This window comes from Liolophura sinensis, chromosome 13, assembly GCF_032854445.1.
Source record: "Liolophura sinensis isolate JHLJ2023 chromosome 13, CUHK_Ljap_v2, whole genome shotgun sequence".
NCBI lineage: Eukaryota > Metazoa > Mollusca > Polyplacophora > Chitonida > Chitonidae > Liolophura > Liolophura sinensis.
The window spans coordinates 10,676,842-10,818,295 of record NC_088307.1 but is presented as its reverse complement, the minus strand read 5'-3'; the positions used below and the strand labels follow the sequence as shown (position 1 = coordinate 10,818,295).

The following is a 141,454-nucleotide window of genomic DNA, read 5'->3' as shown; positions in this document are numbered from 1 at the left end:
ACAAAATAATTCGGCTCAGCCTGAAACACTAATTCAATAAATAAATAAACAAATATTTCACACATGCATGGCGCCGCTGAAACCCTAGATTACATGAGAATGAGAACGGTATTGGCTGAAAAAATCGTATTTGAAAAGGACTTTTGTTTCAAGTGTTTTTGCGTTGACAAACTCATCCTCCATCGCGAGCCCTAGACTATCCAGCGGCGTCGCTAGATCTTACAAGGCCCCTTTGACTAATGAGTATTATTAGCTTACATCATGTTCGTTCGACCTAGACGCTTTTTATTCCAATAAACCGTGAATTTCCGTTAGGATTTACAGCCTGCTTCCGTACAGTACGATGCTCATACAAGTGACCATCGCTTAGCAAGAACAGCTAGGCTGCCATCGATTTAACTTTCCCAAGCCATGTCAGTGTACATAGTGAAAAAAAACAAACAATTAGAGCTAAGAATGACTCAGTGTCCTTGGCATTTTGCCAACATCACGTGAATCTCTTTTGAGAGACACACATAATTTCATTTCTTAACTCTTCCCCATTTTCCGTTCTGGAACGTAATGAGGCATTCGACATGTCAGGCGTAAGTAAATACCTAGCTCGATTTACCCAATGGATATGGTTGTCTGAAAATCAAAGCTTGAGGTACCCAAGGATCAATATGGGTGCAGAATACGAAGTGGTCCTTTCTTAGTGCACTATCAACGACATCATATACTGTATATCAGGATGTTGGGACTATACATCAATGTTAAACTTGATGATACATATAAACAAGTAAATATATTAATAGGATTTAATAAACGGAGTGTTCGATTTCTATGATGTTGTACGAGAAATGTGGACAAAATTCATAAACCAATTTGTCTCAAATTTTCTCGTGAATCACGTGATCGTACATCAATGGTCAGAACGCGTCATTTCCCGGTAAAAAGATAAAATTCACTGCCTCTAAAATACCTAACACACACTCACTACCCCCACCCCCACCAACACCCCCACCCCCACCCCCACCCCTCCGCAAAACAACGTCTTTTAATAAAAGTCACTACTCCTGCGGATTTTGTTTTGGCCAAAAAACAGACATTACATTCAGCGTTCAGTGGCTGTTACAAGGTATGCATAAATACTTCGTGGAGGCCTACTTGCCAATGCCTATGCCTCATACGCACGCAACTCCCCCTCCAATGCACCCATTAGCCATCGCCCCCCCCCCCCCCCCACACACACACCCCACACCCACACACCCGCAACTAATGTCCTTTGTTACAATTCACTACTCCTGAAGAAGAAAGGAAGAAGTAAAAACACCACTTGTTACTTTGTCGAATAGCAAAAACTATTGTTTGAAACAGACGATATGATAATCCTGGACAAAAATAGACATTGCATCCAGTTTGGATGTTACAAGGTTTGCATAAATACTTCCTCGAGACCTGTTGCCAAACCATGAGGCTACCATGGTAACCAAAGGCCAAGGTACCGATTGAACAACTCACGTGACTGCAATCATGAATACCAGTCATGAATCACAATGGATGATCTGGGTCAATGGCCGCAAAACCAATTTCTTAAAAAGCGTTCAATGCCAAGAACTGGTTTTACTCACCTGCTGTATTTACGAATTATGTTGTAAAATGAATTTCGTCTATATACATATATCAAGTAAAAGATATAAGTATCTCCATGATAATGATGACTTTATGTTACCACTGGTAAAACCATATTCATTCTTTACCATTAACAACCCTGCAAACTGGCTCCCTCCCGCCTTTTTAATTTCGGAATTTCGGGACACATACATCAAATGTAATCGTTTTCAACCACATAATAGGCTAGAAATGTACACAGTGCCTTGATTTTACATACACAAGAAACATTTCCAGCACAAGTCAGGTGCACCAAACCTGTCCTGTTCACTGCCAAAACTGGTGTTCAGTTTTTGTTTCCTTTTATATGAGGGGGGGGGGGGGGGGGGGGCACGGAAACGCTTTAGGTATTATTGCGGAGAAACGGGGGAGGATCCCACCAGTAACTGTTACAAATATGCTACAAAAACAACCAAAGGCTGTAATATTTAGGGGTTTGTGAAGGGAAAATCATACCATCTATAAAGATGAGTTGAGTGAGCCGTCCGGAAATTGCCTCTGCAGATGACCTTGTCCGCACGTTAGGGTGTCATCGCGCGCAAACATCGCCTGAAGCTTGATGGGGCACAGTGAAAAGGTGGTGGGCTTAATATCAGCAGGTGATAATGTTAAAATTCCCTGACAGACAAGGTATGCCGCATTAACCCACTAAACAGCGCGGACTGCGCAGCCATTACGGAAACCAGTGTTCGCTGAAAGTTCGAGCAAAGAGCTTCCTCTGAACCAGCAGACCCCCCTGGGGAGTGATAGAGTTTTCCACACACTGTCATCTTCGAGAAGGCCTTGTTGATGGATCGCCAGCATGTGGATGTTTTTCATTTTGTTTGATTGGGGTATGTGTTCTCGCCGGTCTCCCGTGTATTTTCTAGGCTTTTAGTACTTGTAGCGAAAAGTTCCTCCTGCTGGCGATTTCCTGCTGAAACGCCATAACAAACTTCTCATGAAAGCCGTTGTTGTTGTTATCGGTTTGGCTCGTATGTTTGTATTGTGTAAAACTGTGTACTTGGCATTATACTCTTAAAATGTAAATGTTAAAATACCAGTATTTTCAAAGTGTTAAACTGATAAATGATTTTAAATTCTGTAAAATGTAAGAGCTATTAGTCTAAAATGTTACAACGCTTACAGATTGCAACGTAATGTCGATTTACAGGACTTTTATCATGTATAATGCGGATCGCAACATTTAAAAGTTTTAATTTGACATAAGATAGTGTTCAAATTACTATATCCTCTCATTATTTTGTGAAGTTTTAAATTTGTACTTTTTGGATGGTCTTAATTTAATATTATGAACGCTTTCTCTCCTCCACAATGATCAGTTTGCTTAACTTAATATTATGGGAACCAATGTTCAGTTATGGCCCATGACCAAGATATGCACAGCGCCATCAGGATGTTGTTAAAGGTAAAAAAACCTCAGTGATGCTGCCCATTGGATTACACCTATGAGTTACCCTTCCTTACACAATATACAGACGTCTCTTTGACTTGAATACCGTTACCAAAGTCAGAGGTCATTATTTCTGCTGAGGGTGTGTAAATAATGAAGAGCAATGTTTCATTATCATTATTTCATCAAAGACTCAACCATGTTTTTGGCGGTCGCGCATCGTTCATGGTGCATCAGTCTCTTTTCCGTTCTTTGTAGAACAATCTTGTTCAACGTCACATCATGGGGGTATACATATTTGTACCTTCATGATCACACTATGTCTTTTCCGGTTTCTTTTGGTTGCATGTGCCAGTGGTAGCCCACCAAAATGGCGAACCGCCCCCACCATGTGGGGTTTGCCTAAAAAGCTACACCTATATTTCTTGCGAATTTGGGAAGCCCGTCCAAACAAATCATAACAAAAACGTTCCCAGGGCAAAGTCCGCTTCTTGTTCGTCTGGGATATCTATCCCCGCCCTATACACTCTCCATACCTTGGCATGTTGGCCAAGAAACCCAGTATATCTGTGTTACACAATGCTGATGAAATACAAAAGCCTGATCAGTACTTTTCGCCGTGTGTACACGTACCAGTAGGCTATGATGTATTGGAAGGTAATCATCTGAGAGAAGCCTGGCTGGCTGCCACTGTGCAGTATCGCCGCGGGATTCTTTGCGGAGTTTGTTGAACTCGGAGTGGCGTGTTACAGACAACTGTGCTTCTTACATCTGTTCTAGACACCCAGATGGTGCTTCTTCCGGTGCCAATGTAGTTATGTACAATTGTTAGGTGAAGATGTTACCTTGTCGGTTGGAATTTTTTGAGGAGCCATGTCTCTTGAAGCAAATCGCCCAGTACATAACGTCTCAAGTATTCATATTAGAGAACAGAAATCAGGGAAGCCAGTTTTTTGACTAAATTCAAGAAATCAAACATCAATATCAGTACATTGAGTTTAGAGAGCCTTTTAGAGGGTCTCACCTGAACATACCAGAGCTTTATTCAGTGAAGCAAGTTTTGACTAAAGTTAAGGTGTTCAGCATTATTAAAAACGTCCTAGAGTATTTGGAGAGAGATGCCATTTTCTAACCATCTAGCACAGGAAAATCTCACCTATAGAATCTGACGAAATGGAGCTAGTTTTGACATAACTGTCAAAATGTCAAAGATTATTATCAATGCCTTGCGTTTTTGCAGAAAGATACTTTTTTGAAACAGCCCTTCTACCACAGTTTGTCTCATATATGCAAATCTGAGGCTGACACTACGATGTTATAAATCTATGAACGATACAGACCTATGGGACGTTATAAATCTATGGACGTTGTTATTAATCTATGGACGTTACAAATCTATGGACGTTGTTATAAATCTATTGACGTTACACATCTATGGACGTTGTTATAAATCTATGGACGTTACAAATCTATGGACGTTGTTATACATCTATGGACGTTACACATCTATGGACGTTGTTATAAATCTATGGACCTTGCAAGTCTATTTATTTATTTGATTTGGTGTTTTACGCCGTACTGCTATGGACGTATTATAAATCAAGACATGTCATTACAGGGACGTTTATGGGACGGTCGATTTTATGAAGGAGTTTTCTAAATCGACAGGTATTATAAGTCGGTCTATAGCATAAATCTGTCGAATATCTTCGTTATAAATCAGAAAATATCTAAAAACCTTTGACTTTTTAAAGTGGTTGATGTTATAAAACCAACCGACCTTGGAAATCAGTTGATGGTATATTTAATCGACGTTAAAAGTCAGTTGATAATATCCAAAAACGTTGTTAAATCTATATAAACTATAAACCTTAATAGACGCTATTAATTTATTTGAGCGGCAACAACTTCCTTTCTACGCTAATCAACATAGATGTAGATTCCGTACCGTGGGTTTACTTTATTATTCCCAGACAGTATTATCTTTGCAGGTTAATTTTGGAACACACTTGGTTATATCTACGATTAGATCTTGAGAAAAAAAACCAAAGGAGAAAGGAAAACGAAATACAGAGCCACAGTTTAACAAGAAAGAATTTGTTTTTGCCAAAGTTTATGTCTACGCCCAAAAACAACAGATTTTCGAGATTGTGTGTTATCATATTTTCTACAGATAATCTTAAGTTTGCAATTTATCCTTGCGAAACGTTTAGTTAAATCTACTATTGAATCTCGAGAGAAGACGAAAGACAAAAGAAAAAAGACATAAGCTGAGAAAAAAAAGGAACCGCTACCTAACAAGAAAAAGATTATTTTTGCCAGAAGTTTATGTCTACGCTAAATAACAGAGTCGAGAGTGTGTTAGCATATTATCTACAGGCAATCTTATGTACACAAGCCAATTTTGGATTACACGTGCAGTGAAGTATACAATTAAATCTGGAAAAAAGACGAAAGCAAAAAGAAAAAGAGAGAAACGGGAGAGAAAAGAAGTAACATTCTGACAAGAAAGAATTTATTTTTGCCAGAATGCTATGTTCGGATCCCTGAGCCAAATTCATTTTGCGGACATGCTGTACAACAAAACGGTGCCAAGCCATCCCCATAATGAAAAGGAATCTGTGGTATTGGAACCATGCCGGGGTTTTTGATGAGAGAGTCAAAGAAAAGTCGCCGTGAATTACAGGGATTGTCCAGGAATATTTCACATATTCCGCGGCAGCTTAAGGCCTTACAGTATGAAAGTATACATCAAAGTGGTAAGACAGATGGCTCCACCATGGCGATATGGCGAGTTTATTAATAGACGTAGACTATAAACATGTCTGGATGAGCCAAGACGAATAAAAAGGGAACATTGGCGCAATAACAGGGGGAGACGTTGCATACTGTGCAATATGACTGTTTTAAATCTTGAAGCACCCAAAATTAGGAACGACCTAACTGCCCTCGTCTTGACAGCAATCGTTACGAATGACGTGCTAAATTTTGATTCTGGGAATAAGGCGTTCCCGTACAAGAATCAAACCAGAAGCTCCAGAATTTCAAATAATAAGCCACATTTACCTGTATTACGTATGTCGCAGGCGTGTTGCAGCTGTAATTCGACGGCTTTGTGCGGACAGGGAAGATTGTCTGATACACGGACTTCATTGATTAGACTATCCGTCACTTTATGTTGCCATCATTATTAGAATTAAATTTTATGGTGGACATTGCAAATACTATACACTTATGGAGGCAAATCTAAAACAATAAAATGCAGATTCTAAGGTTTTGATATGTTTTCCACACTATCTACCTGCATCAGATATGTATGTTATTCACAGGTAGCCTATAATGTCCTTGGGCCGCTATCTTTTGTAACACTTAAGGCAAAAAATGAATCAAAGCCTAATTAAACAAATGAGTATGAATTGTCTCAGCTCTTCATGTCTGAGTGACACATTAGGTCTATAAGAAACCCTGTATCCCGTACACGTTCTTTTTTCTGCCACACTGTGATGATCGTTCACGGACGTTCATAGTCCGGATGTCAGAGAGTCCACTTTATATGCAGAAGACGGGGCCTCCGTAGCTCAGTTGGTTAGCGCGCTAGCGCTGCGTAATGACACAGGAGCCTCTCACCAATGCGGTCCCGGTGAGTTCAAGTCCAGCTCATGCTGGCTTCCTCCTCGGCCATACGTGGGAAGGTCTTGCAGCAACCTGCGGATGGTCGTGGGTTTCTCCCGTGCTGTGTCCGGTTTCCTCCCACCATAATGCTGGCCGCCGACGTATAAGTGTAATATTCTTGAGTACGGCGTAAAACAGCAATCAAATAAATAAATAAATATATGCAGATGACGAGACCTGGGGTTCAATCCCGAGTTGGATCACTCTGTACTTCGCTGGCATGAACAACCACAAACAATTATAGTATCCTAATATAAATAACGCTAAATATGCACAGTAAGTGGATCAATAAACCTAAATGTTCACTGTATTCTGCTGTACAATTAGTGCGCAGTGTAAGATAAAAGATAAGAATAAATAGGCATTATTTCCGTAAATGTACGCATATTCTACAATACCAAGCAAAACATGTGCACTGTGTCGGAGATCGAAAGTATTTTATAATAAAATATAAAATAATCCAAACTGCCAGTACCGTAAAGGTACATAGTAGCCTACAATATGGGCACGTTGTAGGATGTCATTGCTGTTAATGTTTACAGTATTCTACGATGTAAAGCGCGATAGCTGTAAATCCACACATTATTCTACAATCTAAAGCGCGATAACTGTAAATCCACACATGATTCTACAATCTAAAGCGCGATAGTTGCAAATCCACACATTATTTTACAGTCTAAAGGGTGATAGTTGCAAATCCACATATTGTAAAGCTGTAAATCCACAAAGTACGTATGTATGTATGTATGTATGTATGTATGTATGTATGTATGTATGTATGTATGTATGTATGTATGTATGTATGTTTGGTGTTTGATGTCGCACTTAACAATTTTTAAGTCATATGACGAGGAGGAGTCATTAAGTGTGTGTATATGAATTGTGTCTTCTTGTGGCAGGTCGAGTTCATACCGCGAAAGTGCTGCCGACACTGAAGTATCATGGCGAAGACACCCACCCAGTGACATTATACTGACACCAGGCCAGCCAGTCCTGTATGTTTCCTCGCTTTAACCTCTAAGTGTTGAGGGCCAAGCAAAGTAACAGCAATTACCATTTTAAAATCTTCGAGGCTAAGATTGCTTTAACCATTAGGGTCGTGAGTTTCCCCCCGGGCTCTGCCCGGTTTCGTCCCATCATAATACTGGCAGCCGTTGTATAAATGAAATATTCTACGGCGTACGGCGTAAAACACCAGTCAAAATGAATAAATAAATAAATATAACCATTAGTCCACCAAAGCGGTAAATCCACAAAGTATCCTACAATCTAAAACGTGGTGACTGTAAATCGAGTCTAAAATGTGATACCTGCAAATACACACAGTATTCTATAGTCTAAAACGGGGTAAATCCACGCGGTATTCTACGGTCTAAAATGTGATAACTGTAAATCCACACAGTATTCTACAGTCTAAAACGTGATAGCTGTAAAACCACACAGTATTCTACGGCCTATAACGTTGTAACTATTAAAGCACACGGTATTCTGCATTATATAAATATATAGCTGTGAACGCACACATTGTTCCACAGTGTATAGAACAATACCGCACATATGTACACCATATACATAATTTCCAGAACACTGGACAGAGAATATGTCTCCATGGCAACAGTTCCATCAAAGCAAACTGGATTAAAAATATAAATAATTCATTGTTTTTGCAATGTAAAACACATTCAAAGCTAATAGATGTACTTGCAAAGAAACTAGGTGCATACACAGCAAACCATTAGGTGATCTATTTGTATGCTGAGCGTGAATACTTCGGCAAATTTGCTTTATTTTTTTCGAATACAATTAGGCGATCGAGAGGTTTTGATGATCCATGGGTATTCCAAAAAATAACGAAGGATAAACACGAAAGCAAATGTGCTTGCCCTCGCAGATATGTTATCTGTGCATTTTCGCACTATGTGCTTATAATGTCACATCCATGTAATTACAAATGGAAAAGCTTGTCTCACAATGTACTCACAACGTCGCCTTCATGTAATTAAGAATAGAAAGGCGGGTCGCAAAATGTACACATAACGTCGCCTTCATGTAATTACGAATAGAAAGGCAGGTCGCACAATGTACGCATAACGTCGCCTTCATGTAATTACGAATAGAAAGGCAGGTCGCACAATGTACACATAACGTCGCCTTCATGTAATTACGAATAGAAAGGTAGGTCGCATAATGTACTCAAAACGTCACCTACATGTAATTAAGAAGGAAAACTTTAAGAACGGCTGCAAAGACCTGACTCAAACGCACTCCAAACGTAATTACGAAGACAGAAACCAAAATAAAAAAATGCTCTAAATCTTATTATATGCCAATGTAGTTTTTTGAAAGTTATGAAAACATTGCGTAAATTATTTAAATGAATTATGAAAGGAATGTTTATTGTATAAATAAAAAAAAAACCTCGACGATAATATTCTTTTACCACAATATTTACCAAAGCATTGCCAAGGCCCGAGTCATTATTGTCAGCGTACTTGAGCTCGATATATTGATTCAGTTTACTTCCATCTGACATGCAGATATAAGAACCAGCGGAATTGAAAACGAAATTGATTCTAGATTCAAGTGGCATCTGTGCCCCCTGAGCGTCAGTATGCTGTACGGAAGCCACTTTGTGGACATTTAAACACACGAATGCTATGCAAAGAGAGAAAGGCGAGGTCAGGACAACAACATTCTGTTAGCTTCTTGCTGTGACATCCGAACGAGGCCGAGACAATCGGTATTAATGAGTTGTCGTGCGCCGTCTATACCGCCTGGGAACGCAGTGATGGAAACGATTTGAAGAATTGCAACAGACGTTGTCTCCAGCAAGAATATTAATAACGGCCAAATGTCACATTAGATAAGACTCTCCTGTGTCATACAACGGAGGGCAAATGCACTTTCGCACATATACTGAACACTTTTCGGTTATTATATTAACAATATCGCTTCAACAACATTGTGTCTCCTTAATATCCCATAACCCCACTGAGCACAATAAAAATATTACTAGGCGTTTGAATAGCGTGATGCTGATAAGTGTACTTACCTAACTGTAGGTGAAATGAGCAAGCCCTTCTTCCTGTCGGACCTGCCTCGGTGCCGCAATTGTACAGATTGTAACACACTCAACCAACCAAACAGGGGCGTCAGGGTAAAAGCTGGTAACAGTGGTGAACAGGCGCCATGCCAATGCTGTAGCCAAACTCGATAAGATAAAGCAAGGAGGGGTTAGAGGGTGTACATGTACGCGGGACTAGGTGACCTACTCCTCGCTCTTCTGGACCGCAGTTCTATGAGTTACCGTGCTAAGAAGGCTATATGTACACACTGACGCGCCGCTCACGTCTGTAACTGGGCCTTCGCTATACGCGAGAACAACAGAACGGAAGCAATGCCGACGATCAGCAGCAGTTCGACGCTTCTTCTAATGCCGCCAGATCGAATACTAAGCTAGCCAGTTGTTTCATGTTCACACAAGTGCACAGGGACTTCATCTGGGGAGCGCATTTACGGAAGCCCAATACGATTACGCGCGTTTTCTCGGTTTCAACGTTAAAAATTTATTTCGACAGGGCCCAAGTGAGAAGGTGCGAATGGTTTCTTTGAGCTCTTTTCTAACTCAAATGACAAACGCATTGATCTTGCAGAAGCCAAACGAAGTCTCGCCAATAAGTCTGCGATCTCCCAAAGAACAAATGGTGTCGCTAGCTCAGCTGCATGGTTGAAGCGCTGGTCCTTGACCCCAAAAATTCAGCGTTCGAGTCCAGCTTTTGTTATTTTAACTGTGGCTTTAAATCCGGAGGTTTGTCAGATATTTGACGAAAGTCTGTAAGAGGAACTCGGGATTTCTAACGCCACAAACGTTCAAACCCAATTTCGAGAAGACCTCCGGAGACTATACAAACGAAATTTCACATCGCCATTAAGACAGTCTCAAACCTAATCATTTATTTATTTATTCGCTTATTGGTTTATTTGATTGTTATTTATGGCCATACACCTATGCAATGCGGCCAGGTTTGGGTGTAGCGAGATAGTGGGGGATTGGGGTGTCTGCACGGGGTAAGCAGTGCACCTACATTTGGCAGCTTGGTGAGGGAACCGTCGCATATCTGACATATGTCACCCCAACTACTAAATACTAATTTGTCGCATATCTGTAAAAAATCAGTCATACTCGCCACAAAGTTTGCCTTTATTCGGTAAAACGCAGCAACACAAGCTGTACACATTCATATGTTGGACGTCCATATTATTGCAAAGACAATGAAGTTAGAATACTTTTTTCAAGTCATAATGCTAAACTCCATAGGCCTGGTTTCGCCTCGGGTGACATCACAATTATGATTGGGCCTGTGCGCATGGCACCGTCACCTGCTTCGCTTTGCACTCACCAGTGCTTCAGAACACAGCCACCTAAGGAATCTAGCCTGAGTTCCATCCGAACCCTTTGACCAAAAATCGCGTTTCTGCGTCGAAACAAACATTTGTATACGCGGTCTGGTGATTAAATGACCAGCGCGGTAGATCAGTTTAATAATTTACCACGTAACACTTCCTTTAAAGCCTGCAAGCTTTGGGACAGGATCAGCTTATTTTCGGCATAAGATGTTACAATCATTACTTGTTGATGTTTTGCACGACACGTATTTGCATGTACAGTTTTTGTGTAAGTGTATGCCGAAGGCTCGGTTAATAGATTCAACTTTAGAATTGATGAATGAATGGTTTAATGCCATTTAGGCAATAGCTTCACCATGTTTTGGCGTACACAGGTAAACATGATCAGTAAAAGGATGCTTTGGGTTTCGCCCCGGATCTGTCCGGTTTCCTCTCAGCACAATGCTGGCCACCGTCGTATAAATGAAGTGTTCTTGAGCACAGCGTAAAACTCAATCAATAGAAGAAAAAGGGATAAACTTTACTCATCATTTGTGTGTTATATCATTCAAAAAATGTATTCTGAAGCACAATCACGACTTACAAATACCGAAAGAGTCCACATTATGAAATTATCAGCTTAGAAATTATAAACTTCTTAAAATATTTGTTTTCCAGGAACAGTTTTGATTTTCCAGCGACAACAAGTGCAATATGTTTAACCCGATATTTGTACATGTACCAAACTTCAATGATTTTCCTAGGTAGGATAGACATAAACTCATATGTGTCATAAAATCGCCCAATATAGACATATATAAAGATTAGTATATTGCCTGGAAAACCTGGTGAGACTGACTTTTATGTTCTATTATTTAGACAAGCACCATTAGTGGGACGAACTTTGGATTTCTACTCCATTAACAGATTATCTTCCTCTTTGATGTGACCCAATTTTCTTTCTCCGTGCACCTTATTGAAGCTATTCATAATCATTTCCAACGACAGCTTGGATGAACAGTCATCTGCTTTCAATCAATAAATGACTTTAATATCTTTTATCTTTCACCTTATCCCAGAATGTTGATTTCAATACCTCCATTAACATGCCCGTACAAGGTTATTACGTCCACAGGCGATGTTTATCCTGCACCATAATATCTACCCCATGCTCCTTTGAGGTTTGATGACGTAAACACCTGGAAATGTCAATTCCTGAATACCACTTTGTCTGATTGCAGAAATTTAATAACAAAAGTGATTTTAGATTTATCACGATAAGATAGACTTGAATCCATCGTGATACGCCATACACGATGGATATAACAGCGGACTGACGATGGTATATGTCTATATTAAAAGACTTACAGCATAGAGAGTAAAACCAGAACAGCGACAACAGCGTGATAGTTGGCAAATGGTCACACGTAACAGGTGGAATACGACCTCGTGTCTGTTTATCTCATTAGGGTTTCATCCTAAATGTTCATGTAATTGCTTAAACAGTAGCAAATTACACACCCCTCTAGCTCTATGGCCTCGGCACAGTTAAGTAGCACAAAATATGCAGTGATATCAACTGCAATGTTTTTGTCGCAGCACTGGTCTAGTGTTATTTAAAATGCTGTGTGGTCATACGATTTAGCAGACAGTAACATTAAAACAATGCAAAGGAATAGTCAGATGCACGTGAACGATGATAGCGACTGAAAGGATATATGTGGTCGCGATTGCTTGAAGCACACACAGTATTATAATTACCGTCACAAGGTTTGTTTAGGGATAGCAACTACCGCTTTGTTTTAACCGACGTTTCGATGTCCATTCTGACCTCGTTATCACACGCGAGCTTGTTTACACAAGTCGTTGTTGTTTCGAAACATATTCGCTGCACAGTTGCATGTCTATCGTTCTGAACCACAGTTAACGCGAGATAGTACAAAGTTTTGCGCTAAAAGAGAGGATGAAAGGATGGCAAGCGATAGGACTAGATGTAAGCAAGATCATGCATGCAAGTTCAATGTTTAATGGTGATTGGCATATGGGGAGGGTTTGGGGCTAGAAAGCTGGCGTTCCAAAGTACAGCCTTCGGTGATATCTCGACAAGTGGTCCGGCGTTACCAGGTTACCTGCAGGCGGGACATCAAAACCACCATTAATTCTGACAGGGAAAGGAAAAGTGAAGACAACGGATACCATTCCGACAACCCTCAGCAAGTATCTAGGAAATGTCTATATTCTCGGATCTTATCAGGGACAATATCCCGCCATGCTCGGTCTACTTCTAATAAGCATAGGCTCATTATCTACTAAAACAGCTGGGTTACCCAGTTATCAGAGAGCCAACCAAACAGCCGAATGCTTCAGAAACAAGAAAAATTTCATACACAAAATACTATTGGATGGTTGATATCATGTGATCCAATTAAAAGCTTTATAACAAAATGACTAATTCCACGTGTGAACTGGACAAGGGGACTATGAAGGAGATTAAAAAGAAATTCCTAGATAGGTAAACAGAAATCATTACAGACAGGTGGACTGCCTTTCACAGCGGCTTTAAAAACAAGATAGGTTTGTGTGTGTGCGGATAGTTTTCGAGATGCACTAATTCAATGTTATTTGGTGATGATATACGGGTTAGAAAGTGTCAAAGCTATTAATTTATGTAAACACCTGTCTGTGGACAACTAATATCTATATTTTAAAGTGGGAATTCATTTGTAAAAAAATGCCTTAGTGGCCTAAAACGGCTTGCAGGCGAAAGGCTGCCATTGTAATCAATCAATATATCAATCAATCAATCAATCATTCAGGTTAAAACAAGTTCTTTGTGCATCACGACGTGAACTACTTTCCATCTTCATTATTATTTCCAACGGGATGTTATGTAAAATGGACTTTCCACCTTCTGTGAAAGTGAATCCAAAAAGAGCTGCCTAAGAACACCCGTTTCCATATTTGAGGAAACACCACCTTCTAATGCATGATCTTAATGTTAGGTGTGTGAGCTGTGGTGTTAAAAGCAAAAAACTCCGAAACAGAAATCACAATTACTCTCATCCCTTGTCATGTAATACTTCACATCTGCATCCAGAAGGTCCGTTGTCCACGTTTTCCCCAAGGTTATTTTAATGGGGTTTTTTTTTTAAGTAACTGGGCGTGAAATATTCGGCAAAAAATAATAATAAAAGGACATCAAACTAAAAAATATATGTCGTAGAATTTCCTCATGGAACACATCATCCGTTAATAATTTTTAAATTAAGGCAGGCTTCAAAGGAAAGATAATTTCGAGATGTGTCCCTAAATACTTTTTTTCTTTAATTCTTTTACTATGGCACACAACATAAAGTACAATATTTTCTCAGCCAAGATTACTTCAAAATGTATTCCCCAAGCTTTTTTGTGTAAGCACACCATCAATATCCTATTAATAGCAAAAAGGTATCTGTTTATTTTCTTTTCATATAGAGTTTTACATGTGGTTTTATAAAATGCATTTAATCTGTTTAAAACAAATTTCAAAAACTTCGAAAGCTTTTGAGGTTTCAACACGAACCTTCAAATGTTTTATTTTTGTGTTTCAATCATATTATACAGATATCTGAATAATTAGGTTTAAAATTAAATATGTCGTGTAACAATGTCAACAAGACATGTTGACTATATTTTTATCCTTACAAATTTTCTGACTTATATCATGCACGGTTTTGTATTATCATCCCCAATTATGTCAAAAAAGCAGACAAGCTTAAAGTGCACACAAAGTCTGCCACAATATATACACAGAAAATATGATACAGGACGCAGTTATCACAGGAAAATATGTAAAAGATTCTATAAAGTTTAAAGCCGAGAGGATAAAGTTCAGCTTTGGGGATATGGCACTGATGGACAACTCACTCTGAGTAACCCTGTTTGCAGAAGCCCTTGTTAACTTGGCCAATCACTAGCGCTGAAACCGTCACGTGATTACTGACTGTCACGTCAAAAAACCTATTGGCTCTCGATTTTTAGTGTGGTTTCTTATAGTAGGTAGACAAATAATAATGCAATAAATTTGATTTTGTGGTTAGTTTAAGTGTTAAACTGCATGATGCATTTTGGACCAGGAAACTGAGAAGGGCTTCCCGTGTTGCACTGCGTACAGGTTGGGCAGGAGACTGCAGTAGCTTGTCAGGGTGAGCTGGCAAGAAAACCGCCTTAAAAGAGGCATTGCTTGAAAAAAATTATTGTGACTTTGCATTATTTGCCCTCAGCAAAGTCAGATTTATATGAAACCATCTTCCTAAAATCTAAATGAAAGGGTCTCTTATCAATCAGAAGGTCCTGCTATGTTCGGTAAATTCCCCGAAGTCGGTACAGCTAGCTAGGCCAAATGCTTACATCAATTCGAGGACGAGCAAGGCCGCTAAAACACGACGCTTGTGTCCACAAACATCGCCCTGACCGAGCACCAAACAGAAAGAAACATCGGCCTTTTCAACATGGAACAGAGCTGATACTCTCTGGCTGTGCATCAGGTATCTTTGTTTGTATTTTCTCTTTGTCACATTGTTTAATATTGATGGACCGGAAGAGTTCCTAGGTTTTGTGACGTCACTCTACATAGCTATAACATGGCAAAATCGCGTCACCAAATGAGTTGCTAGGTACAGACAATTGTTCGCTATTTATTTTGTTGATAAACGGTTTGGAATGTTTAGCTCTAGAGGCTGCTTTTATGTTCACTTTAAAAATTACCCAGAAGACAATTCTCCTTTTCACAAGCACACTACAATTTGTTTTCTTTATACCACGTTTTTGTCGACTGAGTTTTCTCCGAGGCCATAGTTGATTTTTTTTCATTTGTTTCCTTCAGCTGTCTATTTTCGGTTCAATTATTCATAAAGCTGGAAAACCAACAGGATGCAGTTATAAGTTCATACCATCATTTGTGTCCACGCCTATATGTCACAGCGTAGTAATCATCAGAAAACACTGGTACAGAAAGATTTTTAACACCTGGGGGAAAACCCGAAGAAGCCTTGAAGAATAAAGTAACAGGCTGAAATACAGCCTGCTAAGACTGTGGCCTTAAGTCAGACTGTCGGTCAGGATTCTGGCGGAATGCGGTAGCTTTCCATGAACTATATAGATACGTGAACCTGGCCGCAGCTGTGTCAGGATAAAGCTCGTATAGATCAATCATATAAATAAACAAATAAAATAAAAGATTACAACGGGATTTCAACATCAAATGAAAAAAATCCCTGGTCAATAAGTTTATTTTGTGTTGATATTTTTTAACCAAAAGGCTTTCATTAAGATCAGAAAGCGTAAAAATGCCGAAGCAAAACGGCAAGGTCATTTCATTTCAGCCAATCGAGAGCTTGTGTAACCGTTTGTGGGGACTTTGTCTTAGCGTCAGCGCTAGTCCTACTAACGGATATCCACATGAACATTTTAGCAATGCGATTTGTGTTCATTTGCTCCACTGTGTGCAACGTGGTGTCTCTGCAGTATTCCTAATTCAATCTTACATCTCCGCATGCTTTTAACGCGCGCAGATTTTTCACGCCATTGCTCAGTGGGGCAGCCCATTGTCTAAAAGACACTTATCCAGGGGATATCCCATAACCGTCAGTTATGTATCTAAGAAATTCCTACTAATTTTTTTTTCAAACAACCAAGTTAATCCTATCATATGATTTAGGACTTCTCAATAGGCCTGTAAATAAAACATCGACCCTCCCCCCAGCCCCCACCCCCCACCCCGCAAAAAAAACAATATCATCAATTTGCACTTAGCTCTGGACAGATTCATGGACCAAACGAATTAGTCTAAATGGTCTGTTGTCATCGCATGTAACATTCAGGAACATTAAAACAATGCTCAGACAAATGAATAACATAGCACGTGAACCTGAACACCTACCGCAGACGTGGCAAAACTACATAAACGCATGATCACAATCATCACCCACAGTTGTCGTTCTTGTTTCGAACATCCACGCAGACGCACACAGTTTATTCTGTAGTCACCATGATCATGTTTCTGGACTGAAGAGAAAACCCAAGAAACCAATTTTCCTAATTAAACCAATTAATTGTTCCACGGCCTGTTCTCGGTCGGCGACGTGTCGATGTAGGGATGTATAATGAGCCTCTCTATCGACCTTGTGTAATATAATCTAGACAGACTTCTCACTCGGTGACATTAGATCGAAACCGAGGCTCATATACAAAATCACCTCCGGATATCGTCGCGCTAAAAAGATCTATTACTTAGTCTTAGTCTGTTAGTCTCATATAATCAGGTCAGTTTTGCTTATCGGAAATGTAAAGGAGAGTCCTATAGGCATGGTGGGGGATAGATCATGAACGCGTGTTTCACTGGAAGGAAATTTCAATTTCGTCCAACGGTGACGGTCACTTGGAGCGAGTTCCCAAGTATGACCATCGGCGATATTTCGAAAAGTAGTCGGGAGTTACCACATCTAGACGTTGCCTGGAGGCGGGACATCAAAACCCCCATTTATTCTGACAGGGAAATGAAAAGTGAAGACAACAGATACCCTTCCGACAACCTATAGTTGTCAGACTATATCAGAGCCCAATATCCCACCATACTCGGTCTAGCTTCTGATGAGCATAGGCTTCTCCATTAAAACAGCTTGGTGATTCAGTTTTCAGAGAGCCACTCAAACAGCCAAATGCTTCGGAGACAAGGAAAATTTCGTACACAAAATATTACTGGATGGTGATATCATAAGATCCAATTCAAAGCTTTATAACAAAACGATCGACAGTGATTCGCGCAATGCATGTTTTCAACTTTTTTAAAATCACATTCAGAGAAATTTTTTTAGAAAGAAAAAAAAACAGTCACATGATGGTGTAGGAGGAAATCTGTGTGGTTTCATGATCTGCATGATTCATCAGGGTTATTGAAACAAAAATTCATTTCTTTGGTACTTTTGGTACTGAGATGGAATTGCTCCAAAGACGTGTGCTAGATGTTACAGGATGAAATGATGTTGACAGCGATGTTATACGACAAACATGACAAACAAGGCAAACAAGAAATGAAAACATACAAGGAGTGCATTCATTCATTTTATATATCGTCCAGTGCTTTGAGTGTGAAGCCTTTCAGGAGATGAAAATGTCAAACTGCTATGATACATTGGAAGCACGTCACGAGAAAAAGCATAATTCTGGGTGTTGTCTTTCTTCTGGGCCCAGGGCTCCAATAACAGCAGGTGTCTTTCTACCAGATCCAAGGCTCCAACAATAGCATGTGTCTTTCTACTAGGTCCAAGGCTCCAACAATAGCATGTGTCTTTCTACTAGATCCAAGGCTCCAACAATAACTTGTGTTTTTCTACTAGGTCCAAGGCTCCAACAACAGCACGTGTCTTTCTACTAGATACAAGGCTCCAACAATAGCACGTGTCTTTCTACTAGACCCAAGGCTCCAACAATAGCACGTGTCTTTCTACTAGATCCAAGGCTCCAACAATAGCACGTGTCTTTCTACTAGATCCAAGGCTCCAACAATAGCACGTGTTTTTCTACTAGGTCCAAGGCTCCAACAATAGCACGTGTCTTTCTACCAGATCCAAGGCTCCAACAATAGCACATGTCTTTCTACTAGATCCATGGCTCCAGCAATAACACGTGGCTTTCTACTAGGCCCAATAAGTAAAGGCAGTTTATAGTCAGACTCTTAATCGGCTTTAAAAAATCAACACAACTGCCTGTACCTGGAGCATGACATCAGCGACGTAAATTTCGTATTGCTAGTCTGCAGCATTAAGTGGAAAATCAGCAATGAGTCTTTGATTTGAAGTAACCCAATGTTCCGCAATCAGAACTCCTTTAGTAGCCGACGAGTTGTTCCGAGTGCACGTTCCGCTAACTCGTACATTGTCATATGTATTAAACTTAGCTCTTTCAGCAAGGAATTACCGGAAATCTTTTCACAGTGCCGCTACATTGCCACAACGCCTTGTGAAAAGGCAAAGTTCATTGACTGATTGATTGATCGATTCGTCGGTTACTTAATTGATTGATTTTTTTATTTTACTGATGCTATGTACACTTGAGTGAGTCTTATGATGGAGGTAGATGACGCGACGAGGGTATAAAACCACACCCCTGTGGTAAGTAACTTGCGAGCTTTACCACTCCCTATGCAGAGAAAATCACTAAATTCTACACTAGTTCACACTAGCAAACATCAGAAATTTCGAAAAACATGTGAAGCAGTTCATGATCAGAGAATAGCCCCAAGCCTTATCCTCAGACACGTGGAGAGGCATAGGAGGCAATGACATACGATTTCCTGAAAGAATATGGACACGTTTAAGCCTCCCTTGTTTGGTGCGGATGGGATTGCTGGCAAACCGGAATCGCGCCCATGAATAACCATCGATATTTTCGACTGAACATCAGCTTGTGCCGACACGTATCCATGAACAACTATCAATATTTTAAAGACGGGAAGAGCGAAAATTTGGCGAAAGGCTGCCCTCATTATGAATAAATCAATCAGTCAATCAATCAAAACGTATATAAATAGGTCACGATAAAGGAATATGCTTAAGGAAAACACGTTCAGATAAAAAAACTTCTAGGGTTACGCTATCAGTATATGTATAGGACTAAGGGAGCCTTGTTTAACTTTTATCGAACTATTTCCAACAAGAGGTCATGTAAAATGTACTCACCACGTTTCTGTGAAAGCGGACCCAAATAGAACTAGATAAAACAGCTGTTTCCGTGTTGGAGAATCCATGACCTTTTAGTGCATGATAGAAGTGTTAAGTGTGTGAACTGTAAGCGCCTCCGGTGTTGAAAACTAAAATCATCGTAACAAATATCACAATGGCGTCACCCTTCGTCATGTGATACTTCACATTTACATCAAGAAGGTTCATTGTGAACGATTTCTCCAAAATTAGTTTGGGATTTTTTTCGCTAGGCGTGAAATCTTTTAACCCTTTGGCCAAACACAAAATGTTAAAGGGACGCCAAATAGTAGAAAATATGTGTCGCAGAATTCCCGTAGGGCAGACATTATCCCATAATAAGATTTAAATCAAGGCAAACTTTAAACGACAGAGATTTTCGGGCTTTGTCCATGAATACTTTCTATGTTTTTAATTGTTTTTTTTATAACAACAGAACAGGGGCCTCCGTGGCTCAGTTGGTTAGCGCGATAGCGCAGCGTAATGACCCAGGAGCTTCTCACCAATGCGGTCCCTGTGAGTTCAAGTCCTCTCATGCTGGCTTCCTCTCCGGCCGTAAGCCGGATGGTCGTGGGTTTCCCCCTGGCTCTGCCCGGTTTCCACCCACCATAATGCTGGCCGCTGTCGTATAAGTGAAATATTTTTGAGCACGGCCTAAAACACCAATCAAATAAATAAATAAATAAATAAATACAACAGTACACAGCATAAAATGCATTATTTTCTCAGCCAAAATTTTTCCAGATTAATTTTTCAGCAAGTGATATTCATATAATATTTTTAGTATGTTTTACTTGTTTTTGAAAACAGTCAGACCGATCGGGGACAGGATGGTCTTTTCCTACGTACTATCCGGTTTCCTGAATCCATACTTGATCGCCGCCGTATAAGGAAAACACGTTCAGATAAATAAACAAGTAAAAATAAAATGGCAGCACATTTTTAAATTCTCTACAGTGCATGATTATTTCAGTTTCAAATAAAAAGTGTACCGAATCTGTAATTAGCATGTTCAATTTTTGTCGATATTTTATAACCAGTAACACCTTGACTGAAAGCAAAAATCTCACCTTAGCCAATGGAGAGCTTGCGGAGCCGTTTGTGCGGACTTTGTCGTGACAGCATCGTTGGTCTTACTCGCGGATTCCACATACAATTGTTAGAAGTGTCATTTGTGTTCATTTCATCTATGGCTGTATTGAATGTAGAGCTTCTGGCGCAATCGCAATTCAACCTTATAACCCATAGACCCTGAAGTTTCATACAACTACTTAATTGAGCTGCTCATCTTCTAAATCTCACTTAACCGTCAATTGTATGTATCTTGTCCTCCAGGTGAGTCATAAAAGCCTGTTCATTTTCTTCTTCTAGCAAACCATCAAGTCAAAGCCATCATATATTTTGAGACTTCTCAGGATAAATATTTATTTATTTATTTGATTGGTGTTTTACGCCGTACTCAAGAGTATTTTACTTATACTACGGCAGCCCGCACTATGGTGGGAGAAAACCGGACAGAGCCCGGGGGAAACCCACATAACTCAGAATAAATAGAATGTCCGACTAGAAATCCGATTAAATCTCCCCAAAGGCTTACCCTCGAGCTTAGCTCTAACAATGAGTGTTGACCCAACTCTGCTCAGATTTCAGGGCACGGCGTTCCGGAAAGCGGGTGAAGCAGTGCGTTGCTAGGGCTTCAGAATCACGTGATCGCGTCTCGAGTACTGTCGTGTCAAACTTGGTAATGGGACTAAGTCCAGAAAAACCATGGTGTTTCTTCCTGTTTATTAAGCCTATGCCACAATTTGTGACAAAATGTCATAGTTTTCCGACTTGTTTTATATGCATGTCTTTGGTCATAAAACTTTTGACATTATAACGCAAAATCGTGCTCTAAAAATGTATTCTTAATGTATTTCAAACTTCGATTTCAGAATAAGAAATGGTCATTGCAAATTGCAAAGGTAAAATTTTAAAACCTTTGTTTTAAGATAGCATTGATGGTCAAACTATTAATTCCACATGCCCAAAATCAGTTCTAAAATATATATCAAACTGGGATTTCAATCAGAAATTCTATGGATTCTGGTCATGAACTTCCGACTCATTCACTTTGGAATGTCAATAACAGGGGCCAAGGTGGTTAGCGTGCCAGCACGAGCCTCTCACCAATGCTGTCGCTGTGAGTTCAATTCTTTCGGCAACGAATGTAATTCTCCGTATTTTAGGGCATACTTTTGACGTTCACTCTGGCTACTTATAGATGTACAGGTGCATGCTTAGTATGAAATGAATGGAAATTCTTGAGCAGGTAGGACTTTCTTTGAAACACGCATTCGTAACTAAGAAATAAAATGTTACACTGCAATAGGTGAAATAAGAATTCGAGCGACGCAAAGAAAATAAGAACACAGCTGTCATTGCAAGCCAGTCCTAAGAACAACCAGTTCACATTTGGATTATTTATTCTTACACAACAAAATATTTAATATTTGTCACTACAATATGAGGAAGAGCCATCTTTTGCAAACTAAAATTAACACAGCTTCTTGAATCCGTTGGACACTTTTTAAAACTATGGACGCATGAACTACCGACCTATTCGCGTAAAAGTGCTAGCCTCGCAGACATCCCCAGCTTTCTCTGTTCATTTCCGTAGGCACAAAAAGATCACTGGCATTATAAACCGTTATCAGTTCAAAATTAACAGGGGTGAATTCGTTCATCGTGGAAAAATTCCTGTTCCACTTTAAATCCCCATTATTTTGCCACCACTTATGGTTTGCCTCTGGAGCCCTTGCAAAGAAAAAAAAATGGATAATACTACAGTACCCTTTCAAGCAAGGTTGTTATATTCCCAGGTAGTTCGGCGTTCATCATAGAAAATATCTCTTGGGACAACATAGGCTGTATAATGAGCAGTATTGTTTCAAGGAGAAACAATCATAAAGGACTGCTTGTTTGTGGCATACATGGACCGTTGTAATCATCACAATGTGTGTTTTGTGCATGACGCTCTAATATCGCAGACCTACGGACACAATTCTAACACAGCATAATTTATCTGTACCCAGTCCTGGATTCACATTTCTCCAACGTGAAGACCAGAGTTCTAGCTCAAGCCCGGTTATGATTACCGATTAAAAACTGCCATTCATGGGTCTTCCTTGTATTAAACTTTACATAAATGAATAGGCCAAATATTGGGTGACTGGATTTCTGCATATATTGTGACCGTCTGGGATCACCAGCATAGTGTTTGAGTGAGGCAACGTTATAAATCTGTTCACATTGTAGATGCCGCCTGTAAAGGTTCCCTAATCGTGGGGATTTGACCCGGATAATGGTGATAGCGATGTAAGTACTACGCAAACACAATATAAACATTTTGCTCGGACCATGTCAGCTCGACATCATCAGAAACTTGCTTTAAAATAAACTACGTAGCCTTAAGATCTACGTGGCCTTAAAATCTAAGAGGTAAACCACTGACTTTTGGCAACCACTGGCAAATTTTTGAACATATGTGACAAGAAGGCGTGTGTCATTATTGCACAAGGCCAGTGACCTCCAACGGACATTCATGTAATACCACACAACGGTCCGACAGAGCACTGTGGATTTTATATTATTATGGAGGCTAGGGAAAGTAGCAGTAATATGGGGATCCTGGAGATCATTTGGTGGATTTGAACCTACGCCTCGTGTGCTTTCCTAACAACTCCAACACAAAACCTCCAGCCGCGATTGTCCCTAGTACAGCTCCCGTTTACATTGCATGTAAATCACATCATCTTGGGGCAATCTAGGCTTTACGATAGCAAGCAGATAAATAGGCGGACAAATCAGTGCCACTGTAGTTAACTTTGATCATATGACGGATACCTTAATTTACGTCATCCTGAGGCACTCTAGTCTTCACCACCAGCAACCACGAGTTCCAGGCGGATTCAAGGCAATGTCATTATAGATAACTGCAAATAGCGTTAAGTCAGCATTTTGACAGTCACGTCACAGATCACCCCGACAAGAAATAAAACAACTTCACGTCGGGAAGTACTATGGTATATAATGTGATGGATGGTCAGTTGGAGGGCTTATGCCTTCAATCACGTGACCTACAATCGTTTAAAAGAATTATCCTCGTTCCATATTGGGTAATGAGTTTTGCTACAAAGCTCTAATAGCTTTACCCGGGACAGAGATCGGAGCCTCTTGGGCGCTTTATCTCATCGCCTTGCGTCCTTGGAATGTCAATAACCGACCTTGTACAGAGAATGGAGGGCGCACCGTAGGCAACAGGCCTGTAGTAACAATCCATAATATCTCTGTGCGGAGATCTCTGATTGAAATCCATCACCTGGATGAAGACTGTTTCACGCACTGGTGACAGAACAAAGGGATTCATCCTCACGAGTGGATTGGTCACGTGTACCACGAAGTGATCAGGCTCCACATTTGCACATCGGCATCATCTCCGACACTTCGGCACGTCTTCCACTCACCACAGGAAGCCACTAATTTGATTTGAGGCAGAATTACCCAGAAATGAGAAAGTAAATGTGACTGTGAATAGATAAATACTTTCTCTATGAAAATATCATAACTATAATGTGTTGTGGTCTATGTTAAATTCCATTACTGTGCGTCAGATTCTGTGCTCTCACTACTCGCTCACCTTCATGACATGCACAATTGCTTTCCGGTTCACTACAAAGGCGTCATTTACAAAAAATGTTCTGTGAAATTGGCTCGCCAAGTGCTGCAAAAGTGGGGCCCAAGTATAACTACATATAACCGCCGTTTCTGTATTTCTGAAATCTTCACCTTTCAATCTATGCAATCAAGGTTAGATGAGCGGGCAGCGTGGGCGCTTAGTGCTACAAGTGTCAAAACACTCTAGTGACAGAAATCAGAATTATGATACCTCTCGTCACAAAAACATATGAAGCCTCACTTCCGTATAAAAAAAACTCGTAAACAATTTTCCAGTGCTCATTTACAACGCTTTTTAATAGCTATGCCTGAATTATTTTACCTGTCGGCCAAAAAATGAAATGTTAAAGAGACTCAAAGAGAAAAGATCTATGTGTCTTGTAGAATTTCTTTAGGGCAGACAACTTTTTTAAATTCAAGGCTAATTTCGATCTCTTGTTTTCTTTTTTTTACTACACTAAAACAACAGAAATTATTGATGTTTTTTTGTTTATACATCATATAACTTAGAAAATGTTGTTATACTATGGATCTAAAGTTTAACAAATGATTGATTTATTTCATTGGTGTTTTACGCCGTACTGAAGAATATTTTTATTAAAACGACGGCAGCCAGCATTATGGCAGGGAAGAAACAAGACACAGGGTAAATACAACCATCTGCAAGTAGATGGAAGACCTTCCAGGAGATGAAGCCAGCATAAACTGGACTTGATATGATATAACTTTAAATGATATAACCTTAGTTCTGTTGGAAGATATCCACTCACAGAAAAAAAGGACACGACACCTAGTATATATAAATGTATGCATCCTTCGGATTTATTTATTTGATTGGTGTTTTACGCCGTACTCAAGAATATTTCACTTATACAACGGCGGCCAGCATTATGGGGGGAGGAAACCGGACAGAGCCCGGGAAAACCCACTACCATACGCAGGATGCTGACAGACCTTCCTACTTAGGGCCAGAGAGGAAGCCAGCATGAGCTGGACTTGAACTCACAGCGACCGCATTGGTGAGAAGCTCCTGGGTCATTACGCTGCGCTATCGCGCTGGCCAACCCTTCGGGTTTTAAGTCGTACTGAACAATTTTTCAGTCATATGACTAAAAGGAGTCATTATGACTATGTACATACATTGTGTCGTCCTGTGGCAGGGCGAGTCCATACCACCAAAGTGCTGTCGCCAACTCAAATATCATACTTAAGACACCAGACTTGACCCAGTCATATTATACTGAAACCGCGTCAACCAGTCCTGTTTGTTTTGGTCTTGCTCTATTTCTATAACCCCAGAAGGCACCTATGTCACGCAATCACTGTTTTGACTTTTAGGCACGTGAGCGTGGTCCACGGATCCCCTGACATCGTGATTCCGGTTTCTCCAACATGATGTATCCCATGACCTCCTGACTAAAACTTAATTTATAATTACCATTCACGATGGAACAAAATGGTTGTGTCCGTTTAGGTCTGTTTGCAACCCTCTTCCCATGGCCATACATGGTTCCGGTAAAACTGTACGACGTCGGAACGCTGTTTCAGTCACGTGACAGGAATTATCCTCATTCCATATTGGGTAATGAGTCTCTTTACAATACCTAACATCTTCAGCTGGGACTGAGATTTGAGCACTTAACCTCATCGCTCTGCGTCCTTGGAATATCAATAACCGACCGTGTGCAGAGAATGGAAGGACGCGCCCAGACAGCAAGCCTGTAACAACATCCCGTGACATCTCGGCATGGAGATCTCAATCTGCCTGATTGACATCCATCGCCCAGATGAAGGCCCCTTCGTCCACTGGTGGCATATCAAAGGAATTCATCCCCGCGAGAGGACTGGTCACGTGTGTTACATAGTAATCAGACTCCACATATGTACAGCACCATTATCTCCACCAGGGGGCACTTCGGCACGTCCTCCGTTCAACAGAGGGAGACTCTAATTTGATTTGAGGCAGGATTTTCCGATAAATGAGAAAGTAAATGTGACTGTGGGTAGATAAACGTTTTGTCTTTGCACATATAATAACTATAATGTGTTGTGGCTTGTGTTAATTTCCATTACTATACATTAAATTATTCTTTTTGAACAGGGAATTTGTGGATTTTTGCGCTCTCGCTGTTCGTTCACCTTCACAATATCAACAAGTTCTTTCCAGTTCACTACATGGGTGTTATTTACAAGAGTTGGTTTTGTAAAAGGGGTCGCCAAGTGCTGCAAAAGAGATAATTGCATAAAACCGCCCTTTCACTATTTCTGAAATCTTCACCTTTAAGTGCATGCAATCAACGTTTGCTGAGTGGGTACTTCGTGTTACAAGTGTCAAAACACCTCAGTGACAGAAATCGGAATTACGCTATCCTCGTAACATTAATATATAAACCCTCACTTCCGTATTAAAAACACTCATTGTGAACAATTTTCCCATGCTCATTTATAACGCTTCTTAATAGCTTAGCCTGAATTATATATCAAACAATGAAATGTTAAAAAAAATTCGAACAGAAAAAAACTATATGTCTTGTAAAATGTGTTCAGGGCACACATCCGTTCATAAGTTTTTATATTCAAGCAGGGTTCAAGGCTAATTTCGATCTCTGTCCATAAATACTGTCTACGGGCTTGTTTTTCTTACTACGGTAAAACAACATAAACTATTATATATTTTTTGTTTTTGTTTTACACCATTTAATTTTTAGCAAATGCTGCCATATTATAGATCTATAGGGCCCCCTTGCAACTAGATAGGAAATCGTCCCACTTCGGTGCAGCAGTGAGGTGTATTTTTTTTTTTTGGCAGAAAAAAATTAAACAGTACTTGAATGCGATGTACAATTGCTGAAGAACGTGTGTGGGAAAAATTAGGGTGATACGATTTATACTTTTTGTTTTATCAAAAGGCAACAGTAGGGTCAAAAGCAGTTTAAGGCGTTTTCCTGAGGGAATTCCCTTCATAATAAAAATATGATTTCGTGAACCAAAATCATTTCAACATGTTTGGTGTCTGATAGGTTGTACATGTAGTAAGCTAAGTAAGCTATAACGAAGTATCATGTTAGTTCACGCAATCATATTTTTAAAAACCGAAAAAAAAATGAATAATTTGGAAGGTCAGAGGAACTATACATTCACCATACTATTTCATACCTTCTTACGCTTTGTCCCCATTGGTCCAGTGTGTGAAACCGTTGTGTAGAATAGCGTAATGAGCTCGATTCCTATGATTGCATGCATCTCTTTTGATGTTTATTTTGGTTAGGTAATTTAATGGGCGGGGTGCGGGGTGGGGATCTAATTTGAATCGCACAAGAAATTCTCCCTTTATGTGTCTTCATATATTGTCAAGTTATATATTAGATAACTTTGAATATATCATTGTAAAGGTATACAAATTATATACTGCATTCTTCCAATGAAAGCACTATTCACTTCACCTAACAGCATATCGTACAATTACATCGAAAATGGGGAGAACCGTTTATCAGTTTAGCTTCGTAATATATGTCTATTAAACACACTGTCATATATCCACAGCATAATTCTTAAGACAAAACCTGTTTCAAATACCATTAGACTGAAAATGATACTATCCTGTGTATTTAACGGAATACAGTGGGCTGATGGCCATCAGCGCATATTTTATCTTGGCCTATTCCATCGGCTGAGGACATATCGCTGCCTCGCTACCCCGGCCTTTTGATACAGAGCGAGGCAGAGAGGTAACGAGGTAGCGAAGCGAGGCAGCGAGGTAGCGATGCGAGGGAGCCAGGTGGCCAGGTGAGATTAACATAGTCTCGCATCCCTACCTGGCTACTTCGTTTCCGCGTTTTCTCGCTTCGCTTTCTCCTTACCTCGCTGCTTCTCCCTGTATCACAAAGGTCGAGGTAGTGAGATGTTCTCTATCGGCTCCCATAATCGGCTATACCAATTACACGATAACTTCAACCGCATACCTGGGAAGGCCTTGTATCATTTCGCAGACGATATGTCACTGTGAGGAGTTCCCTATCTAGGTACAGGGGGTTCTTTTGTGTTCAAGTCTGTTTTGATCAGTGCAAATTATTTGGCATATTTTATAATTCTCATTTGATTCAATGACTGATGCATACATTGATTAAATTCTGTGCGAAGATTCATTTCCAGATCACGTTCGAAAACTAGCTTGATCCATGCAGAATATGTTCACATCTACCACGAGAAATACATGTACATTCTCCAAGATATACTTGTTTTCAAAAATTCAACGTTGTATAAGTTATATTAAAGCGTACTGGCCCTGGGATCACGAAGCGATCTTAGACTTAAGTCAAAATTTCAATCATTAAAATGGATATCTTCCGCTATTTTAGCATAAATTTGTTCTACAATAACTTACCCAAAATGTGTGATGTCGAGCAATATTTTGCCTTAGTTTGGTAAGAAAGAACAATATTAAAGTGAATTGCTATTCTGACTTAAGTCTAAGATTGCTTTGTGATCCCGGGGCCAGGTGCCCAGTGTTGTGACACCCTGCCCATGTCACAGTTTTCTTAAACTGCACCGATCAATACCTTACCAACCCCCTCGTGGTGAGCAAAAAGCAAGGAAATGTCCAGTTTGCCAGTTTTTGCACGAATGACACCGCAAAAAATTCCATATGCAGCGATACTGAGGTCAACTCACGTGCAACGTTGTCGTTCTGGATATCTAAGATATAGAGGGCAGTTCCAGATTACTACAGAAAGAATAGTTATAATTTTTTTGCTTTGACCATATAATTATTTTGGACAAGAGATCCTTTCACAGTTAAGTGATGCCCTATCGCAACTAACGCAAACGCCTGGACGTTTAAACCTCAAGAACGTTCAAACAACTTCTTAACGTTTTTGTTCAGAAAAAACGCAATACTGTTCGTGAAAGTGTAACGCCTTATATCTTTACAGATGTGGAATTCACATCCAGAGACCAACCTGGATCATATTCTACACATTAAATACTAACCACCGTATTCTTGTATAAAAACAAAACTGTTAGACTTTGTTACCATCTGCACGACAATAGCGTGGATGTATCTACGTCGCGCTGGGGTTTGGTCCGTTTACAGTTTACAACAGCACATTGATTTTCATTATTATATGTAATGTATTAAATTTGTTAATTTCAAACCCAAATATATATATCGCCAAACCTTCTCCAGATGCCGAGGTATGCCAAAACATGCAGCTTGTACATTTCTTAACAACAGATTTATCCAATCAGAACCCAATCACTCCTTAATGCTGTGGTAAATTTTGGACCCAACTGCATGAATTTCGCATGTGTAACCTATAATCTAGCAAAGAGCCTCGGTACTTTCGTAGGGTGGCTCGTGCGCCATCGGAAACTCCAACCATAAATATATATCTACTCAAATACTAAAGGGCAGTATTACTGTGTAACACAACGCCAGTATTCCCCTGTAACACAAAGCCAGTATTACCCTGTAACACAAAGCCAGTATAACCCTGTAACACAAAGCCAGTATTACCCTGTAACACAAAGCCAGTATTACCCTGTAACACAAAGCCAGTATTACCCTGTAACACAAAGCCAGCATTACCCTGTAACAAAAAGCCAGTATAACCCTGTAACACAACACAACGCCAGTATTACCCTGTAACACAAAGCCAGTATTGCACTGTAACACAAAGCCAGTATTACCCTGTAACACAAAGTCGGTATAACCCTGTAACACATAGCCAGTATAACCCTGTAACACAAAGCCAGTATTACCCTGTAACACAAAGCCAGTATTACCCTGTAACACAAAGCCAGCATTACCCTGTAACAAAAAGCCAGTATTGCCCTGTAACACAAAGTCAGTATAACCCTGTAACACAACACAACGCCAGTATTACCCTGTAACACAAAGCCAGTATTGCACTGTAACACAAAGCCAGTATTACCCTGTAACACAAAGTCGGTATAACCCTGCAACACATAGCCAGTATAACCCTGTAACACAAAGCCAGTATTACCCTGTAACACAAAGCCAGTATTACCCTGTAACAAAAAGCCAGTATTGCGCTGTAACACAAAGCCAGTATAACCCTCTAACACAAAGCCAGCATTGCCCTGTAACACAAAGTCAGTATAACCCTGTAACACAACACAACGCCAGTATTACCCTGTAACACAAAGCCAGTATTACCCTGTAACAAAAAGCAGTATAACCCTGTAACACAAAGTCAGTATAACCCTGTAACACAGAGCCAGTATAACCCTGTAACACAAAGCCAGTATTACCCTGTAACACAAAGCAGTATAACCCTGTAACACAAAGCCAGTATTACCCTGTAACATAAAGCCAGTTTTACCCTGTAACACAAAGCCACAAAAATGCCTAAAAAGTGCCTTCACGCTTTGTTAGCTTGTATCACTGTAATCTTTTTATAAACAGTAAAAGCCTGTTGTAATCTGCCTTTTAACACATACCTGTACTCGTAAAAATGTTTGTGTCACATCCTTAAATTTTGTCTTCACTTCTGATGGCATAAAAGATCCCAGCCATTAAAATCCGCTATATGTCCAGATTTAGTGAACGTGAAATCGTTCCACGTGGGGAAATTCCTGTTCGGCATAAAATCGCATTTCTTTCCATTACTTATCATTGCTTCAAGCAAAGTTGTTACATTCCCAGTTTCCAGTTTTCCAGTTCGAAATATTTTCATATCTACCACGGTAAATACATTCTCCAAGTGTATCTTTTCTCAAAGATTCATCGTTCTATACAATATATTAAAGCCTCCAGCGGTTCCAGTGTGATGACACCCTGCTGAATCTGAACCGACCAGTGTCTTGTCTAGACCCTCATGGTAAGGGAAAGAAAGGAAATATCTATATTGCCATCCTATGTAGGAATACCTCCGCTCTGCATCCAATTCGGATGTGCGGTCATACTGACCATCACCTTACAATGTGTTCCTTCTGGCTTTCCAAGCCGCAATTGGGTTTCAAAACAAGTTAAAAAACAATTAGAAATTTCTTGCTTGAGATTATAATTGTTTCACTTCTTTTAGGGACAAGAGATCCTTTTACGGCCAGCTGATACCCTAATGCAACTAACGTAAGCTTCTACACGTTTTAAACGAAAACCGTCAAGAAAGCTCCTTAACGTTTTTGTTTGCTCTGTCGATAACGAATTGTTGCTTGTGAAAATGTCATTGCAGGTTTAGCTGTGATAGTTTTTACGATTATCATTTTACAGTTCAAAAAGGACCGATTCACGTGCAGAGTCTAACCCAGATTGTATTCTAAACCTAGATGCTAACGATATTTTTCTTGTATAAAAACGATAGAGGCTGTACGACTTGTGCGATAACACATAGCGTAGATGTATCTCTACGTCGCTATATCGCCACTGGAGTGTGGTCCACTTACAGGCAAAAAAAGCTCGTACTGAATTTTCTTCTCTCAGTGAGATACTTAATTAGCCTTTCAAGCTTCCTTACACGTCTTAGATTTACAATGTAATCTCTAATTACATACATTGCATGCCATTAGAGGTTACATAGACGATTTGGTTTTGCTTACTGTTTATATAGTAAATTCGCGAATTTGCGAAAATGTACTTGTAAGACATTACACATGAGCAAATCCCCAAACTCCTCAGATTTCCCACCTATACAACAAAAGTTCAACTTCACCTGACTTTTGTTGTTTCTTACATTTTAAACATGTATGATTGTTGTATCTTTTTTGTCCATCTTTTTTTTATTTTGGTTGTTGCTGAAGCAAGTAAAGTCATAGCATTTTGTTACCTTGATAATTCGTTTTTCTATTAACAGACAAAAATAGGACATATTGTAACTACTAGTATGTGCAAGATGCGAAAATGGGGCAACATATACATGTTGCTTAGGTCAGTATGGCAATATTAATCAATCAGTGCACTCCGCACTTCGAAAATATATCTTGGACCAAATTGCACGAATTCCGCGCCTGTAATCAATATGGTCTAGCAACGTGTAGAGCCACAGGAGATTCATAGCTTGTAGAGCATCTCCTGTCTTGGAGGTTGAATCCATCTGGCTCGTGCTCGACCGGAAACGCCTATACCATATCTACTTTCTCTTGTGAAGTTAACCCAAGTATAAGTTGTCACTGTGGGTATAACCTATGTTTGTAAGACAGCAGTGAAGGGGCTTTTTTTAGGATACTTATACACGCTTTACAGCATCTATATATTAAGTCAAATAAGATTATACTCAGCCGGTCTCTAGCTTATTACTATCACACTATAATCGAAACTTTTCATTCTTGGATTTATCACTTCGGATTAAATACGGACAGTTATGTATTTGGTATGCTCTGTAGCTATAATGTTGGGTGCGTCAAACAGACCTGCAAGGTGAAATTCTAGCGAGTATTAAGGTTTAATATAAAAGTCTTAAGGATTGAATTGACGTGGGTCTTCGGCTTACGAGACGACGCTTTGACCGCTGAGCCATCGTATTGCAGGTAAATGGATAATGTGTTTCCAGATCTGTTGGGCTCGTCGGTTTGTACGAAACATTTTACTTGCTTACTTCGTATATTGTTTCATGAAACACGATCAACGTGTTAAATATAGTAAGGACTGAAGTTTAAAAGTCCAGTCAGACTGTGTCAGGTAGCAAACACCTGTTAAAGTAAGACAGACCCTAGAAATCAAGTTATTGAAAAGGTATTAGACGCAGATTAACCCATTTACGATATGGTATTTACAGAGCATATGGATAGCTGAAAGTCCGGCCAATATGGCGGGACATGCGAGATTTACCCAGGCTGGGTTTTCTCAGCATATAAGGTGTTTAGCTCATTTCATCGTGTTACAAGGTCGTTCGTGGAGACCTCCCCAATGGCACATTACTGAGAGACTAGATCTATTCTTGTCTGGTTTTCTGGGACACAGAACTACTGCTGGTTGGTCGTGGAGACTTTAGAAAGACAGTACATATTCATCAGTTCAAGGCACTCTCTGAATTATGGTACGAGATAGAATCCTGGGGTCACTTTTACAAAGATGTCGTACTTGTACGATATCGCACATATAGGAAAATAGTGCGATAATAGTAACGTACAAAATATCGTACAACAAATGTACGATAAAAAATGTCGTACGCCGCTTTGTGAAAATAGCCCCAGGACCCAGTTTCACATAGATATTTTTATCTTACAATTGTCGTAAGATATTTTGTACGTCACTATTACCGCAGGATTGTCCTATGTGAGGGATGTTCGCACATGTACGACATCTTTGTGAAACTGGGTCCATTTTTCGCTAAGTTGGCTACGGCCTTCTGTTGTGAAAATTTCCAGGTACTATACATAATGGTTTCCCCGGGCTATATCTGCGTGACAATGCAAGCAAATCAGTGCACCGCTATGACATGCGTAAAATACAATCTTCAGCACATGCATGATCGATTAACGTATTCATATTGCACAAATGAATGGCTACACAGATGACTACAGTTTTCAGGTGTTTAGAAGAGGTACAGAAAGAAAACCAAACAGCAGCAATACTTAATTTTTACATTATTGTGTCCTATATAACTATAATTTTCTGGTCTCTGGTTTCATTACTATATAGCGTATCACCTCTCATTCCAAATAGCTAAGGTTACATTATTTCTACTCTTTTCTCAAATAAACATTTCGTGCCAGACTTTCTCTTCCCGTTATTCTGAAGAATTTGGAGCTGTGATAAGCGTGATTTTACAAGGAAAATTTAAGAAAAAAATTTTTTTTTGATTTGTATTCGGAAGGCAGCTATCAAAAATATTGAAGTTTGAAGTAGCCCTATGTAATGGCAGGTTTTATTCACAGTACAGAGGAAAGCCGACTGACTGGAGAAGACCACCGACCTTTGGCAAATTGCTGCTGAACTCTTCCATGTGTGACCGCATAATTTCATGTACAAGTCTCCTGCATTTTTCTCTATTCTATGCACACGCTGCGTTAGGTCGAATACCGATAGTTTCAAAATGACTCAATAATTTAGTGTTTGTTATACAATTATCATGAGTAACTAAATTAGTATCATGCGCATATACCACTGTTAACTTGATACCAAAACGCTAGCAAATTGAAAGAAACACACAGAAGAAGTGGATTGAATTATTCCTGGTGTACCCTCCATTTGTCTTTTTGTTGAGAAACCAGATCGTCTTATGGCTCCTAAATGGCTCAAAGGCTGGAGGTTCTGTTTTTTTTCTGAAGTAATCAATGGAACCTGTTCGTGACAGGAACCTCTGTCTTTATCATCACTGGGAATCATCCAGCCGATTTTGTAAGGAATGAGCTGTTAAATGCAGATAAACCACTTGTCTAAGATCTCAAACCCGATGGCTGTTTGCCAAGAATTCCAACCTCACTTCAAGAACTTTGCTAAATTCGGTTACCTTAAAGTTTTGATAGAAAGTACAGCTGGTGGAATGAGTAAGTTAGAACACGTTCAACCTCTAATAAAGGAAGAGGAGAGGAAACGAGATCGCACTGAATTTTCTTCTCTCATTGAGAAACTTAATGAGCTTTTCAGACTTCCATACACGTCTTAGAATTGCATCATTAGTGCCAATGATGCCGTTCTCCAGTCTCCCGCCAACCGCAAATACTGCCTAATGACCGCGTAAAACCGAGCAGACAAATGGGGAATGATGATGTTTGTCGTAAAATCAATGTTCGTTATTCGGCCGTTTTCTTATGTTTAGACATGGTCAAATTATAGATCTCTCTATGAACCACGTCATTTTCCACACGGCCTTTAAGCCAAAAAAAAAAAAAAAAAAAAAAAAAAAAAAAAAAAAAAAAAAAAAACCAGAAACATCAGCTTCAGCGATGATTGTTAATCAAAACATTAGATGGTGTGAGATAATTCCATGCGCACTGTTAAGACAAGAACCAGCTTGCAGTGACTGATACTCAGAGTATGAAATGGGGACGGGTACATCCAGGTTCATATACGAAAAGGATGACTAATCCTTATGACAAAGTGAGGCACATAATGAATAAAATAGGTACATGCCGTGCTAATATATTGCTCCGTGGGGTCAACTTCACAACGTTCCACATGATGAGGAGAGCAAGTTTTTACATTTCAGCCGGCAAAAAGTGAACTTTTTGCCGCGGTGTTTTTCAGTCTTCTAAGGGGTGCAGTGTTCGTGGCAATATGACGTTGATGGCGATGTGGAGTTTGTGTTACTACCACCTTCCTCGCCATATGATGTTATAGGCTCTGTCACGTCTAGAAGAACGCGGTATATTCGACAATGGAGCGTTTTAGGGGTTACAGCTTACCTGGCAACACAATGTTGGTTTCAACCTGTTGCTTGTGACTCAGAAGCGTTAGTCAGTTGACCAAATTTGTAACAACATTACATTCCATTTATCTAACAGCCCATATCGACACGTAGAAAACTGCTAATTGTGATTATATCAAAGTAAATCTTACCTGTTACTCTGTAGTGGATATCTACTCCGCTTTCAGCTGAAAAGGTCAATGTGTAGAATCCAGCAGGAAACCACTTTCTCTTTAGAAATACTGAGACTATAATATATCGATCCAGAGCGCAACGATAAACATGACCATGTCAAACGGCTCACAGAGCAAGACCTTATAGCGACATACTCCTCAAGGCAAATCCACAACAGGCTTCAGTTTGTTCGGCCAGGACGATAATCTGGGATGGAAACAGGTCATGACGTCCTAACCAATCGTAGCTTGTGCTAATCAGAAGTGCGCAACTGTCACTGTCAGTTTCCAGAAAATAAAGAAATCGTCAGCAAGTGGTAGATGTTTTTACAGGCCAGCGTTTGTGTAATATGATTGCTAGTAGGCCTATTCGTCCTAGCGTCGGGCGAACACGTCTTTGCGAACATTTCAGATCACCGGTTGACATAAATGACAGAAGTTTAACACTGCTTGAGATTCCAAAGCCACGGCCAATTGTTATAGTCTGTCATCCGTGAGATATCGAAATGTTTACCGGTATTTTAACACTAAACCAAGACGATGTCAATAGGGTCGTTGGAAGTCACTGAGCTCAATCGTAGAAATTAAAACACAACCGTCTTCTAGGAATGTCAAGGCGTTCTGTTCCGTCTCCGTGGTGAAAACTTGGCCGACTGTAACGTAAAGCTCTCCCTTTTTGGCCCGGTAAACACGTCGCTGTAAACAACACAAATTTATTTTCGATGAAAGCAATGTTCTTGGATGTGTGATGCTACAGTTGAGTGTTTATTTGAACTCATTTGAAATTTTTTAAACGACCAGGTTCTCGATATTATTCGGATTATTGTACATGAACGGTATGGAATGAGATTTTTCGAATTTTGAACTCGTTTATTTCCATAACTTGTTAAAAAAGCGTCTGTTTCCCGATTGTTGGCGCTGGCTTTGAGCGCTATCATGATCATATCCTAAGAAAACTGTTACTTGGTTTTAGCATGTTTGCACCACAATATGATTGAAATAGTGAAGAATGTGGCGTTAAACCATTCATTCGTTAGTTAACATATTCTATTTCCTCTCCTGCGCTGTGTGCTCACCGGACTTTATTCTATTCTCCTTTCTTATATCGATATCAGCACCGATTTCTCCTGTTTTTAACAGCGCTTTGCGGTCACCGGGACATCATTCTAATTCCTCTTCAGTTATGAATATCAGCCCCTTACGATCATCGGAAAATCATTGCTTCCCTCTTCTGTTATCGCTATCAGAGCTGAGCGATCAGCGAAAATCATTGCTTCCCTCTTCTGTTATCGCTATCAGAGCTGAGCGATCAGCGAAAATCATCGTATTCCCGTGGCGAATCAGTAGCGATGTGGTCACAGTGGCTTCATTCTGTCACCTCTTTAGTGATCTATAGGGTGTCCTAGAATTTTTTTCTGTTTTTCAGATTTAATACTGATTTTAATTTTTTTTTCTCTCTTTCAGAGTTAATTATGGCTAATAATTATGGCTAAACTAAGAAACTAAGTACAAGAAAGAGTTGATTTGATTTTCATGTTTGGAAGAGGTGGGGCAACACACCGCTCTGTAGCTCAAGCATTCAACCTCAACCTGGATGGTGAGCGACTTCTGGGACACCCTGTATATCATTTTAATCCTTGCATTCCTCGTTCCATTATCAATATCAGCGCGGTGCTGTCAAAGGGATTTCATTTTATTTCCTGTGCTATTATCGATATCAGCGCAATCGGTCATAGTAAATTCCGCGTCCGTCATTGCGTACCGTAATATCGAAGTGCCGCGTCCATCATTAAGTAATCATGTAGTCTCGTCCATTAATGTGTAATCAGGTAGTGTCGTGTCAATTAGTGTGTTATCAAATAGTGTCGCGTCGATCAATGAGTAATCATATAGCGTCGCGTCGATCAGTGTGTAATTATGTAGTGCTGCGTCCATCAGTGTGTAATTACATAGTGCCGCTTCCATCGATGTGTAATCACATAGTGTCGCGTCCATCAGTGTGCAATCATATAGTGTATGGTCTAACAATGTGTAATCAAGTAGTGTCGCGTATATCAGTGTGTATTGACAAAGTGTCTCGTCCATCAATGTGTAATCACACTGTCGCATCGATCAGTGTGTAATCATATAGGGCCTTGTTAATCATGGTGTAATCATGTAGTACCGCTTCCAGCAGTGTGTAATCACATAGTGTCGCGTCGTGGGTGTAAAGTGTCGGGTTTATCATTGTGTAACCACATGGTGTCTCGTGCATCAGTGTATAATAAAGTAGTGCTGTGCCCATCAGTGTGTAATCACGTAGTGTGTCATCTATCAGTGTGAATAAAAAAGTATCGCGTCGATTAGTGTATAATCACATAGTGCATTATCCATCGATGTGTATGGACAGTGTTTTGTCTATCAGTGTGTAATCACATAGTATCGCGTCGATCAGTGTCTAATCACATTGTGTTTTGTCTATTAGTGTGTAATCACATAGTATCTCTTCCATCAGTGTGCAATTACATAGTGCAGGGTCGATCATTGTGTAATCACACAGTATCGCGTCGATCAGTGTGTAATCAAAACGTATCGCCTCGATAAGTGTATAATCACAGTGTCTCGTCCATCGATGTGTAAAAACATACTATCCCGTCGATCAGTGTTTAACCACAGTGTCTCGTCTATCAGTGTATAACCACATTGCATCTTGTCCATCAGTGTGTAATCACGTTGTGTCGCGCCCATCAGTGTGTAATTACGCAGTGCCGCGTCTATTTTTGTGTAATCGCAGTGTCGCGTCAGTGTGTAATCACTGCGTAATCGCCGCGTTCGTCCCTGTGTAATCACATAATGTCTGATCCATTAGTGTGTAATCACATACTGTCTCGTCCATCAGTGTGTAATCCAATAGTGTCGGGTTCATCAGCGTGTAATCCGATAGTATCGCCTCGTCACCTTGAGCGGTAGATCCAGGGTCAATCCTTGTTCAAGTCACGCCTAAGACTTTAAAACAGGAAGTTCTAACTTTCTCGCTTGGCGTTCAGCATGAAGAGGCTAGTGCAAGACTGGTTGACCTGTATCAGTATAATGGCTATTACGGGGCGGCTTGCTTGCCATCGGTAAGGCGTTTCAGTGAAGCAGTACTTAATGAAACAGCGGTGGAAATCCGTCCTGCAACAAGAAGGCATATTATATGCACTTTAAGGATTCCTTCGTCGTCATATGACTGAAAAATTCTTAAGTACGACCATGAACCCTAAGCGCTCATAGTGCCGCGTCTGTCAATGTGTAATCACGTAGTAGAGCCGTGTTCAGCATAGTGTAATTAGGTTACATCAGTGTGTAATCACATAGTGTCGTGTCCATCAGTGTGCAGTCACATAGTGTTTCGTCTAGCAATCTGTAATCACTTAGGATCGCGTCGATCAGTGTGAAATAACATAATGTTGCGTATATCATTATGTAATCACACTGTGTCGCTTCCATCAGTGTGTAATCACGTACTGCCGCGTGCATCAGTGTGTAATTAAATTGTGTCTTGTCCATCAATGTGTAATTAGATGGTTTGTCGTCCATCAGTGTGTAATAAATAAGTATCGTGTCGATCGGTGTATAAGCAAATAGTTTCGCGTCTATCAGTGTGTAATCACGTAGTAGAGGCGCTTGCTTAATAGTGTAATTAGCCAGTGACGCGTCCATTAGTGCGCAATAACATAGCGCCTCGTCCATCAGTGTGTAATCACAGAATGTCGCGTTCATCAGTGTGTAATTCCATAGTGTCACGTCGATCAGTGTATAACCACATAGTGTCGCATCTATCAACGTGTTATTACGTAGTGGAGCCGCGCTCATCATAGTGTAATTAGGCAGTGATGCGTCCATCAGTGTGTAATCACAAGGTGTCGCGTCGATCAGTGCCTAATTACAGTGTCTCGTCTATGACACAGTGCGTCGCCTACGTCAGTTTGTAATCACATAGTGTCGCGTGTATCAGTGTCGTGTTCATCAGTGTCGTGTTCATCAGTGTGCAATCAAATAGTGTCCTATCTATTAGTGTGTAATCATAGTGAGTGAGTGCGTGCGTGCGTGCTTAGGGTTTAACGTCGTACAATTTTTCAGTCAAATGAAGATCCCTAGAATGCATGTAATGTGCTTCCTTGTTGCAGGACCGATTTCCACCGCTTTTTTATCTGCTTCACTGAAACGCCTTGCTAAAGGTAAGTAAGCCGCCCCATCCGAGCCATTATACTGATACCGGTCAACCAGAAGTCCACTATCCCCTTCATGCTGAACACCAAGCGAGGAAGCTGCAATTTCTTCTTTTAAGATCTTAGGTGACTCGACCCAGGTTTGACCTAGGATCTACCGCTCCGGAAGAGGATGCTCTACCAACTTAATCATATAATGTCCCATCCATCAGTGTGTAATCACAGTGTCGCGTCCATCAGCGCGTAATTAAACAGTGTCCCATACATTAGTGCGTAATCATATAGTGTCGCGTCCATCAGTGTGTAATCACACTGTATCGCTTCCATCAGTATGTGATCACGATCTCGCGTCCCTCAGTGTGTAATTAAATGGTGTCGTTTCCATCCGTGTGTAATCACATTGTCGCGCCCACCAGTGTATACTCAGTGTCTTGTCGATCAGTATGGTATCAAGTAGAGCTGCGTGTATTAGTGAATGATCACAGTGTCGCGTCGATTACATGTAGTTTGTAACCCCATAGAGTTTTGTCGATAACCCTTGAATAGCATTGTGTCGAACAGTGTGTAATGGCAGAGTGTAAAGTTGACCAGAGTTTAATGTTATTGTGTCAAACCCAACATTATGCAATCACAGAGTGCAAACTCTGAGTGTGTACTTGCCTGGCGTACTTGCAAGTGCGTAATACCACAGCGTAGCGTCAAACTGTGCGTATTAGTTTTTATACCATATTTATGAAAACATGACCAACTGATGAACTGTGTTAACAATGGTACGTTATAAACAAAACAGGAAAAAAAGGTTTCTTTAAAAGATCAGATTGTACACGCAAACAGCTGCTAAACCCTTATGCTTTCTTCTTGGGCAAGCACGATGCACACTAGAGATCAGCTCTATGAATTAAGTGTCCATTCATGAGACGCAGAGGAAACCAAATGAGATGGCATTTGCAGAGAATACAAAGAATACAGCAACGTTTAAATCAACCCAATACAACGGGACATGCGAGATTTCCCCAAGCTGGGTTAGTTCTGTATAGGCAATAGCATCGTGTTACAAGGTCGTTCGTGGAGACATTCCCGATTACAAAACTACGAGACAAGATCTCTTCTTGTCTGATTGTCTCAGACACACAACTATTGCTGGCTTGTTGTAAACACTTTCGAATAACGGTGCGCGACACATTTATCACTAACGAAAGCCAGGATTCAGTAATCGGATGTGCCTTGTGTAGATGCACAGAATCTCATACAGGTATTACACCTAGACTTCAAGCAGATATATTGGATAGAGCTGAATGTCTATTACCCGACAGCTTATATCAAGCAATATTAAAAATATTAATATTAGTCTTCTTATGGTTAATATGTCCACACAGCTGTCTAAGCCAAGGAATGATGACCATAATTTCTGGCACTTCTCACATACCTTTAAGCCCCCTCGTCCCTTGTCAAAAAAGGTCAATTTCAGCGGTGAATATATAATTCCACTTCAGAAAAGCGACCCGTACACATATAGTATGAAGGCAAAATAAATCTTATCTGTTGCATAGTACAATAGATATCTACTGCGAGCTCAGTTGAACATGTTAATGTGAGAAACCCAGCATGGAAATTACTTTCTCTTTAGAAATACTGCGTCTGTAATATATCTATTCAGTGCACTACGATATACGTGGCCATGCAAGACGGCTAGGAGCATATTCCCTCAAGGCAAATAAACATTGTTTCTAGCGAGGCCCGGAAGATAATCTGGGATGGAAAGCGGTCAACACCTCCTAACCAATCGTAGCTTGTGCTGACCATAACTTTGCTACTGACCCTGCCAGGTTCCGGGGAATAAAGGAGTCGTCAGCATGTCGGTTGCATTATTACAGGCCAGAATGATAGCAATCGTTTTGGAACAGTGCTGCGCCAATCCATTTTGGACAGGATGTTATAGCGAGGTGTAAATGTTAACATGGTGGCTACGTCAACGGAAACTTACAGTCCTATCTTATCACTGTACAAAAAGCTGTCCCCATCTTTTTTGTCATGCGTTTGAGAAATTTCCAATTAGCACTTTAATACTGCACACTCTTCCAAAGTCACTCCGCAGATTTCCGTATTTTGGAACTAAGCAAAGACCATGTCAATCGATTTGCTGGAAAACATTTCACCGAATTCTAGAAATTAAAACGAAACCTTCTTCCAGGAATGTCAGTGTGTTCTGTTCCCTTCTTGCCTGTGGGGACTCCCAGGAAAAGATGAAAGGCTACTTGAAATTGGATGTTATCGCAAGATCTGATGAATGTTTATACAAATCAAGAGTGATTATTAAAACATCAATAAGTTTAACAAGTTTGCCTTTGGTGCCAGATAAGCTTGCATTGTGGTGGTCGGCGAAATCAAACTGTTCATTACCATTACGAAAAAGTACTTTAGGCCTACTTGCCTAAAACGCACGGGGGAGTTGGCCGTCGGAGAGTGGTTACAGGCGCTTGAGTTTCCATTGTTAGGGCACACTGGCTTCGAAAACTACTTTAATAAAAAAAGGTGGTAGCTTCCCTCGCCCTCACTGTTTATGTAATAGCACTCCTGGTCGAGGAATATCACGGCCTTATGCAAATATGGTGTGCATATCTATACACTAAAAAAAATGTGTTAATTTTAAAAGAAAGTCTTGTCTGAGTGATGCTGAAATGTACTCTGTTACTATAACATAATACTGTGTCATATTCAACATATCCTGTTAGCCTAATGGCGTCTTAATCTTGAATTAATAGAATGTGTGTTATATTTAATAGAATAATCTGTTGCACTGGAATCAAACAGACTTTCTGTTAAAATTAACAGATTAATTTTAAGTGTTCACGGCAGCACTTTGATGGCATGTCCTCGCATGAGGTTATAAGGGATATGCGTATCACAATATCTGCTGGAAGTTCTAACCGGAAATTTAGAACTACATGATGACGGGATGAATTGAAGGTCACTTCGATTTCCATCAGTGTTCTGACAGCCATCATGTTAGAGGCATGTCTAATGCACAGAGTCAAAACCAGTACTGAGCTCCATACACATGTACAATGTAGCGCCTTAACGGTCTACAAAGGCATGTTATGTTCTGGGATTGGTGGGGGGGGGGGGGGTGTACTTTACCTTTTCTATTTGATTGTTGTTTAAAGTTATACGCCTTATATTTCACATAAACGAAGGTTGTAGGTTTTATGGGCGGAAGAAACTAGAGTGCTTGAGAGTAAACCACTGGTCTTTGGCAAGTTACTGACGAACAGTTTCACAAAAGATTGGTGGAGATCAAGCGGCCTGCAACAAAACACTGTGCAAACAGACACATGCGCTTCGTAGACCACTTATGTGAGGGCTGAGTAATCAAATTCTCTGCGCAACTCAGGCTTTGAATCCGCACCTAGTTTGCGGGGATTATTTTCCAAGTTGTGAGAAGGAACATGAAGATGTTCGAAAGATGAGCGCTTTAGATTAGTGATAAATGTGGATTCATAGACAACCTGTAAATATGTAGTAGCAACCGAGTAGTAGCAAGTAGGCGGAACCACTTATGAGTAATGACAGGAGCCGATTCTATACCAGCATTTGAAGCCAAAGTAAAGTCTGGATTCGCAATCCATGACCCGGAGCCGCAAATTCCTGTCTAGGTATTTTTGGGATACATGTACTGTGGAAACCGCGAATGGCATGCAGTGACGCTCATATACATGTGCACTATTGTGAATGTCGTTTGTGCGTAAGTGTGTAGGTGGCATGAGAGCTGAAGGAGCGGGGAATGTGGGGGGTGGGGGTGGGGTGGTGGTGTCAAATATCTGTACAGGAATGTAGGACAGCCATGGTTGAGGTTTTGATGGATGATGTAGGTCCGTAAACCTATAGAAATTCTGAAAGAAAACGGTGCCGTGAGTGAGTAAAATTATGAATTTGGCGTTTTCCAAGCCCTGAAAAGGGATGATGCACGCCACACTTACTACATTACTAGAGATAACACTCAAACGGGATGAGGGTAGGGGCGACTCAAAATCGCCTTGAATTAACAATGAACTTGGCTACTTGATTGAAGATAGGCTTACACAACCACTGGAAATAGAAGGCTGAAATTGAAAATAAAAACGACCATTATTCGTTGTATCCCACTCATCTTGCCAAAGCGAGTAGAAGTGTGACTTAACTTCGTTGAACATCTCTCGACATGATAACGTGTAAGAGACATTATTCAGCAAGAGCGCTTGTTTTGCAGTCTTGTCCGCTTCTTCATTACCCACTTCTACCATGTGGGATGCTACCCGTGCCAAACAAATCTGTATCCCCTGAAAGTAGAACGAGGTGACCAACCATAATAGCTCCAAAATCACAGGATATACAGTTTGCCAAGAGTAATTCTTAATTGCCTGCAATGAAGCAAGTGAATCAGAAAAAAAAAATCACAGCCCTCATAGGTCTATATTCCTCAAACCAGCGTAAAGAACAGAGGATTGCTAATAACTCACATGTGAAGACCAACAATTTATCAGACACTCTAAATGATTGACAATTTTTTTATGTCCGGTACTGAAAACCCAATACCACACTGTCTCTGGGCACTTTGATGCTTTTGAAAATAGTTTTCAAAAAGCAGACCAGTTGTTAGACAGTTTTTAAAAGAAAAGCAGATAAGGTTAGGTTGGTCAGATTTGCGGGTATACTCATGTAACGTCATGCAAACATTCAGTACTTGGAGGAGCCAAGTCGGGTACGGGAAAGAAGTAGCTTTTTCCAGCATGGTCAGGTCAACACCCACATCAAGGATTTCTCTTGATCGTACGCTAAAGTCTCCGGCATGGCTTTCATCGTACAGAAAATCATAAGAAGGCTGTAACAATTGAGAAGCAGGATTATCGTAGGACGACCTGTGAACAAGAGTTCTGAGCTTACGTCTAATCGACAAAGGGACTTCACTGCAGGCCACATGCAAACAACGTAACGAGGTCCTTTAAATTGCAACAGTACAAACAGATAACGCTCGGTATTGGATACTATCTAGCTTACCTTTAACTGACTCGGCCGGTGAATCTAATACTACGCAGCAATAATCCAGTCTTGACAGAATGAGAGCCCTGTATAACATTGATAGAGGTTTTCTCTGCCCACCATGAAGTTCCAGAGAAGGATCGCATAAATGGCCTTGGTACATTTAACAACTATCTGATCAATATGGTTAGACCAGGTCAGAGACTTATCTGACCACACTCCTAAGTATTTAAATACAGGTGATATTTTTATGGCATCTTTACCAAACGAAAGTGGAGAGTCCGGAATTATGCGTTAACGAGTAAATATCATACCTTCGGATTTAACAGGAATAAATGTAAACCCCCACTCCCCCCTCAGGACTTTAGGCTCTTTTTGAGGTGCTTATGAGCCAATTTAAAATTTTTGCACGATGCCCATACGGCTTTGTCATCTTCCAAAAGACATTTAGTTTTAGGATGAACTCTACGAAAATCATTTATCAGGACATTTACCAATAACGGTGAAATGACACTTCCCTAAAGGGTACCATTCTCGTAGTAATAGGGTCTGAAAATTCTTTACCTACACGAACAGATATATTGTCTATTAGACAAAAAAAGTTTCTCACCCATGCCAATACCTTTCAACCCAAACCAATCTGCCATTTTCTTCAGCACCCCTCTTCTCCACACCATGCCGTACGCTTTCTCGACATCTAAGAAAACTGCTAAAACATTCCTTAAAACAAACCATTCTTAATATCAGATTCTAGCCTAACAGCATGTTCTGTTGACCGTCGGTTACGTCTAAACCCACTCTGTAATGGGGAAAGAAGACCTTTACTTTCAAGATGCCACGTTAGACGAGCATTGACCATACGCTCCATCATTTTACATAAATTAATGGTGAGTGAGATGCGTCTATATGATAATGGATTAGAAGGCGGCCTTCCGGGCTTGGGAACAGGTACCACAATCGCTTTACCCCAGGCCAAAGGATATCGTCACGGAATTCCAAACACGGTTAAAAAGAAGTAACAATATGTTTAAAGAACGAATCTGGCATATTACGCAACATACAATTATGGACACCATCTTCTCCTGGCGTACTGTTGTTACTTCTAGATATAACCTGCTTGACTTCTGCCAAAGAAAAAAGCATTGTTTATTACCACATCGTCAAACATATTAGAAAAGTCACACTCCTTCTCATCGTCATCTTTGTAACGCTTAAAATCAGGGTCATAATTGTCAGAGCTATTGACAAAAGCAAAACTTTTACACACAATATTAGCCTTATCTACATCACTTACATACACTACATGTTCTTTACTTAGAGTGGTTACAGATGAGTTAGAGTGGTTTCCCCTAACTGCGTTAATCTTTTGCTAAAGCACGCCAATATGACTTCTCGGTCTTATTGATTATTTTTTTGAGCTTGAACCTTCTTGTTCTTGTAATTTATGATATCAAGATGGAATGGCGTACATTTTGCTCTGTTTTTACCTTACCAGCTTTGATGGCTTCCTCACATTCTTCATTCCACAAGGGTACAAGAGGTTTTTCGACAAGGTCTTCCTGATGACTTCGCCATACTGCTTTCGGCTGCTCTGGAAATGGAACCTAAAATTGCATCATTAAATGCATCCAAATTTTTACTAGCTCCATCTGTTTCCGAAACTTCACTTAGTAAATTATTAAAAAGAACTCCAGTCTGCATTTTCAGTTTTCCATCTTTACAGCCTACCAATGGAGTTATTACATAACGGCTTACCAATGCGAACATGCATGGGATAATGGTCGCTGGCACAAGGTGACATTTGACCTAGACCAGAATGGTCAACACTTATATTACCAGAGGGAATATCAATTCTTGTCCCCGCACCAATATTCAAAATAACAAAACCATTGGTATCAATAAAATCTGCAACAATTCTACCATTTACATCAGAATCAACACTACCCCGTATGCGATTATGAGCATTGAAATCAATACAAATAACTGTAGGTCCACTTACAGATTCCAACACAGCTGTTAGTTCATCAATTAAGCGTTTGCAAGGGTTGTAAATATTAATAACATTAACGCACTTACCAAACTTAGGAGCTAAACACACACATTGACATTCAAATGAGGTTACATTAGGCTGTTTAATTTCAGAGCACGAGACATTATCTCTGACTAATGTAAGCAGGCCACCCCATCGGCCTTCCCGATCCTTCCTACTTGCCGTGAATTCTGAGAGCTTGAACTGATAAGGCTCACTGAGAAAGGTCTCCTGCAAACATAATATCTGGTAATACGGGCAAGTTAAAGACATACTTTTTGAATTCTTGACCATGCGGTGTTAGCTGTTAGGCTACTGGATTTTAATACTGCCATTAGTTTGGGTAAAGAAATTGCATCTTCTCCAAGATAGCGACTTGCAGGAGAAATTATTTGCTCCAGATTGTCTCCCCTTTTCTCTACTTTCAGAAACACAAATACAATTTCTGTTATAAAAGCGATCAGCTTTACCAGTAAATCACCTGACTCAATAGACGTCACTTGGCTGTTTTTATTCTCACCTGTAGCCTCCAGTATGTCTCCTAATGGCTTGGCTAATAGGTCGCGAGGTCCTAGGAGAAGGGGCGCAATGGGGTAAGGCACAGCTGTTTGTGTTAGACGACGGCTATACTGGGCTGTCTCTCAAACTGCAGGTTCTGAAATGTTTTGTTCTATTCTGGCAATCCTCAACGCTTTTGCATTCTGCATTAATAAACTGTGCCATATTGGCTTCCTTTCTTTTTGGACATGCACCAAAAGCAGCAGAGTGGTCACCATTGCAACTGCAGCACTTTGGGGCCTTCATATTAGGACATTCAGAGTAATCAGGATTCCCACCACATCATGCACAACGTCTACCTAATTTATGGCCCAGCCTCTGACATTTGTAACACCGAAAAACTCTAGGTTCTTTAACTGTAAAATTCTAAAATGCAATGGACACATGCTTAGGCAAAGGCTTTGATTCGAATGTAATAGAATAGACACTAACGGGGTTTAATCTCGTTGGAACGTACGCTCAGGACCGACCACGTTATATTCCGACAACTTTCCTTAATTTCATCTACATCAAACTCATCGGCTAATCCTGAAATAATACCCTTTACAATAGTTTTATCGTTCTGCTAACACTTCGCATCAAACCCCATAATGTTAGAACATGCGAAAAGACTCTTAGCTTGCTGGACATCGTTGCATTCTATGGCTAGATTACCAGCATGTAAACGTTTTACTGATTTCAGCGTTCCGCTTTTTATAACTCGATGTAGGGCCTCGCCTAAGCGTAAAGGTTTAACTTTAGATAGAGAGTGGTTACCAATGGCTGACCAAAGACCACAGTATTATTGACAATAACTTCAGGCGTAGAGGAAACAGAACGAGATTTCTTACCAGCATTTTCAGAATTTGATCTTAAACGTCGTTTAACCAGAGCGATCAGAACACCAATGTACGGTTAAATTTACAGCCAAAACCATACAATGGTACAACCGAGAGTCAGTAGCTAAGTGCCACAACACCTGGAGCTCAAAAACACGTCCGACCTGTACGACAGCTTTTTCACTCCCTCACTAATCAACAAGTGCCGTGATCTAATTGTATGGCCAATAAAGCGTAAAGATCGTGCGCGTAATCTTGGAGGATAAAATATCGAGCAATCGATAACCAGCGACTTTGCATAATCACCTTATGTTATGCAAGCTCAACAGATACTGGCTAACGAAACGGTGTCTGTGCGCATGCGCTATGTCGGATGGCCTTAACAGCGGGTTGTTAAAATGCATAATCACGTGATTTGAGGTAAACACATCAACCGCTAGTGAAGAAAACCGCGTGCTATGCGCAGTGACAGATGGTCTTAACACTGCGTTAAGTTTCCCGTTTTTTTTTTTTTGAAATTGGAGGGATACCAATAACTGATGCATAGTGATTCGATTAACATATTAACGACAGATACCGAATTGTAAAAAACAAAAAAAAACAGCAGTAAGTTTCCAAAAGCGCTCAATACACCATCTAAGTTCACGTCCGCTGACACCAAGCATATGGCTAAGCAATGGCACAACAGACAGGACAGGGTGCAAACACGAGAGCAAACACGAAGGACGTAAACACAGACACGATGCAGACAGTTAATGGGGGCTACCACCGCAGTCTCCGTGACATATTCAAAGGTCTCTTTCGTACTCCCTGGAAAAATACGAAGTAAATGTTTTGCATTAAAACTTGATAAACAGTTTAAGATTTATCACTTTTGCATGTGCATATTTAAAAAAAAATGTCGTTAATGCATGGCCTACTATTTGATACATACCGTAAAACGAACAAAGGAACAACATACTGGATATATCCGCTTGTTTAAAAAATGAAATGTTTTTTAATTAGGTCATGTTGTCACACTGCTTTGGAGGGTTTACCTTCGCCTGCTTTCAGTTTTGAGGAAGAATTCGGAGCTGATTTAGAGTCAAGAATGGAAAAAATACGGGACATCCGACGTTATATACTGCTCAAAACTAACATCAGATGTAAATAATATTACATGGAGATCTAACATGGAGCTGCTAGCGAATGCTCTGGAGACTGTGTTAAGTAGATCTTTAAACGCTGACGATCTGACGCGCATTTACACTTTTCAAAAAGGCATGAACACGCCTTTGGTCTTGAGCTTAAGAGCGGCGAAAGACATTTCACCGTGCGTGCGTGCAGCCAGAGCGATCATTATAGCTTGGGCTTATATGTCGAATGACCCTGATAAGAAAAGAATAGCTTTCTCGAACAAAGACCTCCTGAGAAAACTGGGCATAGAGCTATGCCAAAAGGCTGGAGTAGAACCCGCAGTGCCGACTGGGTTAGAAAAGATGCATTTATTCGAAAATGCGGCCGATATTCAGATTGTAGTGGTTGACGCTAATGCGGCCAATGCTATTGTGTATCACGGTATAGTTGTACGACCTGATATGATCTACTTGCTACACGACAATGGCCATTTCGATGTCATCACTAAAATGCAGCCTTTTTTCGCGCAGTCGTTCTATTCATGTTTTGAAGTATATAGCACACTGTCTGCGCATAGATGCGGTGTCATTTGTAGTATGTGTTACACCAGAACTTGTCACGTCACGGCACCTGTAGATTGTGGTGTATGTAACAGGCGCTTCCGTAGCGAAACGTATTATGAGAAACACGTGGAACGTGAAAAGAATGCCTTGCATAAAGAATGTGATTCTATCTGCCAGACTTACTGGTTTTGTATTCAGTGTCACCGTCTTCTCCGGCGCGACATCAGACCGCCTTGAAAGCACCGTTGTAATGAGAAGTATTGTGTCACATATTTAGTATAAAGTAGTATGAGTGAGCACAGGTGTTACACGGAACCTATAGTTGTGAAGGAAAAGTGGAGTGTATGCATCTTCTGTGATTGTGAAACAACAGTAGAATCAGATGTGCATGTGCCGAATTTCCGTGCCGCGCACAAATTATGCGATGAATGCATCGACATCGATGACATCGACCAGCTTTGTGTGCTCTGTAAAGAGCGAGAGGTTGTTTTTAGAGGTGCAAATACAGCCGAAGATTTTGGTAAGTGGCTGTTCAATGACGGTCACCATGGCTATTCAGAGATCGCACTCAATATGAAGGAGATTTGACGGGTATTTCCTGTTACGTTACCTCATCGATCAGACTGTGAAAAATGAAATCATATACAGCGGTGGCAAAAACCATGTGTATGCATATCAAACATCTTAAAATGAAAATCACTGACAGCCTGAACTTAACTTCCCTAAGACGTTCAACATTCCGGGGGAAAAAAGTTGACTTCCCACTTCTGTTCTACCTAGAGAAAAATCAATCTGATGTCTAAAAGTGATCTGGACCAGTTCGTGAGCCGGTACACCGAACAGTCGCGGAATAATTACGTGTTTGATTTTCAAAAAGAAATATTGGACTATTGCCGTTCTGACGTGACCATTCTCAGGCGGTGTTGCTTGAAATTTAGAGAACTGATTATGGGTATCCCCACGCTCGAGCCCACGGTTATAGACGAGGAGGATGTGTTTTCTATTGACGCATTAAAGAGCATCGATATCGCGGGTTTTTGGATGTACAGTGCATTCATATGTTCAGTGTACTGATAAGGACCGCATTAACCCTATAAATAAGAGAAAGAACCAGACTGTCTACGATGAGACAATGAATGGCATATGTAAGCGAGCAGAATTAGGCCCAAACGTCCACATTTGCCAACACGAGTTTAGACAGGAAATTGATTCAAACGATGATCCGAGGGAATTTGTAGCGTCTCTGGATGTGGTGAGTGGGTTAGATCCTAGAGATGCGTTACTCGGCGGTCGAACAAATTGTACAAAGTTATTTCGTGAAGCGAAGGGTGACAAACGTATTAATTATCCCTATATTAACAAATACTCCGAATATCCAGTCGTCTATCCTACCATCATTACCCGTGACTTTGGTGATATACACAAGTACGTAGGTTTTATTAAATGTAAGGTTGTCTCCACTAGAAACTTGTACCACCCTGTTCTTCCCCACCGCAGCCACAACGGGCTAATGTTCACTCTGTGTAAGGCATGCTGTGACAGCAGAAGGACATCGCTTCAACACATTTTTTATCATGTCATATAAGATGTATCCAGTGACCGACACAAATAAAACACATTTTAGGACTGCTTAGGATCATCGGACTCGTTGAAACACTGAACTATGATCATAAATAGAAAATTAAGTGAATGACTATAAACTGAACTAGAAATCCGATGTGAGTTTTTTCATATAATATTTATTAACTATAATATACATAGGCATATTCAGTTAGGACCATTTACCACCCAGACATCAGATCTGCTGAAATCTGTCTCGGGTAGTATTCAGCGTATTTGAATCACGGGGCTGTGGCATGAAGCTTTTCCTAGGTAATTTGCCCTTTACAAAACTAGGAAGTGGTAAATGTTGTACTTGTCCGCGAAGTAATCAAATATCTGAACATCATTATCGTCACAATCTATATCAAATTCAGCTACGATGGTTTCCATTGATTTTCCTCTAAGAGACCGTACATAGACAAGGCCTCTATCCGTTCGGCTGTTTCTTGGGCACTGCATCGCGTGAATAAACACCTCGGGAGTATCCTTTAGTGTAGTTATCACGCCTTAGTATCCTGTCTATCTGGAGGTTGTGTACCATAATGAATAGTCAAAAAGCACATTTCGACTTTTATCCATGTAGACTATGTTATCGAATTCTGCGTACACCATAACATTAACTGTATTAGACAATGGTGCAGAGAAGCGCATTTCTAACCTGATATTATCTTTCTTTATGAGATTAAAGTGATCACCGTCGTTAAGTTCGGGTGATAAGTCAAATGCGAACAATGTGTACCCCCTACTGTAATCAGTTCTCGATATGTTATTCCCTTCGTCTGTGCCTAACTGCCCCGTGGCGGCAAACAAGCCGTGGTAAGCCCTCAGGTAGTCAAGTCGCTCGAAGTTTAAGGTGTACACGGGTGTTGGAACCTGCTTTTCATTCACGTATAAGCAGAGAAATGATGTGTTACAGTGCCCGAATAGAAACGGGGTTTTAGCGTATTCACCGTTAAACCCACCGTTAAATCCACCATACCTATGATAATGCGTTTAGGTAACTGTCCTATTTAGAGATTCTCTTGATTAACGGAGAGATTACCTCTGGGGACACTAAACACCTCACAATCCACACGACTGATCGGGTATCGGGCTGGGGATCGTTCCAGTGCTTTCATATGCGCTATGTGAACGTGTGGATTTATTTTCAGTTTACGCACAAAAATGATATTTTCTGTATAGCTGTCTTAAACGTGGGAATATCTTTTCACAATGTCTTTCAGGCCTTGAACAAGTGTCTCCCATCCCCGGGGAGTAAACTGCCGTCTATGTCCCAGCACGTAGTTAACCAAAGCTTAAGTGTTAGTATCTGGTATGGTATTATCTTTATATATATGCTCGCCTTTGTCATTCCATGACATTACGGGATTAGACTTTATTCTGTCTATAAGGAGTCAGGCCTTTTTATGCACTGTGTTCAGTTCACTCTCGACTATTTCCCGTTCGACATTACTCTGCACGGGTTCATTTACTGAGTTGCGTGTTGATTGGTCTTGAATTCTTTGGTTTTCAAATGTATGGTGTGTCTGTGAGACATCATTGTATATCCTAACTTTTTTCACACTCTGTTATATTATGCCTTCTAATTACAGACTCCATGTCTCTGTCTAGGCTCTGCATCTTAGATAGAGTGCTATTGGCCGATATTTATAACTGTTGTTGCTGTAACGTCCGCAACAGCCTTGGCTCTATTAAAGCCATCTTTTTCACGTGCTCCACGGTCAACCGAATACCTTAGAAACTATAGGAGCTGGTATGGAGGTTAGGGGTACTGACATATCAAGTATTAAGTTTCCTTCCCTTAATACTTCTATTTTTCTTGGCACAATGTCACAAGCCCGTCTTGTGCCGCTGCAGTTTCGATTTATGAGCTTTATTGAGCGGTACATTGCCTTTTAAGATATTCGAGGCGCATTCGCACAAATCCAGGGCAGCACGAGAGGATGCAAGTATTACACATGAATAAACATGGCTGCTAATCAATGAAATCAGAACCTGTTCCTGCATATATATATATATATATATATATATATATATATATATATATATATATATATATATATATATATATATATATATATATATATATATATATATATACTAAACTTGTATACTCATTTTGAACGGTATATCACAAGTTTTAGCAAGTTTTGTAGTGCTAAATAATTCCCGAGTTTTAATTGTGCTTGATCAAGTATAGCTGTATCTCGACAGGTATTTCAGTTGAATAGAACTGAGACTTGTACACAAACGTCTGTTTCGATTTACGTTAGTCCATCTCCCTGTTTCTATGAGTAATTTATGACTAGATACTTGAAAACGCGTTAAAGGTTTTCGATTTTTTCAACAAGTATTTTTAGATACTCTTCGATACTAAAGTCTGTTTTAAATATTCTATATATACTCCCCCTCTGAAATCTTTGATTTCAGACTGCCATTTTGGATGAACTGGTCTTTTAATGCTTGCTCCACAACTTTCAACAGACATACAGCATTGTTCACATGTTGGTTTTCCCATACGTAATTCAGACCGGTCTTCTCTAGAGTATCTTTAATAAAGTTTAACCATTGAAAGTTATATAAGTGTCTATTGCTAAACAAAAATTTGTACAGTATTGAGGAAATATTGTTATTTTTTCCTTCCAAAGCCTTCGTCCAATGTGGCAGCATCTTTATTCTAACGTCAATATATAGTGGGAATTTTCCCAATTCACCATATATTGCAAAGTTTGGAGTACTGTCTTTAACTCCTAATATGGTTTTGTAGTATTTTAAGTGAAATCTTTCTATTAAATCAACATTTTGAAATCCCCAGATTTCACAGCCGTAGAGTACAATAGGCTGGACCATCTGTTTAAATAATTTAAGTTGAATGTCGATTGGAAATTTCAATTTATTGGTTTTCCTAAATAGACCGAACTTTGCCTTGTTAGGTTGAGACCATTTCGTGACCATTAAGATCTATTGGAAGACGTTTACAGAAAAGTACAATTTTAGTCTTGTCTTGGTTTACTTTTAGCTCCCATAAATTATAATATTCTTCAAAAGCTACCAAGGCATCCTTCAGTCCACTATCCGTCTCGGCGAGAATAATTGTGTCATCCGCATACAATAATAACAGGATACGTATAAAAATATCCAAACTGGTAGCAATTTTATCCCTTAGGGATCTGATTCCAGAGATAGGATTTTGAATTAGAAATGATTCAAAATCATTTAAGTAGATGACCCAGGAGTCTCTCACCAAAGCGGGCGCTGTGAGTTCAAGTCCAGCTCATGCTGGCTTCCTCTCCGGCCGTAAGTGGGAAGGTCTGCCAGCAACCTGCGGATGGTCGTGGGTTTCCCCCGGGCTCTGCCCGGTTTCCTCCCACCATAATGCTGTCCGCCGTCGTATAAGTGAAATATTCTTGAGTACGGCGTAAAACACCAATCAAATAAATAAATAAATTTAAGCAGAAGGCAAAAAGAAGAGGTGAGAGATTTTCACCTTGCCTCACGCCAACTTCATATGGGAAAAAGTCATTTGCTTTTTTTTCCCCATGAATGACACAACACCTTATTGGTTTATACATATTTTTTATAATTTTTAAATATTTCCCATCAATCCCTTTTGAAACAAGTTTATACCACAGGTCTCTCCTCTACACCGTGTCAATTGCATTGAAGAAATCTACAAATGCACAACAGAGCTTGCCACGGCGCAACATAATATACTCTATAACATGATGTAGAAGAAAAATATTATTAATAACAGAATAACCCTTCCCTAAACCCGGTCTAACTTTCATTAGGTTTGCTATATTTTTCACAATAATCATTTAATCTATTATTTATAACATCAGTAAAGAGCTTTCCAAAACAGCTTAATATAGTTATCGGTCTGTAGTTCGCGGGATCGTCTAATGCTCCCTTATTTTTATAAATAGGACGAATCATTCCAACCAACGAGTTTTCTGGCAAGCATCCAGTGTCAAAGACTATATTAAAAAGCCTATGATGTATAGAAAGCCTAACGATTTTGTGCATTCAATATATTCATTTATTATTTTATCATAACCAGATGCTTTTTTTTAAAATTAATTATAGCACTCTCTATTTCTTTCATTAGAATCGACATGTTAATTTCATCATTAGGTGTGAAGGGGTAGTTTTCCGTAGGATCATTTTGTTTCGCATCATCATTATCTAATTCATTTACAATTTTAAAATATTCATAAATTTTATTTATATCTATTTCTTCATTTTCTATACTAATTATTATTTTCCAATACTCTTTTGGGGAAGATTTTGCCAATTTCCGTAATTTGGATATATTGTTTTGTACATATATGTCATAATTCTGCTTCAAAATTCTTTTATAATCCTTACTGCAAGCTTTTAGTTTTTTTTATCTTTCCCATGTACATATCTTCTGTACCTATTTTTCATGCCCATGAGTTTCCTTCTCTTCGCTTTACATTTCGCATTAAACCAAGGTTTACCGGAAGGTTGATCTTTCTTATTGTAATAATTTCGGTGACCGAAAGTTTTTGCAGCACATTCAAGAAAACATTCTGTTATAATCTTTACTGCGTCGCCGATTTGCATTTTGCAATCCGACTCAACAGTTGTAATGTCATGTTCTAAATTTGACAGCATGTCATAGACATTTTTTATTTTGTGAGTATCAAAATTTGATTCGAATTTAGCACACAGAGATGGAATCCATCAACAAAATTTCCGGTTTGACATCAGCAGTTGGATTGCGTTCAGCCATTTTCTATACATTTATTGACAAAGCTGTAGGACAGTGGATGTCGGAGATAAGCTCATTAAAGTCCAGAATTGCGAAGTTTTCTAAAATCTTAAATAGATCGGCACTGACAGCGGCATAATCTATTAGACTGACTCTTTTAGAAGTGAGCTGGCCTATTCCAGCATCATCACCTATATCACCACCCCAGTATTTTAACTTCTCCTCTATCCTTTGAATTCCGTAGTAATGGCACTCCATACTGTTTCAAAATCTGAGGTCCTAAAATAAATGTAACTACGTCATTATCAAATTCGGCTAAGTCATTTAATACGTAATCTGGAAATACTTTCGTACGGGCGTTAAAATCACCCATAAAACATACATATGAGAAATTAGCAGATTCACCTAATATGTCGTTTATCATATCGCTGGAACAGTTTTGGTCAACATACTTAAGTAGATTCTGGAGGTACTGTTCCCAGTCCTTATATCTGCTGAACTTTGCCACTATAGGCCTCGGTCTGGAGGGTCCCGAGCGGGGCCTCCGCTGTCGGTGAACTGGCTCGAACTCTACCTGTCCTTGTAACGCAAGTTCTTCCTTCAGAAATGTTGCAGAACATTCTCGCAATTCTCTGCAATTGTCTCGGGGATACCGTGAAAAAGAAGATTGTCTCGCTTGGAACGAGTCTCCGCGTATAACATATCCTCTTTGAGCTGCGACAGTTCACTATTCAGGTTGGAATTGACTGCTCCCACTCTGTTTAATTTTGATTTCATTTTTTTGATATCTTGTTTGGAAGACAGTGTCTGTTTTCGAAATTCATCAAATCCGCCACTTCGTGATTGCGTGCGTATTTCTAAAGTCTGTATTGATTGCATCATTTGCTTCATGTCTGCCTATATATCACCCACTTTCCCTTGTTCTCCACTCAGCTATGATTTGATCTCTTTCAAAAGGGACATTTCACCCTCAATATTAATTAAGTCTCTCCAGAACTGTGGATAGACCTCTGGTTTGTGGCATAGTCTGCACAGGTATCACATATTGAGGGCTAGTGTTGAGAAAAGTTGGAACATAGGGAGGTGTGCAAAGGCCGGTGGGGTGGGGTTAGACAGCCTCATCTTACGTCCGAAAGCACACCATGAGTTATGTTGTTGTTGTAAATCAGCTTGCTGGGCAGGTGTTGACCAACTCATCATTTTTATCAATTTCCACACACCAGGGTAAACCAGGATTACCCTTCTTTCGTTTCTTGGTGGGTTTCCCATTTACCATGGCATAGGACTGAGGACACTTGGCGTCACAGACACATGGGTAAAGGGTTCTTTTACGGCATCGTAACTCAACATTCTCAGCTGTCCGCCTTGTTCGCCATTAAAGTAACAGCGTGCTTACGCAGTCTTGCGGACATGGTGACTAATAACAAAGTCACGATGATATCTTGTAAACATTTCTTTTTATTATCTTTTCAGATACACTTACTGTATAGGATCAGGAAAAATGTTCTTTCGAAGCCTCAGATGTTTAGGGGTGTCCTGTTTAAAGTCCACCAGAAGATAATGTTATGTATGACTATTTAACGTTTTCATGTACTGTTAGTCTTCGGACCTTTGTGTTATATGTTATAAGCATAACAGGCCCTGTTATATATGTACAGCGCGGACCTGGCCGAAAGCACCTTGTTCAATGCTCTGTTTATTTAACTGGATGTTCATTGGCTGTTAATTCTGTGTCTAAGAATAGTTGAATCCACCTGGACCGTATATAAGCCGTGTTTTCTGTGCGGAGTGGAGGTATTTTGGCTGCATCCACTGGGAGCCAGGAGAGTGTGCGACGCTCTCGTATCGAGTCCATTATTTTGATATGAGCTGGTGATGCCAGTTTCATTTGGGAGGACAGTTTTTTATGCCGGCACCGTTTGTGTACCACAGTAGTACTGATGTCTGGTTTATGTGAATTTCTGCGGAAGTCACGTTTATTGGTGTTCGGATCTTGATTATGATTATACAGTGTGGACTGTGTAATTTGTTTAACACGCTGACCTCATCTGACCGACAAGGTCGTCAAGGACTCTAAACTGAAGTTTTCAGTTTTGCAAAGGACGTTCGTTCTGCCACAAGGTGACATTACTCTACGTCTCTGAACGGCTCGTTTGTGAGCTTCTGCGGGAGCTGGGACTGATCTGAAGTGGATTATACCTCCATGCCTGTATTTACCCTGTGTTGTGCTCTGCGGGTGTGACGTCATTCAAAGGCTTGACTGTTCCAGTTCTGTGTAACCTGTGTACTGTGTTCGTGTTCGCTAACCTGGCGAAGTACCTGTCTAGGACAATTTGTGACTTGTGTGAATTGTGTGTTTATCCCATGGTCTTTACATTGGATTTCCCGGAATACATTCCTTGGGATGCAAAGGTGAACTGGAAACTTGTAAAGACCGGTAATACTGATGTGTATGTTTTTTTATGTTGTTGTTGTTGAACTGTCTGTAAAACTGTACGTCTCATTTTATATATAAAGCATTGTTTACATTGTAATATTGAGTCACTGAGTCTGTTTTCTGTTGCCGTTTTCAATACCGTAACAATAACCGTAAAACTGGGATGTGGCGTCACTATAGGCCTCCTGTACAAACTGAGTGTGTCCTGGGTACATCTGTTTGGCTAGATGTATGATCTGTGACGCGTCTCTGGGAATTTTAAACAACACAAGCTAATGCGTGTTTAGACTGATAGTTGTCTGTTCTTGGTTTTTACTGAATAGGTTTTGCGTTATGTATATGACACTACACGAACAGTGATGGGATTGTCTTGTGAAATGTTTTGTCTGTCTCCATCATCAGATCGTCAGTGATCAATAGCTTGTTGCCTGGTGCTTTGATGTCCTGTAGGCAATTAAAACCTTCTCTAATGTCCACGCATTCGCACTCTGCATATTCTTTTTGCCATACGCCGTAGCACCAAATCACCTTGTCCGGTGGTGGTTGAATCATAATAAAAGCGTCTCTTGACGAATTCTGATTTTCCGATCCACTAGGTCCAGAAATGATAGACATAAAGGGATGTCGTAACGTCCATCGTTACCAACTGATAGGTTTAATGCCGTTCTGCTGGCTTATAAACAGTGCAACAAAAGTAAGTTCCCCCCAAAACGTTGTTTGATATCTCCCTTGATATGTGCTAGATCGCAATGAAATTTTGCGGCCACCATCCCAGTAATCCTTCCGGCGTGGTATATCAAGGATTAACGGGCAGGTACAGTTGTGCGCTAATGGGCATGCGCAAACTGAAAATCGGTCGATTTTAAAAATTTCATAAGAGGATTCAACCAGATTTTTCACCTCCAAATTTTTATTTCATCAAAGAATTCGTATTACCAGTCCTGAAATATTCGTGCGGGTGGGCATTAAGGACATGACACACAGCACAAGAAATTCATGCGGTTATACATGACCTGCATCGGGTCTGAGCTGGTCAGTAAAAGTTTCTCGGACAGGGCAATTGCAATTGGCCTTTTGGAGGCTAACACCCCTGTAAAACAGGTTGCACGTCGAATGGTGGTGACACCAAACGCCATTCGGAAATTGCGAGCGAAGTTCCTCGCATTAAGAGATGTCAACGATCTGCCAAGAAGTGGAAGGCCCAGGGCAACCACACAAAGACAAGATCAGCGAATCGTAAACGTCGCACAAATGAACAGAACGACATCAGGTATAAGGATCTGAGTGTGCCACTCAAAAAAGGACCAATGCCATTTTCGACTCTAGTTCGGATTCAGCTTGCTCGTCATGCCACTTAACATTCATTTGAATTTCAGCACGAGAGGTTCGAGGTCATGTTGGTGTCGGGGCGAGACGGTTGAGTGCCCAAACAACCAGGAGACATCTAAAAGCCGCCGGAGTACGTCCCAGTCGGCTGGTGAAGTAAGCCTTGTTGCTCCGCCGTCATAACATAGCGCGTCTGCAGAGGGCGACAAATCACGTTCGATGGACTAGACGGCAATGGGGCAACGTTTTTTTCGCCAACGAATCACATGTGTGTCTCCGTCACGTTGGCGCTAGGAGACAAGCGTGTGGCGTTGGCAGGGTGAACATGCAGAGTGCTGCGTGCAGCCAGTAACGGCCTTTGGAGGTGGTAGCGCAATGGTCTGGGCAGGCATCAGCTTGACAGGCAAGACCGATCTGGTTCCTATTGAGGGAAACTTGAACGCTGCTGGCTATGTTGCTCAAGTTCTCAGACCGCTTGTTTTGCCCTACGCAGCCGCCGTTGGAGATGGATTTGTCTTCATGTGTGACACTGCGCGTCCATATCGTGCAAGGATTTTGAATGACTTCTTCCAAACTGAAGGCAAACTGAACCAGTGGCCCGCGTATTCTCCGGATCTCAACACCATCGAACATCTTTGGGATCAGTTGAAACAATCAGCCTATCGTCGAGTTGGCGATTTGAGACGCCACCTTCAGGAAGAGTGGTTAGCCATCCCGCAACGTCGGATCGCACGCCTCATCAATACGATGCGAGCGCGTGGTCAAAATGTGATACAATCTCGTAGCGGCTACACACAATATTGATAATCACTGGTCATCGAGTGAAAATGATCGAATTCAGTGAAAAAATAAAGAATTGCCGTTGAAAAATCTGGTTGATTCCTGAAATTTTCAAAATCAACCGATTTTCCGTTTGCACATGCCCATTAGCGCACAACTGCACCTGCACGTTAATCCTTGATATACCACGTCCGCCGGATTACTGGGATGGTGTGTGCAAAATTTCATTGCGATCTGGTACATACCACGGGAGATATCAGACAACGTTTTGGGGGAACTTACTTTTGTTGCACGGTATATAATATCTCCAGATTTGTTCGCACACCTCGTCGGACGAGTTACTGTACACAACCAGCGTGTACGCGTGTAGTATGACTAATCCGCCGTGGTTGACAACACCATCACTAAACATCTCGTCCAATACTGCCCTCTGGGATTGTTTTATTTATTTATTCCATTTGGTGTTTTACGCCGTACTTATTGTACGATTGAAGGGATGTGACAAGGGACACCATGCCCAGCCAGTCCAGTTTTCTAGGACTCCTCACAAATAACTGACAGAATAAAGGGAATGTCACCATCATGTCGCACCTCAGCTCAGCAGTCAAATGAAACTAGGATAACTTGTCATGTATTTTCAAGGCCTTATCTATGGTTCACGTGTTCTTTCAGAGCTATCCATTGGTTAATAACCAGTCCTATACCTATCCTGGTAGGTTTTTCGTTCACAAATTTTCTAATGTCAATACGTGGACTATTTCGATACATGCACACGGTTACTCTCACATTCATTCCTATGGGCAAACTTATGGCTTTAGCGCACGAAGTCATGTTTAAAGGCTTTAAGGTAGTATTTTGAGGCTGTGACACACGGCTACAACTACACGTGTGATTAACACTTAGTGTTATAGTTGTAACTATGACAATGACTGACCAGTAAGCCACCAGCTGCGTATTTACGGCCATACCTAGTCTCTGCGTTGCTGTCGACTGACAAATGGCTCTTTACTAGTCCACCCTGTTTTTATAACGTTTTTAGCATTTCTTTTGACACATAGCAATTAAAGGCGAAAGGCCAGCCTTTCCATTTGACTTTATAATACGGTTCCCCCCCCCCCCCCACGACATTTTCTTTCCACTATTTTTTCTATTTTGTGATACTCATTAACGTTTTTAATAATTTGCTGTAATTCTTGTTCATAAAAGGTACAACGCAATACTTCGCCGTTTAAATCTCGTAACTTATACACGGGAGGTATTCTGGTATGTCGACTGGGAATTATAAATATTTCATCAGTCCATGACGGTATATAACCTTTATTGAAAAGGGCTTTCACCTTGCTCATCCTAACTGATAGTCGTCCGCTCCTTGAAGACTCTTGCGACCAAGTCTCAATAGATTTCGTAATTCATCATGTTGCAGAAACAGGCGTTGCTGTTGTAGAAACAGGCGTTGCTGTTGTAAAGAAAGACGTTGGCGTTGTTCAGACTGATGTTGTCCTTGTAAAGGCAGGCGTTGTTGTAGTTGTGCATGCGCTGTGATATGATGGAGCGGGATGCAGATATGATTTTTGGCGCGCATTATATAGTCACGTGATTGTTCACATACACACAGTCTGCGATTGGTCCTAGCATGTACCATGTGATCATAACATCTATAAATTTAAATATTGCGACATATATGATATAATATATAACATCATGTACTGCATCATATTCTTGTGTAATAAATTATGTAATACATTGCCTAGTACGTTGCATATTAATGACGATTCGATGAGTACCTATCTACTTCTAGCATAGAGTTTATCGGACAAATGACTGACTGATGCCGCACTGATGAATCAGTCTGACTAATTTTACGGAATACGTAGAACTGCAAGAGCGTTCTGATTATTGACGCATGGGAAATACACAGTTGAAAACCGAAAAGGTGAGGGATTAGAAGGAACTGCTTGATTATCTTGTTGGGAAACGACTTGAAGAATGACTTTCTTCATAAACATGTATGTAACAGTTTCATTGATATGCAGGCGTGGACAACTGAAAGCATGCCGTGATATCTGCTTGTGTTATGTAGGGGAAACGATTTTATTCATTGTAGGAGAAACATTGAAGTCGACAACTTAGAAAAACGCCTAGACACTTGCTTGATATGTGTAAGGGAAACGGTTCCATTTACTGTAGGAGAAACATAAGAGTAGACAGCTAAACGCTTTCATTTATTTTGGGAGAAACCTTCAAGTGGACAACTGAACGATTTCATTCATTGTAGGAGAAAAACTAGAGTGGACAACTGAATGATTTCATTCATTGTAAGAAAAGCACTGAAGTGGGAAAATGAACAGTTTCATTTATTGTAGGAGAAACAATGAAGTGGACAACTGAAAGATTTTATTCAGTACACGATAAGCACTGAAGTGGGCAACTGGAGTATTTCATTCATTGCAGAAGAAACATTGACCTGGACAACTGATTGTAGGAGAAGTGGACAACTGAACGCAAAAAACACTGAAGTGGACAACTGGACGATTTCATTTGTTGCAGAAGAAATATTGAAGTGGACAAATGAACAGGTTCTTTGATTGTGGCAGAAACACAGAAGTCAACAACTGAACGGCTTGATTCACTGGAGGAGAAAATGTGAAGTGGACAATTCAACGGAAAACACTAAAGTGGACAGCTGAACGGTTTCATTCACTGTAGAAAAAACAATAAAGTGGACAACTGACCGGTTTTGTTCATTGTAGGAGAAACACTAAAATGGACAACTAAGCGGTTTGATTCATAGCAGGAGAAACACTGAAGTGGACAACAAAACGGTTTTTATTCACTGTTGGAGAAAGTGGACATCTGAAAGCATGTTGAGTGGCTTGCTTGGTTTATATAGGGGGAAACAGTTTCATTCATTGTAATGAGAAACATTGGAGTGGACGTTAGAGCGGTTTCATTCATTGTGAGAGAAACATTGGAGTGGACAACTGGACGGTTCCATTTATTGCACAGAAGGAGAAACACTCAAGTGGACAACTGAACCGTTGCATTGATTGCAGAAGAAACATTGTAGTGGACAAATGAACAGTTTCATTCATTATGGGAGAAAAACTGAAGTCGACAACTGAACGGCTTGACTCATTGTAGGAGAAACACTGAAGTGGACAACTGAACAGTTTAATTCATCGTAGAAAAAACACTAAAGTGGACAACTCACCTGTTTTATTCATTGTAGGAGAAACTGAAATGAACAACTGAGCGGTTTCATTCATAGTAGGAAGAACAATAAAGTGGACAACTGAACAGATTGATTCATTGCAGGAGAAACATTGAAGTAAACAACTGAACGGTTTCATTCATTGTAGGAGAAAGAGGACATATGAATGAGTGAGTGAGTGAGTGCTTGGGGTTTAACGTCGTACTCAACAATTTTTCAGTCATATGACGACGAAGGAATCATTAGGGTGCATGTAAGTGTAATGTGCCTCCTTGTTGCAGGACGGATTTCCACCGCTCTTTTATTTAGTGCTGCTTCACTGAGACGACTTACCGAAGGCAAGTAAGCCGCCCCGCCCGAGCCATTATACTGATACGGGTCAACCAGTCGTTGCACTATCCCCTTCACGCTGAACGCCAAGCGAGGAAGTTACAACTTCCTCTTTTAAAGTCTTAGGTGTGACTCGATCAAGGATTGATCCTGGATCTACCGGTCCCGAAGCGGACGCTCTACCAACTGTGCTATCCGGGCCGGTAGGACATATGAAAGCGTGCCGAGAGACTTGATTTATATAGGGGAAACAGTTTCATTTGTTGTAATTCGAAACATTGGAGTGAACATTAGAACGGCTTCATTCATTGTAGGAGAAATAATGAAATTGACAACTGGACGGTTCCATTTATTGCAGAAGAAACACTGAAGTGGATAACTGGACGTTTTAATTCATAGCAGAAGAAAAACTGAAGTGGGCAATTCAACAGTTTCATTCATTGCAGGGAACACATTGAAGTTGACAACTGGACGATTTCATTGATTGCAGAAAAAAACACTGAAGTCGACAAATGAACAGTTTCTTTCATTGTGGGAGAAACACTGAAGTCGACAACTGAACGGCTTGATTCATTGTAGGAGAAACTTTGAAGTGGACAACTGAACAGAGAAACATTGTAGTCGACATCTGAATAGTTTCATTTATATTAGGAGAAACACTGAAGTGTAAAACTGAACAGATTCATTCATTAAATGGACAACTGAGGGAAGAAAAAAATGAAGTCAACAAATAAACGGATTGATTCATTGCAGGAGAAAGTGAACATATGAAAGCATGCCAAGAGACTTGCTTGATTTATATAGGGGAAACAGTTTCATTCTTTGTAATTCGGAAAATTGGAGTGAACATCAGAATGGTTTCATTCACTGTAGGAGAAACACTGAAGTTGACAACTGGACGGTTTCAGTCATTGTGGGAGAAACAATGAAGTCGACAACTGAACTGCTTGATTCATTGTAGGATAAATTTGAAGTGGACAATTGAACGGAGAAACATTGTAGTCGACAACTGAACGGTTTTATTCATAGTAGAAGGAGCACTGAAGTGGACAACTGAACAGTTTCATTCAGTGCGGCGAAAAGACTAAACTGGACAACTCACCGATTTCATTGATTGGAGGAGAAACACTAAACTGGACAACTCACCGATTTTATTGATTGGAGGAGAAACACTAAAATGGACGACTGAGCGGTTTCATTCATAGAAGGAGAAGCACTGAAATGAACAACTGAGCGGTTTCATTCATAGGAGAAGCACTGAAATGAACAACTGAGCGGTTTCATTCATTGCATGAGAAACTGTGAAGTCGATAACTGAATGGTTTCGAAAGTTGTAGGAGAAAATGGCGATCTGAAATTTCGACAGGAAACTTGCGTTATTCATGTAGGGGAAACAAAGTTGATTAATTGTAGCGTAATTAATGAAGTCGATGACTAAGTACATGTATGGCGGGATACGTGCTTCAAATATTTAGGTGAATTCATTTAAATTGTTTGTTAGACATAAAAGTGGGTGGTCGAAAAAATGACGAAGACAAATACTGGTTTAACGAAGTCCAGCGCAGTTTTATTTCCAATATAGAAATGTTTATTTTACAAGCAAAATCAGTCATGCGCTATTACACATTATAAATGTCTCACAGGGAATAGTATACATGATAACAGTCATCCTATTCATTTTCATGGCCTATCCGATAAATACAGAATAACTCAGCTTCAAAAACGCCTTCCAAAAAGCAGGCATGAAGTAAAAACTTAGACAGTTAAAAAAAAAACACCAACCATAGAAACAAACGTTTCCTTTCATCACAATGTTCGCCGCCGTGGTGAAAAATACAAACAATAAAACAAATAACTAAAGCAAACAAAATAAAATAAAATAACATTTAGACGAGTATTAAATGAGAGATACGTGACTAGGCCTACACATTTCACCCCATTTTCATGCTGGAAATAAAAAGGTATGTTAAATGAGATATAGAATAAGACTTAAGTACTGTATATACTTGTACACACGTGCATGTATGTGGGTACCGCATAGTTTATTTGTTTATTTATTTGATTGGTGTTTTACACCGTACTCAAGAATATTTCACTTATACGACGGCGGCCAGCATTGTGGTGGGAGGAAACCGGGCAGAGCCCGGGGGAAACCCACGACCATCCGCAGGCTGCTGGCAGAACTTCCCACTTACGGCCGGAGAGGAAGCCAGCATGAGCTGGACTTTAACTCACAACTACCGCATTGGTGAGGGTCTTCTGGGTCATTAAGCTGCGCTAGCGCGCTAACCGACTTAGCCACGGAGGCCCCTAGGTACCGCATAGTTATACGCAGATATGTGTACACTGACTTAAATACATATGTATAATTTTAAACCCCTCATGCAAAATCTTTTGGGGCATCCAACAATTAGTTTCCAATTATATGCCGAGCAGCAAGGAAGCACTAAAGACGGCAATTCCTTTTTTTTCGTAAGCACTTGGTAACGCACACACGCACACGCGCACGCACGCACACACACACCCACATACACACACAAACACACACTAATATGCTACATGTATTAGTAAACTAGAAATTTATATATATATTCAAATATCCAGGATACAGTGTAATAACCACGCAGACAAGCCAATAACTGGGCTGATACAACAAATATTATGGCACTTGGTAGGTGAACAAATTTAATGACCAGATTCGGAAATATACTTAAATAATAAAAACATACATACAATGTTGTCAAAAGCCTGGAATTTGCTACTAGCATTTTTCAGGTTGTAGATATGTACATTGAGAACAATGGCGCTGGGTGTTCAGGCTACAAGAGTTAGTCCCCTTGTTGTAAATCATTTTAGTGATTGGTCAGTGCAGTCTACGAAGTTTATGACTTCAAAGTCGTAAAGGAATTTCGGTGGTTGATAATCACATGCAAAAGTCACCTTGGGTTAGCAAGGGGAAATATACGGCAAAACATAAAACTGCAATGAGATGCACACAAAAATAGCATACATGCATTTGCATGTACTTACAAAGACATCTTGCATACTAGCCCCGAAAGACTTCAAATCCTTTCCTTATGCTTGTCTTGCGTCGTTGGAATTTCGACGCTTACAATGGTAATTTCGTACTCCACGAAGGTCCAGGCCGATTTTCATTGTTATCGAACAAGACTTGTGCAAATAAAAAAACACAAACCTAAGACCCGCTTTCCGCACCCATCGCACTGCCACCGTATGTCCCTACTGGCTTTAAAATAGATTTATTATAGTCAAGAAGACTTCCACATGGCGGCAATGGCCGATAGGCGTGTGAACCTGCGGGTAGCCGTGGGTTTCCAATGGCTTTTGTCCGGTTTCCTCCCACCATACTGGTGGAACATTTTTGAGTACGCCGTAAGACAAGAATCATATAAATAAAACACAAAGAATGACCAAAATAAGGTTAAATGTACCATAAAATCAAGAACAAGAAGCGCACATTCCTAACTACAACAACTACGCAGACTTCTTACAGAGCTGCCTGCTCCGGCCAAAACTAGTAACGCAGCTTAACTTTAGCAAGGTGCATGTTGAAAATCAATTCCACGCAATATCCACTCATAGCTGCCACGTTGTTCGTACCAACAGCCATTGTACATCTGTAATATGCCTTAAGACTAAACATTATTTTTTTGATATTTCTGGGAATTTATATGTGTTAAGTAAATGCTTAACAAACGGGGGGAAACAAACAGAAGTAAACACAAACATCTTATCATATATCTAAGCAAAACCACAAAGACAAAAAAACATAAACATAAAATTCAATGAGAGAGGAAAGTAAAGAAGGCTCTGAGAGTGCGAAACTCCGTCGCAGCTTAGTGTACACATTCCCGTTACAACGCAGTAGGAACAATGCATTTTTGTCTTATATGATAATGGCAATCCGGATCACCACCAAATGTTCAATGATTGGCCATAGGCCGAAGGCTAATCTGAGCACAAAATTTTATCAAAATCGGTATATATTTTTTTCGTACAGTATCAGACATACTCACAACGCACGCCTACAAAAACGCAATTTCACAGGTGAAGATAACAAACAGTGCCAACTTCTCCGTCAATGTGGAAATGTCGCATATACAGTGCAACAATATTTGGGCCAAGGGCTCTGCATCACAAGAGCATATTTAAACGAATTCTATGTCTTTTGCAATAAAAAGTTATAAAGCAATGAGTTTTATCAATTTCATTTAACTGTTATGCAACGTTATAACTCAAGACTTTCTCACTTTTACGATGAATTTCAACGTAAGATAGGTAATGATTAAGGATGGTTATAACATTCACATATAACAGCACAATCAACAGGTTCATATTTACCGCACATTATAAAAGCAGAGCAACATTCACCTGAATTGAAGATGAATCTTAAACATGGAGAGTTAGGTTAGGTCTATAAACTGCATATGCCACAGAGAAATTTATTCGAAATAAAGAGACTTTTTCCCTCTTAATTTTGACGCTATTTACATGAAATGTACGCTGAAGTTCCTCTTAGCGGACAAACATCTTTAAAGACCAACACAGCACACAAAAAGCATACAATAACAAACAACAAATTTTGATTCCCTTTCCTACAGGTTACATTGTATCATACACAAAAATATATCACAGTCAGTTGTGGGAAGCTTTTATCCAGGCAGTAAAACTTCACAACTCAAAAGTTGTCAGAAAACGTTCTGTTTGTTCAGGGAAAAAAACTCTCCAAGCTCTGTATCAAGATTGTTTGCAATGGTCTGCACGTTTCTTGTGTAGAGCTTCTACGCACTATACATGGGCTTCTATGACACAGGAGTAGATTCCACGCCTTACACGAATAGTTTCCGTAAGCCTTACATGAGCTTCCACGACTCCCATGAAAACTTCCCCAACATGAGCTTCCAGGATATATGAAGAGCTTCCAAGCCCTACACGAGCTTCCCATGACTCACATTAAGTTTCCCTACATCAGCTTTCCTACATGAGCTTCCACGACACATGGTGACCTTCCTACACCTACCACTACATGACAATGACTTACTTACATGACGAACTTCCAACACTTGCGCTAGAAGCTTGCAAACCTTCCATAAAGAGATTTCGAATCGTAAGGAATATCTCTGGAATTCTGGACATGAACATCAACGCCTCCACCTTCATTATATGCAACAGACCTAATGCATGTGTCACAGACGTTATCTCAGCTTTACAAAACACACGTGAATGTATCAAATACAAAATGCTACTTAAATACCCAACCCAAAAGTTCTGGCTCTACAATTACTTGCAGGAAACATGTAAATTGACTCTGGGATATTCATTCCAGTCTTAACCACGACTTATTTCGGAATATTCATGTAAATTTTCAAGGTTTCGTATTTTCCACCTTCTCCTTTTTCGCATTTGTGGATGGGCAACACATTAAGACAGATAACAACACAGTGACATCTACTAAAAATGGCCACACTGCCATGATTATCTCCCTTAACTCTAACCACATTACCATGTAGCTGAGAATCCAGAAAGCCAATATTGTTACTGGGCAATGTTTCAATTCCTTTTAGGAGAGGCAAGTTGTCTGGCATAGTATTAACAATATTTTTAAAAAAATGAAGAACAGACATGTCTAATGTTTTCAACTGCTACTGGGGCGAGTTTAAATGTTTACTTAGATAGCACAATGGTCAATGGTCAAAGGCCCAACATCATAACATTGTGCCGGAGGAAAATTTTGGACAAATTTAATACCTATTTTGGCTTACACAGGGGCTAATTTAAAAATTTTAGTTCTATTCAGCCTTTAATTAGGAAATTAACTCGTTTAGAGCTGGCTCATTAAATACATGAACGCAATTTCTGGCTCCGCCAGCTAAACAATAGGGTAACATAGGGGTGCTTTAGAGCAGTGACAGTATGATAATTAGGAAATGGTCACACGCAAACGCTGAAATCCGCCATCTTCTCAATTTACCTCAACGAAGTCCTCAATAACAAGACGCGTCCTATCCAAAAGAGTAGATTGGGCTTCAAGTGGTCTTACAGAGGTGACAGGAGAAATAACGAAAAATATTATCAATGCCCTATACAGTCCACAAGAAAAAACAACGGTTTTCGGTAGGGAAAACAAATCCATCGGCCAAGGTCAATGAAAAACAAAGAGGCCCTTGCGCATGGCCTTGTCCATTTGTGGTACAGGTTTGATGAAACTGTTTTGTGTTTAATAGCCTATCACAAAATTTCAATGACCTTGAAAAATAGATCAAGGTCAATGAAAAAACGATATGGTTCGTCGGCATGACAGGGTGCACATATGATACCAGTCTAAGCACTATGATACGAAATACAACTTTAATCACGTCAATGGCTTTGAGAAAAAAAAAACAAACCCAAAACTAAAAAAACTAAACCAAAATTAATGGGGTTCTTCCCCATGCCTAAGTAAGTGTAATATCGGTTTAGTAAGTCTGGTAACAAGCCTTCAAGAAGTAGCATTTACAAAGATATGGTCCGTGCGACTGATACCGAAGACGCCAGAAAAAGGGAACACTAATTCCTCATTTGTACTTACAGTTGCTGGTTTTCGTGTCATAGGCCCCCTGGTAATTTATACCAGTAACTTTATATTGAGAATAATTACTGTTTTCCATAAACAAGTTAAAGTGAAGCTTGCAATAATAACAATGACTAGCAATGACTAGCAATGACAAGCACAAGGGTCAACAGCTGGCACCGATGAACTATCAGATTCTTGAAAGCGGTGTATTCGAAAATCTCGTGAGAGCAAACGGGATTTGGGGAGGTGATTTTACTGTGAATTTCCATTTGCAATTTTTTTTTTTACAATTTTTGACGCCTATGTGTTAGTGCATTCCAACACAAAAATAAATGGGGACATACTCGCATGTAAAAGAAAGACGGATGACTTAACTTCTGATATCAGTTCAAAACTACATGTCGAGTACACATGTGCCAACCGATAGATGTATGAACATCACGAAAGAGACAGGCTTTGCCCTCATCTCGCAAAATCCCGTGCGTGTGGTGCGGATTTCGCGGTTGTAAAACACATGTATCACATATACAGGTACATAACAAAACAAACCATCGTGATGATAAAGGAAAAAATTTTGAAGTTATCAGATATGCTAAAAAATATACTAAAACAAGAAAACACATGTAGATCTCTAAGAAACGATCACTATATAAGTTAAATAGCGGAGAGATCTGGACTGATATAAACTTGAAGGATCAAAGTTACACTTTTTATCAGGAATATGCATACATCTTATCTTGCAACGCTCGTTCCCGCCCGATCCCCTCTTCCCCTTCCCCTACAGACTAATCATGCCGGCACCCCCTCCCCTCTGGAAACCGGGAACTATTTCTTGTGTAGTCCTATCACCTCCGAGTGGTGTTTTGAAGCCCCGCTACGCAGTTTCAACTTCTTGGAATTCTTTGCCAAATAGACCACGAGAAAAGTGACACAACCAACACCCAACAACCCACCAATGACACAGACTACTATCACCCACGGAGGAATGGGTCCGTGGCAATTCTCTACATGCCATTGACCAAAATCGCACGTGCCCTTTACCACTTTACTGCTATCTTCACAGGCAACATTCACCTCGCAGCCGTTAGCAACGTACTGATCACTGAAGGTCAAACAGGTGGACTCCACGCTGGAAATCTGGATGTGGGGTAACGATGCCACGGAACAAGATTCTGAAACAGAACATTATACACTGGTAAGTTCCACTTCTTTAAGACTGTTACTCATTTATATATTTGTGGCTAAATGCACGATAACTTTTTTCCCTTTCTCTTTACATTATGGCCGTAAGTTTTCCGGGCGAAGGAAACCAGAATGACCGGGTTAAACCACCGACCTTTGGTCGACAATCTCACATAAACACACGGTGTACAAATAAGCGCATCATACTGGTAGGTAGCCTGGTTCCCTGACGTACTCTGCGTACCGGTACCTTGAATGTGACATCAGGTACATTACAACACCATCTGCGGTACGATTGGTCATTTATACACAATACGACATATTATTGAGGACGTACAGCATATAGATTAAAACCAGAACAGCGACGATAGGGTGGTAGTTCGCAGCGTGGGAAGCCTATCAATAAAGTAAGGTGTATCAAAGGGTTGTTATGATGTGTCAACGACAAAGTACAAGACCACTGTGGCGTCACAAAGATATGCACAAATAGAACAGAAACGGTTACATATCAGAAACAATGACCCGAGATTAATGATAGCGTCACCAATTTATACTGTGCTTGGCTCTTCGTCTAAAGGGATCAGCGCCATCTTACGACAGGGGCAGGGAACCAACTAAACTGATGGGAGACCCATGGTCTCCAACGAACGTTGGACTACGCAAACGACGTCGTCGACCGTTTATTATACCCAAGGTTCTATAAACACTGAGTGCGGGGTAACATCCACAAATTTCCAACACACGGCTGGGGAAGAACCCTTACCTTATACATGCTTTGATATTTTTGCATCTTATAGCTGTACATGGTAGAACATCAACATAATTCCTTGTAAACCCTGTATACGCTTACATCATACGTTCTTTCACCTACATGATATCAGTTTTGAGCGCAGTCTCCAACAATCTTGTCTGTCTGGCGTCACCGACATATCGAAGCGGAATCTGGTACCGGAACAGTTAATAATGTTCCGAGTACAACAACCTAACGATGCATGACGTGAATTAAAGGGGCTATATTGGAGAAGTCTATATTAGGTAATCAAATCAAATCAAGTTTTTTCCTTTTTCCTTGAAATAGCTCAAATAATGGCCTTTCATAAAGAATATCACCCATGGCTTTAATATTTACAGTGTTAAACAGATATTAAATTTTGACAGCTTTGCAAAAAATTCTGAACCGACCCAGATTATATTTTTTATTATCTTTACGACCGATTTTGGAGAGTAACTGAGGCTGATATTTGTGAGTGTTTATTATCAGGCTACTCAAAAACAATATCAAGAATTTGACTGCTTTTGCCACTTTTTGCTAAAAACAATTGCTGGCATATTTTTTTTTCAGCAGTATTACAAGAGTTCAGGGTTTCTCGTTTGGGGCGTAAATAAAGCCACGTGGTTCGGCTTAACAATAAGCGGGGTTTGCTTGCGTGTCCATGGATTTATCTATATTTAACTCTCTTCGACATGCTGACAGTTTAAGGTTTAAATAGTGGACTACTTGACCGTGTTAGGCGACACTGTAAACTTGTGTTTTGCGTTTTCGTGTTTGCTTTTCACACAAAGCTATTCTACAACATGTATAACCAGGATTTTGCTAAAACTTCTATTCTTAAAAAGCTCTCAAGCTTAACATATACGTAAAAGGTAGACCTCTTAGCGCTAATCACATTTCAAAGGCGTACTAATGTCGACGTGGCTGCTGTACCCAGCGGCCGGTTTTATGAAGCTCACTTTATAGCTAAGTAATCCCTTATAAACTACCATGGTAATGTATTGTAAAAAAAAATTTTTTATCTCAGATGACGCCAGTGGGCTTGTGCGCTGGTCTTATTAGTGTTGTGGCGCAAACAAAGAACGGGTTGTTACATCTACAGAACCGATGAACAGGTTCGAACCGGCGTGATTAGCCGGGGTTTATCCCTGTCGCCCGCGAAGGTGAGAAGGATGAACAGGCTCTGATGTTCCGGTTAATGGTTCCTTTACTGATGGCTGTCTGTGGGTCCGCACAGGGAACTCTCAATGTACATGCAGGCCTCCGCCGGGGGTAGGCGGTCGGCCAGGCCGAAAAGACGCTTTCAACTACATATTAAAGTGTACTTCTATCTCCTACCTGAACACATTCACTTTCGTGTTCTAAGCCGGGCCTCGTAGCCCATCACTTCCTTCGGGGATTCCCCAGCTTATATGTATCCAGTCTGCTAGGACAGGAATTTTGGATTGTTCCCGGTGCGGCCAATCTTACCTTCTAGCCATTAAAACAAATCACACAATGTTTTTAATATACGTAATACCAATCTCTCACCCCCGACCCATCTAGCCAAAAACAGTACAACTCTTACCATTAACTAATTCCGGGTGTATACATCATTGTTTGACTTTAGGGCACGCAAGTGATATGTATAGAACTAACAAAAAAACAGCGCACCAAACGCTTGCATACTTTACAAACATAGCGAGGAATGCAGCGAACGCTATGCAGCTATAACAATCACAATACCTTTACAGATAGAACATACAACACTGAAGTGATACGTAATCCATATATTTTACAGTATGTTTTAGAGATATAAAGAACACTTAGCTATGGGCAACTTAAATCTGAGTAAACGTCATGAAACCGGCCGACCCTTCTTTTTTGTCTTTTTCATTTATAATCTGGGGGACACCTAATAACACGAGATAACACGAGCTTTTGCGCGACTACGCTGCACCTTGCTATTGATCGGGCAAACCCCCTCACGACGAAAGACCCACAAACCAGTGACAAATGCGTACGAAGTTAAAGGCGGGAAATACACAAAAACTGCATAAAGTCAAGATGAAATTGTTTGAAAAGTTAGTTATATATATTGTCTTTGCATGGTGGATATTAGGAACCACTTCCTGGTAGACATGATATTTCAAACTATCGACCAGTATCTCAGCAAACTTCGCTTTCTAAAGTATTGGAGAAAGTTGTACATAAACACCTGTATGAATATTGTATCAGTAACGATCTTCTAATACCGAACAACTCTGGATTCAAAAAAGGGGACTCTACCACATATCAGTTACTGAAGATAGTACATAAAATATATCAAAGCCTCGACAACGGAAATGACATGTCTACGGTCTTTCTTGATGTGTGTAAAGCATTTGATAAAGTTTGGCATAAAGGTCTGTAAGGTAAGATGAAACAATTTGGTATTGGAGATCCACTTCTTTCTTGCCTGACTGACAGAAAAATCAAGGTCTGTATTAATGGTACTGAATCAGATGCCAAACCTATTTCCTGTGGACTACCTCAGGGTTCTGTACTGCGTCCATTACTTTACTTAATATTTGTAAATGATACTATTAAAAACATTGAAAGTGATTGAAAAAAATTAACATTTTTGCTGACGACAAGTCACTATTGGAAGAGTTCAATAATTTGAGTGACTCAGAGGCTAAACTAAATCGAGATCTTGATGGTTTGTCAAAATGGGCAAGTCAATGGGTTGTTGAATTTAATGCTCTTAAAACTGTTTACTTGCTTATATCTTTCAAATGTAACCCTTGTCATCCCAACTTGTATTTAGACAGTGTTAATGTAAAGAACGTTCGGTCCCACAAACACCTCGGCATTATTCCGCAATATAATGGTAAGTGGAACGAACACATTTGAGCTGTCGTAAAGAAATCCACCAGGACATTAAGCGTTTTCTACAGACCTAAGAAAACTCTCACTAGAAAATGTCTTCACACTCTCCTCCAAAGCCTAGTAAGGTTGTCAATCAAATATGGCAATGTTCTGTACGACAACTGTAGCCTTAAATTGGCCAACTCTCTTGAAGCTATCCAAAGACGCGCAGCATTACTGTGTACTGGAGGATTACGTCAGATGTCATACAATAGTTTATTAAATGAACTCAAATGGGAATCTTTACATAATCGACGTTGGTGCCATAGAATTCTATTCTTCGGTAAAACTGTAAATGGACTTTTCCGCCTTATCTGAAAATGGTATTAGACGGCAGAAATATCACTGATACAAACACATACAACTTTCCAAACAGGCACAATGTTCGACTTTTTAAAATTTTCATTCAATTATGTTCCTCCTCTTTCTTTCCCTAAACTGTCGAAGATTGGAACATTTTACCGTTTCATATCCGCAATGCCTCAGTTGGTATGATAAAGCAATTTCTGTTTTTCAAGAAAAATAAAGAAGTCACTCAACTGTACAACATGTACGATTCCTACCACTCAATGCTTAGCGCTCTGAATGCCGATCTTTTTAAGTATAATTTAAGCAATGTTCGCGCGTGCACGAATTGTAATCATTTATGTGAAAATGTACTTCATTATTTCTTTGAATGCCCCAAATATGCCACACAAAGAAAGTATATGCTCGAACAAATTACATCAACAATATCTCCAGGAGTAAACTACACAATATTTATTCCTTCGTGTTCAAAATATATTTGTTATATAATATTATTTGGATCCGATGCATTAAAACCTGATGAAAACAAAATTGTCTGAAAAAACTGTGCATAAATTTATTGCAGAATCAAAGAGATTTTAAATCAATGGGTAGCATTGAAATTTCTTCTTACATTAAATGATATTGATAAATATTATTTCAGTAAGTAGTCATTATGTCCTTGCATTATAGCCTCATTTTATTACATATGATATGATTCATGATTAATTCCTTGTTTTGTCCTGTACATATGTTATATGTTGTCGAGGAGACCCCCGAGCGGGCCATTGGGCTGTGGGGAGTCCTTGTTAAATAAATTAAGTACATGTGTATTACACTGCATTACATTACACTGTGGTGCAAGGAAACCGGGCAGAGCCCTGAGGAAACCCTCGACCATCTGAACGTTGCTGAGAGCCTTCTCACGTACGGTACAGGTATTTTTTATTAGTATTATTCATGAATGATTAAGACTGAATACATGTCTTTTGATATGAGCACCATATTTACCCTGAAATAAATTTATTAAACATGCATCACATCCTTATTTACAACATTATTATGCTGTAATATAGACGATATATAAGAAGTGGCCCTAAATACCCACAATACAAAATATTTTCGAATAACCTTTTCTCCTGAAGGAAAAAATCGAAAAAAAATATTAAAGGCCATATTTGCAAATAACTTTTCACGCTCATTCATCGGATATTTGTATTATTTTATGTTTTCTTCTCCTTTAATCTAACTATTCGGCTTTCTAGAGAATCAACTCGGCAACATAGCTTAACACAACTCGTATTCAATCTCATTTCAAATTCCTAGTTCCTTGGACAGTTTAGAATTAAGGACTCCTCGTCGCGTAAGACTGAAAAATCGTACGATCTGAGACCCTAGGCATACATACAAACATACATCTGTGCTGATGAAAACCTACGGTGAAACAGACAACTCAACTGGCAATCCAAGTGAGGAACTTTCCATGTGTGGAAATGGCCCTGCAGTTTTCGAAGATACAAAAATTAACAGGCAACGGCAGGAGACGAGGTTGCTGCTTTTATTGGTCGCTGACTCATTTCTCAGATGCTTATTTTGAAATGGAGATTCTTCATTGCAATTGACATCACTGTATTAAGTGATACGAACATTGTTTTTACATCAGACAATTATTAACTTTGACCTGTGGGGGAAAAGTCCGAAGTTAATCACACCAATGACTAAAATCTAATTCGGTTTGACATCCATGTATTTGAACATTCATTCTGTAGTTCCGCGGACAACTTAACATGGGAAATATTAAGTTAGACTTTCAGAAAATAGCTCAAATGTCTGTACTGACAAAAACAATCTTATCTAATCTACTCTAATCTTTTAAAGACTCGCCAGTGAATGCTTGGAAGAAATTTCACCAAGAAAAAAGCAGGTTTACTGATATTCTGGATATATGGAGTCTACTAAAATGTACAGTGTACATACCATGCCAACAACTTGGGTAGCTGACTCTTCTATTACACACTACTGTACTGGCAGATGTCAGGTTATAGCCTCTGTCACATTCAACTGTCATCTTTCTACCGTACTCCACAACTTGGCCAACCTCCAGCTGTAAAACTCTGCCGAACTCTATCTCCGGAACCTTGCATACAACTTCAAGTTAAAACAAATGCCAGTTCTCACATCCATGATATACGTGTAGAATGCAAAAGACATGAAAGTTTATGGCAATTTAATCCATGTAATATCTAATTTTAGCTACATGCAAGAATTTGAATTTGGATCCAGTCGGTATAGGCTCTATACATATAGAAAAAAAATTCCCTCTCGAAATTGTCTTAACTCTTACTCTGAAAACTGACAGACATGTATGCTCTGTTGTGGAAAGGAACAAATAATACAGTTGCTAGAACTTTAAAGGATTTATGCCAACCAAAAAGGCTAATTTTCATTTAGAGATTTATTATAAGCAGATTGCCCACTGATCAGAACCGCCCGCAGTTTTGAGGATTTGTTTACTGCGAGCAGGGAATGTGTGCCCTCCCTACCTGTAGGTATTCTCCACCTTAAAGCACTAGGGTTCACGTGACTGCAGTGATGTTACCATAAGGGCACACTCCCTTTTCGTGCATACACTGCTATTATTTAATATTCATAGCTTTGAGCAACCAAGTTCCTCCTAAGAACCAGAAGGGTGATAAATAACATGGAGCTAAATGAGCAAAATGCTGATTTTTGTCGATTTCTATAGTTTCAAGCACTACAAGGCACTAAAACTATCACATCTGAAACTCAGACACATTTTGATCACTTTTTTCAGAGAAAAGAAATCTTGCCTAAAAGCTCTATTTTCCATTACTCATGCTAAAATCTTATACAAGGCCTATCTCGCCTGAGTTAAATTCAGTTTGTTTTCACCTGCAGTACTCCAAACTTCGTGACTAAAGAGTGTGCTGATATTTGCCTCAGAGCAGCTATGGCATCACTTCAAAACTATGAATATGTACTTCCAGTACATGGATGGATTGAATGAAGGATTACATCTCTTCACTGAATAGGTAGCTAGTGTAATCATAAGCTGAGAATTGCGAAGGAACAGATAATATTTCGATCAGGTTTCCATACAAAGCTCACCAACTTTGTTAAACGGTAGGTTTCTCAGTATCTTCTGTTCACAATGACAATCCCTTCAGTTTATATCATCTCTCCTTATGGTGACGTCATGTATCGATAGCCTCACTTTGAAATCACAAATATCCATATTACGTACAGCGCGCTCAGACTGACTGCAGAGCCCAAACAGCTGAACGGTAACACGTCATCACTGGTGGTAAAGCCATTGCCTTTGTAAGCTTTATATACATACCATATTAACCATCTTGTTGGCATAAATTCTTTAAAGACGTTATCAAAGCAAAGTGAGCCACAGGCTCTGGAATACCCACTAGGCAGACAGGTGACGTTAGCGCTCATGACGCCTCTCTGACATCTCACACTGTGGACAGGGTTAGGGATGTAAAACCCCTCATCACAACTGTACAGTGACACATCCCTGGTCTCACCGTGAGGAACACACTCCTCCCCCCTGATGAATGCCACAGAGGTGTCGTCATGAACAGGAGCAACTCTACAGCAGGCTAGACAAGAAAGAGACAAAAACAAACCTGTATCAATTTGGAAAGTCTTTACAATTTCTTTACTTGATTTGGGGTTTAAGACCATAATTTTTCTCTTACAGTGTATATGACCGCAGTTGACGAGTAGGGGAAACAGGTTTCCTGCGTAAACCACCAAAGGTTGGCAAGCAACTGATGGCGTTTCCCACGTGCAACCCACAGATATACATGAAAACCACATTGTGGTGTAGAATGCAAGTGCTCTACAACAAACTTGAAGCAAACCCACATGAATAATATCAGTCTTTTTTTTTTTTCTGGCTCCGTTACAGGCGATTTCTTGAATATATTCAATACGTATACTGCAACCAGTTCGACTTAGTTACAATTTTTCTTAATATTTACTACACATAGGGCCATCCAATGGGATCATTCTGCACATATATTCTCGTCAGATGTTGTTTCTGCATCGATGTTGTATAATCATATGTCCCAAAGTTTGCCTTGCACATTTAAGACGAACAATGTCTTGTCATAGCATTTCTTTCACTATTACACTTTACTTGATCAAATTGTTTACCTCTGTTTAAAAAGATCCCAAAGACATGACATTTAATTTGACAAGAATGCCTAAAATCCAGTGTTTGACAGATTTTACCAACTCGGCCTGAGTGTTTAATGACATACTCAAGAATGCTTTGCTACTGCCAAAACTCTTTTGTAGTCTTATATCGGGGATACGCTAAAGTTTTTTTTTTCGCTTGTAAGGACCGGCTTAATCGCCCGCCAAATACGCTGAGGATATTCGCAGCATGGTTGCAGATACAAGGTAGATTTTTCCGATGATCTGGTCAATAAACTTGGTCATGTGACCTTGTGACCATGTGACACGAACAAAATTTCACACTTCAACACAATTCCGTGCTGTTTGAATGGTCAGCTCGGTAGTCTCGGCCGAAATTCGCTGGAGCAGACACACTAGACGGGCAGAGTGAAATCGCCGGCTCATTTCTTCACTAGTATCTGACATGTTTAATACAAGTGAATTTCGATGCGGACAAGATCGCCTGTGGAATACGCCCTCGCCGGCGCTGACACAATCAGCGGATTTTTAAAAATTGACGAAATACGCCTGTACCAGCCAAAAAATCCGTCTAGTGTGACCCAGGCTTTCAGGGTGGACAGGCTTTATGGGACTGACAACTAACCCATAGACCGTTGCCCAGAAACCTTTTTTTGGTTTATTTACAGTCTTGCTTTGATAAATTACACAAGATTGTGCTAGTGATCCCAAGAGTTCTTCTCATAACTCACTGTTCCAAAGAACCTATCTTACCATACAAGTCTCGTGTTCGAACACCATGGTAAGCTAATAATATTAGCGGGTTATCTCGTCATACTTTACTTGATCACGCGCGGATTAATGTAGCGTCATTTTTTTCGTTAAATCAGATCGTTTTCGACCAAAATGCCACAAACAAAATATTATTGGATCGCTTATACTATGAATGCAGCGCATGGGAGATAGTTGTACCCCAATTTACCACCGAGCCATATTCTGCAAGCTCGGAATCATGAGAAGAAAATCATGCCTGTGATTTGTCGTGTCACAACCCTTGAACATCCATCTTACAGCGTACATGTATACCTCTTCATCAGATTAATACACTTCAAAGTGATTTTCACATATCATCCTGGGAAAGGGGATGGGTAAAATTAAAGCGTCAACGGTGAAGATCTGTCTCCATACAATGCAAACTGAGCCTATATGCCGTTTATATGTCCTTTATACAAGACCAAAGCACAGGCATGGAAGAGCATAAAACCAGAGCAGTCATGGCAATGACAACAGTGTGACAAAAGGCAAATGGTCACACGTAACCGGTGAATCCAGCCTCGTCAATGAACTTCAGGTAGGGCCTTATTCTAACTGTTCGTGTATATGCTTCAATATAGAAGCAACACTCAAAAAATATTAATCTGTTAATTTTAATAGAAAGTCTGTTGTATGAGTGATGCTAAAATGCATTCTGTTAAATAAAACACACAAATTCTATTCATTCAACATAAAGATTCTATCAGAATAACAAGGTGTTATGCTGAATATCTGGTTATAATATTTGGCTATAATATTTGGTTATAATATCTGGTTATAATAACAGAATACATTCTAATATCACTCAGACAACAGACTCTCTGTTACAATTAACAGATTATTGTTTTTGAGTGAACGTAAGCTCTTTACCACAATGTCTTGAGCAGAATTAGGTAAAAGTATGCAGTTATGTAACTTGTAATTTATTAGAGGTCAGTGGTCTAGAATTACTCAAAATGTTGTAGTGTACTCACATTTAAGCTTGTTTCTGCTAAGGCATCAAGTTTAGACAGGTTTTCTGTCAAGCACAATGCACTCACTCTATGTAAAGATGAAACTGGTCGCGCTATCAATTTAACAACTGAAAGAGTTCGTAAAAAGTCATAGAAATCCGCTAGAAGAGCAGATGTCAAAGGTTGGAATGTAAGGAGGTTGGGCTTAGAGATTAAAAAAAAAAACAACAACAACAACAACTAGATGGCATTCCGAGAGAACAAACACTCACAACAACGAAATGCACAATTCACTACAACAAAGGGACGTAACTTTGCATTTTGTAACGTGTCGTAGCCATGACCAAACTAAACTAATCGGTGCTTACTTCAAGCGGTGCAAAACATTTTATTCAAAGTCTATCCATAACTTTGTACGAAAGTTCACGACAGACAGATGGACAAATACCGGCAAAATCACACTCACAAAATGAAAATTACAGTATACATATTCCTAAATGGAGAAAACTAAAGTTAAAAAAAAAACAAGTAAATGTACTGATATTCTGTATGTGTGAGGGTTTTTTAATATTGTACATACCAGGCTCACAGCTTGGGTAGCTGACACTACTATTACACACTACTGTGCTGGCAGATGTCAGATTATAGCCTCTGTCACATTCCACTGCCATCTTTCTACTGTACTCCACAACTTGGCCAACCTCCAGCTGTAAAACCCTGCCAAACTCTACCTCCGGAATCTCACACATAACTTCAAATCAAAACAAATCATACTTCTCACATCCATAATTCATTGTACAATGAAAAGTCACATGCAAAATTCAAGACAATTTTAATCCAAAGATTTTGGGTAAGATTTTGAAATCAAATCCATCTATTCAGTCTCTTGAATACACAAGGTAAAGTTCTCAATTTCATCTAAATACTGTCTTAGCTTCTTGTTTCTTACATGTACTTTGCAAACTGAAGTCCAGAACCTGTTCTTGTATGGAAAATAACCCGACACAATGAAACTGCAGCATAGGACCTTAATTTAAAGGCAAAGACAACACTGTAATTCACGCAGTGCATGTCACATGAAATACCATTAAACATGCCAGAAAAAGCTAAGATTTTTTTTTTCTCCCGTTTTTTCAACCGAGTAAAATGCATGTGAAACATTGGGTTTTTTGGGTGGTGTTTCCTGACTACATTGTAGCACTGTGGTGGTCAGAAGAAAGCTCCACGTGAGCTGTGAATGCATCCAAAGAAGAACTATGGATGTGACATCACTGACACCCAGTGAGGGGCTCACATCAAACATGTACAGAATCTGACAGTTTAAGAGCATCTCACAAGGATGGAAAGATATGATTTTTCTGGGCAGTATTTAATGGTCTTCCAAATGGCACTGTTATTTCATTTTTTTTTTTTAGTGTTTTCTTTGCCTTAAACATTGTTTTAGAGGCGATATTTAGGCAAAGTAAGAGATAGGCTCTGGAATACCCACTAGGCAGACAGGTGACATTAGCGCTCATGACGCCTCTCTGACATCTCACACTGTGGACAGGGTTAGGGATGTAAAACCCCTCATCACAACTGTACAGTGACACATCCCTGGTCTCACCGTGAGGAACACACTCCTCCCCTCTGATGAATGCCACAGAGGTGTCGTTATGAACAGGAACAACTCTACAGCAGGCTAGACAAGAGACAAAAACAAACCTATGTCACTTTTGAAAGCCTTTGCAATTTCTTTATCTAATTGGGGTTTAAGATCACATTTTTTTTTTCACTTCCAGTGTACATCACCGTAGTTGACAAGTGCCGGAAACTGGGTTGTCCTACATAAACCACCAACGGTTGGCAAGCAACTGATGGCGTTTCCCACGTGCAACCCACAGATATACATGAAAACCACATTTGTGGTGTAGAATGCAAGTGCTCTACAACAAACCTAAAGCAAACCCACATGAATAATATCAGTCATTTTTTTTTTTTTTTTTGGCTCCGTTACAGGCGATTTCTTGAATATATTCATTACGTATACTGCAACCAGTTCGACTTAGTTACAATTTTTCCTAATCTTTACTACATATAAGGCCATCCAATGGGATCATTCTGCACATATATTCTTGTCAGATGTTTGTTTCTGCATCGATGTTGTATAATGTGTCCCAAAGTTTGCCTTGCACATTTAAGACGAACAATGCCTTGTCATAGCATTTCCTTCACTATTACACTTTATTTGATCAAATTCTTTACCTCTGTTTAAAAAGAATTCATTTTTTCAATCCCAAAGGCATGACATCTAATATGACAAGAATGCCTAAAATCCAGTGTTTGACAGATTTTACCAACTCGGCCATAGCCTTCAGGACTCCAGATTTAACTGAGTGTTTAATGACATACTCAAGAATGCTTTGCTACTGCCAACACTCTTTTGTAGTCTTATATCGGGGATACACTAAAGTTGTTTTTTTTTCGCTTGTAGGGACCGGCTTAATCGCCCGCCAAATAGTTGCAGACACAAGGTAGATTTTTCCGTTGATGTGGTAAGCAAGCTTTGTCATGTGATCTTGTGAGCATGTGACACAAACAAAATTTCACACTTCAACACAATCCCGTGCTGTTTGAATGGTCAGCTCGATAGTCTCGTTGGCTGAAATTCGCTGGAGCAGACACACTAGACGGACAGAGTGAAATCGCCGGCGCATTTCTTCGCTAGTATCTGACATGTTTGATACAAGCGAATTTCGATGCGGACAAGATCGCCTGTGGAATACGCCCTCACCGGCGCTGACACATTAAGCGGATTTTTAAAAATTTACGAAACACGTTTGTACCAGCCAAAAAATCCGTCAAGCGTGTCCCAAGTTTTATGGGTGCACAAGCTTCATGGGATAGACAACCCACCCTCAGATCGTTGCCGAGAACCCTTTTCGCGGTGAATTTTATAGTCTTGCTTTGATAAATTACACAAGATTGTGCTAGTGGTCCCAAGAGTTCTTCTCATAACTCACTGTTCCAAAGAACCTATCTTACCATACATGGTCTCATGTTCGAACACCATGGTAAGCTAATAATATTAGCGGGTTTATCTCGTCATACTTTACTTGATCACGCGCGGATTAATGTAGCGTCATTTTTTCGTTAAATCAGATCGTTTTCGACCAAAATGCCACAAACAAAATATTATTGGATCGCTTATACTATGAATGCAGCGGCATGGGAGGTAGTTGTACCCCAATTTACCACCGAGCCATATTCCGCAAGCTCGGAATCATAAGAAGAAAATCATGCCTGTGATTTGTCGTGTCACAACCCTTGAACATCCATCCTACAGTGTACATGTATACCTCTTCATCAGATTTATACACTTCAAAGTGATTTTCACATATCATCCTGGGTACGGGGGACGGGTAAAATCAAAGCGTCAACAGTGATGATCTGTCTCCACACAATGCAAACTGAGCCTATATGCCGTTATATGTCCTTTATACAAGACCAAAGCACAGGCATGGAAGAGCGTAATACCAGAGCAGTCATGGCAATGACAACAGTGTGACAAAAGGCAAATGGTCACACGTAACCGGTGAAATCCAGCCTCGTCAATGGACTTCAGGTAGGGCCTTATTCTAACTGTTCGTGTGTATGCTTCAATATAGAAGCAACACTCAAAAAATCTGTTAATTTTAACAGAAAGTCTGTTGTATGAGTGATGCTAAAATGCATTCTGTTAAATAAAACACACAAATTCTATTCATTCAAAATAAAGATTCTATTAGAATAACACAGTGTTATGCTGACTATCTGGTTATAATATTTGGTTATAATAACAGAATATATTCTAAAATCACTCATACAACAGACTCTCTGTTACAATTAACGGATTATTGTTTTGAGTGAACGTAAGCTCTTTACCACAATGTCTTGAGCAAAATAACCTAAAAGCAAGCAGATATGTAATTTATTAGAGGTCAGTGGTCTAGAATTACTCAAAATGTTGTAGTGTGCTCACATTTAAGCTTGTTTCAGTTAAGGCATCAAGTTTAGACAGGTTTTCTGTCAAGCACAATGCACTCACTTTATTTAGAGATGAAACTGGTCGCGCTATCAATTTAACAACTGAAAGAGTTCGTAAAAGGTCATAGAAATCCGCTGGAAGGGCAGATGTCAAAGGTTGGAGTGTAAGGAGGTTGGGCTTAGAGATTAAAACAACAACAACAACTAGATGGCATTCCGAGAGAACAAACACTCACAACAACGAAATGCACAATTCACTACAACAAAGGGACGTAACTTTGCATTTTGTAACGTGTCGTGGCCATGACCAAACTAAACTCATCGGTGCTTACTTCGAGCGGTGCAAAACATTTTATTCAAAGTCTATCCATAACTTTGTACGAAAGTTCACGACAGACAGATGGACAAATACTGGCAAAATCACACTCACAAAATGAAAATTACAGTATACATATTCCTAAACGGAGAAAACTAAAATAAAAAAAAACAAGTAAATGTACTGATATTCTGTATGTGTGAGGGTTTTTTAATATTGTACATACCAGGCTCACAGCTTGGGTAGCTGACACTACTATTACACACTACTGTGCTAGCAGATGTCAGATTATAGCCTCTGTCACATTCGACTGCCATCTTTCTACCGTACTCCACAACTTGGCCAACCTCCAGCTGTACAACCCTGCCAAACTCTACCTCCGGAATCTCACACATAACTTCAAATTAAAACAAATCATACTTCTCACATCCATAATTCATTGTACAATGAAAAGTCACATGCAAAATTCAAGACAATTTTAATCCAAAGATTTTGGGTAAGATTTTGAAATCAAATCCATCTATTCAGTCTCTTGAATACACAAGGTAAAGTTCTCAATTTCATCTAAATACTGTCTTAACTTCTTGTTTCTTACAAGTACTTTGCAAACTGAAGTCCAGAACATGTTCTTGTATGAAAAATAACCCGACACAATGAAGCTGCAGCGTAGGACCTTAATTTAAAGGCAAAGACAACACTGTAATTCACGTAGTGCATGTCACATGAAATACCATTAAACATGCCAGAAAAAGCTCAGATTTTTTGTTCTCTCGAGTTTTTTCAACCGAGTAAAATGCATGTGAAACATTGGGTAGTTGGGTGGCGTTTCTTGACTACACTGTAGCACTGTGGTGGTCAAAAGAAAGCTCCACGTGAGATCCTGGGAAGAACTATGGATGTGACATCACTGACACCCAGTGAGGGGCTCACATCAAACATGTACAGAATCTGACAGTTTAAGAGCATCTCACAAGGATGGAAAGATGCGATTTTTCTGGGCAGTATTTAATGGTCTTCCAAATGGCACCGTTACTTCATTTTTTTTTTTTTTTAGTGTTTTCTTTGCCTTAAACATTGTTTTAGAAGCGATATTTAGGCAAAGTAAGAAATAGGCTCTGGAATACCCACTAGGCAGACAGGTGATGTTAGCGCTCATGACGCCTCTCTGACATCTCACACTGTGGACAGGGTTAGGGATGTAAAACCCCTCATCACAACTGTACAGTGACACATCCCTGGTCTCACCGTGAGGAACACACTCCTCCCCCCTGATGAATGCCACAGAGGTGTCGTTATGAACTGGAGCAACTCTACAACAGGCTGACAAAGAAAACAAAGCCTGTGTCATTTTGAGTGGCTATTTTGTAATGGACTTATCTACTCCACTGGGATTTGTCAATGTACTTAAAAATATATAGCTGCGACGATCAGCTGTAATTGGAGTTGTTGGGCTTGAGTTCTTCACTCAGAGAGTGTCGTTTCTAATGTTTATCTATTTTGTCCTTTTCTCCCTGTGGTTATGCCATCCGAAGATACAAAGACATAACCTCAAACACATACAGATATCTCAAACACATACAGATATCTCAAACACATATAGATATCCCAAACACATACAGATATCTCAAACACATACAGATATCTCAAACACATAACAAAATCTCGAACACACACAAAGAAATTCCTCTAGAGATTGAAAACATATGGCTGTTTGATCTGTGCATGAACGAGGGAAACAGTAGTATATCAACATGACCAAGTAAAATAACTGCAATTCTGTAAAACTCAGGGCTGATGCAAGCCTGCAAAGCAATTAATTAGTGGCCAAAGGGTTCTGGTGGGTACATGAAACAATGAATGTCATCCGAACATATGAACAGATTCCTTGAAGGCAATGCCTTCAGCCACATACATTTTTAGCTCCGGTTTTGTACACACACAGAGCACAAAAACATGAAGGGGATGTTCCATCATTCGTCAGCATGCTAAATACCGTAAATTACAAAATTCATGACTTGTGTACAATTGTGTATTAGAATCAATGTTAAATTAAATGTCAGAGGTGGTATCTCAAAAGGTACCGCATGTATTGAGCTCAGGTTGTGCATAAATGTAAATATATCGCACAATAACACAAGGGGATTATTCCATTGTTGATGTTCTGTGTGCACGTTAATTATTCCATTGTTGATGTTCTGTGTGCACGTTAATTATTCCATTGTTGATGTTCTGTGTGCACGTTAATTATTCCATTGTTGATGTTCCGTGTGCACGTTAATTACCGTAAATTACCACATTCACAACTTCACTTAATACCAGTTCTTTGTGCACTGAGACCAAATTTTGCAGTCATGTGGCTCCGACAGGTGAGCTCTTTGCTAGCCTTGTTACCAGATTAAAGTTAACGCCAGTATACTTACAAGGTTGAGAAAGACACTAACTAGAAAATTTGCAAATATTCTGAATGTGTGGAAGCTTTATAAAATTGTACATACCACGCTTGGGTAGCTAACACTAGTATTACAAACTACTGTGCTGTTCCATGATCCTAGCACTTTCTAACATGTCTAAAATTAAAACATGTCTCAGTTTCAAGCTTTTTTCCAGGCCTAACTACAAAACTATAAAGCACCACTGATTTTCCAGGCTTATCAAGGCCAAGAAAAGTTCTTCTTAAATTCCAGGTTTTGCAACGTTTTCAAATCCAGTTCAACGGTTCAAAAATACAAAGGTACAAACTGTAAAATTAAGAACTGTAGTCTCAGTTTTCAAGCTTTTTCCAGGCCGAACTATAAAACAAAAGAGCCCCACTGATTTTCCAGGCTAATCAAGGCCACGAAAAGTTATTTTTAAATTCCAGGTTTTTCCATGTTTTCAAAGCCCATTCAATGGTTCAAAGGTACAAAGGTACACACTATAAAACTAAGAACTGTAGTCTCAGTTTCAACCTTTTTCCAGGCCTACCTATAAAACACCACTGATTTTCCAGGCTAATCAAGGCCACAAAAAGTTCCAGGTTTTTCAACGTTTTCAAAGCTCAGTCATTGGTTCAAAAGTACAACGGTACAAACCATAAAACTCAGAACTTGGACGCACATTAAACACACAGTACCAATATGATACAGAATAATGGCTTTTTCCTTTTCATTCAAATACATGCAATATTAGTTTTCATTTTGGAGTTGGATTATTGTTCCTAAAATAGGACAAGCACTGCCCATCAAGCCCACGTGGTAAGTTAAATACACAAGCAAGCTGCATGTGGGTACTCATGCAAAATTATCAATGGTCAAGCTTTTTAATGGTTAGTTATTAAAATATAATGGTAAATTATCATAGTACATGTACACCTTTCGCCGTTTAATGTCAAAGACAGCACAGCCATGAAATATAATAACATGAAACTATCCAAAGAAGAACTATCAGAATCTAGCGCATATTAACTGTATAGTTTGGTACAGTTAAAACACTGCAGCATACTTGTACAAATACCTTATAGGACTATCAATTTCACCCACAAAAATGTACTTTTAGGGGCAAATAAATGTCATAAAATAGTACTTTAGGTGGTGAAACATACAATTTTCCAACAGAATAGTATCCAATGTTCCAAGCCAGCCTCAAAACACCTTTTTTCTAAACTCAGTAGAACTCTCGGAATCAGGAAAAATGAGCAAGTTAGTCATGGATGAAAATTATGGTCACCTCTATAGAGGAGTTTTACCAGGCACATCATAGCTTTTCAATATCAACCATGATAACCTATAAATAACCTACAGTGAGGTACTGTTATAATAAAGTACTCTACAGTGAGGTACTATCAGAATAAAGTACACTACAGTGAGGTATTGTCATAATAAAGTACTTTACAGTGCGGTGCTATCAGAATAAAGTACACTGCAGTCAGGTACTGTCACAATAAAGTTTTCTACAGTGTGATACTGTCAGAATAAAGTAATCTACACTGAGGTACTGTCAGAATAAAGTACTCTACAGTGAGGTGCTGTCAGAATAAAGTACTCTACAGTGAGGTACTGTAAGAATAAAGTACTCTACAGTGAGGTACTGTCAGAATAAAGTATTCTACAGTGAGTTACTGTCAGAATACAGTACTCTACAGTAAGGTACTGTCAGATTAAAGTATACTACAGTGAGGTACTGTTAGAATGAAGTAATCTACAGTGAGGTACTGTTAGAATAAAGTACTCCACAGTGAGGCACTGTCAGAATACAGTACAATGTAGTGAGGTACTGTCCGAATAAAGTACTCTACAGTGAGGCACTGTCAGAATGAAGTACTCTACAGTGAAGTACTGTCAGAATTTACAGTACCGGTACATGTAGATGGTTTTAAAAAGCACTTCAATGTGTGGTAATGTCAAAACAAGTATGTACAGTTCTCACAAACTAGTTTTATCAAAACTTCATGAATACAAATGTGTACAATTTTACTCTCAGAAAGCACATGGTTTTACAAGCCTCTGCAGTGTGAATGTAATTCTGTATACACAATTGCAGGCTTGCAACTAACCAAAGGAGTACTGTCAGAAATGGAGTACTGTCAGAAATAGAGTACACCGTTGATGACACTATATATGATACTGTCCGGATGAGAGCTAATGTACAAGTAGTATTACTGAACAATGCGGTACTGTCTGAATACAGTGTGTGGTTTTATAAAATAAAGAAAACAAAATAAAAAAAAATAAATAATTTTTATTCATCCACACAAATAATGTGGTACTGATTGGTAAATTAGATATAGACCAATGATTTAGCTACAGATCAAAACATGCAATTTTACAAAGGGTCACAAGTTTACTCTTGCCCTCTTTCTTCAGTTACAAAAAAGGAGGATTTGCCATTTATAGAATTAAGTAAAAATCTTTAGCTTTTGTGTTGCACCCTCAATTCTGTGCAAAAAACAGCAAATCATTTCAGATCTATAGGTGTCAAATCAAACTATGTTTTCTCAGGTGAGTGGTAAAAAAAACAAGCAAAGAACTGTACATGGCACGGCATGGTCAGAGTACCCGATGTGGTATTATTAGACTGGGCAACACCTGTACATGGTACAGTATGATCATAGTACCTGATGTCGTATTATCAGACTGGGCAACAGCTGTACATGATAGTGTGTGATCAGAGTACCTGATGTGGTATTATCAGAGAAGGACACAGCTGTACATGGTACTGTATGATCATAGTACCCGATGTGGTATTATTAGACTGGGCAACACCTGTACATAGTACAGTATGATCATAGTACCTAATGTCGTATTATCAGACTGGGCAACAGCTGTACATGATAGTGTGTGATCAGAGTACCTGATGTGGTATTATCAGAGAAGGACACAGCTGTTCATGGTATTGTATGATCATAGTACCCGATGTGGTATTATCAGACTGGGCAACAGCTGTACATGATAGTGTGTGATCAGAGTACCTGACATGGTATTATCAGAGAAGGACACAGCTGTACATGGTACTGTATGATCATAGTACCCGATGTGGTATTATTAGACTGGGCAACAGCTGTACATGATAGTGTGTGATCAGAGTACCTCACGTGGTATTATCAGAGAAGGACATAACTGTACATGGTATTGCATGATCGGAGTACCTGATGTGGTATTATCAGACTGGGCAACAGCTGTACATGGTACAGTATGATCAGAGTACCTAATGTGGTATTATCAGACTGGGCAACAGCTGTACATGGTACAGTATGATCAGAGTACCCGATGTGGTATTATCAGACTAAACTACAGCTGTACATGGTACAGTATGAGTACCTGGTATGGTATTATCACACTGGGCTACAGCTGGACATGGTATTGTATGATCAGAGTACCTCATGTGGTATTATCAGACTAAACTACAGCTGTACATGGTACAGTATGAGTACCTGGTATGGTATTATCACACTGCGCTACAGCTGTACATGGTATTGTGTGATCAGAGTACCTCATGTGGTATTATCAGACTAAACTACAGCCGTACATGGTATTGTATGATCAGAGTACCCGATGTGGTATTATCAGACTGGGCAACAGCTGTACATGGTATTGTGTGATCAGAGTACCTCATGTGGTATTATTAGACTGGGCTACAGCTGCACATGGTAGAGTATGATCATAGTACCCGATGTGGTATTATCAGACTGGGCAACAGCTGTACATTGTACAGTGTGAGTACCTGATGTGGTATTATCAGACTAAACTACAGCTGTACATGGTACATTATGAGTACCTGGTATGGTATTATCACACTGCGCTACAGCTGGACATGGTATTGTATGATCGTAGTACACGATGTGGTATTATCAGACTGGGCTACAGCTGTACATGGTATTGTGTGATCAGAGTACCTCATGTGGTATTATTAGACTGGGCTACAGCTGTACATGGTAGAGTATGATCATAGTACCTCATGTGGTATTATCAGACTGGGCAACAGCTGTACATGGTACAGTATGATCAGAGTACCAAATGTGGTATTATCAGACTGGGCTACAGCTGTATATGGTATTGTGTGATCAGAGTATCCGATGTGGTATTATCAGACTAGACTACAGCTGTACATTGTACAGTGTGAGTACCTGATGTGGTATTATCAGACTAAACTACAGCTGTACATGGTACAGTATGAGTACCTGGTATGGTATTATCACACTGGGCTACAGCTGGACATGGTATTGTATGATCATAGTACCCGATGTGGTATTATCAGACTGGGCTACAGCTGTACATGGTACAATATGATCATAGTACCCGATGTGGTATTATTAGACTGGGCAACAGCTGTACATGGCACAGTATGATCAGAGTACCTAATGTGGTATTATTGGACTGGGCTACAGCTGTACATGGTACAGTATGATCATAGTACCCAATGTGGTATTACTAGACTGGGCAACAGCTGTACATGGTACAGTATGATCATAGTACCCGATGTGGTATTACTAGACTGGGCAACAGCTGTACATGGTATTGTGTGATCAGAGTACCTGATGTGGTATTATCAGACTGGGCAACAGCTGTACATGGTACAGTATGATCAGAGTACCTGATGTGGTATTATCAGACTAAACTACAGCTGTACATGGTACAGTATGAGTACCTGGTATGGTATTATCACACTGGGCTACAGCTGGACATGGTATTGTATGATCAGAGTACCTCATGTGGTATTATCAAACTAAACTACAGCTGTACATGGTACAGTATGAGTACCTGGTATGGTATTATCACACTGGGCTACAGCTGTACATGGTATTGTGTGATCAGAGTACCTCATGTGGTATTATCAGACTGGGCTACAGCTGTACATGGTACAGTATGATCATAGTACCTGATGTGGTATTACCAGACTGGGCTACAGTTGTACATGGTACTGTATGAGTACCTGATGTGGTATTATCAGACTGAGCTACAGCTGTACATGGTACAGTATGAGTACCTGATGTGGTATTATTAGACTGGGCAACAGCTGTACATGGTACAGTATGATCATAGTACCCGATGTGGTATTATTAGACTGGGCAACAGCTGTACATGGTACAGTATGATCAGAGTACCTGATGTGGTATTATCAGACTGGGCAACAGCTGTACATGGTAAAGTATGATCAGAGTACCTGATGTGGTATTATTAGACTGGGCAACAGCTGTACATGGTACAGTATGATCATAGTACCTGATGTGGTATTATTAGACTGGGCAACAGCTGTACATGGTATTGTGTGATCGGAGTACCTGATGTGGAATTATCAGACCAGACTACAGCTGTACATGGTACAGTATGAGTACCTGGTACGGTATTATCAGGCTAGACTACAGCTGCACATGGTACAGTATGATCAGAGTATCTGGTGTGGTATTATCAGATTAGACTATGCTACAGCTGTACATGGTACTGTATGAGTAAATGACGTGGTATTATCAGACTAGACTACAGCTGTACATTGTACAGTGTGAGTACCTGATGTGGTATTATCAGACTAAACTACAGCTGTACATGGTACAGTATGAGTACCTGGTATGGTATTATCACACTGGGCTACAGCTGGACATGGTATTGTGTGATCGGAGTACCTGATGTGGTATTATCAGACTAGACTACAGCAGTACATGGTACAGTATGAGTACCTGATGTGGAATTATCAGACCAGACTACAGCTGTACATGGTACAGTATGATCAGAGTACCTGATGTGGTATTATCACACTGGGCTACAGCTGTACATGGTACACTGTGAGTACCTGATGTGGAATTATATTAAAGAGTATTTATCAAAGTTTGGCAATAATGCCATCAATGAGTAGGCACATGTATTGGAATGCATAGCCAGGAGCCTCACACCAATGTGGTTGATGTTCAAGTCCAGCTTTTGCTGGCATCCTGTCCAGGTGTACGTGGGAAGGTTTTTCAGCAACCTTTTGAGGATGGTCGTCGGTTTTACCCAAGGTCTACCTGGTTTGCTAACACCATAATGCTGGCCACTGTAGTATAAGTGAAATATGCTAGAGTACTGCATAAAACACCGATCAAATAAATAAATACATGAATGAATAGAATTTATTTGTGGCTATGTAATCATCTCAGTATTTCAGCCCCATTGTGACAAAGAAGATAAAAAGGTAAAATGGCACAGTCCTCATTAGAGTACACATTTACAAACGATAAATGAATGAGTGAGTCCGATACGGCTTTACACCTATCTGCCTAGACATCAGTATTTCAACCATATCGTGGTGAAACATGTACACGTATAAAGAGGTAGGATGTGAAAGCATTGATGAGATTACACGTCAATGGTAAATAAAAATGATCTAATATTTATGTCAACGAAAGTCAATTATGACACGCAAATGTCATAAGACATTGCTTTTGGAGCTGAAACCTGTTACATGGTCATGTACATTTTCCTAGTGGAATATCACACTAGTTTCCAAACAATGTGCATGTAAGATTAACCATGTCAACAACAGGTATGTCAAAAATGGGGACAATTCTGCAGATTGTCCATGTGAAAAGTTTTAAATCATTTCTTCTAATTTTTTTTTCAATACTATGTATAAAGGTATAAATAAATGAATGAATGATACAGCTAGATGGCTGTACTTCAGTCACATACACTCTGGTCAAAGTTTTCACCTGAGTGCAATATTTAGAAGTAAGGGTACTTTATATTATCAGAGTAAACCACACGGCTACATGTATATCAGGTCAAGAGAACACAATAATCAGTTGATAATACTCCGATAATAGTAGTACAACATCTACTGTTATCATGAACTACTAATCTAAAGGCAGAAGAGATCAATACATACAAAGTGAAAAGAATAAAAAAAAAATAATCAAAAACTTTATTACACCTGTAATACATTCAAGCAAACACCTTCAAATAACTGACAGATAAAGCTGTGAAATGTTATGCTGGAGTATGTTAGTCAATATGAACAGACAAGTGGAGGTTTACAGTGAAGGAGTGTTAAATACATGAAGACAGAAAGGAATGTTACGCTGGGAGATGGTAGTCATACAAATACACTGATCAGAGTCGCATGAAGGAAAACACTGTTAAATGTGTTGATAGATAAAACCATGAAATGGTATGCAGAATGCTGATAGTCTAATAAACAGGAAGACTTCAAAAATCAGTTTTTGCAGCAAACTGGTACAAACTGGAAGACTTTACTTAATATGTACATATTCATCAAAGCTTTAAAGCACAGACTAGTTTCAGACTAGAAGCTGTATTCAAAAGGCTATATGGATTTCAAACGTACATCAGTTTAACAAAATAAGGGATATATGGAGCCATATGGAGCTTTGATATGTGCATGATGAAAGCATGCATGAGGATTTCAGAATTGCTGGGAAACACATCTTCGGTTCCGTGTACTTTTGACCTCGAAAGTGATGGGAAATGTTTTTTCGGTTCCCACCAATTTCTGTTATGAGAACCGATTTACCTTTAATAATTTTATTAATTAGTATTAATGTCATTTCATCAAACAAATGTTGACATTTGGTGTTTCACACAGATCTAATCTCTAATCATTTACTTTGAAAAGTCAAAATTATCATAATCCCTCAACCTTTTTGTTTAAAACATATGGACTAGCACTGAGTGATTGGGGTATCTGCAAAATATGGAAAAAAGAAGTGAGAGAACAAGGTACTCTCAACTTTTCAGTTTGAGTTATCTCCCCTAACCTATGAGTACTATGCGGTAAGTGTTAAATACAACTTCCACTACAGCCCTGCAAACAAACGAATCTCAGAAGCCGAATTTCATATGAATCACAACTTCCTTGGACAAGGATCTTGATTGGCTTTCTATCCTACAGGTAATTCATCGGCTGGGCTACTTCCTGTCCATCATAGCAATGCAGGCTCACATTACACAGAGAGATTGAAAAAGGGACCACTCGCGGCCAGAAAAAGCACCTCATGACAACTTAGCCACAATTTGAAGCCTCACAACTCAAGTCTCCGGTCAATTAACTCTGATGAAAGCGGGTTCCTACATGCTTATGATATGTATGTAGCCTACAATTAACGTTTTACAACATGAAGCGTTCTATCTGTACATGCAGATAAAGCTTAATCAAGAGGGATATGGAGGACATTGCATGTGCTTACATAAAACGTACAAAGCATTGCATTACAAAAATAAAGCCATGCAGAGTTACATGTACAAGTACTGCATGTTTCATTATGCTGGTAAAAGTACTTAAACATTGTTGAACAAATCGCAAAAAACTGGACAGGGAATTTACAAAAAGAACTAAAATTATAAACCGTGGAATATTTTAGCTGGCACGAAGTTTGAACTACATGTACCACAGTTCTCTGATCTTCCATCAATATGCACATCCAAAAAACGAAATGCACTTGGAAGCATAAAAAATTATAATCTCATAGTTAAATTAAAATGTAAAATTCCTGGAGAAACAAGGACATTTTTTTCCACTGACATGGCTGTGCACCTTTATCGTGTTTAGTAAGCAATGAAAGTGGTAAAACATGGACGAAATTGCAGAAATATTAGAATTCCCATCTTGGTGGTGTGTAACTTCAATGGCTGCTTGTAATACCACCTTGTTAAAGCACAGGTAATACAACAATAAGCAGAAAACAATTAAACTACAATGTATGTACACTGCATAGTGAGCAAACCTCATGTTTTCAGACATACTTTCTTATCACAAATATTTAAGAGTTGGCATCAAATTGTCATTTTAATTAGGCCCTTCATGTGCTTCGAAAACTATATTTGTATTTACAAAATTTCTGATGAAAAACACTTATGTACAGACACCTTGTTTGGTATTAAAAATGAATTTGGCAACTGATGTCATAATAGAAATAAAGTGTAGAAACATTACAGACTTGAACGATTGAAAGTGAGCAGCTATAGAGACCAGGTATCATAGAAACTCATGCGGGGAGAGCCGCATGCCTACATTGGAACCAGTAGAAATTAGACAAGAATACAAAACAGTGTGCAGAGATGAGGGCCAGCTTGTGACAGATGAGAAAGACTTGTTCTCCACTCGATGTACAGTGTCGGACTTACCCATGCATTCAGGTGGACGCGTCCAATCACCTGCATCACCACAGAAAATCGTGTTGAAAGCAAGGTCGCTAGAGGACGTCGCATTCTCAAAACAACTGAAATGGATAAAAATATTAGATTCAATCACATGTATCAAAACTCAAATTTATTTATTTACAACAATAATAGCATTTCACAAGTGGAACATCGAAGGACCCGGGATCAAACCCAGGTCAAGTCATAGCAAGAACCGAAAAGGTACTTGTTGCCTTGCCTGGCAATCAGCAATGAGAGGTTTAATAGTGCAACCAGGTTGGCCTGGTGTCAGCATAATGTGACTGGGTGGGGTGTCATGTCTGGTGTCTTCGGCATGATTCCTCAGTGGCTGGAGCACTTTGGCGGCATGGACTCACCCTGCTGCAAGAAGACACAATGTGTGTACATGTACACACACCTACCTAATGACTCATTGTCATGTGACTGAAGCATCTTAAAGTTCGACGTTAAACACCCAGCACACATACATCCATTTATACAAGTGGAATATTTCGCCTGATATGGGTTGATTACTCCACCATTGAATCTGACTTAAGAGTTTTTTGTTGAAGTTTGATGAATAAATTTTGACTAAACACTAAACATGAGTTGAGGTACAGTATTTATTTCACACCACAGTAAAAGAATTTTTCCGTTGTGGAGTGAAGTGATAATCATTCAATCAAAGAACTTTATATTCTGTATTTTCAGAATATATTCAAAGGATTTACCTCCTTTGACACTAGGTGTCTGTGATTTCAGCATTAAAGCATGGGGGCCTGGGAAATATTGCCGTTTTAATACTTCCTTCAGAAGTAATTAAAAAGTGTTGCAATTTTGTCTAAAACAGAAAATCTCTAACTCGTCATGGTAACCTGTACATAACCTACATGTAAGTTTCACTTAATAAATGAGATCAACTGTTCTGACTGACAGTGAACAAATCTACATGTACGTGTATGGTATACAGTCTCCAGTGGGTACTCATATTTCAACTCTCGCAGTGTGCATGTATTATGCTACTTACCGAACTCTGGCACTTTCTCCCCACGTGGTACCTCCCTGAAGGGTGACCACCGCATTGGCTACCTCTGGGGGAGGACCACAGTCTATCTCTACAAGCGAAAACAGAAGCATTCACGATTCACCTCCCAGTCAGAAAATGAGAAAAAAAAACATGGCGTGAAAACAATGTCTGCATATAAATACATTTACTGTACATGTAATTCTTCAAACTTTTCACATGTATGTAAAGTGTTTATTCAAGTATATTCTCAGGGCATTAGTCTGTGTTGACTGCTAAAACTGTACTTTTGTGAAAACCCTGCTCTTGAAAGTTGCTCTTCTTTGTGTGAAAAGGTTGAGGAATTAAAGGAATACTGTCAAGGTCTTATGATCATCAGTATTTATTTAATAATTACCTCATAATCCCTCATTATAACGAACCTGGATGTTTGTTTACCCCTGGACTCGCTTCCCACGGCGATAGTCGGCTCTCACGCTAGGGAGCCGTCAGCCAGAGTGGAGTTAATGAGGTGCCCGTCACGTGATCCCAGTGACGTCACCGTAAGAACGGGCCCATACTGAACAACACTGTTTCACATACCACATACGATCTTAGGCGCGAAAATACCAAAATAAAATAATGTCAGACTGTGAAACGGACATACTAGAAATTCCAATGTGTATACCACCTATAGACCCGTACATGTATGATCCTATACGAACGGATTCAGCGCATGGAACCCATGAATTCAGCCCAGTAAACCGTTCCCCTCACTCATCCGACAGCGAGTCTGACCACGTCGACAGCTGTCAGAAACCAGAAGATTTTCGGACCGACAATTTGACCTGGTGACTACATTTTATCTCAGTTAATTCCTTGCTATTTTCCGATTTGCTGGCACTATATGGCCTTATGCTGGCCGCCGTGGCAGAAATGAAATATTCTTGAGTACGGCTTCAACAGCCTATCAAATAAATTGGTCGCAGGTATCCTGGCATTTTCAAAATATCACGGGAGTTAATACAGACCTTTAAATTACAGCATTTTAAGTGCAAAACTAGGTTTTGTTGAAGTTCACAAACAGAAAACGATAAGCATACTGTAATTTCTGGTTACTAGGCCTATAAGCCGTAGCTCTCAAATTATGGCCCGGTGTTTGTCACTTTTCTTTCCCTTCCTGTGTTATTTATCACTTTGTCCCTGCCGATGCCTCAAGCAGGTTAGTGCCCTAATATCCTCGGCTTTGAGGTAATGCCTTGATTCAGAGGTCTGTGTTAACCCACATGTCAAATATTACGATTAAATCATAAGATTCAGTCTTTTGAGATTCACGTAAACTTGGTCTAAATGTCCGAATATGTAAAAATTTATCGAGGTGCATATTTGTACAACAGCAAATATGTTACGCCGACAGCTGAAGCTTTGAATCCACTTCTCATCGTATCAAGGAATCTGTACCAACATATGTATGATCTTCTCTGAATATCAAATCTGTTTATTTTCAGGTGTGATTGTGAGAACTGTGATATTATGCCAACTAACGTAGAATGCCTTTGCTGTCAGGAAGTGCCAAGGATAATAGAAATGACTGACGAAGAGCAGCTAGATATAAATTGCATCACAGAACACGAAGGCTTTATTGTAAACTGTACAAACAGACATGTCATCCTAACGTCCATTTATGAGTTTTTGGAAGACTATGGCCCCACCGATGACAATGATCCACCACACAAGTAAGTGACATGGAATAAATTTCTAATTTAATAGCATTTATACGAATGTGTAGTACATAATTGCATGTATTAGACAAGAAAATGAACATCTAGAAATGAATCGAAGCCAGCATGATTTAATTTCAGAGCTCCTGGCAACATTACTCCATCACTGCTGTATCCGTGTGGGCTAACAATTTGATATCAGCTCAGTTTATTTGCATTGAAAAGTAGTTAGCAACTTTTGCTAAAAAAAAAACATAAAAATAAAAAAAAAAACTCAAGACAGGGTAATGATGAAAATATTAACACCAGACCTGCATACATGCATAATCAAGTATACAAAATACAACAGATCTGTTTATTTTACCAAGTATATCAATTGTCTCATAGCACCAACCCCTTCTCCACCCCACATATACATAGATCTATAAATAAACAATTTTAGCTTTATATCTGCAAACATGTAAGATATTTGTGTCTTTTCTCATCCAGGTTGTACAGGTTTATCGCATACAGGAGATTTACACGATGGATCCGCCGTGTCCTATAGAAATAGGTAAATAATATCACATCATTATTTCCAGTGTGCACTTGTTTTGAATCTTTGCAGCCATAGGTGATACAGTTCAGGTACAATAAAATGCACCTAGATCAACATACAAACTTTATCAAGAGAAGACAAACTTAAATGACACATTATTTACTGACATATATCTTTGGCCTAATAGCAAAAATAAGTTTTACATCATGTTATGTATGTATACACGTCATGAAAGATAGTCACTTCTTAGATATTGTCTTCAAGGGTGCCTTTCCAATTTGGGTTGCCACTGATCTAGTTACAGGTGCTTCTATAACAACCTTCTCTGTCATCACTTGAAAGCTTTCAGCTTCAGAAGGTAAATGGCTATTTTCTCCAGATGTCTCAGGATCAGCATTTTCCTTGTCTTTTTCGAATTCCTCCAGGAGTTCATCCAGTGCCTAAATAGTGAAATAAGTGTTTAAATACAATATACATAAAAAAATAATAATTTTATGAACTAATGCTTATTGATTATGTTGAACCACAGTAAAAAATATTCCACATATGGTAGCATTGTGGTAGCTTTAATACTAGGTAGAAGTGAACTGGTGAATACTATTGTTTCTATAAAAAAAATGTAAAGATGTGACAAACTGTTTATAATTTAACATCTTTAGTCGCAGTTATACAGGGCTAAACTGAAAAACCATACCAAAAGTACATATAACTTTGCAGACACGCCGCAGGATTATTATAAATTAAAAATAACACCGTATACTACTTTTTAATAGTAACTGGACTACATGACAACATAGCTATATATAGGCCTATATATTATCATTATGTACTCTATACTTTGCTCTGAGACTTTTACTGTAGTTTTCAACAGTTTTATTGTTGAAAAAATTAACTGGGAAAATTCAGTTTTTTACAATATTTGCGAAATCATTTTGACACCTACCCTCTTCCTGTTACGTTTTGTGAAAGCTTTTCTGTGGGGTGTGCTGACAGGTCGAACAGACTGTTGTTGTTGTTGTTTCGGTACTTCAGACAAAGGACTCGATATCTCAATTGACAGGGGAATGTCCGGTACAGCACCTGTTGTTAGCCGTGCTACTGCATTTTCATAGCCCAGGCTCGCCAACTTCTCTGGGTCTCGATCAAACATGCATTTGGAGAAATGCTTACTGCACAGTTTGTGGTGGTACTTGAGATCGAAGTCCCTCTTGCAATAATGAAGCCAGACTTTCCTCGTGGTCGCATCTTTTGGAAAGGCAAAGAAAGAAATTCCACCTCCCTTGACAAGCTGACTGTTGCATCCGTAAGCTGCACAGATCACAGGCATAACTACCTTTCAAAAATTTCTCAAACAACAGCAAATTTGGGTCGAAATAAATGCCTTTTGGTCGCGTGTTTATAGCCTTCTATTATAGAACTTCTGCACGCATGGAGCCAGAGTCTTCTTACCGTGACGTCACGGGCTCAACAGCCTCGCTTTGAAATTCACAATATGCATATTCAGCCGAGCGGTATTCGTCGCCGGTTGCATCAGAACGACTACAAGCAGGCCGTTTGTGGTTACAGGGGCCCAAATACTATCAATATGATCTTTTTAAACAGTTTGGAGGCACAAATAATTTATTTTCTTGACAGTATTCCTTTAAGGTACATGTATCACTACAAGACAGCAACGAAACACTTTGTAGATCTGTGCAAGACAACAATGAAACACTTTGTAGATCTGTGCAAGACAACAATGAAACACTTTGTAGATCTGCGCAAGACAACAATGAAACACTTTGTAGACCTGTGCAAGACAACAATGAAACACTTTGCAGACCTGTGCAAGACAACAATGAAACACTTTGTAGATCTGTGCAAGACAACAATGAAACACTTTGTAGACCTGTGCAAGACAACAATGAAACACTTTGTAGATCTGTGCAAGACAGCAACAAAACACTTTGTAGATCTGTGCAAGACAACAATGAAACATTTTGTAGATCTGTGCAAATGACGTACTGTTCTTGCACACTGTCTTAGTAGGAAAGCACCACAGAGAAGCAGCTTTTTCCCCCTACAATTTTCACTTAATGAAAATCAAGAACTTAAATATTCCAAAGGCTGTCTTATTAGGGATCCATGCCAGTGTTCTAGTAGGACGTCTGTTGAAATCATTTAGATTATTAGGGGTACATGCTAGTATCCTAGCAGGACACCTCTTGAAATTGTTCTAATTATTATTAGGGGTCCACTCTAGTATCTTAGCAGGACACCTCTTGAAATCGTTTGGATCATTACCATTATTATTCTTGGTCAACTCGAAAAATTGAAATATCCTAATGAGGAACATATTAAGCAATTATTGACGTTTCATGCCATTTTACCAGTCACATGATTTAGCGCCCATTTTGAATTTTATTGATTAGCTACAAAAATCTTCTTCTCCAAAATGGCTAAACCTGTCGAGATCAACTTTTCGTTCACAGTTTTTAGGTGGATCGCCCTTTTTATATTGTGAAAAAATTTTAGTTTGGTATGCAAACAAGGCTAAAACTGACAAATGAACTTAGCTCAAAAGTAGGTCAATTCTTAAAACTGCTCAAAATCGTTAAATAAACACACTATCTGATGCCCAATGACATCACGATTACAAATCTGCAAGAATTATTTTTGTACTTTGTGTTGTTTTCATGTTTTGATCAAAAAACCAACAAAAGACCATCTTATGTATATAGCACGGAAGCTTCGTGCTACATTGCATGAAACCATTGACTGCAGTTTACTGTGGGAAAGATCAACAGCTCTGCAATAATCAACATGTATTCTTTCTGTCTTTTTCTCTTGGTCACCAACTTCACAACAATTCTGCCTTTTGTCCTCCAGTATCAGCAGAAGATCAAAACCTCTTAATCTCTATTCTAGTCTTCAGTACTTGGCTAATTGTACATGATGCTTGGCAGTCTAGGGTTCAAATCCAGTACATTCTTTTACCCTAATTTTTTTTTTTCGTTTTTTTTTTTACAATTATCATGAACTTCATAGGCACCAAGCAACCAGAAGTTGTAAAAGTTTAGTCACGTGGACCCCGGAAACATTGTCAGATAACAACTTTGATTTAATTTATTTTTTCTTCCCAATATTTTTACTGTCTAATTTAGCTACCCTTTAGTTCTTTAACCTTTTCAACCACCTCTTGCACCAATATTTTGAAACGCTCTGAGAGAACTACATGTATCAGTGTAGAGAACTAGTTTTTCACAGTTCTATGAAGCCTGCACCTTTAGTGACACAAACGAATCATTTTTGCAGCATTCTGATAATAATCGTATCATTATTTTCCACTGAAAAAAAGTGCATTAGTGACTGACAAAGTTGAAGATTTAAGGTACCTCAGTATGATTTTTGTCCATCATTTTTCAACATCAATGACATTCTTTGAAAAGCTTCGTACAAGTTCATGCAGTGTTGCCTTCTAAGACATCTCAACAAAAATTTAATTTCGTGACTTTAATACTGGCAGAATAAAACCTTTTTTTTTTTTTAAGTGTAGATAACAATTTTAGAAACCCATTCAACCCAGCTAGATATGTTATGTACGTTTTCTGTTTGTCAGGCACCACTTTAGCTTTTACCGGTACCAGATAAGATGGGATTTGATGCCTGACAATTTGCAGGCATGCCACACATGAATGTTGTAATTTTACTTTACCTTGACATTCAAAGGGTTGGTTAGTCCAGGTCTTGTCTAGCTGACATTTGGCTGTGTTAGGACCTGCAGGTGTAAAGCCCTCACTACACTCAAATCTGATGGTGCTGTCATAGCCTCTATCACTGCCAACCAAATAGCCGTTTGTGGGGGACTGTATCACTGGACACTGGATAGCTACAGAAACAACAAAATCATGAACAATTATAAAACGTATTGCTATTACTTATAATTATTATATAAAAGGGTACACCAATTTTTATACCAGAGTAAAATGCAAAACTAAAATTTTTCATTTTGTTCAATCAAGGTTTTTGTGAATTTCCTGTTTTACAAGGCTTTTTGAATATGGAAATGTGTCTTCCCAAGGAAAATTTTCCGGGATAGCATAAATTAAATATTTCCAAGTTTTATTTCTATACCCTGCCTTGACAATGAAAAACCATTTATTTTGCCTGTCAAAAAAAACAAAAATTTAAAAAGGTGTGGCCTAATAGAGATGGTGATTCCTGTACTTTGACTGTTGGCAAACCTGTCTTACAGCCTCATTTTTGCAAACAGGTCAGCTATTTATGGATCAAAATAATGGAAGAATCTCTCACTGACAACGTACAGCTACATTTATCAGTATCACGACATTTGTCCTTAAAACAAACACAATGTTTCGTCCATTAAGAAAGCAAGAAACATGGAATTTAATTTCGCTCAACCCAAACAGGCGACCATTGCTGTACTGCCCCCTAGAATATGGAAAATCACTTTCCAAATTATTCCCTACCTGAAGAAAGAAAAAGTTGTTTGCCTCAATTACTGGGGTTGTCAGGTCTGTGATGCATGTCATGTACATGTATACCTATATATCCATCTTGTGTCAAACCTAAAAGGGATTCCATCACATGTGTCAAACCTGAATGGGATTCCATAACATGTGTCAAACCTGAAAGGGATTCCATCATGTGTCAAACCCAAAAGGGATTTCATCACGTGTCAAACCTAAAAGGGATTCCACAACATGTGTCAAACCTGAAAGGGATTCCATCACATGTGTCAAACTTAAAAGGGATTCCATCACATGTGTCAAACTTAAGAGATTTCATCACGTGTGTCAAACCTAAAAGGAATTTCATCACGTGTCAAACCTGAAAGGGATTCCATCACATGTGTCAAACCTAAAAGGGATTCCATCACATGTGTCAAACCTGAAAGGGATTCCATCACATGTGTCAAACCCAAAAGGGATTCCATCACATGTGTCAAACTTAAAAGGGATTCCATCACATGTGTCAAACTTAAAAGGGATTACATCACATGTGTCAAACCTGAAAGGGATTCCATCACATGTGTCAAACCTGAAAGGGATTCCATCACGTGTCAAACCTAAAAGGGATTCCATCACATGTGTCAAACCTGAAAGGGATTCCATCACATGTGTCAAACTTAAAAGGGATTCCATCACGTGTGTCAAACCTAAAAGGGATTTCATCACGTGTCAAACCTAACCCTAACCCTAACCTAAAAGGGATTCCATAACATGTGTCAAACCTAAAAGGGATTTCATCATGTGTCAAACCTAAAGCCTAACCCTAACCCTAACCCTAACCTAAAGGAATTCCATCACGTGTCAAACCTAACCCTAACCCTAACCTAAAGGGATTCCATCACGTGTCAAACCTAACCCTAACCCTAACCTAAAGGGATTCCATCACGTGTCAAACCTAACCCTAACCTGAAAGGGATTCCATCACATGTGTCAAACCTAAAAGGGATTCCATCACATGTGTCAAACTTAAAAGACATCTTCACTAAGTCGTCTTAGTGAAGCAGCACTAGATAAAAGAGCAGTGGAAAGCCGTCTTGCAACAAGGAGGCACAGTGCATGTACATGCTCTCTAAGGACTCCTTCGTTGCCATATGAATGAAGAATTGTTAAATACAATGTTAAACCCCAAGCACTCACTCAATCACTCCTTAGCAACAAAAAAATGTTGATTCACTTGTATTTTTTATCACTGTAAATGCATCTGATTTTATTTATCTATTTGATTGGTGTTTTACATGCGAATGTTTCCCTTCTAGGACAGCGGTCAGCATTATGATCAGATGAAACCAGGCAAAGGACACCAGGAAAAACCTACCACCATTTCACCGATAAACCTCTCCACATGCAACAGGGGAGGAAGCCATCACAAGCTGGATTTGAACTCACAGTGACCACATTGGCGAGAGACTCCTAAGGTAATCTGCTGCACTAGCACGTTAAACTTTCGGCCACGGTGGCTCCTTTATGCATCTGTAAACTCTTACCGTTACATGTGGGTGCTGGAACAGACCAGGACCCTGATGCCAGGCATAGTGTTGTGTCCCTTCCAACCATCTCAAAGCCCTCATAACAAGAATACCCGACTGTCTGACCCACTGTGTACACATACGAGTCTTTCTCTCCGTTGCGTATGGCCCCAGGATCGCCGCAGGATTTTGCTGAAAGAATGACAACAAACGATGTCTATTTACTAAGTTTTTAAGATACATGTATTAGTGTTTAAGACACACTTCTGGAAGGGTGGTTAGGTTTAACGTTGGAGGAATCCAGGGTATCTGTAGAAATAAACTGTGACCCTTAAATGCCATACATATGTACCTATAAAATGCTTGTGACTTACAGATGCAGCTCTGCTAAAGTCGCAACCACACTGATCAGAGCTTGACCTGGAGCTGAAAGACTTTTAGCAGACTGAGTCAGTGACCTATGAAAAGGTCTTTGAAACCAGTTTTAAAAAAATTTATATTTTGGCTGGATACCTATAAAATGCTTGTGACTAACAGATGCAGCTCTGCTAAACTAGCAACCACACTGATCAGAGCTTGACCTGAAGCTGAAAGGCTTTTAGCAGACTGAGTCAGTGACCTACGAAAACGTCTCTGAAACCAGTTTTAAAAAAATTTATATTTTGGCTGGATACCTATAAAATGCTTGTGACTAACAGATGCAGCCCTGCTAAAATAGCAACCACACTGATCAGAGCTTGACCTGAAGCTGAAAGGCTTTTAGCAGACTGAGTCAGTGACATACGAAAACGTCTTTGAAACCAGTTTTAAAAAAATTTATATTTTGGCTGGATACCTATAAAATGCTTGTGACTTACAGATGCAGCCCTGCTAAAATAGCAACCACACTGATCAGAGATTGATCTGATGCTGAAAGATTTTTAGCGGACTGAGTCAGTGACCTACGAAAACATCTTTGAAACCAGTTTTAAAAAAATTTATATTTTGGCTGGATACCTATAAAATGCTTGTGACTTACAGATGCAGCTCTGCTAAAATAGCAACCACACTGATCAGAGATTGATCTGAAGCTGAAAGACTTTTAGCAGACTGAGTCAGTGACCTACGAAAACGTCTTTGAAACCAGTTTTAAAAAAATTTATATTTTGGCTGGATACCTATAAAATGCTTGTGACTTACAGATGCAGGTCTGCTAAAATAGCAACCACACTGATCAGAGCTTGATCTGAAGCTGAAAGATCTTTAGCAGACTGAGTCAAAGACCTTTGAAAATGTCTTTGAAACCAGTTTTAAAAAAATTTATATTTTGGCTGGATACCTATAAAATGCTTGTGACTTACAGATGCAGCTCTGCTAAAATAGCAACCACACTGATCAGAGCTTGACCTGAAGCTGAAAGACTTTTAGCAGACTGAGTCAGTGATCTATGAAAATTGAAAAAACAAATTTTCAAAAAAATTTAAAATTTAGCTCAGTTGCATCCTTGCTAGAGAGTCCTACAAGCAAGAGTTTTATTCTTTTCTTTGTTACTAAATACAATGCTGTTAAACGCTTGAATTCTATGGTGGATTCAACAGACCAAATTGATAGATGTTGCTATAATTTTTATGTAGTGATTTGAAAACCCTTGGGTATACAAAACATATGACAAACATTCTCATTTTCTACAACATTATAAGATGTCCCAACAGTCAGCCCATCACAGAATTTCAAAACCTGATTTCATTTTATTCAATAAATACATAACCAAATATTTTTTTCTTTTGTTTGTATTCCTTCTTGATTGTACCAGTGATGTCGCTTTCCATTGACAAAATCTGTAAGGTGCATATTAACACAGAAAAATTTACGCATGTATGCATACTTGAGGTTTTATGTCAATCTGAATAATTTTTAAGTTCTATAGGATATGAGTCATGGAGTGTGTTTAACCTATTTCTTCTAAAATTTGGGACACCTGGTCTGCTCATTTGAGCCAAAATATTTTTAATATTTGTATATAAAATATAAAATACAATATAAAATTGTAAACTGTGCACAACAATAAAAAATAATGACTTCAGCTTATGGAAAATGTACACGTAGCAGTGTACATGTGTTATCAGCTTCCTTCTTCTGGTTTCAAAAATGCAATTGTATATATATAACTGTTTACACTTGTTAATGTATTGCTCTAGAACCTCTGTGAAGAGCATATTGTGAGTATCCTCTTCGCTTGGTTTCCTTAATTCACTCAGTCATACAAATGTCAACAGTAAGTTTTGGCCAAAACTTAATACCAGGGTTACATAGCTAGCCTGGCTTAATATATTTATTTACTGATTTATTTATCAGATTAGTAATTTTACGCCGTACTCAAAAAAACTGAACATTTCACTTATATGACAGTGGCCAAAATAATGGTGGAAGGAAACCGAGCAAAGCCCCGGGGGAAACCCACAACCAGCCACAGGTTGCTGACAGACCTACACAGGTACAGACAAGGCTTACATGTACAGGGAGTACATCTTGGCGTTAAAGGACACATGTGTTCTGCGATGTCTATTAATCATTAATGTTCATGTAGGCTCATGTAACTGTAGCTACTCATATGTTTATCACCCCACTCGCTATTTCCTGGACACACTTGTAAACCTGATATGCATGTACATGTGGTTAATACAGGATTTCACTTAAAGCATTGGTAGTGTACATATATATATATAAATATATATATATATATATATATATATATATATATATATATATATATATATATATATATAAATATATATATATATATATATATATAAGTCATGATTATGTCACCCTATATAAGTAATTCTTTTTTGGACGAAATCAAGAACTATCCAAAAAAGAGTATGTTAGTAGAGAAACTATCTTAGTTTTATTCTGGGTGTATGTGAAAAAGATAAGGTTTTATAATAAAGAAATTAATATTGAGAGAATAAACAAACTAAAATAAAAATCAAATTAAAAAAAATACTATTTTAGAGTATTTGCAGGGTTCAATAACCTTCAACAAACACGTTTTACTGATGACCTTACAGCCACAAGTTTGTTTTTGAGAACAGTCCAGAATACCAACGATCAGATACATAAACAATTACACTTTGTTGCATATATCCTGGCCCGGGGTGTGGGTTGGAATGTGGTCAATCAAATGTCCGCAGAGATAAACCAAGCCTACAGAGAAGCCAGTTACAAGATGTAACAGGATATGGGCGACTCCAGATTATACAAGTCTGTACTGTACAAGCAAACCAACCCTTGTTTAACTTAATGAGGTCATACTATGAAGGCATGTACGTGCATGTAAAATTGTAATCTTTTTTACCTTTCCTGTAAGGGGTAAAATGATTTGTTATTTAAATGTTTTTCAGAGCTCAGAGTAAAAAAGATGACCTCAAACTGTGCCCAGATCATCAAGGAAGGTGATTTTGTAAGATACAAATACACATCGACATGTTCATAATTTCAGATATAAATTTATGATTGTAGTACTTTATCCACTTGTATATTGTTCATAAAATGATACGAATGGAACTTTTAAATCAATGCTCGACAACCTCAATTTTTTTATGAGCCTGAAGACTCAAAATATCGAACATTTTCACCCCTATACTAGTGGTCAGAACCACACAAAACAATGATGAGTTAAGAATGCTATTTATGTCATTTATTTTGATTCTTGTATATACCACCACTCTCAAGATTTTTCACTTCAACGATGGTGTTTTATGAAAGTGAAGCTCCTGACATAATCCACAAATCTTTGGCAGGTTACTATTTCCACGTGTACATTAGATGCACACGTTCATTAAAAATATATCACCTGGGCACAGCCCAAAGAACTTCCTAATAAAAGTTCTTTTCTACCCTAAAGTTTCTATTCGGATTTTTAAAAAAAAAAAAAAAACTTTTCCCTCTCTAAAGAGTAATTTTTTAAAAATCTTCTTCATTTTTCATTTCACTACCCTATTTCTTCTTCTAGGGACAGGTTATGCCCAACAAAAACTGTTTTGAGAATGGCCTAAAATATATACTGTACTGTATACTTACGCCTGCACTGAAAAGGGGGATAACCAGACGGAATCGTCCAAGTATCATTATCTCCACAGACTTTGTAGGGAAACCCAGACTGGGTGAATCCTCGCTGACAAGAGAGGCTTGCCACCGTGCCTCTGGGGTAAGGCGGATTCACATTTGTCAAATTATGACCGACATGGTCAACTGGAGGTATCTCACCACAGTCAGCTGTTAACAGAAAAATATAGACTTAGACTGCCCTTAGGAATGTCCAATCATGTTACCACTGCACAAATAACCATTTACATATGTATTTATTTATCTGATGTTCTAAATTAGGAATATCACTCACTGATACAACACCATGCAGACAGGGTTAAACATGTGTAGTGTTCGAGGTAACCCGTGCACTAGGAGTAAACTACTGTCTTTCACTAAGTTCGCACATGCATCTTGATAAAACTCCTGACTTTTTAAAACCCTGCCTTTATAAGCGAGAGCTAGATTTGAAACGGAACCAGCCCGTATGTTCATTCTGTGAAAGTAAAAACTGGATCCAGTGCAGTAGTTGTGAGTGAGTGAGTGAGTGAGTGAGTAAGTGCTTGGAGTTTGTCGTACTTAACAAATTTTCAGTCATATGACGACGAAGAAGTCCTTAGGGTGCATATACATGTCATGTGCCTCCTTGTTGCAGGACGGATTTCCACTGCTCTTATCTAGTGCTGCTTCACTGAGACACCTTTCTGAAGGTAAGTAAGCCGCCCTGCACGAGCCATTATACTGATACGGGTCAACCGGTCGCTGCATTATCTCATTAATGCTGAACGGCAGTGGTCATGAACGAAAGCTTTAACAAGGGCCACAAAAGCAATTGTTCAGACCGGTGTAAATACATGTATGTGCATCGCAATACCAAATGTACACGTAGCAAGACTATGAAATCTTGCAGACAAATCTGCAATTTTTCTTGGATTGTTTCGACACCTACATGAACTACTCTTATTTTGATAATAATTCTATCAGGAAAAAAAAGACACACTTTTTAAAAGCATGAGAAAAATGTGACAACGCCAAAATAACAGCCCACTGACACACCTAACATAAACAAGATATATATCATGCTTTCATACGGGAGTGGTTAACCGGCATGTAAGCAATTCAGCCAAAATGTTCCAAAAAGTTTCCCCACAGAGGTTTTAGCATATATAAGAAAGGACCTGGCAGTTTGACACGAAATATGAGACTAAGCATTACACCACAAAGAATAATACAACATGAACAAGTTGACAACAGGATTTTGGGCAGATATCACCCTCCATGAGCCCCAGGTGGCTACTTCAACTCCTCTCTTTATACTGGTTGGCCGGTATCGTAGTCACAGGAGTATCCAAAGGTAAACCATACACTGATTCATGCCATGTCCAATAAGTCCTTTCTAAACAATGGCTCTGGTCCAAAACTCGTGTCGACTTTGGCTCTTACCTCTCAGCTCGCCCGCAAATGCAACATCTCATGCAGCATGACTAATCAAGGAAAAATACGTGGGCTGCTGGATACAAAATGGCTGACCTTTACTGGCTTCATTTGTGGTGGTCAGGCATGTCAAAACAACGGCACGTGCTCTGGTTTGGTTTCCTGGCGCGCTATTTGTACCATCTAAAGTAAATGGGACTCAACCCAACCTGCGCATGACCGCATAACAACAAAAGGACTTCAAAATCAGCATAACTGAAGGGAGGGACAGTTTCCTATTCAGCTGCCTGGCTGCAGCCATTTCGAAAATGAAAAGTCAGTGGAGACCACAATAAACATCTCAACCTTTGGGATGATCGACATCTCAGGATTTTAAAAGTCAGGTGCCCTACGACCCTAAGCATTGTAAAGGAGTGGCGAAGTGGGCGAGGTACGTTCATAATCGACTGTTTTCCGACATTTTACAATTCATCCTACCAGCCAAAGGGGAACCAGCCAAGACTACGCGAGGCCCTACGAGCGTTGTCATCTAGGGTAGCTATAACACGATATTGCCCGATACTTTGCCAGCCTGGTATAAAAAGAAAAGCTGAAGAAGCCACCTGGGGCTAATGATTATTATATTCTCGAGCAATATTTCTAAAACAAAATCTGACAGCTTACCTTTCACGGCACACACTATGTACGCGATGACGAGGACTACACTAACACAGATCTCTTTTCCTAAAACCCACATAGTAAAGTTGAGCCAACGGACAGCGTTGTCCGGTTATGCAAACTTCACCTCACTCGGTGTTGTTTTTCAGCTAGTGTTATTTCACTCAAGCTGCTTTCATGTGCTGGGCGTGGGTTCCGAGATAAGGTTTCATTGGCAGGATATGACAAACATCACCCGATTTTCAATTGAAGGAAAGTCTCCAGTAGTGCTGGTCTGTCGGCTTCACTATATCCGGCCACATCTTCTTTACCTCCAGGACAGGAGAGTTCTTATGTTCACGTTTGGCGTACATGTTGATCTAGGACAACGAAAAAAATTATTGATTGATTTTATTCACCGTGAATTTGAAACAGACGCTTATATTCATTCCAGAAAGGTGCGTAATGGCTGGATTAATCCCGTAGTGCCACTGGTGAGTTTTACGTAATACACGAGTACGGGTAGCATGACTCCGAAAAAAGACATCATTGTGACTCAATATTTCGACATTCTATTTAGCCATCATCAGGAGAGTCTCCTGATGATAGCTGGATTCAAGTCATTAAGACTTGTTCTATCCCAAGACACAGAGGCCTATACTGTACCGGTATATTTTTTTTATTTATTTGATTGATGTTTTACGCCGAACTCAGGAATATTTCACTTATTTACCGTACAGACGGCCAGTTGTGAAAATGCGTGCGTTCACACGACGGTATGGCCAAGCCGGTTTTACGCCAGTTCAGGTATTTGTCCGTCCACACAGTCACATTTAAGTCAGTTTAGTAATTACCACGTCATTCTGACCTCCAAGTACCCGTGGCATTTAATCCAGTTACCGTGCACACGGCACTGATAAACCCGCTAAAGCCCTGAAACTGGCTTTAAGCCACGTCACTAGCAGGGGCAAATCAACCGGATTAAAATGCCCCTACGTTGCGTTCACACGGGCGACGTCAAACTGGCTCAAAGCAACTTTCGCAAGGTATTCCAGGTGAACTTTGACTGTGTGAACGGAGTATTATACAACGGCGGCCAGCATTCTTGTGAGAGGGTACCTGGCAGAACCGTGGAAATCCAAGACTATCCGCAGTTTGTTGACATACCTTCCCACGTACGGCCGGAGCGGAAGTTAGCATGAGCTGGACTTGAACTCACAGCGACCGCATTGGTAAGAGGCTTCTGCAATTGGGTCATTGCACCGCGTCCCTTCTTCTAATCCAGATTGATTGAAATGGTAACAAAATTCAGTGTTCGCCCGGGGTTGCCAATAACTCTGTAAAAAAACAGAGTTGATAATTTGTTATATAATCTTCACCAGATGTACATTCCTGCTATGGTTTCACACACTCTCGTAGTAGTGGCTAACGTTAGGTTTGAAATAACGGCACACACCAAATATTTGTGATAAAATTTACTTATAGGCCTTTACGTTTTTCGATTTCCAGATCATGGTATATTTTTTTCTATATATTATAATTAAATGAAACAAAATTTAACTACATTGAAACATTCAGTTTTGCCAATACGAAGTTCTGGTACTGGAGATGGAACATTGTAGGTTAGATTGTCCAATATTCTAAGAGTTTTTAGACATCTTAAATATAACATGCAGAAAATTGCCAATAACTCTGTAAAAAAACAGAGTTGATAATTTGTTATATAATCTTCACCAGATGTACATTCCTGCTATGGTTTCACACACTCTCGTAGTAGTGGCTAACGTTAGGTTTGAAATAACCGCACACATCAAATATTTGTGATAAAATTTACTTATAGGCCTTTACGTTTTTCGATTTCCAGATCATGGTATATTTTTTTCTATATATTATAATTAAATGAAACAAAATTTAACTACATTGAAACATTCAGTTTTGCCAATACGAAGTTCTGGTACTGGAGATGGAACATTGTAGGTTAGATTGTCCAATATTCTAAGAGTTTTTAGACATCTTAAATATAACATGCAGAAAATTGCCAATAACTCTGTAAAAAAACAGAGTTGATAATTTGTTATATAATCTTCACCAGATGTACATTCCTGCTATGGTTTCACACACTCTCGTAGTAGTGGCTAACGTTAGGTTTGAAATAACGGCACACACCAAATATTTGTGATAAAATTTACTTATAGGCCTCTACGTTTTTCGATTTCCAGATCATGGTATATTTTTTTCTATATATTATAATTAAATGAAACAAAATTTAACTACATTGAAACATTCAGTTTTGCCAATACGAAGTTCTGGTACTGGAGATAGAACATTGTAGGTTAGATTGTCCAATATTCAAGAGTTTTTAGACATCTTAAATATAACATGCAGAAAATTAAAGCTCAAATGTACCTGTTCAGAGTATAGAGAGAAAGAAGAAGAAGAAATTGAAAAACAGCAGGAGGCTAAACGGAAAAAGAAGGAAGAAGAAAGTAACAACGTGACAGAAACCAACCACAGAACGGTGATCGAAACTGGTCTCTTCAACACCACATTGAAAAGGAAAACAGCCAACTCCGTCAACATCAGCTCAGAGAAGCGTTGACACTAATAATGACCTGACTACTGAAGAAACAGACGATGACACTTGTTCGTACTGCGGGGAATACTTCAACCAGTCCAAGGTTCGTGATTCTTGGATCCAATGATTCATGTGCGCACGCTCGGCTAACGAGAGTTGTGATGAAACTTCCTCCGAAGAGTCGTTCATTTGCGAGCTTTGTAAAATTAAAATGAAGCACAATAATCTTAACAATTTTCGCGAATTAATTGGGTTGTGTAGCGCTCATTCTTTAATTTGTAGACAAACCTTCAGTACTTTTGAATTAAGCAGTGTGTGTTTGCGATAAGTTACACTCGATTATCAACGTAATTTAATGGACGTTATCCTCAGTGAAGGAGGCTCTGGATTCACAAACAGGGATATGTCATCTATATGTTCAAAAAAATGCCTTACATGGAGAGATGGTCAACGTTAATTTAGATCAAGTATTCAATCTGTTCTATTTTCAGTGTGGGATTTTTTGAAGACCGTATGTGGGAAAGTCCGTTGAACCATGATGAATTGGTCACGTGCAACCATGTCACAATCGTTCAAGTGATTAAAATTTTTCTACCAATGTGCTTCTAAAGTATCAATCAATCAATCACGGTTGTCGTTTGCATTTGTGTGACTTTATGTGGAAAATTCCGATAGTGGCTTATATGGGACAGACATATTATATTCAACAATTGTCCTCAAATGTCCTAAGAACTTTGTCGTGCATGGGTAGGCCGTATATTTTATGAAGCCCGTGGTGACCAGTATAGTCTATGTATTAATAAACCATTGCTTTAATTCCCAGGTAGAATATGGATAGAAAGAATTGTCGACTATAATGTTACCCATGCGTATATGATGCAGTAAAGGACATGCGTGAAATAGTGTGGCCGATAGCAGATCCGATAGTGCGGCCCATGACTGAGCAATTCATGGCCGGAATTTTAAAAACTTGTGGCCGAACACTGAAAGCATTTATCAAGTAATGATGAATGCGTTTATTCATCATAAATTCGCGTTTATCTCTACAAACCACACCAGAAACGTAGTATTTGGAATACATGATGTCAGTTATCGGCCATAACCATCTCTAGGCCGCAAACGTTTCCGAACCAAAATTTACATTGTTGGGTGGTATTGGTTAAGTGGCCGATAACTGACATATCTACCCCTATATACTAGCCAATTATTCCAAGAGCCGTCTTTCTATAGGCCGGGGGAGCTCGATCATGCCTTTCAACTGGCAGGTATGGCAGGAGGCGCATTTTGAGCGATTTTTGACGATAACTAGAATCATTCGAAGTACGCCATACAATTTTGAGGTTCCGATCGAAGCAGTAGGATTATCAACATGTAGCCTAATATTAAGTCGAAACAGGAGATTGAGGCGAGTGAAGCTGGAAGTTCTGGTCTCTCAGATAACCGCGTAGACGCGTGTTCAAGACTGAGGGTTTTTTTTTCTTGTGACAGCACAACGAAATTTGTTTTCACCAGTCATGGAACTTAAGGTTACCACTTTACTATACAATAAACCATTTGAAACCTTTAGACAATACGTCTACATCTTATTTGCCAGTAGTGTAATACAGATGAGAGAATATTTTCCAAAAATGTAGGTTATCCTTGCATGCAATAGTCCACATCGTTGTTGTATGTTATAGGCTAGGCCTATATGTGCCGTGTGAGTAAATGTGTCCATAGGCCTAAATAATAATGGATTACGATTTTGGAATAATTCGTTATAAGGAGGCCGTACTTCACTGGTTATACGTATGACCATTTGCTATCTATCACAATTGCAAACATGCACACATTACAGTCTACATGCCTTTACAGTTCACGATTAAACCTATTGAACAAGAAGTACATATAGGTGTATGATGTACAAAATGTTGCGTCGTCGTCAATGACGGCAAATATCGCCTGTACATCATGGATATGACTCTTAAGCCTAAACCTCACCATGCACCCGCTTTCCTCCCACGCGCAATGCTGACCGTCGTTTTATATTTATGTGATTTATTTATTCGATTGGTGTTTTACGCCGTACCGGTACTAAGCTAGAATATTTCACTTATTCGACAGACCTTCCCACGACCTCTCAGACCTTTTTGAGAGGAAGCGAGTATGAGTATTGGTGAGAGGCTCCCAGATCATTGCCCCTCGCAAGCGCGTTTTACCTCCCTCGGCCAAAGCTATAAGTGAAATATTCTTGAGTACGACGTAAAGCATCAATCAAATAAATAAATAAATTAAAGTCCATCTTACAATCAAAGCATTTGACAGTATTTACCTCGTTGACCCCAATAAAAGTGAAAGTAATTTTCAGATTCAGTTTTTCGGTCATACATGGGATGGTCGTGGCCGAGGCCATATACGTCAAATGTAAGTGAAATATCTTTGTCCACGGCGTAAAACTTCAATCAAATGAATAAATAAAATTCATTTTTACACTCGATAAATTAATCTGATATTTTTAACAGAAAGTCTGTTGCCTGAGTGATGCTAGGATGTATTCTCCTTTGCAACAGATTGTTCTGTTAAAAACAACACACAAATTCTATTAATTCAACATAATGATACTATTAGACTAACGGGATAGTGTTGAATAGGACAGAATATTATGTTATAATAACCGAATACACTGTAGCATCTCAAGAATATTTCGCTAATACGACGGCGCTCAGCATTATGGTGAACGGAAACAGGGCAAAGCCCGGGGGAAACCCACGACGATCCGCAGGTTGCTGACAGACCCCCCCCCCCCCCCCCCACGCACGGCCGGAGAGGAAGCCAGCAAGCGCTGGACTTGAACTCACAGTGGCCGCATTGGTGAGAAGCTTCTGGGTACGAAGGTTTTCAGATATGTTTCTGATATGTGAGTGAGTGAGTGCTTGGGGTTTAACGTCGTACTTAACAATTTTTCCGTCATGTGACGACGAAGTAATCCTTAAAGAGCATGTAACGTGCCTCCTTGTTGCAGGAAGGATTTCCACCGCTCTTTTATTAAGTTCTGCTTCACTGAGACGCCTACCGAAGGCCAGTAACCCGCCCGATCCATTATACTGATACGGGTTAACCAGTCCTTGCACTATCCCCTTCATGCTGAACGCCAAGCGTTGAAGTTACAACCTCCTCTTTTAAGGTCTTAGGTGTGACTCTACCCAGGATTGACCCTGGATCTATCGCTCTACCAACTGTGCTATTGGGGCCGGTGTTTTTTTTTTTTTCTGATATGTAGCAAACGGGATAGGTTGCTCCGGAGATTCTGGCTGGCTACCTATCAAGCCTATAAAAAATTGGGTTCCATCGAACACGAGTGAAATTTGTGTGAGCACGGCGTTAAACACCAATCAAATAGCCTATCCTATGTCCAATTACATGCACATATACATGTTTATTCCCGATTCATTTATTACACCGGCTTCTGAGAACTAGCACGAGCACCCAGACTAACGCTTTGAAATTTTGCCGATTGTTACCAACTCTACAAATCCACAAGTAGAATACGCGTTGTCTTTTCCATGTCTCTTTTTTCTGTGCATCTCTGAGTTTCCCAGTCTGTTTCTCTGTATTTGTCTCTTTCTGTGCATCTCTGTTTCTGTGCACCTTTCTGTCTCTGTGTATCTTTGTTTCTGTGCATTTCTCTGTTTCTGTGTATATCTGTTTCTGTGCTTCTCTCTGTTTCTGTGTATATCTGTTTTTTCGTATGCCTTATTTCTGTCAGCGAGTCTATTTATGTGTATCTCCCTGTTTCTGTGCATATTTCTGTCAGCGAGTCTATTTCTGTGTATCTCCCTGTTTCTGTGCATATTTCTGTCAGCGAACCGAAGCGCTCGGCATAAACCCAGGGCCTCTGGCAAGTTACTGACCAAAGCCGGTTGACCACTCATTGTCACCAAGATCCCAAAAGCAGTGAGAGCCTTTTGTTGCATTAAACTGATTTCGTGTGAGTTTGGTCTATTACTGTTACTTTTCTTTCCTGTGTTTATATGTATCTCTGTTCCCCTGTCAATTTCTGTGTATCTCTCTGTTTAGGTCTGTTTTTGTGTATACTTTGTTTCTTTCTGTTTCTATGTATGTCTCCGTTTCAGTGTCTGTATCTGCGTATCTCAGTCTGTTTCTGTATATCTCTGTTTAGGTGTCTGTTTCTGCGTATCTCACTGTCTGTTTCTCTACATCTCTCTGTTTAGGTGTATGCCTCTGTTAAGGTGTATGTCTCTATTTAGGTGTATGTTTCTGTGTGTACACACGGGCCATTAATAATCGAAGATAATGTCTCTTATCAACTTGAAATTCTCCCTTTATGCCTTATGATGCAATTTCAGTGGAATGCCGTGTTAAAAACACCAAACTTGACAGCTTACATCCAGTCACAGTATCGTGTGTCAATTGTTCGACCAGTACCTGTTGCCTATTTTTTTTAGTATGGGAACAAATCAATGAAGTGCATGTTCCAGCGTTAGCCTATTTTTGAGCAACATGACACGCCTCAACTCGGCTTTGACAATTGTTTCCAGTTCCCGGGACAGGTGTCTCAACCTTGCAACCACAGCAGTGTCATAAGACAAGACAGGGAGTACTGCTTACCTACTCCTAGCTTATTTCATGATCTACATGCACAAAGGATTGCAAGTCAATCTGCTAGTTTTTTTTTTCCTGTGTTCAGATCAGCCTCCAACAAACTGACCAACAATTAATATTTTGCGGAGGGACACATAAGTTCTATGAACAAACATATCATAAGAAGCAATTAGTTTTATTGGCAGCAGACACTTAAGGGCGTTGTTACTTCCTTTGCAAACAATCATGGGCGTTGTTGCTTCCCCTGCAAACAAACCTGGACGTTGTTACTTCCCTTGCAAACCATCCTGGGCGTTGTTACCTCCCTGATAGACCCTGATAGATGTTACTTCGCTCATGCTGAGGGTATCATAAACGGAACGAGATTTAATGTCTGGACAGCGGCCTTCAGGATGCCATTCTCTCTTCTCCATAGAACCAACTCGCTGGAAAAAAGTATCATATCGATAATTAAAGGATATTCTCTGTATGCATTTATTTGTCTCTTTGCCAATTTACTTGAGCACAGGGACCAGGCTGTTTGAATGATAACTAATTTGTCTGGTGTCATGCAAGGACATTATTCATATTTTGTCCTATGGCGTAATCTACTTCTGTTTCTTCTGCACTGTTTCTCCGGTTATGACAGCATGGTAAGCCTACATTTCCATCTTTATGCGAACAATACCTCCACCGCGAGGTTTAATTAAGCAAATATGAAGTTTTTGATTCTGTTGGGTATATACGTGTAACATTGTGACAAAACCATCAAAAATTCTAGTAGTTCGTAACCAAGTCAAGTTACATTTGCTTTGATTACGCCCAGCTGTCCACAAGTATACATGTATTAGCAGTTTAGCCCGGTTTTAGCTTTAGTCTGGAGTAAAGTGCCCCTAGTTTTGCTGTAGGTCGAGATTGGCCTTAAGATTTAAGCCTGGCTTAACTCTGGTCACCTTTGGACAGCCAGCCCTGAATCATGTTTGTCAAAACAAACTGGACTACAGTTTTGTGCACAAACAAATAAAAATTGAATCTGAAGGCTCAAAACTGGCTGAACAGTGCACAGAAGCAGCAGTCAAAATCGCATCAATTTTTATATTTAAGATTAACTTGAATTACAAAGTTTATTTTCATGCCGGGGCCTCAGCGGCCGAGGGGGTCAGCACGACAGCGTGGCACAATGATCCAGGAGCCTCTCACCAATGCGGTCGATGTGAGTTCAAGTCCAGCTTATGCTGGCTTCCTCTCCGGCCGTAAGTTGGAAGGTCTTTCAGCAACCTACGCATGGTCGTGCGTTTTCCCCGAGCTATGCCCGGTTTCCTCCCACCATAATGCTGGCCGCCGTCGTATAAATGAAATATTCTTGAGTACGGCACAAAACACCCATCAAATAAATACATAACAAATGTTCTCACGACCGAAGTCTTTTTGTGAAACAGACCTGTCGTCTGTTCACCAACAAGACAGGGCCCGATTATTCAAAAGTGTATTAGCTAACACTGGTATTATGTCATATTATATGTTTAAAAAATTAGCGAAATTTTTCAGTCAACACAGTTGTACAAAGGCCACAACTCCAAAATTTAATATGTTAAATTTAACCAAAAGTCTATCGTCTGATTGATTCTAGAATGTGCTCTGTTATCATAACACAATATTGTGTCACATTCAACATAATATCCTGTTAGTCTAACAGAATGGCTATGTTGAATGACTAGAATGTGTGTGTATATTTAACAGAATAATCGGCTGTATTAACAAACTTCATTCTAGCATCACTTAAATAAGACTTTCTGCTAATATTAACAGATTAATTTTTGAGTGTATACTGAGTTACATCATTAATTTTGCACTAAGTACAAAACTTAAAATATGATTTAAGTTACTTCAATCTGATATAAAGTTTTTAGACACTTTCGAACAACGGGACATTACTCACTAAGCTACTTCGAACCCAACGTTGGGAGTAGTTGGTTGGATAAGGTTCAGAGCCAAGACGAGATCATCGCTGAAGTAGACGAGATCCTTCTACGGTCAATATCGAGCGAGACCCTGCCAGTTCTCCGAGAACCAGGGAATTGAAGAGGCTGATTCTGCCTTTCACGATATCCTCTGTAGGGGATAAATATAAGCATTGAATACAAGAACAAAAGAACTGGAGGATATAAGCAACTTACTCGTATTTCATATGTCTATCAGCAACCTGCGGATGGTGGTAGGTTTCTCCTGGGCATAGGAAGTAAGAAATCATGAAAACAGAAGCAGTCAACATACTTTCAATACTGAAATAAGTGATCGCTTGGGGTTTAACGTCGTACTTAACAATTTTTCAGACAAGTGATGACGAGTGAGTCCTTAGAGTGCACGCAATGTGCCTCCTTGTTGCAGGACGGATTTCCACCGCCCTTTTGTCTAGTACTGCTTCACTGAGACGACTTACCGAATGCAAGGATGGCGTCCCACACAACAAATTATACTGATACGGGTCGACCAGTCGTTGCACTACCCCGCTAATGATGAAGGTCAAACGAGGAAGTTACAACTTCTTCTTTTAAGGTCTTAGGTGTGACTTGACTCAGGACACCAACTGTACCAACTGAGCTATCAGAGCCGGTTATAACTTATACAGATGTGTCGTCTTCAGATGGAACTACAGATACTAGTCAAATGTTAAAGGATCACATGACCAGGATAAAGACTCTTTCGGCTTTTGTTTATTTATGGTACCGTTAAATGTATTGATTTGCTTGTTAACTGATTAACGCCATACACAATATTATTTCGTGGGTTTCCTTCCGGCTCTGCCCGGTTTCCTTCTACCACAACGATGGCCGCCGTCGTATTAGTGAAATATTCTTGAGTGCGTCGTAAAACACCAATCAACATAAGTTCATCCAATATAACATATTTTAGAATTAAACCAGTTATAAAATGTCAAGTGTTTTTGACTGAAACTAATGGCCCATGGAAAAGGGTAACGCGAGCTCGAAGTGCTCAAGGATTGTTGTTTACACTGGGCACCCCTGTTTCATTCATTCATAAACCTGACCGCCATCATAGAAGTAAGGAATCCCATGTAAGTCAAAGGCCAAGCAAAGAGATCAACAAATAAAGAAAAATAAATAAATTAAGAGCTATTTGTCTTTAGTTGGAATGATAATTTGAGTGAGAGCGCTGTGTAAAAGGAGAGCGCTGTAGTCAAGTTTTGCGAAAGGAACGTATTGTGGTCAAGTTGTGTGAAAGGAGAGCGTTGGTGGTCAAGTTGTGCGAAGGAACGTGTTGTGGTCAAGTTGTGTGAAAGGAGAGCGTTGGTGGTCAAGTTGTGCGAAAGGAACGTGGTGTGGTCAAGTTGTGTGAAAGGAGAGCGTTGTGGTCAAGTTGTGTTAAAGGAAAGCGCTGTGGTCTAGGTGTGTAAAAGGAGAGCGGTGTGTTCAAGCTCTGTAAAAGGAGAGCGCGTTGTGATCAAGTTGTGTAAAAGAGGAGCGTTGTGGTGAAATTGTATGAAAGGAGTGGTCCGGAGGTGTGACACGAGAGCGTTGTGGCGTGAATGTGTGTAACAGGAGAGTGTTGTAGCTTGGAGGTGTGACAGGAGATCGCTGTGGTGTGAATGTGTGTAACAGGAGAGTGTTGCAGCTTGGAGGTGTGACAGGAGATCGCTGTGGTGTGAATGTGTGTAACAAGAGAGTGTTGTAGCTTGAAGGTGTAACAGGAGAAAGTGGTGGTGTGAATGTGCGACTGTGGAGCGTTGTGGTATGATTGTGTAACTGAAGAGCGTTGTGGTCTGGAGGTGTGACTGGGGAGCGTTGTGGTCTGGATGTGTGACTAAAGAGCGTTGTGGTTTGGATGTGTGACTGGGAAGCGTTGTGGTCTAGATGTGTGACTGGAGAGCGTTGTGGTCTGGATGTGTGACAGGGGAGCGTTGTGGTATGATTGTGTAACTGAAGAGCGTTGTGGTGTGGAGGTGTGACTGGTGAACGTTGTGGTCTGCATGTGTGACTAAAGAGCGTTGTGGTTTGGATGTGTGACTGGGGAGCGTTGTGGTCTAGGTGTGTGAGTGGAGAGCGTTGTTGTCTGGATATGTGACAGGGGAGCATTGTGGTCTCAGTGTGTGACTGGAGAGCGTTGTGGTCTGGATGTGTCAGTGGAGAGCGTCGTGGTCTGGATGTGTGACTGGGAGCGTTGTGGTCTGAATGTGTGACTGGAAAGCATTGTGGTCTGAATGTGTGACTGGGAAGCATTGTGGTCTGTATGTGTGAGTGGAGGGCGTTGTGGTTTGGATGTGTGACCGGAGAGCGTTGTGGTCTGGATGTGTGACTGGGGAACGTTGTGGTCTGGATGTGAGACTGGAGATGTGTGAGTGGATGTGTGAGTGGAGAGCGTTGTGGTCTGAATGTGTGACTGGAGGGCGTTGTGGTCTGTATGTGTGAGTGGAGAGCGTTGTTGTCTGGATGTGTGACAGGGGAGCATTGTGGTCTCAGTGTGTGACTGGAGAGCGTTGTGGTCTGGATGTGTCAGTGGAGGGCGTTGTGGTCTGGATGTGTGACTGGGGAGCGTTGTGGTCTGAATGTGTGACCAGAGAGCGTTGTGGTCTGGATGTGTGACTGGGGAGCGTTGTGGTCTGGATGTGAGACTGGAGAGCGTTGTGGTCTGGATGTGTGACTGGAGGGCGTTGTGGTCTGGATGTGTGCCTGGGGAGAGTTGTGGTTTGAATGTGTGACCAGAGAGCGTTGTGGTCTGAATGTGAGACTGGAGAGCGTTGTTGTTTGGATGTGTGAGTGGAGAGCGTTGTGGTGTGGATGTGTGACTGGGGAGCGTTGTGGTCTGCATGTGTGACTAAAGAGCGTTGTGGTTTGGATGTGTGAGTGGAGAGCGTTGTGGTCTGGATGTGTGACTGGAGGGCGTTGTGGTCTGAATGTGTGACCAGAGAGCGTTGTGGTCTGAATGTGAGACTGGAGAGCGTTGTGGTCTGGATGTGTGACTGGGGAGCGTTGTGGTCTGGATGTGAGACTGGAGAGCGTTGTTGTCTGGATGTGTGACTGGGGAGCGTTGTGGTCTGGATGTGTGACTGGGGAGGGTTGTGGTGTGGATGTGTGACTGGGGAGTGTTGTGGTCTGGATGTGTGACTGGGGAGGGTTGTGGTGTGGATGTGTGACTGGAGAGCGTTGTGGTCTGGATGTGTGACAGGGGAGAGTTGTGGTCTGAATGTGTGACTGGGGAGCGTTGTGGTCTGTATGTGTGACTGGGGAGCGTTGTGGTTTGGATGTGTGACTGGAGAGCGTTGTGGTCTGGATGTGTGACTGGAGAGCGTTGTGGTCTGGATGTGTGACTGGAGGGCGTTGTGGTCTGGATGTGTGACTGGAGAGCGTTGTGATCTGAATGTGTGACCGGAGAGCGTTGTGGTCTGGATGTGTGACTGTAGAGCGTTGTGGTTTGTGTGCGTGACTGTTGAGCGTAGTTGTCTGTGTTCGTGACTGGAGAGCATTGTAGTTTCAGTGTGTGAATGGAGGGGTTTATGACAAAAATCATGTTTTACTGTGGAGAACTGACACACAAGTGGTATAGATATATGTTGGTTATCGTAAAAAGAAAATATTATTGACAAGATACAAACGTACCTGGGCTGCCGTCGGGGGGCCCCCTGAGCAGTGAATTCAGTTCGATTAGGAACACACTGTTGTCTGTGTAGAAGTCGCTCAGGGTTGTAGAAGCTATTGTAGTGCGGAGAGTGGCATTCTTCAACACATCCGTTCTAGCCATCACTTCCGAACGCAGATCTATGAAAGAAAAGACAACACTAGACCAGATTTATGTATGCATCGATGAATTATCCCATAGTATGTTTAAAAAGCACGACTTTTTGATTTATAACATAGCACGGCTGTGATATCGTACTTCAAAGTAAGCAAATTCACGCACATGGAGACAATCGAAAGCGAAAGTTATAACTAATAATGCGCGTTATTTGTATAACCCGAAGACGCAACCGTTTCTGCTTACGGTACCCGAAACTTGTTTTAGCCTTTTAATCATATGACCATGTTGTACGAGTGACGCGACATCGCGTTTCTCGTTGCTCTCTAATGGCGCATCTCATATAGTCTCGTAAGTATTCCGGAATAAAACTGGATTTCTAGAGTTATCAGACATGTCAGAAAAACACGCCTGTGGCTGTGTAGGTTCTGAAATAACTCAAGTTATGTGATTTGTTGTCTTTTTATTTAACAGACAGACGGATTTGTTTGTGAAACACAGGCACGTGTATTAAATGCTGCATTGCAAAGCTACCCTACTTGACGTCTTGGTATTGTGTATCTCGCTGGCCCATTGCATACAAGCGCTCTCTTCAGGGCCTCTGCTGTTGGTATATAATGTCACGGCCATTGCTACGTACATGTAAACTACGTCACTGTCACATGATTCACAGATATCTATTATAGCTTTCTGACAAGTCTATCCATGGAGTGGTTTCCCAGGAATATATGGCATAAGATATTTACAGGGAACTATTTATAAGAATGCAGTATGAATACGGCATAAAACAACAATAAAATAAATAAATAAATTAATAAATTATCCTCATGAACTGAATGAGACAACGTACAACATGTTATTCACGTTGCTACAGTTGTAAATTTCCGGAGTACTACGCGCTGTTCTCAGTGGTATAGTTTTTAACCCCCAGAGTGAAATACGTTATTCACAGGGATACATTTCGAAATTCCAAGGGTCCAATATGTTATTCACATTAATACAGTTCAATATTCCCAGAGTGCAATACGTTATTCACAGGGAAATTCCCATAGTAGAATTTGTTATTCACAGGGATACAGTTCGAAATCCCTGAGGAACAATACATTATTCACAGTGAAACAGTTCAATATTCACATGAGTAAAATATATTAACCACACAGTGTACTACGCTAACGACAACTGTTAAACAGGCCTCACCACTGCATTCCGGGAAGCGTGAGGTCACAATGATCTGTTCTGTTCTACATTCAAATCCTGTTGGACACACTTGACCTTTCTGTAATGAAAATGAAACACAATATTCAAATCAAACAACAGAGAGCTAGTGTATAAAAAAGTACACGCAAAACTAATCGTCAAAAACAGACATTCGTATACCAGTCGTCAAAGAAAATAGACTTATTTCGGAATCAACTACGTTCAACACAAGACTCCATAGAAAGTACATAAAGTAAGGAATTAGAACGCAATCGTGCAAAAAAAAAAATTTTTTTTACAATGCACTAATGACTTTAAAGAATGTAGGCTTTCTAATTAGGTTAATTATGTATCCATGCATGGACACCATTAAGGTAACCCGAAGTGACCCCGCATAGGCTGGCAATACTGGCTTGAACCCCGGCATTGCCGCTTTAGCAGCTATATTTTTGATACACACCACCCAGCACCACCCGCCGGTGGCGGGTGGTGCTGGGTGGTGGTGGTGGATGATAATGGTGGGTGGGGGAGGTTTGGCATTATGGAAGTATTGTGTTTATGTTAAACAGTTATCAACTTTGTTTAACTCATACACACATGTAGGCCTACTTACCCATATTCACGGTCTCTGAGGACGTCAGAGGCCCATGTCTGTTCTAAAGTATGGCTTAAACGTGGAGAAAACATAAAAATGATATGAAAGAGTGCGAAAAGTTACTCCTAAATGCGGTCTTCAATATTTTTTCCGATTTTTCCTTAAGTAGAAAAAGACGCTTGAAAATAATTTTTGTATGGTAGGTATTTGGGACCACCTTTTGGTATTTATAGTCTTTGTTTACTAATGTCATCACATCCTTATATAAAACATTATTATGCAACAACGATAAATACCAAAAGTTGGTCCCAAATACCGACCATACAAAAATATTTTCAAATACCTTTTTCCCTCGGAAAAAGAAATCAAAAAAACATATTAAAGATTACATTTGCATAAGAGAGATTACATAAGTTTTGACGCTCTTTCGTCTGATTTTGGCATCATTTTTATGTTTTCTTCGCGACTGTGGATGGCAGGCATTATTTGTCTGCTTTATTAAACATATACTCACTGATATATATAGACAAACATCTTTACAAGCTCACCATACCATGGAACACTATGGTTCAGAGGTTCATGTAAATGAAAACTTACATCGCATTTCCCTTCGCCTTTCTGGAATTCGGTTTGTTTCGGGACTCACTGGAAGGACCCAGACGAAGATCGGGATTCCGACGACCATGCCACAGACACTGACCAGAGGCCACTGAAAGCAAACTGAGTTGTGATGGTGTCTGTCCGAATCGTTCACACATATGTATCAAGTATGCAACTTCCCTGCAGCTTACGGAGGACCTCAGTTGGTAATGACCCAGGAGCCTTTCACCAATGCGGTCGCTGTGAGTTCAAGTCCAGGGCATGCTATCTTCCTCTCCGGCAGTACGTAGGAAGGTCTCTCAGCAACCTGCGGATGGTCGTGGGTTTCCCCCGGGCTCTGCACGGTTTCCACCCAATATAATGCTGGCCGCCGTCGAATAAGTGAATATTCTTTATTACGGCGTAAAACACGAATCAAATAAATAAATACCTGTAGCTAAAACATGTTACGTCATCTGGAGGAGCACGCGCCACTAGGTGGAGAAATATGCCAACCGTATGTGTAGAAATTTTGTACTGAACCATGGGAAATCTAATGTAAGAACTGCCCACACCTTGCAACCGAAACTGCGTATTATTGCAGTGTGGGAATTTTTTTACATTTCCAAGCAAACTCTAAAATAATTACTATCAAAGACACTGTTGTCCTTTCACAAAACTCTCTGTTGTCGTAATTTTTTAAAATCTACTTTAACACAACCCATTTGGAACATTTTTCCCACCATGCGTCAGCCGTTTCTCAAAGGTTTGCTGCGAAATAGAGAGAAAAATAGATGGCTGCGCAGAAACGTCACATAATATGTAAAATTGTAAAATGCCGTGGAGATTAGCTATAGGGAAGTTGTATACTTCTAGGTAATAGACTTCTGTTATCATTCACAAAAGCCTCACTCTCAACGCACCACCAACATGTCAAGTTGGTGGTGCGTCAAGGTGTGTCAAGACTACTCCTTACAACGCACGTGCCGCCATCTGCGTTCTTTTACATCCCTGCTACTGCTAGCAGCGCTGAGGTCTTTGGGGTCGCGGTGATGCGACAGGATGTGACGTTAGAAAGCACAAAAACTCGGTCTCAACCTATCATTCTAACAACGCTTTAAAGCACATGCACTCTGTTAATGTACAATAGGTGCATTGTGATTCTAAGCAAAAACCTGACGCAATTTTATTGATGATGCTGATTGAGAACATGTAGTTCATCGCAAGGACACAAGTGGTGAGGCTAAGACTAAATGTCTAGGAGCTTTACACAATCAGTGATACGAAGAGAGCGGCACATGCGCTGTAAGTAGTATGTGTAAAGGCGTATACTCTCTTCAGTGATTATTTACATGTAGCCGACCTGTTCTTCACTGATAAGGTTTGGATACGGTTGTATCAGATATTGTGGTGTTAATGTCCAGCGCTAACCTGACTAAAAACACAACGTATGTACATCGCTTCGCTAACAACGATCTGACTCACTTCCTATCCCCGGCCATGCTAGAGCGTTCAAGAGGTGTGTCTCTTTAAGCCAATCATAAACGCGCTGATCGAAACAAGGCAGCAGTCACGGACAGAGGCGAAACTGGGGTAACTTACGGAAAATCATGAGTCGTGAAGCCACAGCCACGCAACAGCATGGCGGCAAAGTCAACATCTCGCCGCAAAGCATATCGTACCGTTTTATTATTGCTGTTTTCCTATCAGCCAGTTGTTTCACTTAGATGAACGTAAATCCGCAGAACAAGCACTCGTTTGAAGGAAAATGACAATATGTCCACCATGTTGCCAAGCCAACCTACTTCCGCTGCAGGAAAATGGGGAATCCCCTTTTTTCCGACAGCCGTCGAATGTTCCTGGCGAAAAAAGCTCGTTAGAAAGCCTCATATTGATTGACATTCTCCTTACAGCGCATGCGTCGCTCTCTACTATTCGCTTTACATCACTGCCACCACCAGTAAATTTTTTTACACAACTCTTGAACAATGCCGAGATCACTGTTGTCACTGTGATGAGGCAATAAATTTTTCAGAAATAAATTTCAATTATGGTCAAAAAATGTTTCAATTATATTACAAGTTCAAGTGTTTCGCAAGATACCTGAAAATAATATCATATAAATAATATCATAATTCAGAATGAATGCATCTGTTTGAATATAAACAACAAATTTACAATCAAATAAATTCAACAGACAAGCATCATATTCATATTTAGAGTATTATTATGCAAAAACGTTACGCACCAAGAGATGCTCCTAAATACCTACCATACAAAAGTAATTTCAAATACCCTTTCCTCCTAAAAGAAAAAATCAAAAAAATATTAAAGACCATATTTGGAAGTAAGTTTTTACTCTTTTTCATCTATTTTGCAGCGGAGTCGAAAGCAGCACGACCGGTACGGCCACGACCGTACCACTTTCCGTCAAAAATAACTTAAAAAAAAAAAACCTAAAAAAAGGAATTCAAAAGTAAGTCGAACCAATTTAATGGCCACCAACAAAGCGAAATCCCATGCAAATACATCTGCACTGTAGACTGTTGAGCATATAAAACTGTGTTGGATCTTTGGGAAAATAAAACTAAGTAAAACGAGTATCTCCAGCCGTCTAGCATTCCAAAGCTTCCGAGGCCTAGGCGGCCTGCGGACCCTCGCATTTTCTGCTGCGGCCAATGGCCGTAGAAGTTTCAAATTGTTTCGACGCGCCTATTTTGCCATCATGTATATATTTTCTTCTCACTTGATTTATAATTCTGTAAACTTCTGTCAACTGTAATTCTGTAAAATTCTGTAAACACAATATAGGCATACTGCGTACTTGTGCGACAGTTTTCTCCATTTGTCTTACAAGTAAATGCACACACATATATTTGCAGGAATTTTCTCCGCCTTAAAATACGACAAAATATCATGTATAAGCTCACAGATTTGATACAGTCTAACTAACTAGTTCAAACAAAGTTGACAGTCAGATGCGTATACTTACGGCAGTCAGCAGAAACGTGATCAACGGCCTGAACAGCATTATTAGAGTTGACTGAAAAAGGCTGTTCTTGGAGACTGAGTTCACTCTGTACTTGATTGCATTATATATGTACCCAGCGGACTGGGCGCTTTGAAAGAGTTTTTTGTAGGCGCGGTTAAACCAGATATCGTCCTTCATCGCTGAACACTCAAGCTTAACATATAAAACTGACATGACAGTAACAGATGGCTCTTATTAAATGCCCTCTTATTTTAGGTGACTGAAGCGCTCGTGTCAAATCTTGGTTTATCATAAATCTTTATATGCGCAAAACTTCTTATTATATATATATATATTTTTTACGACGGCATGTGCATTATGTCTCGAGAGAAAGATGATAAATAGCATCATAATAACCGTCTAATTAAAGTGCTTTTCTCCTCGCGCAGTTTGCATGTTGCTCTGAAAGATGGGGCATTGTTATATCTACGTAGTAAATTTACATACCTCTGCAAATCTGTCTTAACTAAGACAGCCTGAAACAACAGGTACATGTAGTTGGAAATGCGCAAATCTTTCATCAGGATATACAAGGGCGACATTAAAAGTTATAGTGGGCCTAGTTTCTTTTAGTTTAAAAGCCACGCATGCTGTACAAAGAAAATAAAAAGAGTTTAATGATTACAAAAATAAAAAGTTTTAAAACTGATGCAACTTTTAAGATTTTTGAAAATACCTCTAAATAAGCCTATAATAACTTAAAGCATTGTGCGTATTTTTTTTACTTCATTTGTTTCATTAGAATTTAACGTCGCATTCATCATCGTTTCGTTGATATCAGAATGGTGTCTCCTTTCAGCAGGCCAGATCCAGTGTTGACAAACCCACAGTGCTGCCTGACTAGAACGCCACGCCGTGGACCCAGACACGACGCCCCTTCCCTGTCTTATCACACTGACACTGGGCGACTTGTACACAGCAAGCTCTGCTAGGCATATGCATGTGAAAATAAAAACGGCTATTCGACAATTCTAGTAGACATGTCTCATGTTTTCCATAAAACGGCAATGTTTTAGGGGAAAACGTTAGAAATGATTTACTGAAAACGTTATAAAAATGCTATAAAAAGGATGCCAGCCTATGTTTTAACAAAAACGTATGCGTGTATAGTCACACCTTGTACATGTGACACGTTTAAGGATAAGACATCAGCGTTCAAATAAAAACAGCAAGACGTTTGAACATTAATGCGTGTGTTTTATATATAAGCATGTCATGCGTCGTTAATATTTGCAATACTTGGTTCATTCCACTTATGTTTAGCGCCAAGCCATTTTGTACCATGACAGGGTGCATGAAAACAGATTTTAGGTATAGGAATTATATTTCTATCACAATAAGTTTCGTTTCACGAAACATTCCAGTTTGAAGGCAGGTACCGTTTAGCTCAGTCGTTCAAAACAGGTAACAACCAGACAGGCAAAGGCCCCACTGTGGTGAAAGTGAGCGATGTCACTGTGGCTCTTCTCCAGGTGCCACATAAATCTCTCTGATATTAAGACTTCAGTCTATTTAAAACTATTTATTCCCCACGGGAGGGACAGAGTATGCTCCTTCACTTCATTCAATTTGTTAACTTGTCACAGACGCCATAAAAAATGGACTGTTGCATGTTGTATCAATTTTCAAATCGATCAAATACATTATGTTTAAAAATTCAGACTTGTTTTCTATTTTTTTTTCATTTTAAGGTTTTAGAAAGAGGTTTTGCATACAGAGCAGAATTGTACCCAATAATCACCTAATTTACATTAAAAGTTTTTGTTTTTTGGGGGGGGAGGGGGGGACTCTTTATTGAGTTCACGTGTTTCAGCTTGGATAATGTTAAAATTATAATGCCGAAAAATAATATAAAGGAGCTGGGGAGCTTTTAATTAGGCTGTTGTGGAAGGGCATATGTACATTACACAATGTTAACATTTGTATAAGCAATGGGTCCCCTCATGTTTCTTCTCATTTGCTCTTTACAGATCAATGCACTTTCTTAGAATAGTTTTGGCTTGCAAAACTTACAGTTTACGTATTACTTGAGCTTATTTATGGGTCTGGTATCAGGGCAAAATCGACTGGTGTGCAGTTTTTGCCTTCAACCCAGTATGGCCTGCTATGTTTCTGTTGGGTACTTCTCTGCTTGAAATTTTGCGATTTGGGTATTGTGCGTGAACTGTTGACTTTGTTTTCGTCACATCATTCAAAAACCCGCTTGTTTCACTTTCCTTGAAATGCTGACATTACCTTTGTCAGACCATTCAAAAACATGTGTAGTGTTTAAATGCTTGATTCTCCTTTCTGGCATCCACCGCATCACCACATCGCTAACATCAACAAACACGGTACAGAAGAAGTGTTTTGAACGTCACGCATATTTTTCGGACTACCTCTATAATCTAGCCACACGATGATAAACTGAATATACGTAAGTCAATTTTAATAGCCTGGGACGTCGCAACAGCTGTGTCAGTCAAACGCGCTAAACCTTTATATGTCATAGAGTTTTTTTGCGTAATTATTTTAATAGAACCTCAGCCAACCTGAGGGTGAGCATAAGATTAGCTCTCGTACTGCTGTAAACTTTTGATCTCACTATAAATTTGCCGTTTATAATAATGGATTTTTAATGTTATGCTGCCGTTTTCTTTCATCGCTGAATATTAGACGAATCTTCAGTAGTGTCTTTTATAGTTTTAAATTTCATAGAATTGTTTATTTTCTTAAAACTGACGTGTTTGTTCAACTTTCAGACACGTGCTAGGTATGTTACAAAGCTGACAAGAAGTCATGGTCGCAGTTAATAATTTCAGAGCGTTGGCAACAAGCGATTGGCCCCGCTTGCGTGTGACACGCCCTCTGCATGCCTTCGCAGTTTTATAAATCTCGAGGTATTTAACAGTCCATCCGTCGTTGTACAAGGACTGAAACCGGTTGTCTTTATGTAAAAGTTTTCTCTCGTGCAGAAACAAATTTTGCAGAAACACAATGATGTCAAACAGGTTTTCGTTGGCAGTTGCTTTATTGGCTTGGGTAAGTACATATGCATGGATGTTTGTTGATTTTCTTTTCAAAATGTTACGCTCTAACTTGAAAATATGATGTAATCCAGGGACCTTTGTACTGGGTCATTAGTACTGGACATAATCATAATACTGGTACATCAGTACTGGACATCGTCATGGTACTTATACGCTTGTACTGGACATCGTCATTATCTTGGTACATAAGTACTTGACATAGTCATGGTACTTACACTGGTACTGGATATCGTCTCAGTATTGGTATATCAGTACTGGACATCGTCATGGAACTGGTACGCTGATAATGGACATCGTCATGGTACCTGTACCCTGGTACTGGGCATCGTCTTGGTACTGGTACGCTGGGACTGGACATCTTCACTATCTTGGTCTATCAGTACTGGACATCGTCATTGTACTGGTTCGCTGGTACTGGACATCACCATGGTACTTTGTACACTGGTACTGGACATCATCATGGTACCCGTACACTGGTACTGGACATCGTCTTGATACTTGTACGCTGGTACTGAAGATGTCATGGTACTTGTAAGCTGGTACTGGACGTCGTCATTGTACTGGTTCACTAGTACTGGATATCGTCTTGGTACTTGTACGGTTGTACTGGACATCGTCACTGTATTGGTACATCAGTACTGGACATCGACATGGTACTGAAAAAATATATTTGATTGGTGCATAAAGTGTTACTTCACTGAAAATACTTTTAATAAAAATTTCATTATGTACGAAACTACGCATACTCATACGAGGAATGTGTACATGCTATAAATGTGAACTATTTTGGTGTCGTATGAGATATCTTAAGTGCGCTTTGAACCCACCGCAAAACGTGGTATGGATGGAGTGACGTCACACGTAGACAGCTGTTTAACACACGACAGCTCTTCGAATAGCAAAATGGCACGGCATAAGCTTAATGGAAATGACGTCTAAGAATCAAACTATTTATAACTAAATAGACCACTTAAAACTCTGCATAAACATACTTTCCTTGATTTTTTTTAGATTTTTATGAAAAGAGTCAAAGGTTTGAATTCATTTGAATTCTAAGTTTTCTCAACTCTAATCACGACACTGATGGATGGAATAACTCTTCTTACCCATGTGTAATCTATCATCCGTAACTAGAAGACAACCTTATTGTAACCTATATGCACTTCGTCTCAGACCTTTGTTCAATATTTGAAAGACAGGACGCTAAGAAATCCTAGATCTATCTAGCTGCAGGAACAGGTCAAAACACTCGCCACCAAAATCTCCGCTAAAAACGTGTCGTTATTGGCAGTGGACTAATCTTAAATAGTTCATTTAATTTTTGTGAAACATCTAAACATTACAGGATATGTTTTAACGAGATAAACGAGACGCATTTTTGAAACACTTTTGCGTGGCCATGTGGTGTTTGACACAACCAGGTATAAACATGGCAGCTTAGTTAAAGACCGGAGCTGATCGTTTGAAATACTGGCTTTAAAGACAAAGGGAATTTAATTTAGTTCAGTTCTCTTTCCTGTATACCAAGGTTGTATTTTGTATATTTTATTTTTATAAATTTGGCGTTGTGTAGGTCTGCCTTCACTGATACTGATACATCCGTACTGGACATCACGGTAGTTGCGCGTTGGTATCGGATCTCGCCACGATACTTCTTCACTGTTACTAGACACCGTCATGATACTGGTACGTTCGTAGCGGGCACAGTCATGGTACTGTAACCACGGTACTGGACACTGTCGTGATACTGGTACGTTGGTAGTGGACACAGTCATGGTACTGTTAGCACGGTACTGGACATCGCCGTTTAACTGGTACGCTGATACTAAACACTGTCGTGATACTGGTACGTTAGTACTGGACATCGCCATGGTACTGGTACGTTGGTAGTGAACGTCACCACGACATTGGTGCGCTGGTACTGGACATTATATTGATAACTCTACGTTGGTTCTGGACACCGTCCTGATACTAATACTTTGGAACTGGGCACCAGTACCGTCTTCATACTGGTATGTTTCCGTGTAATTATAGAGGTTTTATACATTATCCTACGAGTTTTTACAAGTGCTTGAGAATCTGTCATAGCTGTTTCGTGGTTTGTAAACAGGTCTTTGGTCATAATCCTGACAAAATCTCTTCATTACAAGTCGAACCCATGGCTGACATATTTACCTCAGGCATTTGTTTGCCCGCCTGTGTGTCTATACGTTACACGGCGATATTATATTGCAAGGAATGTTTATGATGTTACAGTACTCGTGCACTATCATACAACACGATGTAGCTGAGACGTCGTGTCTGGTGTCCTCGGCATGGCGTTACAGTGAGTCAGCACTACAAATATGTGGTTATTGGGTCCGACCTGTCGCAAAGAGATACTTCGTGATATGGCCAAAATAAATCTTGAAAGCGACACTATATCCCAAGCAAACAATACAACCACGCAATCGGGCGTGATGTTTGTTCTCAGTTTCTGGTTTGATATTCAGATGAGATGTTAGATTCCAGTTCTTCCGAGTTCCTGGTTCGATATTTAGATGTGATGTTAGCTCCCAGTTCCCACTGCCCTGTTTGATATGCAGATATGAAGTCAGCCCCCAGTTCCAAGTTTCCACTTCTTGGTTCGATATTCAGATGTGATGTTGGATCCCAGTTCTCATTTCCTGTTTGATATGTTCGATATTCAGATGTGAAGTTAGCTCCCAGTTCAAAGTTTGATATTCAGATGTGATGTGACTTCCCAGTTCCCAGTTCCTAGGTCGATATTCAGATGTGATGTTAGCTCCCAGTTCCCAGTTCCTAGATCGATATTCAGATGTGAAGTTAGCTCCCAGTTCAAAGTTTGATATTCAGATGTGACGTGACTTCCAAGTTCCCAGTTCCTAGATCGATATTCAGATGTGATGTTAGCTAATAGCCCCCAGTTCCTGGTTCGACATTCAGATGTGTTAAAACTTACGGTTTCACCTCCAGAAATATCCCTATCCCCAGAGAGCATCATACGACTACTAGGCAGCTGCTTATCCGCAACCTACTCCGTATGGGGTGACTCAATTTACGAACAGATCCATGGTCTCCCCATGGGATCCCCACTATCACCAATAGTCTCTGAAATCTACCTAATTGAATTAGAGAAGAGAGCGTTAACTACTTCACCCATCCAACACATATGCTGGATGCGGAAAGTTGATGACACCTTTGTAGCACTACATCAAGACGATGATCCAACAACACTACTTAACCACCTTAACCTACAACATCATCGCATCAAATTCACCATGGAAACGGAGAAAGAGGGCCAAATACCTTTCTTAGGCGTAAATGTGAAGAGAACACCCGGTAGCATCAAAACTATAGTATACCGGAAGCCACTCCGACCAGTATATTCACTACAAGTGCCACCACCCACCCAAGATTAAAACTGGCATCATCTCCACCCTCACCAAGAGAGCTAAACCCAGGTGTAACAACAAGCTGGATGAGAAAATTCGACATCAACGTAATGTCTTCACCCACCTAAATGAATACCCAGCCCAAAAAGTCAACAAAACAATCCAGGATGCCTTTCAGCCCGCAACCAGACCGCGGCCGAGGGCACGTGACGAGGGCTCTGGGATAAATGTTAGCCTCCCATACGTTGGCCCCACCAGCCAAAAAATCGCACGCATTCTGTAACAGTCCACATGTATAGAAACAGTGTTCAAAGGCCAAAGCACACTGAAAACTCACCTACACGCCACAGGGCAGAAAACAGCAACACAAACCCATCTTCCCTAAGGTGTTGTACACCAAACAGAATGTAGCTGCAATAAAACCTAAACCCGCATGAAGGAAACACAAATCATCCGTTCAAAAATCTTGACTCCAAATCTGCCATAGCTGACCATATCCAGGAGAACCCATCCCACACCATCAACTGGAACACAGCTAAGATATCGAACATTAATCAGCCCCACTGGAAAAAACGAATACCACAGGAAGCCATCCAGATCAAAAGACTGAAGCCTAACCTGAACAGAGACCAAGGTGTCTATCTCCCTTCAGTCTATGATCTGCTAATCCTCCAAACCGACCAGTAACCCCACCGAGCTTAACTAGTACACTCCTCTTCACCACACCTTATCCCTTAATCCCCCCTTATCCTCTGACCATTTCTTCCCTACGTAACTCTATTGTTTTCTTAGCTGTTGACACCTTTAGCTCTACTTGTTATATTTAAGCACTTTATGTTACGATGTCATTAAGAAAACTAACACCAAGGAAACGAAGACCAGAAACATGAAAGACATCACAACAATAGGACTATCTCTTGCTTCAACTAAGTGGATGAGGCCTGACATCCTTGCTCTTCAATTATACTTGTCGCACCTGTTACAGGCACAGGTTTCCAGTACGCTGGTTTTTCCTGGACGGCGTCTGGTATAAGTGGCGGGAGCTCCTGAAATGCGCGTCACAGAGGAGGAAGCAAGAGAACAAAACTGTTCACCAATAAATAAAAGCACTACTGTTGTTTTCTCCCTGTCTATATTTCTTTATAAGCAACTCAATGTCATTCTGTAATGTAGATCTATGTATTTCTAATGTAACGATAACGTTAATCTCTGTAAATAGCTAACTATTTATCCCCTTTCTGTTAAATGACCATGACAGCATTTGAACCTATACAATAAACTATACACATGCTACCACAAAAAGGTTTAACCTCACTAATTGACTCATGTACATATGTAAATAGTATACCAACGCACTGCTATTATGTATCCAAAATATTCATGTGTTAAAAACAAATAAAACACTGATTTGATGGGCCACGATATCCACCAGGAAAGTGACCCTAAAACCAGTATTTAAACCAGTGTCATTCACTTACTGTTCTACCGGTCTATGAAACGTGCTGTCTGTGCCGCCATGGGAGACCACGAATAAAAACTGGAAATAGAAAAAGAAATCAACTAAAAAAGAAGACAGGAAAAACAATAAGAAGACACGTGGGACCAAGGAAAATTAACACCAATGAAACTAAGACCAGAAACTTAAAAGACTTCATAACAATAGGACTGTCTCTTGCTTCAACTAAGTGGATGAGGCCTGACATCCTTGCTCCTCAATTATACTTGTCACACCTGTTACAGGCACAGGTTTCCAGTACACTGGTTTTTCCTGGACGGCGTCTGGTATAAGTGGCGGGAGCTCCTGAACTGCACGTCAGAGAGGAGGAAGCAAGAGAACAAAACTGTTAATCAATAAATAAAAACACTACTGTTGTTTTCTGTCTGTGTAAATATGTGTATAGGCAACTCAATGTAATTCTGTAATGTTCGTCTATGTACTTCTAATGTAAAGATAACGTAAATCTCTGTAACTTTTCTGTTAAATAACCATGGCAACATTTGAACCTATACAATAAGCTATATACATACTACCACAAAAAGGATTAATTCCAGTAATTGAAATTAATTGGCTTTGGCTTGTAATTAACGTAATATTGACTGAGTTGTCAGTTGTAAAGTAAATCTGATGACACTTAAATATACCTTTGAACCATTTGTGTATTTTGCTGCAGAGCTATAAAATTGTTAACCATACTTTTGTTTGATATCCACCTATGTAGAAAAGGTGAAGCGAATGGGATTCTGGACACTTTCAATGACACTCGTGTACATATGTAAATAGTATACCAACGTACTGCTATTATCTATCAGAAATACTCATGTGTTAAAAAAATAAAACACTGATTTGATGGGCCACTATATCCGCCAGGAAAGTAACCCTAAAACCAGTATTTAAAAAAAATGCCATTCACTTGAAAACGGTGTTAGTATCTGCATCGAAAGGTCGTGACAATAAACCAAGAAGTTGTAAATGCCTAAGCAATGCCTTGTTTAGTGTACTTCCGTACCAACTTCTGAATGCCTCTAGAACAAGTCCCAGTTCTCACTTCCTGGCTCCATATTCAGTGTTTAATATTGAACTGGGAACTGAGAGTTAACTTCACTGAATGTTATGACAGCTATTGAAGTGCCTCCTGCAACGGGTAGTGGCGATTGATTAAGCCGATTTGATGATATTTTAGGGCACATGATTAGAGGGTTCAAATTGAACAAGGGAATCTGTCATTAACTACACATTTCAATCTGTTTCGATGTTTATATCGGTCTGATTTTAACGGTGTTGTTATTGTCTGCTGTTTTACAGAGCATTGCTGTCACCACTGCTAAGCGATCTTGCGAAGTAAGTAAATATTTCTTTGACTCGATCTATGACTTGCAGTACCATGAATCATAAATTTTTCACTGACCTAGTATCCGCCAGATTTATGGGTGGAGGAAACCGGAGTTCCCGAGAAAAAAGCCAGTACATTTAGCTGACAAAACTTCAGACTAATAGACACAGCAGACCTATCGAGAGTTGGATTCGAGCCAG

General features: G+C 39.8%; 2 protein-coding genes and 1 long non-coding RNA gene across 4 annotated transcripts in view; all 3 read right to left on the bottom strand.

Annotated features, from left to right (window-relative positions):
- LOC135480606 (uncharacterized) overlaps positions 1-9,994 on the bottom strand; it is a 23,902-nt gene extending 13,908 nt beyond the window's left edge. Inside the window, exon 1 of one of the 2 annotated variants that reach the window (XM_064760486.1) lies at positions 9,768-9,994. The gene's annotated coding sequence lies outside the window, so the exon portion shown is untranslated. Of the gene's footprint in view, positions 1-2,106; positions 2,198-9,767 lie in introns of those variants that run through there. The other variant, XM_064760487.1, reaches the window with a different exon arrangement.
- A 59,515-nt stretch (positions 9,995-69,509) lies between these two features.
- Positions 69,510-113,997, bottom strand: LOC135480123 (sushi, von Willebrand factor type A, EGF and pentraxin domain-containing protein 1-like). The gene is made up of 13 exons (XM_064759887.1): positions 113,718-113,997; positions 111,615-111,809; positions 107,571-107,744; positions 105,270-105,443; positions 99,341-99,428; positions 98,299-98,393; positions 87,839-88,030; positions 86,937-87,107; positions 83,879-84,070; positions 82,970-83,140; positions 79,891-80,082; positions 78,428-78,598; positions 69,510-72,494 (listed from the first exon to the last, which is right to left on the bottom strand). The coding sequence occupies exons 1-13, from the start codon at positions 113,788-113,790 to the stop codon at positions 72,148-72,150; spliced, it is 2,235 nt and encodes a 744-aa protein (XP_064615957.1). The 5' UTR covers positions 113,791-113,997; the 3' UTR covers positions 69,510-72,147.
- Positions 113,998-121,023: 7,026 nt separating this feature from the next.
- On the bottom strand, positions 121,024-129,096 carry LOC135481073 (uncharacterized). The gene is made up of 5 exons (XR_010445967.1): positions 128,987-129,096; positions 127,795-127,873; positions 126,462-126,620; positions 122,786-122,958; positions 121,024-121,292 (listed from the first exon to the last, which is right to left on the bottom strand). It is a non-coding gene; the product is annotated as an uncharacterized LOC135481073 (long non-coding RNA).
- Between the last annotated feature and the right edge of the window lie 12,358 nt (positions 129,097-141,454).

Excerpts from the sequence above, each read along its gene's own strand:
- LOC135480123 (XM_064759887.1), bottom strand. The coding sequence starts at position 113,790 with ATGTGGGTTTTAGGAAAAGAGATCTGTGTTAGTGTAGTCCTCGTCATC. Across the intron at positions 105,444-107,570 it reads TCCAGCACCCACATGTAACG|CTATCCAGTGTCCAGTGATA; the intron begins GTAAGAGTTTAC and ends TTGTTTCTGTAG. Across the intron at positions 83,141-83,878 it reads TAATGTCACCTGTCTGCCTA|TTATGTGTGAGATTCCGGAG; the intron begins GTGGGTATTCCA and ends TTTGATTTGAAG.